Raw genomic sequence first — 137,649 nt, forward strand, 5'->3', positions numbered from 1 at the left:
CGGGAGCGACGCGCGCCCACCCCTGCCTGCGGATGGTACGCTCCTCCAGCTGGCGGCCTGCGCCCCCCAGTGCGCAGGCGCGGGCGGCCGCGGCCGGAAGCCCTATGATTGCGGGGTCCGCTCCGCCCGAAGTCGCACGTTCTTCTCACCGTGGCTGGGAAACCCTAGCACTAGTTTAATAGCGCTGCTTCAGCTGCGTGGCCTCGGAGAAAGCAGTCACACGCGCGAAGAGACAGCGGTGGCCTAGTCTTCCTCCCTAGCTGATGTCCAAGGCCCTTTCCGACCCGGGCTCCCTGCGCCCGGGGAAGATGCCCGAGTGCGACCCGCGCGCAGACAGACGCAACCGCAGCCATTGTAATGGACATGTTGTCGGGGTCTCTTCCAGCCTTGAAGGCTCGCGCGGCATTTCGGGAAGCCCTCCCGGGGTGTCTCCCGGGACGGTTTCCCACCGCTTGGCGGTGCCGCGAAGGCTTCGCCCATGTCTCCTGGGACGCGCTACCACCTCCGCAAACAGCCGTTCAGGGGCCACGGAGGCTGCGCCCCTTGGGTTGAGCAGAGAATGCCGTGTTCTTCCACGAAAGTGCCCAATTCTTGTCTCACTGGCTGCCTTGAGCTTCTTGGCAGCCCTAGGGTCAGACTGATGAAAGGGCCTAGGCTGGGGTCACTACCTAGCCTTGGGCAGTCGTTCCTAATCATCTTGCCAGGGGTGGTCTCGGTTTTTACCCTCATAGCGTCCCTCCCCTGGCCCCCAGCAAATCGACTCCAGGCTGGTCCAGTCCTCCTGTTTGGGCTAAAACTAGGACCTCTGCAACAAGAGTACACATCTTTACAATTTACCGAGTCACCTTTTAAAGTGTTATTTTTAAATTTAAGGGGGAGAGAGAGAGAGAGAGAGCATAAGTGCGCACAAGCCAGGGAGGGGCAGAGAGAAGACCAGAGAGGATTCCCAAGCCGGCTCCGCACTGTCACAGAGGAGCCTGATGCGAGGCTGGAACTCACCAATGGTGAGCTCATGACCTGGGTCAAAATCTATAGTCAGATGCTTAACCCACTGAGCCACCTAGGTGCCCCATCAAGTCATTTTTAATGTTACTTGATTCAGTCCATGTGCCAGCACCATTGTTTTCATTTCTGTAGCTTTGCACATCGTGACTCTGTCATACTTTCAAATACCTGGGAGTATCCTCAATACTCTGCTTTTCCAGTAATTTCCTGGTTATTTCTCCGTTTATTTTTTCCTGAGAACTTTAGAATAAGCATATCTAGGGGCGCCTGGGTGGCTCAGTCGGTTAAGCGTCCGACTTCAGCTCAGGTCAAGATCTCGCGATCTCGCGGTCTGTGAGTTCGAGCCCCGCGTGGGGCTCTGGGCTGATGGCTCAGAGCCTGGAGCCTGCTTCCGATTCTGTGTCTCCCTCTCTCTCTGCTCCTCCCCCGTTCATGCTCTGTCTCTCTGTCTCAAAAATAAATAAACGTTAAAAAAAATTAAAAAAAAAAAAAAAGAATAAGCATATCTACTCTAGTATTCCCGCCCCCGCCCCCCCCCCCCCCCCCATCTTTAGTGTTTTCATTGAGAGGACACTGCATTTGTAAGTTATGTCATGGACATTTGACAGGAAGCAGAAATGCAGATGCATAGAGGCGCCTGAGTGGCTCAGTCGGTTAAGCGTTTGGCTTCAGTTTGGGTCATGATCTCAGGGTTTGTGAGTTGGAGCCCACATCATGCTTTCTGCTGTCAGCTTGGAGCCCGCTTCTGATCTTGTCTCCTTCTCTCTCTATTCCTATTCCACTTGCACACACATGCACGCACACACGCTCTCTCACTCTCTCTCAAATAAACTTTTAAACAATAAAATAAGGGGGCACCTGGGTGGCTCAGTCGGGTAAGTGTCAGACTTTGGCTCAGTTCATGATCTCACGGTTCGTGGGTTCGAGCCCCGCATCAGGGTCTGTGCTGACAATTCAGAGCCTGGAGTCTGCTTTGGATTGTTATCTCCCTCTCTCTGCCCCTTAACCCCCTTACCCGCTTGCACACGCACGCACTCTCTCTCTCTCTCTCTCTCTCTCTCTCTCTCTCTCTCAAAAATAAACTTAAAAAAATAAAAAAGAAATACAGATACATAAACAGGCCCCAGGTATCTTTCTTGGTCCTCAATTCCCAGGTCATACTTCATATATCAAAATGCTTACAGTGGATCAGCATAGTGTCTGTGATGGGAACAAAAAGAAAAAAAAAAAAGGAAAAGGAAGCTGAGGTCCTGGCAGAATAGAGTGGCAAGGAACTAACATATATAAAAATAGTGTGATTAATAGCTTCCACTTACTGGTGAGCCAGGCATTTTAATCCATTCTCTTGGCTCATATTCCCAATCTCTCTGAGGCAGGCACTATTATTATTATACCAACTGAGCAGTAAAACGAAGATCATAAAGATTAAGTAACTTTCACTCAACTAACATCAATTAGTTGATGATGTTAGTGCTGGCTTGGTCCTAGCATTCTGTGGGGTTTTTTTGTTTGTTTGTTTGTTCTGAGCGATTCTTCTGCAGGTTCATTAACACAGAAAGTGGTCTGAGTTAGCCTAGACTTTGGTCATTTGCCCTCACTTTCCTGGTTTTAAAAGCAAAGCTGTGGTGTCTCTCAACTGACTTTGTTCCTGGAAGCCCCAAGGTTTATACACAAAGGTCACTTCCAGCACACAGACCTGGAGGTTATAACCACCCCTACTCGATTTCACCTCTGCTCACATTCCCATTGCTATCAACTAACCGATTTCTGTTCAAAGCAACTACAATTCATCAAAAGGCTTACTCTAGGGTCTAGAATAAGAGGTAACCCCTGTGGCCTGCATGACAGTACAGGTCTGTCTGTATCTTCTCTTCCTTGTTCAGAATCTGGGCTGATGGGTGTCTCTTGTACACACCGGAATATGCCAGATCTCTCGGGGAGGTGGAGGCGGTAAGAAGACACACAAGATTTTTGGAAGGCTTGTATCAGAGCAGTTTCAAGCTGGCAAGTTTCCTTAGCTCTTTGCCCTTTGGTTTTGATAGTGCCTGGCTCCTAGCAACTGCTCAGTGAACATTAGCCGTGGTTGTGGTTACATATCCTTGAAGGACATTCCACTCAGGCTATGTTATCCTCTGGAGGGTTGTCCCTGCTCCCCACTAACAGCGGTGCTCTAAGGCCACAACCTCTAACATGTGCAAGGCACCCCAGGGGTGGCATAAACCCGGCTCAGGAGGTTTAGCGCCTTTGTGAGAGCACTGCCCTCTGCTGGCCACCCTGTGTGTGTGCAGCTTAGCTTACCTTGGCTGCCTTTGGTGTTTCTTCTCTTGGGGTTCGGCCAGTCCCAGGGTGGTCGCCAAGGCTGTTTCCCTCCCTACTCTGCCACTAGGTATGGTGCAGGGGTTTCCTACTCTCTGCCACTTCCCATCTTTAGGAATCTTTTGCTTCATGCAAGTTCTCCGAGTGTCTGTCCGAGGAGACGTTCACTGATGAGCCCCCACGTGGCAGATGGCAGATGTTTGAAACGAACTACAAAACAACTCTCGGCACGTTTCAGTTCAAACCCTGCACAAAGAGACTCAACCAACCGCGTGTGGCTTCAGACAGCCTAAGGCTGGATACCCAGGGCAACGTAGCCCTGTTGGGTTCTTCTCTGAAAAAGCTCTGTCAGAAGAATTTACGGTCATTTCCAGCCAAAACCTGACCACAGACCTCTGACCCTCTGCCCTCTGTCCTTTCTTACAGCATTTACTAAAAACGCTTGCAGTCGTGAATCCTTCTTCTGTCCCTCTGAGAGATATATACGTATCTCCTGCAATCCAGTGACGTCTCCCTCCAGGACATGAACCTCAGTCTTCCGAAATGAAATCAGGAAGGATCGGGTCCCAGTCTCTGTGGGAGACACAGGTGGCCTAGTGGCACTTACACTAACCAACCCTTTGTGATTTCTCACTTTCCTGACTTACTTGAGCCCTCACTCTCCCTTTAAACTGCCTGTCACCTCGGCACAGATAAGAGGGAGCTCAGATTTCCCTTACTATCAGTAGTTACAGAATAAAACCTGCTTCTCACTGCTTTAACTCATGTCCAGCCATGCTGGTCTTTGACAAGACCTGTTCATCTTGCAGTTTCTGCCGTGGGTGCAGGGGTGAAAGCTTTGATAGGAATGCAACCCTCACCCAGTGGGTGGGCATCGGATCCTGGGAGTCATGCACCCATGCTCTCAGCTGCTCTCCCTTCTCCCTGGATGGCTGTGCAGGCAGAAAGGAAGGGAGCGGAGGGAAGGACCATGCTGGGGAAGGGTCTGCCAGCCCCAAGCTGCTCTGTTCGGAGGTGGCCTGGAGAGCGCGGGATGCTCCCCAGGACCGCACCTGAACAGAGGAACAGACACACATCCTGAGAGAGTCCGGAGGAGCGGCCGCAGTCTGATGCCAGGGAAACTGAGAAGCCAGGGAAGGGAAACTGCGTGGGAAAGCAACCGGATGTTACCCCCCACCTCCCCAACCCTGGGCCTGGGCCAGTGATCTTCAGCATCCCAGACCTGAGACCCTAAGGGGGGAGTGGCTAGGGGGAGCAGGGAGCCCAGAGGGTGGGGCTGGCTTAAGTTTCAGCTGCAGAGATGGAGATGCCACACAGCCTTATGGGGTACGTCCCCAGGGACCCAGGAGAAGTGACCCAGGAAGGTCCCCTTGTTGTATCACTCCCTTTCTCTCTCTTGGGCTTTCTGAAGTCGCTGCTGTCCCCGGTCTCCCCTCCCCCTTGACCTCTGGGGGGGTGGCGCCCTCTGAGGCCCTGGACCTTCCTTCCTCTTGAACCACTTCCAGGAATCCTCTGGTGGTTCTACTCACCCAGCTCTCCTCCCGTCCCCTTGAGAACCTCTTGTACGCCTGACAGGAGCCCTTCTTTATCTGCCCACCCCGTGATCGCTGGCATTCCCGGGGTCTCACACTGCACCCCACTCCACGGGCTCAGGGACCACCGTTATTTTCTGCTGAAGACTCTCAGCTCTTCAGGCCACATCTTCCTCCTGACTTTCAAACCCACTCACCTGACCACTCATTGGACATCTCCACACGGATGCCCTGGACACGTCCGACTCACCAGGAAACAAAGGAGACCACAGGCCACCATTTCCCCTCTGAAACTGTTCCTCTGTGGCCCCTCACGGAGCCCATCAGCCAGCAGCCCCGGGACCTCCGTAGCTACTGCTCACTGCAGGGCCCCGCCCAGAGCTCAGAACCTTCTGCATCCATCCCCGCCTGCCCCTCTCCCACAGCCAACAGGCTGGTCACCTGCAGCCCTGACCAGACCTTCCAGCTGCCCCCTCGCCTCCGTCCTCACCACCACGCTCCACTGGGACCCTATAGACAGGCTCCTGTCCGTGACACACCCTATAAAAATCATCCTAGAAATCAAATTGGGTCACGTCACTCCCCTGCCTTAAAACCCTTTCATGGCTTTGCTTTGCCCTTTGGGTCAATCCAAGCTCCTCAGCCGGTGACAAGCCCTCAGTGGTCTGGTCCCTCATTCCTCCCAGTGCCTCCCCACCCCCAAACCTCTTCCGTCTCTGCGCAAGAACCACCCTCCCTGGCCCTGGAGGACCAGTGTCCTCTGCTCAGTCTGCTCCGGCCCCTGCAGGAGGGGCAGGGGCGGGCAGACTGGGTGCACTCAGGTATTCAGGAACGAGGCAGGACACGCTCTGGAGACTTGGGGGGCCTGCTTTATTGCTCACCCTCAGGCGCCGTGCTCTCTGTATCTGGGGCACAGAAGAGGCCGGTCAGACTTCCACTGGAACAATCATCTTCCTTCTCCTGCCGGAACTGCTTCTGGGCAGAACCTGGGACGGCTGTATTCTCCTTCCGGTCTCAGGAGAATGTAGTTTTCAGTGTCCACGATCCAGAACTGCGGCTCCAAGCAGCTGCCGGTCTCTCCCGTGCCCCAAAGCCACCCAGTGAGCACATTCGAACTGGGTGGACAGGGGGGCAGCAGCCAGCAAGCGTGGCCTCAGCCAGGACTTAGCCGCCGCTCATTAGTCATGGATCAGGTTTTCAGTACAATCCACACTCCACAGCCCCCTCTCCAGGAGGGCCACAGAGGGTCAGGACAGGAAGGGAGTTTGAAAGGGGGTGCGGTGAGCTGGCATGTCAAAGGGAAGCCCCAGTTGGGAGCTCTGAGCAACAGGCCAAGCCCAGAACCAAGAAATCTAGGTGAGACATAGCACATTCTACCACTGTTCCAAAGACAATGCCCGCTAAATAGAATATTAAATAAATACGCTCAACAAATATTGGAGATTGGTGTCTTCCCCCAGGGAGGCAGCGTGGCAGATCGGGGGACCCCAGTTAGTTCTGGGACATGGGCAAATGCCTGAGGTCTCAGCCTCAATTCTCTTGGGAGGAGGGAGAGTATGGGCAGGGGTCCTGGGTTCCCTCTCATCTGATTCCTGCACATTCTGCTTTCCACGCCTTGTCAGGCCAGGTGCTCCCAGAGCAGGAATGGACAGGGGCCAGGATGGACCCAGTGGCCCAGTGCCGCCCAAACCTCACCTGCATCTATCTCTCCCTAACTCCGGGTTCATCCTCTCTAACTCCGGGTGACCTAGCTGCTACTATGAGGGGGGCTCTGAAACTCACCCCACTGTAGTCAAAGGATGGAATCCAGTCCTGGGCCTGTGCCCAGACTGAGCCCTCCAGGCTGCAGGGAGCTTATCCACAGAGGAGGGGCCAAGATAGGGAAGGAAGATGGAACAGGATATTATTCTAAGGAGATACAGCTTTCTGAGCAAGCCCATTTAAGCGACTTTATAACTACAAAGAATGCTAAGTAAACATACAGCTTTCAATCCTGACCCAAATTACTATGTTGTTTTTTGTGTGTGAATGTTTTTCCATTACTTCAACTTTCTTAGGGAATTCCACATCTGTAAGTGTCTGAAAATTACAGAATCCCAGGGAAGACCTCTGGGACGTCCTGCGTCCATCTCACAGGGTGAGGAGGTGAGGAGGCCCACAGAGGCAGAGATGCTTCCTGGGGTCACAGGGCAGGACTGTGGCAGAGCTGATGAGGACCAGCTGACTCCCCACCCAGGGCTTCCTCTCTGGTCCCGCCCCCCAGGCTTGTAGCATCCCAGGCTGGACCCCCCTTCTCCATAGAACACATGCCCTTTCTGGGGCTGCCACATTTGTAAGAGAAAGGTCCCCCCACCCCCCAGTCAGCTCCTAGCCGGGATCTACTTGGGAGGGGCAGGGGGAGTTTGAGGGCCGGATAGCTTCTGCTCCAGCCTGACTCTGAACTTGGGGCTTCCCAAGGCCCAGATTGGATGGAGAAGGCAGGAGGTCCCCAAACCAGACAGATCCTGGGGTGGGAAGCATGGAGGGACTCAGATACAGCTGTGAGGGTGGGGACAAAGGGGTCATCAGGGACAGTACAGCCAAACTCATCCAGAGAACTGGGGCACCTGAAAAGCACATCACACGAAGGGGTCACTTCCTTGCCGCGGAGACGCCTTCTCCACCACCGCCTCCCCCCTCCCTCCCTGGAGAATTTCCTTGTCCTTGTCTGTGCCCCAGCCACGCGTCTGACTTCAACTGCCCCTGTGTCCAGTCTGTGCGTCATGGCCCCTGTGCCCCGAGCCTCCCTCCCTCACAACAGATTCTGGCCATGCCCTCTGTGGCCTGCAAACCCACAACCGTGGCCGGGCCTGCCATGCTTCCCCTGAGGACCCGAATCTTGCATGCAGCCCTGGTGCCTCACACCCTCCTGCGGCACCACCAGGAAGAATACACGTGCTTTGCATCTTCTCTTTTTGTTTCCTTTTTGCCAAATAAATGAATGCCTGAGTGTAAACGTGAACTTTTATGACTGCCCTGTGTGTTCTCCTCCTATGCGCCAGGCCCCTGTCCCACCCGCGGGGTCTGGGCCCCCAGTACCTGGGGCCAAAGTGGCGACGGTCACTCCCACAGGAAGCGCACGTACCAGATGGTCTCATTCTTCAGCTGCGGCCCAAAGAGGGGGTTCAGCTGAGCCAGGATGGTGATGAGCCAGCTGCCGGGGACAGCACAGGGAGGGTGAGCCAGGACGCCGGAAGGAAATCCACGCTCCACACCTCGCGCCATGCGTCCGGTCACGTGGCCAAGCCGGCAGACACACAGGGGTCTGCGTTTCCAGGTGAAGGGTCCCGTGAGCCCTCCCCCAGTCTGGCCAGCACAGGAGGTTGGCCCGGGGTTCGTGGGTTCCGGCTTAGGTCTGGTTTGATCTGATGTTTCATAGATTTCTAAGACCCAGGCTGGGGCTGGACTCTGGGACAGGGAAGGGGTAAGACGGCCTCCAGAGGCGTGCTGAAGGGGCCTCCCAGCTGAGCCCAGGACACCTCTGGTCTGGGCCTCCCCCAGCCGGTACCTGGGAGCAGGACAGGGCTGGTCTGCCAGCAGGCACGTCAGAATCACCTACTTCTAGGAGCAAGATGAAGAATTACCTCCTAGGAAGGGCTGATGACCAGAGAGCCCCACGCTGAGGCCTGCTGGCGACAGGACGGGAGCTGTCCTTCAGGCCAGGGAGATCTCCAGGGAACATGGGCAGGCTGCACATCTTGGTGGGGTGGGGCGGGAGGGCCAGACCCTGTTGTCAGGACTTGTGTGCCCACAGTAGTGGGTCCCCAGAGACTCTAAAGGTGCATGACCTCACATGCCAGAAATAGGTCCCCTGGTGCTCCATCTGGTTTTGCAGGAAGGCTCCAGCTGTTTGACCTCAGACCACACCGCAACCCCCAGCAGCCAGTCACGTGGCTGACGCCTGTAAGCTGTCAGAAATTGTAGTCTGCTTATCATCGGCATTAACCCAGAGTTGATGTTTTGCGGAACATAATTTCCAGGCGTGGCATTTTGTAAGCTGCCCCATCTCTCCACCTGTGTGCACCCGGTCTGCGGCCAGTCTCCCTTTCCCCTACGTCCATCTGGTGTCTGTAGTTACCACATCCCACGCACACGCCGTCTCTGCTGTTCCCAGCCACCACCCTCTATGCCCTGGTCTCTGTGCCATCGAGCCCCAGCCCCTCTGAGGCCCTCCCTGAGACAGATGAGGACATTCTGCCGAGCCCCGAAAGGCCAAGAAACAGCACAGAGGGCCTTAGAGACGTTCTGTCTCGGGAGAATCCTGAAAAACCGTACATCCTCATGTATTTAAGCTAACATTTAAGCTAACGTAGTACGGGTCATTATTTTTTAGCAAGTTTTATTTTTTTGTTGTTAATAGGGGGTAGAAAGTATTTAACATCGTATGAAGTGAAATGAGAGAACTGACTCAGAGGAATAAATAGTTCGTGATCTAATTAGATAGAACAGGCTTTAACTACAAAACACACCCCAAATATGAAATACATCATGTAAAAAATTTTACATGTGGGCCTTAATCTATGCATTTTGAAAAATTTGGCAGTCTTGCAAAATACTCGTTACTTTTATTTTTTATTCCAGTTGTCTTTAAAACAATGTTACCTCTCATTATTGTTTCTTATTTTTTTGAAGTTTTTATTTATTTATTTTTGAGAACGAGAGAGTGCCAGCTGGGGAGGGGCAGAGACAGAGAGAGAGGGAGAAGGAATTCCAAGCAGGATCCATACTCAGCACGGAGCCCGACATGGGGCTCAATCTCATGACCATGAGGTTATGACCTGAGCCGATATCAAGAGGCAGATGTTTGGGGCGCCTGGGTGGCGCAGTCGGTTAAGCGTCCGACTTCAGCCAGGTCACGATCTCGCGGTCCGTGAGTTTGAGCCCCGCGTCAGGCTCTGGGCTGATGGCTCGGAGCCTGGAGCCTGTTTCCGATTCTGTGTCTCCCTCTCTCTGCCCCTCCCCCGTTCATGCTCTGTCTCTCTCTGTCCCAAAAATAAATAAAAAACGTTGAAAAAAAAAATTTAAAAAAAAAAAAAAAAAAAAGAGGCAGATGTTTAACCGACTGAACCAGGCCCCTCTGTTACCTTGTAAAGAATCAGTATCTCATCACTGTTACCCGTCCTATTTTGATTGTTCTGAATTCAGAATACCCCAACTATGCCAAGCATAACCCACAGAGATAGCGTATGAGACCCAGGAGGAGGGGAGGCCACACGGGCTTCCCATGGCTTGACTGATCAAGGGAGAGGCTTCCCTCAAAACCAGAACTTGGACTTATCCCCTGGTTTGGCAGGCAGGATGATTTAAACTTGGAGCAGGGTGACATACAAGGGGTGTGGGTGGAAGGAGGAGTGTCTTCTTTTGTAAAGGGGGCGGGGCTATCGTGAGTGGCAGTTTTAGGAAGAGAACATCTGGGCATTCAGGACCCAGACTTTGACTCCCTCACCCTGTCCAGGTTCTTGAATCCCTTGGAATTATTCTCCTACATCCCCAGGGGCCCCTTCCCAAGTTTGAAGACTCCTGCTCATCTGATGGTTTGAAACCGGCCACATCACAACCACCCAGGAGCATGTATTAGAAATATGAACTCCTAAGTGCAGATGTTGAAAACTGAGTCAGTGGGTCAAGGGTGGAGCCCTGAATGCTGTGTCTTTCCATCTCTCCCAGTGATTCTGGTGCCCGGTCGGGCATAAAGAGCACTCAGTTCACAGATGAGAAAACATGGACGCTACAAAGCTTGTTTGGCTGCCGCATTTGGAACCAGACCCCAGAGTCCAGGACTTCGAGCCCCCTGCTCTCTGTGCCATCCCAAACTGCCTGCTCCCCTACGTTTTACAGACTCAGCCTTTCAAAAGTGGAATCTGTCACTACCAGGACAGAGGAGAGGGCAGGGCTTAGGGAGAGGAGGGAAGACGTCGAACTGGGGGAGTGGTACTTACAAGAGGTAACAGCAGACAGCCGTGGCCACCAGCATGGTGATAATGACTCTGCAATGGAAGCGGTGGTCAGGTCAGGATGGGTGGAACCAGCACCCTCCCAAGGCCAGGCCAGGGCCAGAGAAAGAGCTCCTGGTGTCAGCCCCTTTCCTGTTGGCCTTCCTGATGCCACCTGAACACAGGAGGCTGACTTCTATTCAGGGTGACAATTGTAAGAGGGAGATAAAAACTCAAGCGTCACCCCAGGGGAAAGCCCACCATGACTGCATCCAAGTTGCATTATGGACCTTCTCTTTACCTCCCTTCTCCACCACCTACCATCTTATTGCAGCCATGCTGGGAAAAGATACCCCCCCCCCCCGGAGTTGCATTTGCAGCAACACACCATGGAATGTTCTCTGCAATGCAAACTTCATTGGGCAAGGGGATGGAAAACAGAAGCTGGCAAGAAGCAAGGAGACCGTGAGCCATTTCTAAGGCAGAGTGAGTGGATACCAAGGGAACAGGTAGCTCTGTGTCCATACAAAGAGGACTCTGGACTCAGAAGCTTAAAATGCAGCAGGAGAGACTTCAGTTAGAACTCACCAAAGTTTGCAGGAGAGGTGAGATACTAAAATGGTTCACAAAGTGATGCTGTGGGACTTCAGGATCAGGGACAGTGCCCATTTGTCCAAGTAGCCTCCACCCAAATCCAAATCAGGCCCCAGGACCCCTGGTCTAAAGCACCTGAAGTCAGTGCCAGAGGAATTACACTGGATCCATTCCTTCAACGTTACTACGCATTGTGGGCCAGCCCTGTGCTGGGCACTGGGGTCCACGGTGGTGAAGGAGACAATCTTCCAGGTAGAGGAACTTAAAATCAAGTTCAAGTTCAGGGGAGAGCCCTTCGTAGCTGAGGAACTGATAAACTGACCCACAGTAACTGATGCAGTAACTGATAAACTGACCACAAGGTACAGAAATCTGCTAGGCGCCGCTCAGAAAACAAAACCTGCTAAAAATTATTCAACACATAATCTGTGCCATGCGCTGTTTTACATGCGTTATTTCGGGTATTCCTCACAGTATAGCCTTAAAAGGCACATACCACCATCATCCACATTTTACGTATGAAGAAAGTGAGGCCTGAAGGGCTAACGTTCGCTCAAGGTCACTGCTGGTGAGCGGTGGACAAACCGCATCAGCGGCCGGCCATGGCCTCTAGCTTCACTGGCTGGAGGGGGGGGAACCCTTAACTGCCTCCCGCGTCAGTCGGCCCTCCACCTTTCTAAAGCACCACCGGCTCTGCTCTTTGGCCCCGACCGCCTGCCAGTTCCGAGCCGAAGGCGGCCAGTGAGGACAACGGAGGAAGGCGGCGCCGAACGAGCCCTGACCCAAAGCTCGCTGCACCGCCTGACGCTGCCCGGGGAGGGGTCCGCAGGAAGGCCGGGCCCGCAAGCCATCCTTACCCGCGGTTGGGTCCTTTCGGCACGAACCAGGGCCCGGCGATGCCGATGAGGCCCCAGAACGTGGTGAAGATGATGACCGGGAGGGCGAAGGAGTGTGCCGTCATGGCCGGACGCGGGACGCTCAGGCTGGGGTGCCAGGCCGAGCTGCGGACGCTCAGGTGTGCTGGGTCCCCGCCGGCCGCTGGCGCCGAGCATGCGCAGCAGGAACGGGCCGCCAGGGGGAGCTCGCGCAGTCGCCCCCGCGCAGGCGCGAGCGCGTCGCTCGGGCAGGGGCGGGCTTTCCGAGGGGCCAGATCCAGCTTCGATCAGCTCTTGATGAGCTTTGACCGGCGAGACTCACAGGACGCAAGCTTGGGTCGAAATAAACGGCTTTATTCAGGGAGCAAAAAGTTGCGAATCCAACGTGGGTTTTTTAAACCTCATTTGCACGTCTCTGAAGCCAGAAGAGGCTGCCGATCGCCCTGAGTATCCTTGGCTGACGGGCACCTGAATGAGGGAATCGGCCAATCTTCACGCTGCCTTGCTAAATACTTAGCGCCCCAGGAACCCAACGTAGGCTTGAGGAAGAACCAAAAGGTCTGGGGTAGGTTACACTGTCTTAGGTGTCTGGCGAGGGCAGGGGGCTGAATTCCCTCCCACCTGGTCTCTATGGCTACTGAAATCAAACCATCAGTTATAATGCCGGTTACTCAGAACGTCAGACCCTCTGGGCATCAGGGGTGGGAGGATGCCAGGATCTGCGCATGTTGCTGGTGCAGGAGGGTGGAGGCGTGGCTAGGACTCTGGCCAAAGGCTTGCTCCTTCTCTTCAGCTTGTTTTCTTGTGAGGCAAAAATAGGAAGCCTCTCCAACAAGGGTGTCTCCAGGCCCTGGATTTGAAATGCAGCAAGTGCCTTGAAACAAAACCAAAGAGGTCAGGCTGGGTAATAGTCTCCAGCAAAGGTGTTCACCACGTGTCAGCCCTGGGGTCCTGCACAAAAACGTCGGTAGGCCTCTGTGCCATTAACGAGGCTGCCTGTGCCTCTTAAGAAATGTGGACAGTGCAAATCTCTGCAAAAAAAAAAAACAAAACAAAAAACAAAAAACACAACATTTTCCATCACCCGCTCCAAGAGGCCCAACTTTCTCAAAAGCTGGTATTGGAGGCTTCCTCAGTAATGGATGTGGAGGCTGGATGCTTCCCTACCTGGCCTCCACCTCAGCGCCTAGAGCTGCACAGGGAACTGTGTGTGGAGCTCACACACAACACTGCTCGCACGACTAGCCTCATGCTCTGAGGATTCTTACAGGATGGAAGAGCCCCAGGGAGGATGCTTGCCAGAAAGTCACCTCGTTTGGGATCTATGGATAGGGTGGGGGCAACAACCCCTATTTTAAGGGGTCTTTCTCTCTTCCACCCCACCAATTTATAGCCCCAGCACCTCGCCTAGGGCAGAGTCCTGAACTCCCCACAGAACCTTATGTGAATGGGGGAGGGAGGCCTGGGCTCCCTCTCGGTGTGGACAGTAACACTGCCAGAGCTGCAGCTCTAAAGGCCCGTGGTATACCCCAGACCCCTGACCCTGGGGCTGGAAGAGAGGCATTTCCACAGACCAATAGAAGGCAGAAAGTGGGGACGAATTCCTGGTTCGCAGCTGAAGAAAACAGGAAGACGATGGCACTAAGGCTAAGTGCTAAAGGTGGGTGACGGGAAGGGAGAGTCAGAAACACTGGGAACCGGGGTGGGGCGGGGGGGGGGGGGTGGTGGTTAGAAGGCGACAGTCCATACCAGCATCTCAGAGGCTCTCAGCACCTCCCAGGACAGAAGAGAGAACAGAGCGCTGGCTGAGGGCCAGGCGACTTAGCATGCAGCACAGGGCGGGGGGGCCCCCGGCGCAAGGCCAGGATGCAGCACCATTTCCTGCCTGTCTAAAACAAGCAAAAGGCAGGGGTCAAACCTGCCCTCTAACCTCCCCTGGTTTCCTACCCAGGAAGGTTAGGAAGGCGGGACCCAGGCCCCACATCATCCCCAGCAGATAAGCAGCCTAGGAACCTGCCAAAACGAAGTGCCCTGGAGGGAAAAGTGCTTTGCTTCAGGGAGTGAGGGGAGAGGGGTGAGGGGGAGTGGGAACATAGTTGTGCAAGACACCCTTCTGGGCCTCCAGGGTAGTGCTCTCAAGCTTGAGTGAGCCCATGAAGTTCCTGGAGGACCTTGCTCCAAACTGCCCGTCGCTGAGCCCCAGTCCCAGATATCCGCTCAAGCAGGTAAGGAGTTGAGCATATTTAACAAGCACCCCTAGTGACTCCCAGGCTGGGTCCCAGAGAACTGGGAAGAGCGGACTAGGCCACCATGCTGATGGCACATTTAGGGAGCTCTGTTCCCGCAATAAGGACGTCGGTAGCAAGGGACAAGGACAAAGGCTGAAGGCAGCTACGTCCACTCTGTGCAGCCCGAGGTCTGACTTTTGGGGAGCTGGAGGCGCCGTCACTCATCAGCCCAGTGGCAGACCAGGAGCCAGCAGGCACTTGAATTCTCTGCTGCCACGTCATGGAGAGGGAAACTGAGGCACAGGAAAGAGGAAGAGATTCATTACGGTTGAACCTCTGCCTGCGGCAGAGCTGGGGCTGGAGCCCAAGCCTCCCAAGTGAAAGCGTGGACATGTCTGCTCCTCAGGAAACCAGGCTCAGGTCAAACATAAGTGCTGCCACCGCGGGGAAGCAGCAGGCTCCCTCCAGGAAAGACTTTTCCTCCATTGTCCCGGGATGACCTCTCTGGAGTGCTCTGTGGAGAGGGTTTAGCTTGCCCCTCCTAAGGGAGCCCCTGGAGGAGGTAGAGAAATTCTCTGGTACAAGTGTCCCATCTGAAGTTGAAGCTTCCCTGCTTCTGCTGTAGAGCCAGGGTGAGACCCAGAGCCGGGCCGGTGGTCCCTAGAGCCTGGTGATCCTCTGCCCTCACAGTGCCTCCTCCATGCCACTGAGGCTGTGGGCAGCCTCCCCAGAACGCTCCCCAACCATCCAGGGGGGATGCTGGGGTGGGGGGTGCTTCTGGAAGTCCCAACAGCCTCTCTCCCATTTCAGAGAAGTCCTCTTGCTACCAGATCATGGGGTGGAATATTTCATGATGGGATTATTTCCTGAAGCACCTTAAAAATGAATTTGAGCTAGGAACCTTTCTGCTTATTTAAGTGCCAGGAGGTCACCGTTGCTCAGAAAGGGGCCTTGGGAAGCAGGTTTGTGCTCCTGATTACCCTGCCTCTGGGAGGTGGGCTTAACTATCTTGTCGCTGCCCACTTCCTGGTGCTTGGAGAGCACCCCCCCCCCCCCCGCCCCCAGGCAAAGACTCTAGGGCAGCCTTGATTCTGCAGAGAGCCTGTCACCATGATTCCCAGGGGCAAGGCAGCAGCGGGGGGGCGGGAGGGGGGCCTCCAAGGCAATCCCTAGGATTCCTGCTCCGACGTGAGCTCTCCGTCAAGACAGCTTGGGGGCCTCTTGGCTGGTAGGGGGGTACAGGAGCCTGTCAGGAGGGTCCATGATGCAGTCCTTCAGGATCTCCACCGGCTCCTTGTAGGGTGGAACGGGCGGTTTCTGGGTCACAGCCTCCTCCACATAGAGTGCCCCCATCTTCTCCTTCCTGAGCCCTGGTCCTTGTGCGAGGGGAAAGAGAACCCACGGTTACACGGAGGGGAAAACAGATTAGATGACGACCCCTTCCCACATCCACTGTGCCCCAAGGAATGCTGGGTGAGAATGCAGAACAGCCTGGAGATAGGACTGCGCTGCTCTTGGCAGACCTGTTCTAGACTCGCTCTGTTCTCTCACCCTAGGGTGGTGGGCCTCACCTGGGGCGATTCTGCCCTCCAGGGGACACGTGGCAATGCCTGGACACACTTCTGATCGCTACAACTGGGTGAGTGCCAAGGGGGCCCAGTGGGTATGTAAGGGGTGCAGGTCAGGGGTGCTGCTGGAGACCCGATCACACACAGGCCGGGCCTTACAACGAGGAACCTTCCAGCCCTCAGTGTCCACAGTGCTAAGGTTGAGAACCCTGCCTGGGAAGGAGGGCCTTATCCTATCAAATCTGGTAGTGCCCTGTATTTGCTTCAGATGTACTAGTCCCACCGCCCCCTGCAAAAGGGCACACTTGAGAGCACCCTTCACCCCCACACGGCTGGACGCGGGGAGCAGCTCACTCAGCAAACGCGTGGGCGAAGGATTCACTCTCTAGCTCCCTACCTTTCTCCCCGTCTCCTCTCTCCACTTCCACCCCAGGCCTCTCCCCTTGCCCAGCAATGGGGCCAGGGCCGCCCTGCTTCCTGGGGAGCCCCTGGCAAGCCTGAGACCCTGTCCGCAGCTGATGACCACAGACCGGGCGGTAACCACACAGGAGCACAAGCAATGGAAGGGGACCAGAAACAACAAGATGTCAAGGAAGAAACTTCATTGCTGTCACTGAGAAGTGACACACGAATAGCCCGGAGGACCTCTTTGGTTTTCAGGGACTACTTGAAAAGAGGAGACTCGCTCACTTCAGACTCAGTAACTCACCTCCCATAAAACATAAGCGTCCCTCCAGTCCGTCCCCACCCCGGGCCCCCAGGCTAGTAGGGCTGTGCCCCTCACAGACGCCTCCCTGCCCAGGATGCCCCAGCCCTCTCCTCCACCTAGAATCTTCTTCTCGGCCCCTCCGACCTGACTTCTTCCCTCCCGAAAGAGCCGACACGGCACCACGGAGAACGTGAGCTCACCGCCCCAGCTTGTCCAGTCCTCTGGTTACTTCCAGTCCTGGTCTTAACCTTCAGAGGGTGCCGCTGGCATTAGGGGCCAGACGTTGTGCACTCGACACGTATTACTTCACTTTACAGAAAAAAAACCAAAGCACAATGCGATTAACCTGCCCGACATCACACACTAGTTAGCGGAACCAGCGGGCAGACTGGCTCCGAAAATTCGTGCTCTCAGCACTACTCCCTGCTGCCCGCAGCAAGTATGCCCTGCCTCCCTAGCCGGATCATAAGCTCTGTGAGGGTAGATGTCGTGTCTCGCGCACCCACTGAGACCACGCCTATCGTGACAGCTGACACAGTGTCAAACACCCCCGTGTCCAAGATCAGCATGGGATTGGGAAGATAAGATCCTCTCCCTTCGTTTTCCCACGTCCAGGAACTCTGTCACACGGACTTACCCACATGGGAGCGAGGTGGCGCTTGGGCACAAGCGTAGACGTGGCTGAAACGCCGGCCTGAGGAGGTCAGGTACCAGTGCTGGATGGCGGGCTGGGGGTCGTACTCCGTGACTGCCACACCGTTCACTGCCGTCATCATGAGCATGTCGATCACCTCGTTGGAGAGCTTGGTCCTCTCGTCGGTCCTGATCCGGTTCATGGCACTGAAGCCCCGCTCACAGCAGGAGGTGGAGACGGGCACGCAGGCCACCACCGCCACCAGCCTGCTCAGCAAGGGGAACCGGTAGTGCTGGGCCAGGGCGTTCTTACACAGCATGGAGAACGGGAGGTTCTTGGCGACGGCTTTCAGGCCCAGCCACTCCTCCAGGAGTGCCTCCTCGCTGTACCCTGCGGGGAGGGAGAGCTCAAAGTATCTGGCAAGGGCAAGAATGTCGTCGTTCCCAAAAGTGGCAAGTTCAATCCCACTTGGCCAGGCCATGGTGTCAAACACCTCCATGTTCTTGAGCTGCGGGGGCCGGTCTGTGTCAAACCTTTGCTGGAGGTACTCGATCCCGGTCAGGATCATTCTGTCCCTGTCCGCCTGGAACCGCTGCTCTGCCATCTGCACTCTGTCCAAGAAGACGCCATGGAGCCGCCCATCCCGGAAGCCGGTGTTGAACTCTTCCTCTTTGGGCCCTGCCTGGCGACGGAGGGTCTCCAGGGCCGCGTAGGCCCGTCCCAGTGTGGAGTTCACCTCCGTAATCAGCACGATCTCCTTCCGGCACACCTCGGACAGAGGCCTGTAGATGCTCAGGAAGTCCAGTAGGAAGTGGCAGAACTTGACGAAATGGAAGCTTTTCATCAGCTTCAGCATGCCTCTGGCCCTGTGCCCGATCTGGCCCCCGGCTTCCGCCACGCCCTGGAGGTGCCTCGCCAGGGCCGGCCAGCTCACGATGAGCGCGTTCAACGTGCGCCTCTTGCTGGCCACCCACCTGACGGCGTTCAGGTCCTTCAGGCGGATGATTTCCTGCTCTAGGGGAGCCGCGCCTTCCTGCAGCTCGTTCAGCCTTTTATTCGAGGACTGATAAAACTTGAAGACGGTCCGAATGTGCCGGTCACACTTCTTCACCAGATCGATGCCCCCACAAGCGTCGACCACGGCCAGGTGCAGCCGGTGGGCGACGCAGTGGACAGGCAGCAGCTGGGGGATGACCTCCTGGAACTTTTCCACGAGGCCTCCTCTGCAGCTCAGCATGGTCGAGCCATCGGTTCCCAGGCCGACCACCCAACCGGGCTTCCGGAAGGGGATGTCCAGTTCATCCAGGGCAGAGATGATGGTCTCAAAGTATCCGTCCACCGTCTCACTATAGAGAGGGGCCAAAGTAATGTACGACTCTTTCACCTCCATGCCCTTAAAGTATCGGATATAAATCCCCACGCAGGACTGGTCGGAGGCGTCCGTGGAGCTGTCCAACAACACGCTCACACAAGGGGAGCTCCGGACATCCTCGAGGATCTCCTTCTTGAGAGTCTCAGAGATGTATTTGATGAACTGCGTGCACGCGGTGCGATTGCGGTACTTGCCCAAGATCATGGTCCCGGTGCTTTGGAGGAGTTGCAGGATCTTCTCAAAGTCATTCAGGGGCCTCGAGTGATACGCGATGGAGTAGGCGGCGTTGAAAAAGTGCTCCATGTTCGCCATCAGGTCACTGGAGATCTCTGGGACCGGGGCAGCCTGAGGGGTGTCTTCCTTGACTTCCACGGTGTTGACACAGAGCTTGTGTGCTTTGCTGACCTCGTGGTATTTCAAAGTCTCCACTTTAAAAGGCCCCGTGTAACCGCGGACTAACCGGGATGATTTGTCGTGGAGACTAGGTCTTTCTTTGCAAGCTGAACAGAAGAGCTTGGTCTCTTTGGGGTCGATTACTAACCACGGGAACTGCCCAAACCATGACCTCTGGATTGAACGGGGTCTGTAAGTCCTCTTGACTTTCCTGGGTCCATCTACTTCGACTTCACAAAGGCTGGGATTACCGTGGGAACTACGGGTCTCCACTGAAGGGGCCGGAAGCACTGTGGATTCTACAGCCAAGGCCGGTGCCTCTGCCTCTCTTCCGGCCACCATTTTCTTCTTCCCTTTGGAGCAAATACAAATGTGCTTAGTGTTGCTGCGCAGAACTCTGTAGCCTCCTATCAACTAGGATATCCAATTTAATGAGTATCCCTTATGCAAAGCAGAGCTGAATGTGATCTACCTTTCTAGAAATCATCAGTGACTTCTCTTTAAACTGTTCCCTATTGTTATCTGTGTAAGTCACCTTGTGGTCTAAGAGAGGTCCACTGACCCTTGTGGGACCTTTAGCCAGCCTCCCTCTCTCCATCCACACAGCTACCCTGGGACCATGTGACATCAGCTGCTAGCAAGCTTAATGAGCCACCTTGGCCATAGATGCTATTGGATAAACAAGTGACTTCAATCCTCTTTTGGGCACCACAAAGAAATGAGGTTAAGTATCCATAAGTCGTCTTACGAGCCTTAGAAAGAAGGAAGGTACAGGGGCGCCTGGGCGGCTCAGTCGGTTAAGCGTCCAACTCCAGCTCAGGTCGTGATCTCACAGTTTGTGAGTTCAAGCTCTGCATCGGGCTGTCTACTGTCAGTGCAGAGCCCGCTTCGGATCCTACGTCCCCCTCTCTCTCTGCCCTTCCCCCCGCCTCTCAAAAATAAGCATTTAAGGGGCGCCTGGGTGGCTTAGTCCGTTGAGCTTCTGACTTCAGCTCGGGTCATGATCTCATGGTTCGTGAGTTCGAGCCCCGCATCAGGCTCTGTGCCGACAGCTCGGAGCCTGGAGCCTGCTTCGGATTCTGTGTCTCCCTCTCTCTCTGCTCTTCCCCCACTCATGCTCTGTCTGTCTGTCTGTCTGTCTCTCTCTCCTTCAAAAAAATAAATAAAAACATTTTAAAAAATTAAAAAAATTAAAAAAAATAAACATTTAAAAAATCTTATAAAAAAAAAAAAAAAAAGAAAGAAGGGAGGTACCGAAGTATTCACAGTAGCTACTAGCCAATAAGCCCCTGACTGAGATACACAAAACAGTGAACTCTCACAGGCCAGGGTGCTGTCACTAAAAACTGGAGGGGGAGGGAAGAAGGGTGGCTTGCAGGCCTGCAGTCACAGAGTTCCTTATAACCAGTGTCTCCCACACATCGCCCCCACCAGCTCTACCACAGGCCCCATTAGCATTCTGCTCATGAAAGGGCCTCGTTTTTCCCATACGGACCCCGTTTCCCAGGCTGTCTGACACTTGGACAGCACAGTTAAGTTTCTTACTCATCTTTGTCTACCAGGGCCTAAAACAAGGCCTGTTGCACAACAGAAGCAGGACAGGGATGGCTGAGTGAACACTGTGTGACCCGTCGTGGCCACGTGGGCCCCAGGATGTGCCCTTCAGAGCTCAGTAGGTCAAGACTCACCTGGAGGACGACCTTTCCCCCACTTGGGCCCGTTTGGGTCCTTGATCCAGGGCGCAGCCCGACGTTCCAGCTTCGAGATCAAGTCTGGTTTGGCAGCCGCAGGCCCTAATGCAGGGACGAAGAGTCACACTGAGGTCCCTGCTGTGGACCACCAAGTCAAGTAGCCCGCCCGAAGCTAGTCACGGAAATACTCAGGGGTGGCTCTGGGTCTATCTCTTAAGAAAGTCTATTCAGCCAGGGCCACGATGAAAACATACGTACGTGGCAGGCCAATTTATGCATAAAGCCCGAGAGGCAGTCAGGTCCAGATGCTAACATGCATCCCTTAGCCAGGATACATAACGTCCTTAGCTCCACGGACCAGCCACTGGAGACAAGAGTCAGCTGATTGCATCTAGAGGAAAGGTGGGTGTCGGAGGAAACAGGATACAACAGGAGGAGAGAAGGCAGGGATGGTAAAGCCACGCGAGAAGAGTTAGACTGTCACGGGCACTATGCTGGCTCAAGTGCCCCCAGAGCCACCATGGCTGGCCTACGGGCAGGTGTCTTACTACATGAGTTATTTTCAAGGGGCACTTGAAAGGCCCCTTAAAAATGTCTGCCTTGGGGCGCCTGGGTGGCTCGGTCGGTTAAGCGTCCGACTTCGGCTCAGGTCATGATCTCACGGTCCGTGAGTTCGAGCCCCGCGTCGGGCTCTGTGCTGACAGCTCGGAGCCTGGAGCCTGTTTCAGATTCTGTGTCTCCCTCTCTCTCTGCCCCTCCCCTGTTCATGCTCTTTCTCTCTCATCTCAAAAATAAATAAACGTAAAAAAAAAAAAAAATTGTCTGCCACCTGCAGAGGAACCTTAAATATGACTAGAAGCAGGTCAGGCCTTTGGGTTAAGCACTGCCCTTTATTTAAAAAATGAATATTCTCAGGGGTAGGCAAAGAAATTGATTTCTTGATTTCAAATAGGGGCGCCTGGGTGGCTCAGTCAGTTGAGTGTCTGACTTCGGCTCAGGTCATGATCTCGCGGTCTGTGAGTTCGAGCCCCGCGTCGGGCTCTGGGCTGACAGCTCAGAGCCTGGAGCCTGCTTCATATTCTGGGTCTCCCTCTCTCTCTCTCTGCCCTCTCCCACTCATGCTGTCTCTGTCTCTCAAAAATAAACACTAAAAAAATTTTTTTAAAATAAATAAATAAAATCCATTAATATCTACCTACATGCTTTGGTATGTGTGTGAATGTGTGTGTAAATTCCCTTTGGAAAGACAAATACAACTGCTAAGCGTGGGTGCTTCTGGGAAAATAGTGATTATTGTCACTGTTCATCTCTAGGGTCACTTGAATACATTTATATATTTGTATCTGTTATGAGTGTGTATCCATATATTTACTACTAATAAAAATATAATTTAATACATTGTTAAAGTGCAGTAGACTGGATAAATCCTTAAAACATGTCTAACATGAGGGCAATGGAATAATAATAATAATACAAGGAAAAGTTACTGAACACCAGATGCTGGCAAAGTAGGTGGCAAGGAGAAAGAAGCGGATCTAATGGCAGAATCCCCCAGAGACTCGGGATGAGGGGCCATGAGCGGCAGAAGGTGGTGAGTAAGAAACGGGGAGAAAGGGTTGGCCCACAGTCTGCAGAGACCATTCCAACCCGGGTCGTCCACCTGCCCCAGGAAACCAGAGAACACTGCCACCCCCACCTACCCTCACTTGAGGAGGAGAATGGAGATTTAGTCCACAGAAAAACAGAAGTGGGAAGGTTCCAGGCCCGGGGAGGGTGGGGATAGTGGACAAAGAAGAAGGGTCATGATAATGAAGAAAGAGTCTGTGTTCGGAAATGTGCACTATTCAGCTCCAAGAACACGGGCTTGGCTTCTGGCCCCAACCAGGGGACTTGGAAGAGTTTTCTTTTCTTCTTTTAAAAGTGTTTATTTATTATTTATCTTGAGAGAGAGAGAGAGAGAGAGAGAGAGAGAGAGAGAGTGCAGGGGAGGGGCAGAGAGAAAGGGAGAGAGAGGATCCCAAACAGGCTCTGAGCACAGAGCTGAATACGGGGCTGGAACTCACGATCAATTGGTGAGATCATGACCTGAGCCAAAATCAAGAGTTGGATGCTTAACGGACTGAGCCACCCAGGTGCCCCTGGAAGAGTTTTCTTTGGAGAAAGAGAATTGCCCCTCCCTGTCCCCTTCTGCCCCAAAGGCCTCCGGGACATTGACTTTTGCAAGATTCTCAGTGAGACCTGCAGGCTCACAGCGGACACCCTGCAGTGAAACCCACCCCTTGATGAGTCCCAGCTGCGCACAGAGCTTCCGGCCAAGGTTTGTCAAGGCTTTACTCTTAAACCTGGATGAACCACACGATATTTATTTAAGACAAGCCTCTGACATGAAACGGGTAGGAAAGAGATCGGAGGAACTAGAGAAACTGCAAGGAACGAAACAGATCTCCAAAAAACAAGCCTGAATTCCTGTTCCCAGAGAGAAAAGTCACGATAGTCACCCATGAAGAGAGTCATAGGGGTTCTTAGATTAAAAGTATGATAGAAGAGGGGCACCTGGGCAGCTCAGTTGATTAAGCTTTGGACTTTGGCTCAGGTCATGATCTCACAGTTCATGGGTTCAAGCCCCATGTCGGGCTCTGCTGACAGCTCAGAGCCTGGACCCTGCTTTGGATTCTGTGTCTCCCTCTCTCTCTGCCCCTCCCCCACTCATGCTCTGTCTCTTTCTCCCTCAAAAATAGCATTAAAAAACAACAAAATAGGGGTGCCTGGGTGGCGCAGTCGGTTAAGCGTCCGACTTCAGCCAGGTCACGATCTCGCGGTCCGTGAGTTCGAGCCCCGCGTCAGGCTCTGGGCTGATGGCTCGGAGCCTGGAGCCTGTTTCCGATTCTGTGTCTCCCTCTCTCTCTGCCCCTCCCCCGTTCATGCTCTGTCTCTCTCTGTCCCAAAAATAAATAAAAAATGTTGAAAAAAAAAAATTAAAAAAAAATAAAAAATAAATAAAAAAAAAAAATACGATAGAACAAATGACAAAATTAAGTAGATTGTTAGCAAATAAAATTGAGAAAATCTCCAAGAAAGTAGAACAAAAAAGACAGAAGCAGAAAAGGAGAAGCAGAAGGAGGGAGAGGTGGGGAAGGAGAAGAAAATAAAACCAGAGGCTCAATTTAGGAAGTCCACTATTTAACTGATAGGGCTTTTTGGAGGAAAGAAAAGAGAAAATCAATAGGAAGAAATCATACAAGAATGTCCCCCCAAACCGGAAAATGCAAGTTTTCAAGTGGAAGGGAAGCACTAGGTACCCAGAACAAGAAAAATCACTGATGCTATAAACACTTCAGAACACTAGACTAGATCTTGAAAACTTTCAGAGTAGAATAAAACAGGCTGTGTTCAAAGATTTAGTTAGAAAAAGGTATTTAGGGGCGCCTGGGTGGCTCAGTGGGTTAAGCGTCTGACTTAGGCTCAGGTCATCATCTCGTGGTCCATGAGTTCGACCCCCATGTCAGACTCTGTGCTGGGAGCTCGGAGCCTGGAGCCTGCTTCGGATTCTGTGTCTCCCTCTCTTTCTTCTCCTCTCCTGCTCACATTCTGTCTGTCTCTCTCTCAAAGATAAACATTAAAAAAGAATTTTTTAAAAAAGGTATTTTAACTTCTCTTCAGCACCAGTAAAACCTAAATGCAATGCTTTCAAAATACTGAGGAAACTATTTCCAAGCTACCTTTTTTTTTTTTAGTGTTTATTTTTGAGAGAGAGAGCAGGGGAGGGGCAGACAGCAAGGGGGACAGGGGATCTGAATCGGGCTTCGCACTGACAGCACAGAGCCCAATGCAGGGCTCGAACTCACGAATTGTGAGACCATGACTTGAGCCAAAGTTGGACACTCAACCAACTGAGCCATCTAGGCGCCACCCGCCCCCCCCAAGCTACCAATTGGAAAGCAGCATAAGGCATGTCCTCCCATGTAGCCTTTCTTGGGAAGTTACTGGAAGATGTGCTCCAAAAAATGAAGATATAAACCTGGAAGAGATACAGCCAGGGGACAGGAGGGGGACAAAGGGAACTCTGAGGCCACAGCTGTGCAGGCCTAAAGAATAACCAGCTTGTCGGACAGGGCAGGAGAATGGAGACCTGATAACAGAAGCCCCCGGGGAAAGAATGAAATTGATCGGTCACAGGATGTCTGAGCATGTGGAAAAGCTCTTCAGAGGAGGTTTAGAATTCCGCTGGACAGTTGGAGAAGAATTGGCAATAGTACAGAAAACTAGCAAAAAAAAAAAAAGAAAAAATTTCAATTTCAGGGGGGGAAAATCCTACAAGGAAAATCATCATACTATGCCACTTTGATCAGAAATAAATAATACATCATCATAATTATGCAAATAATTTACATTGAATTGACCAAAACAGCATGATATACTTGTTCTGAGAGGATTGAGGGACAGAGTGGGGGCCCAGGGTGGCGTAAGAGGGCCGGATCTTCATCATCCACAGTAGGAATCAAGAGCGAGTATCACTCTAAAATCAACAAACCAGGAACAGCAACAGACATACTGAAGTGTGAGTCTGCCCGTCTGTTTTGGTTCAAGGTCCAAAAGATAGGAGGGACGCCCAGGTGGCTCAGTCAGTTAAGTTGTCTGACTTGGGCTCAGGTCATGATCTCTCCGTTTGTGAGGTCAAGCCCCTCACTGGGCTCTGTGCTGACAGCTCAGGGCCTGGAGCCTATTTTGGATTCTGTGTCTCCCTCTCTCTCTGCCCCTCCCCCACTCACGCTCTGTCTCTGTCTCTCTCTCTCTCAAAAATAAATACGCATAAAAAAAATTAAAAAAACAAAACAAAAAAACCAAAAAGATAGGAGCCAACTGTCCCCCATCCCAAAGCTAGACCACTGAGGCCTGACTTGGAAAGTGGGTGGTTGAAACACTGGGCTGGGACCCGAGCCCTCGACACAGGGAGTCGGTGCACTGGGAGTGAAGAGGACAGGAAGCTGGATACTAGAGATGTTTCTGGAAATAGATGTCAAGTACACTGTGAGGACCCCTCCCCTACCATGGAGAGAGGTGGCACGAGCTACTTTCCCCTGACCTTAAGCCTAATGGGGATGACATCCTGACCTTTATCTCCTGGGCTATGGGGCTCCTCATGAATCCAGGCCTGGAAAAGACTAAAAGGCAGAATCTGATGGGCTCCTTCATGGCGGCCATGTTGGGAACAGTCTACATTCCCAGACTTTGTCAGAGCAAAGGATACCTAAGTGTTTTCCATGCTCCAGATGTGGGCCCCTGAGGGAAAGAGAAGGGTCTGGAGCCACTTTCAGGGACTCTGCCCATGACTGCCTGTTGACAGCCCAGGAATGAGCCACTATGGGGCTGACGGCCAAAACAGACATTCACCGTGTAGAACAGGTGGCAGTAAGGATGGCGGGGGAGCGTAAAGCCCACAAACTCACCCAGAGAATCAGCTTTCAACTGTCTGAGCCACGAGTGGAAGCCAGGTAAAAGCTCTGCGGCACCTCTCCTCCCCACTCACCCACCACTGCGCCCCCCACCCCCGCCCCGGACACACCAGAAGTCCCGGGCCAGGCGGAGGTTAGGAGGAGAACTCCCTTCTTCCTACACAAGACACCAGATTCCAGACCAGAGGCAGGTGGAGTGGGAAGGGGCAAGAAACTTCAGCTTTAGACGAAGTCCAGATAGTTTACTACCCGACAAAGCCTACACTTTTACTTCCTAACTTTGCAGAGGGGGTAAATTTTTGTGCCATTTAAAACTTATAGTGTCAATAATAATACAAGAAACTCCAATCATTTACGTTTTGTCCTGTTTGTTTTCTCACTCATATGTTCGTGTGCCCTCCCCTCCCCTCTTTCTCTCCTCTCTCTGCATACATGTATGAATAATACGTAAATATTACATAGGTGATATTTTTCTGAACCATTGAGACTACACTCTTTTCATACCCCCTTTTATCCCTAAATACTTCTGCACGTATCACTCAAGAAAAACGACATTCTCTCATGGGGTAGGTGGAATTCTAACATGAGCTCCAGGGACCTTGGCCCTTCCTGATCCCTACCCTTTGCAGTGTGGGTGGAACCTGTGACCTGACTTCATACCCGTGGTTATGTGGCATGATGTGGCAAAAGAGAGGTTATGTGGCTGACTCACCTAACCACATCAACCCTTTAGAAGCAGAGAAGTCAGAGCTTCAAAGCATCAACAGGGGCACCTGGGGGGCTCAGTCAGTTAAACACCCAACTCTTGACTTTGGCTCTGGTCATGATATGGTTCATGGGATCGAGCCCCGTGTCGGGCTCTGTGCTGACAGTGTGGAGCCTGCTTGGGATTCTGTCTCTCTCCCTCTCTCTCTCTGTCCCTCCCCGGCTCACACGTCTGCACTAGCTCTCACACACTCTCTCTCTCAAAACAAATAAATAAACTTTCAAAAACAAAGCAGGGGCGCCTAGGTGGCTCAGTCGGTTAAGCATCCGACTTCGGCTCGGGTCATGATCTCATAGTTCGTGAGTTTGAGCCCCGTGTCAGGGTCTGTGCTGATAGCTCTGCTTCGGATTCTGTGTCTCCCTCTCTCTCTGCTCCTCCTCTGCTCACACTCTGTCTCTCTCTCTCAAAAATAAATAGAGATTTAAAGAAATTTTTTTAAAACAAAGCAAAACAAAGGACCAACAGGATTCGACACACTGTTGCTGGCCCAAGGATGGAGAAGGCTGCATGGAAGGGACAGAGGGCAGCCTGCAGGAGCTGAGAATGACCCCTGGTCGAAAGCCAGCAAGAAAACAGGGACCTCAGTCCTACCACTGAGAAGGAACTGGATTCTGCCAACAGCCTGGATGCTCTTGGCAGTGATTGTTCCCAGAACCTCCTGATAGGAGCCAGTCTGATGGACACCTTGACTGTGGCCACGTGAGACCCTAAGCAGTGAACGTAGCTGAGCCCATCTGGACTTCTGACCTCCAGAACTTCAAGATAATAAATGGGTTAAAAATTTAGCCACTAAATTTGTGATATTTATTTATTGTGTGGCAACGGATCTCACCCAGCTAAAGGGAAACCAAAATGGAGGCCACAATTTGAACAGACCCCCTAAACCATTCATAATCACGTAACCAAATCTTTAACTGCCCCAATTTCACCTAAACGGGGGCGTTGACCCTAAACAAAACTGAAGCTTTCTTCATAGCACTGTGACCTTACGGCTTCCAAGCCAGCTGGCTGCGCACAAGAAAACTTACACAGTGCTACTACTCTAAAAAGAACAGAAGTTTCTAGTAACGAATCACAATTTAAAAAACCAAACAACATACTCCCTGAATTCTAACTGCTGAGAGTCAAGCTCTTAACCACTTTGGGTGTGAGGCCTCCCTGTTCACGAACAGTTGGTTTCTTGTTCAATATAATACTCGTATCACGTAAAGCTCTCTGAATTTTCTTTTGACCACCCAAAGAGTGAGGAGAAAAGAACCACATGCACAGAGCTGATCCAAACAAGTAGCAGTGGCAAAGAACAAAGCTGTATTACGAGTGTAAACTATGAGGTTCGCTCTTTGAAAAAATAATGTCTGTGTGTATTTCTTAGAAATAATGAGGCACATTACTAGAAGAAACAGCTAGAAGACTTTGGGGAGGAGGACCCAGCAACAGAGAAAGCCGGGATAGGGTACTGTCATTTTGTGGTATAAGTCCTGTTAGAACTACTTAGGTTTCAAAAACATGATTATGGAGAAATATTTGTAAATAAAAACTGGAAACACACAGGAGACTGAATAGCCCTGAATCTGTTCGCCTCAGTTCTATTCTCCTTGGGGACCGGCCACCTTTGCCTGCCCCGCCACTGCCACACCAGGCCCAGGGGTACTGCGCCCCAACTGGACCTCTTGGAAGCTGTGGCTAAAATGCTGCCAAAACCCTCTCCTTTTGGTTCCCTTCAGAACGAGGGAGACAGAAGGGAATTTCAAACAAATTTTTCTAAGTCTTAGTAATGGAAAAATGGCAAAGGGGCCCTAACTACAAGTGCATGCGCATGCGCACACACACACACACACACACACACACACACACACACCCCCTCCATAAAAGTTCATAGAAATGGTTTGGCTTGCAAAGGCGGACTTCTGATCCTTCCAGGCTACCTCCGTCCGAAGGCTGGCAGGCCCTACCCATGAGTCGGCTGGGAGAAGCTGCCTTGGGTCGCTCCCTGTCTCCTGCACAGCCCCCACTGTACAGCAGCTGCCTCCCTACACATCACGTTGAGCCATTCGAGCTCCCACTCGTCTCTCACCGAGGCCCTCCTACTAGGTTTTGGTTTCCACCTAGTGGCATGACTTCTTGCCCCCAGCTCTGTGAGTTCTGGCTGTAGCTGATGACCGCGCCCGTAGAAAGGGCAGTGCCCACCTGAAGTGTGTGACCTGCCCCTTGGCGTGGGGTGACACTCTTACTAATAAAAACAAGGGCTACCGCATAGGCCCTATATTGGCAGGTCTACTTCTGTCACTGACAAATACTAGTTTCTTAACAGCAGGATCTGAGTTTCCTTTTAGGGGGGGAAACAAGAGACATCATCAAATATGACCAAACTCTGAAACCAGAATTTAAAGCATGGAAGTAAAAGCACAGTCGGAAGCTCTGTAGAGTGATAAGTAGCTCGAAATAAGCAAGTCTACGTACGAAAAGGGCGAGATAGCAAAGCATTAAAAACAAAACACAAACCTCTTCTTTTCTCCATAAACAAAGTGACTGTCCTCTACAGGTTCAGTCCTATTGATGAGACAGCTGATGAGACTGAGGAGGGTGTGACAGGTGGGGGGGGGCCTCCCCTGGAAACATTCTCTCTGTTGAAAAGCTTCAGTCTGTACAATTTAACTGTCAACAACTGACAGAAATTAATATTAAGTTCGACTATATCAAACTGAGACTTTTTTTTTTGAGAGAGAGAGAGAGAGCGCATGAGCAGGGGAGAGGGGCAGAGGGGGAGAGAGAATCTCAAGCAGGCTCCAGGCTCAGCACGGAGCCCAATCCAGGGCTGGATCCCATGACCCTGGGATCGTGACCTGAGCCGGAATCAAAATTCAGACACTCAACCAACTGAACCACCCAGGTGCCCCGAGACCTTTTAAAAACAGGTACAATAGTTATAAAATCTGAAAGAACAAATCTACTAACTGTAAACCCTAACAAGAGCAATGGAAGAATTAGCTGGGCTTCCTGAAAGGATCAGAGCAAAAGGAAATCAACAGCAAGAATGTGCTGCGATGCAGCTTGATGACCATCAGACCCCAAAGACCCACCACAGCAACTACAGCATGAACTACAATGAACTACAGCAACAATGAACTACAGCAACATGACCTGATCACATGGGACAGCCAGGCCCCTTTCTCCAGCCAGTTCCCCTGGATGGAGGGAACTAACCGTGACCTCCAGAGAAAGTCTGAAAGAGCCAGGCAAACTAGTAACTTCCAGCAAGGGGGATTGGGGACGGGAGTGGAGACTTCTAGAAAATTCTTGTACTGTTCGAATTCTTAAAATAATCTCACCTCATATTTGGTGTTATTATTATTATTATATTAACAATATGATTAGCACAAATCTTGAAAAGAGAGGGAATCCAAGTGCCCGTAAACACCTACAAAGCAGGGAATGGAAGGAGTATAAGGCACATGGAATGCACAGAATAGAATAGAAAGAATTTCAGTTTCTCCGTTTTCCAGGTAGATGGTCGGGATTCCCAGGCCTGCTTTCTCATCTGAAAATGCTACTACTACCTGCCGTAGAGGTTTGCTTTAAGGATGAGAGAGAACATATATAAAAGACTCAACACAGGACCAACGCTCAGTAGATGCTCAGTGGACAGCAGAAACCACTGTTATTATTTCCACACAGGAGAATAAAAGAAAAACACAGAAGCTTCCTGTAATACCCAGTATAAGCAGATCATCAGAATATTTGAAGATAAAATATAAGAAGCATTAAAAATGGATGGGAGAGGTGTCTGGGTGGCTCAATCAGTTAAGCGGCTGACTCTTGATTTCAGCTCAGTCATCATCTCACAGTTTGTGAGTTCGAGCCCCACATCAGGCTCTGCGCTTGGGATTTTTGTCTCCTCCTCTTCCTCTGCCCTTCCCCACCCATGCTCTATCTCTCTCTCCCTCAAAAATAAATAAATAAACATATATTTTAAAAAGACTTTAAAAAATGGATGGGAGATTTTTTTAAAGGCTAATAGAACTTCTCTTGGCTGCAAAAATTATAATGGGGTTTTCTTTTTCACAAATTGTGTTCACTCCAAGGAGAAGTTCTTTTTGTAGAAAAATAATTGAAAGCTAGTACCAAATAATATGTGATTTTCAACTCTTAAAGTACTTGTCACAGGAGAATAAAGTATGGGAGGGAAAAAAACTCACCAAAGCAAAACGAATAGCACCTCCACTGTTTCAACACTGTTTTATATCCCAAATACCAGCCCAATGCCCTTTAACACAGGTCATTTTTAACCATACAAATCATTTATGTTTGGCCCCACTTATATTCTCAAGGCTCCTTAAAATACTTTTATTTATTTTTAATTTTATTCTTTTTTAATTAAAATTTTTTAATGTTTATTTTTCAAAGAGAGAGAGAGCATGCATGAGCAGGGAAGGGGCGGAGAGAGAGAGAGAGACACAGAATCCGAAGCAGGCTCCAAGGCTCTGAGCTGTCAGCACAAACAGTTGATGCGGGGCCCAAACCCATGAACTACAAGATCATGACCTGAGCCAAAGTTGGACGCTTAACTGACTGAGCCACCGAGGCGCACCTATTTTTATTTTTTTTAATATTTATTTATTTTGAGAGAGACAGATAGAGTGTGAGTGGGGGAGGAGCAGCAAGAGGGAGAGGCAGAGAAGAGAGAGAGAGAGAGAGAGAGAGAGAGAGAGAGAGAGAGAGAGAGAGAGAGAGAATCCCAAGCAGGCTCCACACTGTCAGCACAGAGCCTGATGTGGGGCTCATTCCCACAAACCATGAGACCTGAGTCAAAATCAAGAGTTGGGTGCTTAACTGATCGGATCACCCAGGTGCCCCTATTTCTAGACTTCTGTGCCCATTTTAATTTCTCAGACGACTAAAGAGGATGTCCCCATTCTCTATAAAGCCTTCCTGACTCTTGCCTGCTACCCTCAAGCAAAATTAATTGCCCTTCCTCTGATGATACTTATTGTTCATCCAACTAAGCATAACCAAGACGGGACTGTCCCTTATTTCCCCCAGTTAGCTAAGATCTCCCCATTCCTAGGGCATCTGGGTGGCTCAGTCGGTTAGGCATCTGACTGTTGGTTTCGGCTCAGGTCATGATCTCACAGTATGGGAGTTCGAGCCCTGCATTAGGCTCTGTGCTGACAGTGCAGAGCCTGCGTGGGATTCTCTCTCTCCCTCCCTCTCTGCCCCTCCCTGGCTCGCTGTCTCTCTTTCTCTCAAAACAAACAAACTTTAAAAAAAAAGAATTACAAAATATTATATATAAAAAAAGATTTCCCCATTCCTAACCGACATAAATTCAAAAGAAAATGAGCACGTGCTTATGTCGTATGCTGTCAGCCCCGATGGTGGGAGACACCCTGTTGTCAATATCAGTTAGCACTGCTTTCACGACAACGTTCCGCAGGGGCTCTGAGGGCAAGGCACGTCACTACTGTGCATTCCTTTCAAGGAAAACCCAACTTCTCATACGTGGTGTGTATTTCTTAAAAATGAATTTCCCCTTCATTCTCACTGCTTTTAAACAGTTCTAGGGGCACCTGGGTGGCTCGGTCAGTTGAGCGTACGACTTCAGCTCGGGTCATGATTTTCCGGTTCATGAGTTCGAGCCCCACATCAAACTCACTGCTGTCAGCCTGTCAGCCCAGAGCCGGCCTCGGGTCCTCTGTCCCCCACTTACATTCGCCCCAAAATAAATAAATATTTAAAAAGTAAAAATAAACAGTTCTAGAGGTAGTGATGCTCTTTGAAGGCATACTTTGTACAAGTGCCCGGGGCCTAAGGCAGGATTACAACACCTCTATTATCACACAAGAAACCAGTTTTTACATCACTTCTGAATGTTCGGGGAGCCACTTAAAAATTCTGAACAATGAGAACAACAAGCACACGGGTCAGGAATGTTCAGAAAATAATCCGTATCTTGGCTGCGCATGAAAGGGCAGGATAAACCAAGGGCTAGGACGTCAGTTGAGTCACAGATATTCTTAGTTCTTACTCCACGGAAGTCACGATACAGATTGCTGCTGGGATTCCTGAGTTCTGTCCAGCTGCCCGTTCTGTAAGGTTGCTGTTATCACAGATGCTAGTCAGTAAGTAAGAGCTTTAGAAGAAGAAAAGTCGCCTTCCCATTTCGATGCCGCATGAGAACCCTGGGTGGAGGAATGGGAAGCAAAGAGAACAAGAAGCAGAGGCAAGAGACAGCACTGTCCCAAGAAGGTAACAAACACTACCGCGTTCCTCATGCGCCGGTGCCCAACCTAGCGACACCGCAGCCAAAGGCCACCAGCCCTTGCCGGCCCCTGGGCGCAATGCCGCGGGCCTGGCATAGACAGAGGGGAGGGCGCCTCCATGCCTTCGCTCACACCGTCCCTCCCTCTGTCATTTCTGGACGCCCTTCCTTCTCCCCGTCTGCCTGGTTTTCCAACCTCAGACTCTGTAAAGGCTTTCCTGGTCCCTCCCTCCGACGCCCAGCAAAATGAAATCACTCTTCTTTAGCGGCCTCAGGGCACTTTTCCCGAACCTCTTTCACGGAGCCTGTGTTACCTTCTAGCTTCTTATTCAAGTGTCTGTCTCTCCCCCAAACCTGCCAGCCCCTCAAAAGCAGAGACCTTCACTGGTGTTCAGCTGGCACGTGGGAGGGATTCAGCATGTCTGGTGGAGGGTGAAAGATGGACGGGCGGGAGCGTGGGGAGGGGGTGAGTAGCGTCCCAAAGCCAGGAGAGAGCTCTGAGGTACAAAAAATATAATCTCTCTCCGCCAATGTACAGGGAGAGGGTAGAAATGGGAAGATGGCCACAAGCCACAGCTGCCCTTGTGGGGTTCCCATGTCAGATGGTGGTGGCAGACAAGGGTCTACGTGAGTCTTTACCCAGGGAAGCCAACAGCTCATAATTCATCCGCATCACGTCTCTGTACAGCTCCTTCTGCCGCTTGACTAGCATGCCCCACTCCTCCCGGGTGAAATACACCGCCACATCCTCAAACACCACCGGGAGCTCCTCAAACACCACAGGAACCTCCTCAAACAGCCCCTCTTCAGAAGGATCCTGCAACAAAGAGCAGCAGTCACTCAACACGCCTCTTATGCCAGACACCCAGTGGGATGCTTTCAAGGTCCTTCGTAAGGACCTTCTCAAGGCCCGTCTCTCTTGGGAGGCTTGCCAAGAGGCCCAGATGTACTCTGAGGCAGCAATGTACCCAGCCAAAGTCAAAGAAGCAAATTTGCGAGGCCCAGAGTTAGTAGGTGAAAAAACCAACCAACCAAACAAACAAAAAACCAAATGAGCCTCAGTCTGATCCTGGGGTCTCCTAGGAGGAAATAAAAGTGCTGAAGAACAGGGGTCCTGGAAGAGCTTACGACTGCACCCCTCCCTGTAAGGTTCTAAGGGAATGCCTTCTATTCATCCGTGACTACAATGATGACCGTCTGCCTCCAGGAGCACCTGCTAAGATTTCCCACTGGGATGGGAAGGAAGAAGAAGTCGTACAGAAGAACGAAAGATGCTTATATTCAGTGACGAGGTTTACACGTGCCTTCCTGCTAAAGGAATTCAGATTATAAATGGTTAGACATATTTATTAGCTCCTAATACCAAACACTAGATGGAATATGAACATGAAGAGAAATGAGCTCTGTTGCTTTTCCAGATTCTGGAAAAACCCACGCTTACTAACTTTAGCTGGGCCCTTCTCATGTTAGGGACGAGGAACATCTGAGCTATTCTCGTTGGAAGTAGAGGGGTACTCCAAATGACTTCTAGTAAAATCCTGCTCGCGTGAAATAGCTGAGAAATGGCAGAGGACCCCGTAACTCAAAAACTCCAGTGAACGCAGTTTCCTTGCGGCCAACTTTGCAAAGAGCTAGAGACCGACTGAGTGCCCGCAAGGTGAGAGCCAGAGAGGTTCGGGACCTGCCGGTGCGCAGGGGGTGGGAGGGAGTGCCAGCTGGCAGCCACGCTCTGGCACAGGTGGACTGTGGCCACGTCAGTCCCCCTGACGCTGTTTCCTCCCAAAAAGACGAGTTTAATCTGACCCACTCCACCGGCCTTAGGGCAGCATCAAAACCCTTACATAAGAGAACGGGCGTGGAGAGATTTTACAGTTTCAAAGGGCTACCTGATTCCAAAGTCAAAGCTGAAAAACTTTTAGAAGTTAAGTATTTAAGAGTTCTGTGGTTGTTTTGTGGTCGTGTATTATCTTCTTGAGTTCTGCGACCGTTTAGGATTCTGGATAAAGATCAGTGTTCTGAATTTAGATGTTCCCTTTATATCAGGAGTTAGAATGTTCTGTCCCACTAATTATGTTTTGTTGTCTGCAAAAGGAAATGAGAACAACAGGGGTGCTGTCTTAAATACATGAGATAATACACGTAGAGCACATAAAATAATGCCTACTACGTTATCAGCACGTTAGGTTATGATAACAGTATAACGTTAGCAGCAGGCGTAGCTACTATAATCTCCCCATCATCGTCATGCAAAATATGTTGTTCTTAGTACAGAATCCTTCCCCTGGAGACACAGCAATCATTACAAACACATTACCTGGCCGGAGGGTTCGGCAGCGTCATTACACAAAATGTTAACATTTGAGGCGCTGTAGATACCATCAGCAATTTCTTTTTGCCTCAATTCAGAAATGCAGTCGAGATACAATGCAGGAATTGTTCCATCCTCTCTCGGGTCCTCCAGTTCAGCTCTGGAGCCGGGCAGGAGCTGGGCCATGTTCTCATAGGCTCCCAGAGGCCCTGGGGGGTACAATATGGGATAATCTGCCGTGAAGAGGTGCTCCGGGCTGGCCAGAACATCTCCGGATTCATCTCGGATGCTCTGGAGACGGGCTGCCCAGATGGGGTCCCGTGCTGCCAAGGCATTGACGCAGAACAGGTGAGCTTTGCTCTTGGCGTGGTATTTGAGCGTCTCTACCTTGAATGGTCCTGTGTAACCTTCGATTAATCTTGACCGTTTGTCCCTGACAGACGGGTATTCTCGGCAGGCAGAGCAGAAGAGAGCCGTCTGCTCCTCGTTCATGACCAACCACGGGAACTGCACAAACCAAGACTTCTGGATAGACCGGGGTTTCAAGGGTTTTTTGCTTTTTCCTGTACAGTCTCCCTCAGTGTTGCCAGGCTCCGTGCTGAAGTGGGAAAGACAGGCTTTCTTCTGAGGCGGCAGGTACGGTCCGGCTTCTGCGGCCGGACTCCGCCCGTCCCCTTCTTCCACGCAGCCCATCTGGTTTCTCCCTTTAGAGAAAAGAGACCAGTGGAATTTGGTCTGAGGTCCTGTAGTTAGAGCCACTGCCACCCATGAAGCCTCTCGGTGTATCAAACACGAAAGCTGGAAGTCACACCCAAGAGTGACACAGGCTCTACTTGGAATTTTCTTCCAGACCCTCAGCGCCCCAGGGCCCACCTCAGCTGACCCAGAAGAAAATCAGAGGGGCTTTAAGCAACTCCCCCTTTTTTTTGTTAAGCATCCGACTTGGGCTCAGATCATGACCTCACAGGTCGTGGGTTCGAGCCCCGCATCAGGCTGTGTGCTGACAGCTCAGAGCCTGGAGCCTGCTTCAGATTCTGTGTCTCCCTCTTCTCTCTCTGTGCACCCCCCTCCCGCTCGTGCTCTGTGTCTCCCTCTCTCAAAAATAAACATTAAAAACATAAAAAACATTATAAACAATAAAAAAACATTAAAAACAATAAAACATTAAAAAACATAAAAAATAAACATTAAAACATTTAAAAACAATAAACATAAAAAAAAAAAAAAAAAAAACCCGCCTGGGTGGCTCGGTCACTTAGGCGGTTAGGCATCTGACTTTGGCTCAGGTCATGATCTTGCAGTCCGTGAGTTGGAGCCTGTGCAGATGGCTCAGAGCCTGGAGCCTGCTTCGGATTCTGCATCTCCCTCTCTCTCTACCCCTCCCCATTCATGCTCGGTCTCTCTCTGTCTCTCAAAAATGAATAAATGTTTAAAAAAAAAATTTTTTTAAACATTAAGAAATGGTTTTAAAAAAATAAAGAGAATGTTGGAGAATGATGTGTATATGTCAGATACACTGGGGAAGGACAGCATTCTCATGTGAGCTGGAGGACAGCAGGGAGAGGCCAGGGATAAGACAGGAGTCCTGGTGCCCAGCTTTCTGCCCCCTCTCTCCAGCTAAGTACCCCTCCTCCCATGCGGGTCCACACTCACCTGGATGGTGGCTCAGGACATTCTTCTGGCCCTGGGCACTGCCCACCCATGGCTCTGGCCCTCGCTCAAACTTGTAGAACAGTTCTGGGTTGGCAATAGTTGGTCCTGAGTCAGGAACAGAGAGAAGCACTTATGAAGTCTTAGATCCCGGTCACAACGTTAAGGAAGGGTCTGTCTGGGACCTCCCCCTCCACACTGTAAGATAATTGGTCAAGGGCACAGGTAGGAATCTTGATACTTCAGCATGGTGGTTTGGAAACTTAGATATCCATGAGGCTCCTAAAAGAATGGGGGACTAAGTGAATGCAGTGAGGGGCACAGTGTCCCTCTTTGAGGCTAAAAGGGTTTGAAAACTACTCCTGGTTCAGAACAGAGACTCACAAACCCAAATGCTGAGAGGGGCCAGGCCAACAACATAACGAGGAAAGCAGGCCGGGTGGGGAGGCTGTGGCCACCCGTGTGGGGGTACAGCTGCCGCTCCCCTCGGGGAACGCAGGGTCAGCGATGCCAGGCTGTACTGCTTTTCAAGAGAAACCAGAAATCATAATTCCATGTAAAAACTCCCCATGGTGAAATATTAACAAATTAAATATTGTAAAGGAACCACCTGGCAGGCTCAGTGGGAAGAGCACGCGGCTCTTGATCTCAGGGTCATGAGTTTGAGCCCCACGTTGGGTCTAGAGATTACTTACGTAACCTTAAAAAAATTAGGGGCGCCTGGGGGGCTCAGTCGGTTAAGCATCCGACTTCGGCCCAGGTCATGATCTCGCGGTCCGGGAGTTCGAGCCCCGCGTTGGGCTCTGTGCTGACAGTTCAGAGCCTGGAGCCTGTTTCGGATTCTGTGTCTCCCTCTTTCTCTGACCCTTCCCCGTTCATGCTCTGTCTCTCTCTGTCTCAAAAATAAATAAATGTTAAAAAAAAAAAAAAAAAAACTTAAAAAAATAAAAAATATTGTAGAGAAACCAAGCAAAAGTGATGAAAGCAGAATAAAGGCCCATGAGCCGTGACTCTGCAACTTTTGGTTTAAAAGAACCGGCAGTTTTCAAACTGGGTTTGGCAGGCCTGGGAGAACCTGCTGTAGCCCCTGTGCCCACAGAGAGCTGCCTGTGGCTCCCGCAGCCTTAGACGGGAGGCGGGGGGGGGGGGGGGGGGGGGGGGCCGAGATGACAAGAAGAGAAAGGTGTGTCACATGGTCGTCCAAGTGAATTGAGAAAATAGCACATACGTTGTACACACGTGTTGAATTACAATCACGTCTGTCCGTGGCACGGAAAGTCTACCCACAGAAGCAGAGAAAGGACATTCAGAAAATAGAAAAGGTGAAATACACCTACATGGGCACGAAGTTTTAAGTGGCTTTAGCTCCTTAAGCCTCTACGACGCCCCTACAAAGGAAACCAAGACTTAAAATGTGAAAGTTGGGTCGAAGGCATGCCAGAGTCACGTGGTGGGGGCTGGGCCTGGGCCCAGATCTCCACAGGCCAGATGATGCTCCTGCTTCCAACACTTACTACCTCCAGTGTCCTGTGGGCACCTGAAACAAAATCCACCCTGCAGCTCCACCCACCACAGGCCAGGCTTCCTGCTGGCACCGTGTGACACGGTAAGGCATCAAGGTCCAGCCCTGACATGCTCCAGTTCCCCACTTCTCTTGGCCAACGTACGAGAAGGAGAGAAGGGGTGGTGCGTGAATCTTGTGCAGTTAAGTTACATAAGGGGCTGCGCAGGTGAATGGTGTAAACAGGCCTGAAAAAAATGGTAGGATTCCAGAAAATTCTCCAGTATGGCAGAGTCGGATATGATTTGGAATGCTGACCTAGACCGAGGCGGTGGGGAAGCGAACAGGGGCCCATACCTAGTGGTGCCACCAGCTTGTCGGAACCACAGATCTCCTTCTGTTGCTGACTCAGCAGCATCCATTCTCCCTGAAGCAAGTATACAGTGATGTCATCAAAGGTCACAGGAGCCTGGAGGGAAAAATGACACCTGCTAAGCACCAATTTCCTCCTCTGATGAATCTTCCGCACCTGTGTTCACACCCCGAGGGCACCTGTGCTCTGGGAACCTATCAAACTAGAGGAGGGGCATCGTCAATCTACATAGAAGACCTAAAGACCCCACCTCTCTCACCTCCTGGGTCCACATTAAGGGCCACACACCGAAACAACTGTCATGGAGAAGGCTGACTCAGGAACTCCGTCATCCTTTCCTGGCACCCTCCTCGCCTGCCACAGTACCCAGTATTCTCAGCCAGTGCCTCAGCAACAACCTAGGGCACACTCTTGTGCAAAATCTTGAACATGGTAAGGAAGACGTATCTAATTTCTGGAAACAGTCGAAAGTCCTTCAGAACTATGTCTGCCGATGAAGTCAGTGATCAAGACAGGCAAAGGTTTACAGTGAAGAACTATACATCCCATGGAGCTTGTAAAATAGCTCTGTTGTATGGGGTGCCTGGGTGGCTCAGTCGGTTGGGTGTCCGACTTCGGCTCAGGTCATGATCTCATGGTCCGTGAGTTCGAGCCCCGCATCAGGTTCTGTGCTGACAGCTCAGAGCCTGGAGCCTGTTTCAGATTCTGTGTCTCCCTCTCTCTCTGACCCTCCCCCGTTCATGCTCTGTCTCTGTCTCAAAAATAAACGTTAAAAAAAAAAATTTTTTTTTTTAAATAGCTCTGTCCTGCCAAAAAGGGGTCCGGGGATCAGAAAATATTTTGGGGGAGCTCTGGTGTAAGATGGTGGATTGAACAAGTACACTGAATTCTGCATCCTCCCTGTGAATTGAAGACACCCTCCTTGGGGCGCCTGCATGGCTCAGTCACTTGGGCTTCCGACTGCGGCTCAGGTCATGATCTCGCGGTTCATGAGCTCGAGCCCCACAGAGGGCTCTGTGCTGATGGCTCGGGGGGCCTGGAGCCTGCTTCGGATTCTGTGTCTCCTTTTCTCTCTGCCCCTCCCCCGCTGTGCTCTGTCTCTGTGTCTCTCAAAAATAAATAAATAAATGTAAAAAAAAAATTTTTTTTTTAAAGACACCCTCCCTGCCAAAACGCTCCGAAAGAAAACACCCACAAGGATAGGAAACAGAACAAGGAGGGAGGTGGAGGAGACAGAAGCAATAGAATTTTGGAAATTGAAAAGTAGATGAAAAAGTAGTAACTGAGCAGACCCAAAGAAATCAAATCCTCGCCCAGCAGTGGGCAAACTGAGAAACGACCCAATTTATACCACAAAATCCAAAAAAAGGCTCATAAACTACTGCAGTGCCGAGAACCTCCGGCCTGGGAGTGAAGGCAGCAAGGGTAAGACAACAAGAATGGGGGGAAAGCTGTTCGCCAAGAAATGCCTGCCCAGATTCCCCTGCAAGGCTCAGTGCTGACAAGCCCCCCCCCCTCCCCCCGCCCCACCCAGCCGCCTTCCATGGACTCTGGGCTTCCAGTTAGAATTTTGGTTTCTGACTATTAAGCGTCCGACCATTAAGCTGGACTATCAGACATCTGGAGAAAGCTTCTTGCAGATGGTGGCAGGGAGAGGAGGCAGGTTGGAACTGAGGAAATGAATGTGAGGCATGGAAAAGAAAACTTTTCCAAAACAAAACTATCATCATAGCCCCAGAGAGGGAAGAATCCGCAGCCATGCAACAAACCATTATAAAAGAAATCATCAGAAAAGGAAATAGGCAGAAAACATTGCTCCGTTTATCCTTTTAATTTCATACCCCGAACATTTATCACTTAGTCTGATAAAGAAAATTATTAACAAAATATAAATTCCCCACCACCAAAGCAAAACAACATTTTGGGAAATAGAATCTTTGGGGTAAGTAGAAGGCCTTCCAGAGTGACAACTGTGAAGGGGACACATTTATTTCCGTTTATGACAAGTCCTAGTACATTTGTCTAAAATTGCCTTGTAACTTTATGGTCAGATTTCAAGCAGGTGAAATATCTATTTTAACTCAATAGTCGAAGCTTCTTGAGAAAAATAATACAGATAGTTCTTATCACTCACTGTTGAGCTGTATACTTAAAAAAATAATTTGACTGCTTTTCTTATGAGTTAATACGTGTTCACCGCAGAAAATTTAGACAATGAGCAGAAAAAATGTTTTAATATCACCCACAATCCCCTTACTAAAAAAGAATTACTATTGACACCTGGTATGTAAACTTACAGTCTTTCACCTATGAATATGTATGAATGAACAATTTTAAAAACAAAAATGGTTTGGAAACACAATGGTCCAAAATCTTTGGGACACAGCAAAAGCAGTTCTAAGAGGGAAGTTTATAGCAATACAGGTCTACCTCAAGAAGCAAGAAAAATCTCAATCTAATCTTATCCTTAAAGGAACTAGAAAAAGAAGAATAAACAGAGCCCAAAGGAAGGAAATAATAAAGACCAGAGTGGAAATAAATGAAATACAAAGAAAAGAAAAGATCAATGAATCTAAGAGCTGGTTCTTTAGAAAGGATAAACAACATTGATAAACCTTTGACCAGACTCATCAAGAAAAAAAGCAAGAGGACTTAGATGAATAAAATCAGGAATGAAAGAGGAGAAATAACAATGGATACCCCAGAAACACAAAGGATTACAAGAGAATACTATGAAAAGTTATATGTCAACAATTGAACAACCTAGAAGAAATAGATAAATTCCTAGAAACATATAATCATCCAAAACTGAATCTGGAAGAAACAGAAAATTTGAACAGACTGATTGCTAGTAATTAAATTTATTCAGTAATCAAAAAAATCCCAACAAACAAAAGTCCAGGACCAAATGGCTTCACAGGTGAATTCTACCAAACATGTAAAGAATTAAAACCTATTCTTCTCAAAATTCTAAAAGACAGTAAAGGAAAAAAAAACTTCCCAATTCTTACTGAGGCCAGCATTAACCAAAACCAGACAAGAACACTACAAAAAAAGAAACTACAGACCAATATACCTGACAAAGAAGCAAAAATTCTCAAGAAATAGTAGCAAACAATTCAACAACACATTAAAAGCATCCATTCAGCACAATCAAGTGGGATTTATTCCAGTGATGCAAGGATGACTGAGTATTTGCAAATCAATCAATGTGATGCATCACATTAACAAACAGAAGGATAAAAGCCATATCATCTCAATAGATGCATTTGACATTTGACAAAATAAACATCCTTTCATGATAAAAACTAACAAAGTAGGCTTAGAGGGATCATATACTAACATAATAAAGGCCATATATGAAAAATCCACAGTTAACATCATATTTAATGATGGAAAAACTGGAAGCTTTTCCTCTAAGATCAGAAATAAGACGTAGATGTTCACTTCCACCACTTTTATTCAACATAGTACTAGAAGTCCTAGCCACAGCAATCAGACAAGCAAAAAAAAACAAAAAACAAAAAAACAAACAAAAAAAAACCATAAGGCATCCAAATTAGTAAGGAAGAAGTATAGCTATCACTATTTGCAGATGACATGATATTACACATAGAAAACCCTAAAGACTCCACCAAAAAGCTATTAGAACTAATAAATGAATTCTGTAAAGATGCAGAATATAAAATTAATATACAGAAATCTGTTGCATTTCTCTATACTAATAACAAAGTAGCAGAAAGAGAAATTATGAAAACAATTCCACTTACAATTGAACCAAAAAGAATAAAATGCCTAGGAATAAATTTAACCAAAGAGGTAAAAGACCTATACTCTGTAAACTATAAGACAGTGATCAAAGAAATGAAGACAACACACACACACACACAGACACACACACACACACACACACACACACACACACACACACACACACGGAAAGATATACCATGCTCATGGACTGAAAGAATCAATACTGTCAAAATGTCCATATTACCCAAAGCAATCTACAGATTCAATGCAATCCATATCAAAACACTAACACCACTTTTCACAAAACTAGAACAAAGAATCCTAAAATTTGTATGGAACCACAAAAGACCCAAATAGCCAAAGCAATCTTCAGAAAAAAGACCAAAGCTGGAAGTATCACAATCTCAGATTTCAAGATATACTACAAAACTGTATTAATCTAAACAGTATGGTACTGGCACAAAAACAGACACATAGATCAACAGAACAGGACAGAAAACCCAGAAATAACCCCCCTTGTATATGGTCAATTAATTTGTGACTAAGGAGGCCGGTATATACAATGGGGGAAAAGACAGACTTTTCAATAAATAGTGCTGGGAAAACTGTATAACTAGATGCAAAAGAATGAAACTGGGCTACTCTCTTACACCATACACACAAAAAAAATCTCAAAGTGGCTTAAAGACCTAAATGTGAGAACTAAAACCATAAAACTCCTAACAGAAAACATAGGCAGTAATCTCTTAGACATCAAGCTTAGCAACATATTTACAAGATGTCTCCTCAGGTAAGGGAAATAAAAGTAAAAATAAACTGTTGGGACTGCACCAAAATAAAAGGTTTTTGCACAGTGAAGGAAACCATCAATAAAACAAAAAGGCAACCAGTGAATGGGAGAAGATATTTGTAAATGATGTATAAGAGGTTAATATCCAAAATACATAACGAACTTACAGAACTCAACATCCTAAAAAAAAAAAAAAAAAAAAAAAAACCTAACTAAAAAATGAGCAGACACAGGGGTGCCTGGGTGGCTCAGTCGGTTGTGTCTGACTTTGGCTCAGGTCATAATCTCATGGCTCACAAGTTCGAGCCCTGCATCCAGCTCTGTGCTGACAGCTCAGAGCCTGGAGCCTGCTTCAGATTCTGTCTCCATCTCTCTTTCCCCCTCCCCTGCTCGCACACTGTCTGTCTCTCTCTCAGATATAAATAAACACTAAAAAAAATTTTTTTTAAATGAGCAGAGGATTTGGATAGACATTTTTCCAAAGAAGACATACAGATGGTCAACAGACACATGAAATGATGTAATCATCAGGGAAATGCAAATCAAAGAACAATGAGATATCACCTTGCACCCCAGTCAGAATGGCTAGTATCAAAAAGACAAGAAATCACAGGAGTACATGGCTGGCTCAGTCAGTAGAGCACACAACTCTTGATCTCGGGGTTGTGAGTTCAAGCCCCACACTGGGTGTAAAGATTACTTAAAATAAAAACAAAAAAACAAGGTAAGGAATAACAAGTACTGATGAGGATATGCAGAAAAGAGAGCACTCCTGCCCTGTTTGCGATGTAAATTGTTGCAGCCATTGTGGAAAACAATACGGAGATTCCTCAAAGAGTTAAAAACAGAAATACTGGGGCGCCTGGGTGGCGCAGTCGGTTAAGTGTCCGACTTCAGCCAGGTCACGATCTCGCGGTCCGTGAGTTCGAGCCCCGCGTCAGGCTCTGGGCTGATGGCTCGGAGCCTGGAGGCTCTGGGCTGATGGCTCGGAGCCTGGAGGCTCTGGGCTGATGGCTCGGAGCCTGGAGCCTGTTTCCGATTCTGTGTCTCCCTCTTTCTCTGCCCCTCCCCCGTTCATGCTCTGTCTCTCTCTGTCCCAAAAATAAATAAAAAACGTTGAAAAAAAAAAAACACAGAAATACTATATATCAGCCATATAATCAGCCACATCAATATCAGCCATAAAAAAGAATGAGATCTTGGGGCGCTTGGGTGGCTCAGTCGGTTAAGCGGCCGACTTCGGCTCAGGTCATGATCTCGCGGTCCGTGGGTTCGAGCCTCGTGTCGGGCTCTGTGCGGACAGCTCAGAGCCTGAAGCCTGTTTCAGATTCTGTGTCTCCCTTTCTCTGACCCTCCCCCATTCATGCTCTGTCTCTCTCGGTCTCAAAAATAAATAAACGTTAAAAAAAATTAAAAAAAAAAATGAGATCTTGCCATTTGTGACAACATGGGTGGATCTAGAAGGTATTATGCTAAGTGAAATAAGTCAGACAAAAAAGACAAATAGAATATGACTTACCTAAAGTGGAATTTTAGTGGAATCTAAAAAAGAAAACAAAGTAACAAAAAACTGAAACAGACTCATAAACACAGAGAACAAACTGGTGGTTGCCAGAGGGATGGGGGGATGGCTGTGGGAGAAATAGGTGAAGGGGATTAAGAGACACAAACTTCCAGTCATAAAACAAATAAGACATGGGGCTGAACAGTACGCAACGGAGAATGCTGTCAATATTTTTTTTTCAACTTTTTTTTTTTTTTTTTTTTTTTTTTGGGACAGAGAGAGACAGAGCATGAACGGGGGAGGGGCAGAGAGAGAGAGGGAGACACAGAATCGGAAACAGGCTCCAGGCTCCAAGCCATCAGCCCAGAGCCCGACACGGGGCTCGAACCCACGGACCGCGAGATCGTGACCTGGCTGAAGTCGGACGCTTAACCGACTGCGCCACCCAGGCGCCCCTATAATATTTAATAATGCTGTGCAGTGGCAGACGGTAACAACACTTGCAGTGAGCACTGAGTCACGTGTAGAATTGTCCAATCACTATGTTGCATTCCTGAAACTAATAAAACATAGTATGGCAGTGGTACTTCAGTAAAAAATATTTTTTAATAGAATTGCCCTGCCAAATGTGCACGTTTGAAATAACTATTTGCACTCAGAGTGTCTTCCAATGCAAAACGTGATTATATTTCCAAAATCCTGCTGGAGGATGCGCTCCACTAAAACAAGGCAGTCAGACAGCAAAGGGGTACACATAAGATATGGTCTAAGGGGAGCCAACAGGGGGAAGGGGGAAGAGGATGCTTGAGGTTAGACCGAAGGCAGAACCCGGGGTGATTACTGTGCCCCAGGACTAGCAAGCAAGCTGTTCCAAACAGGACAGGTTGAACTTGTAACCAAGGACAAGCAAGGCTCCCTATTCACACCCACCCCTTCCCCTTTCTTCCTGAGGGAACAGGTGGGCTTCTAATGAAAGCCAATGGGCCCATCATTCAGCATCCACAAGGATGAAGGGAATGACCAGGACTGAATGCTTAGATAATAAAGAAGTATCTTCCCAACAAGAGTGATTGCCCTAACTCTGGTATCTCTCTTTTAGCCAATATTATGGCAAGAACCTTCTGATTCCAATTGATGTCCATGTAAAGAAAACACAAATCTTCAATAAAAGCAATTCTTTACCTATATATAAAGCAAAGAGTATCTCTGGATGTTCTATTTTAGTGGTTCCCTCTGTCTATACGGCAGAGCTCTGACTTAGCCCCGCACCAAGTTCCCTTGATCTGAAACTAATCCACCTTCCTAACTTGAGCTCTGTGTATTGTCCGACCTGGAATCTCTACTGCAGACAGATTAGTGCCATTGCAATCACTTAACATGTCTTGCGTCTTTCCTCCTTCTACACACCGACCTTTAGATTCCCTGACTCCGCCTATTTCCTTGTACCTACTCATCAGGTTCCTATTCACATTCCGCCTCTTTCGAGAGGGATTCCCTAACCACGTGGTCCACGCATTTCTCTTTCTCCTGAGCAAGGAAGCCTCTGGTATCTCTTATGGAGCTGGAGGTACTCAGGAAACCTATGCTGATTGGCTTATGTTATGACCTCCTTCACCATTACCTACCCCTTCCCCCCACCACATTACATACAAAGTATTTCACAGGCTCTTAATTATTTCATTCCAAATACATTTATTAGTTGTTTCTCATGGGCTTGGTGCATGGTGATCCTAAAATATGGAAAACACTATCACTGTTGTCCAGATTAAAATCTCTTGGGAGCTGAGAGATACCAGTAAGTGTAATAATAGAACTGGGTCTAGAGAAAAGGGAGATAGGAGTGAGCACTTCCATGGACAAGGCAGAAGGGGCAAGAACCAGAAATGCTGAGGCAATAACTCTACACACAATAAATACCCCTATGTGGCAGCACTAAAAATACAGTCTCCCAGAGGGCACATGGGGTGTCAGACTGCAGCGAGCTCCAGAGCATTCACAACCTCTAGCAAAAGGGATCCTGTAGCAACGCTACTTTATGAGTCATTCATTCCAAAAATACTGAGAACTTATTAAATGCCACACGCTGCTCCATTGTCCTAACTGGGGATACAACAGAGAGCAAAGTCAGCACATGTGAGAATAAATAATTGTGAGAATTTATATAGTGATAAAGGTTGGGAAGAAAATAAAACAGGATAATGGGATAGAGTGATGGCGAAAAGTCTTTGACTTCTTTCCTTTATTCTGCCAGTGACATGTAAGATACCCCCCACCCAATCCAATAGGCCAAGACTGCTGTTAGTTAACAAATATCACAAAATAGCACCAAAAAAAGATACTCAGAATGGAACTTTAGCAGACATTGCACCCAGCCTAGTTACTGCCACTCATGTGCAAGACATCCAGTGTTTGCAGTCGCTTTATTTCGTCTTTGGATAACCTTCTAATTTCCCAGGTTAGAAAACTGATGCATTTGGAAGGGTGAGCATCTTTTGGAGACACCCTACAATCAAGATTAGAATCAAGAGTGAAAGTTCCAGTCCCCAAGGGGGGGGGGGGGTTTCATTTAGTGGTTGGGCCTGGACGGGACATCACATTTCTCCCCTACCTCCCAAATTGTTTGCATTTTTCTCTTCTCCCATTAAATGCTAAGAAAGCCTACAACTAAACAGAATAGTTTGAGATCAACCTCAAACTGCTAATTTCAATTTCCAACAATCCTTCTTCCACATTACACTTTGCTCCCCAAACTCAGGTTTAGTTGAAACTAATCAGGGGATATTCCCTGAGGGTACGGGCCATTTCCTTGACTACTTTGATATCCCCTACAGTGTTTATCGTGAGGCTGGCACATGGTTCACCTTCAATCTTTCTTTAGTTGGGTTCTGTTGAGCTTTGTCTCACACTGTTTACTTGGGTTGTTTCATCTGTTACATAAATGCATCACTGTAGCTTGTGGAGGAGAGGGAGTGTGGAAGAGAGACTTAAGCATGGGGTAACTTCTTTTGTAACTCATTCCTTCCCAGCCTTTCCAGAAGAAGCTACAGCGTGGAAATAACCTCATTATCTTTTCTCTTTTGTCTCTGAGACAGCGCTTTCAGGCTTGTCCTAGTTATTGAAGTCAGCAACTCTCTCCCACGGAGAGCTCTTTGCGGAAAGTGGTCTCTTCATGTTTATCCTGTATTCCACCATCTAGCTCACAGTAGACCACAGACTGCATGTTTCTTAAGTGAATTTCTTTTTTAAAAGGACTCAATACACACTTGAAAACATATGTGGAGTGAATTCCCTCTGCGCCAAAGAAGAAATAAAAATTGGCAGCAGGCTGCCAAGAACATCCAGAAAGATCTTAGTCCCAAGAGGCTGCCACGGTCTCCAAGTCAGATGCCTACAACCGAGTTGGTCTTCTGACACTGCCTCTAGCAATCCCGTCAAAGCCACTGAACTCTACCGTCAAGCACTTTTTCCCATCTTTTGTTCCAACTCACAGCCTCCTACCCCAAGCCTGAAGCAAGTTTATGGAATATGCTTCTGGGCAGTGCTCGGATACTCCACGAAGTAGATAAGCCAGTAACTTTTAAGTGGGCAAGAAATATGCCGGATGCCTTCTCTTTTTCTTCTCAGCCCTTTCTTGGGAAGGGGGATCTAGTCAGGGCCAAACCTTCACCCTGCTTCTCGGTAATCCCTACCCCCGGCCTTCCACTACGGTTTTAGCCAGCCTTAAAACATGCTGGGCCTCTTCAAAACTCCCAACAGAGGTGTGGGGAAACAGGAAGCACTTCTGCATCACTACCCTGAGTCGGTCACCCACCCCAGCATCAACCGGGTGGCCACGGGGCAGAGGGCGGCTTGGCCACCGGGAGAGGGAAGGGGGGCCGAGAGGCTGCGCGGGACTCCCGCTCCTCCCCGCCACACCCGCCCGGAGAAGGCCGCCCAAGTGTGGAGAACGAGGCGGCGGGCGAGCGGGCGAGTCGTTCCCTGCAAGGATGGCTCATCTGCGGGGACTCCGCCCATACCGCCCGCCTCGCCGGAGCCCAGGTCAGGGATCTACACGGGAGGGGAGTGGGCGGCCCCAGGGCCCTTCCAGGCCTACCTTCCCCGACTCCCTGGGCTCCATGGCCCTGCTTGAGGTGGCCCGTGCTGACCCCGCCACTGCCTCCAGGCCGCCCCCTCCCCCCGCGGCCTGGCCTGAGGATGCCGCCGCCGCGACCACCTTGGGGACCGGGGCCCCCGGAGGGCAGGACGCCCCGGCGGGGAGGGCGCGCGGCCGAGAACCGGCTCCCCCACGTCGGGAGGGCGGTAGCTCTCCCGATGCCGGGAGAGGCGAGCAGCGCGGACTAGCGCCGTGTCGGGCGAGCCGCTTTACGGCAGCCGCCAGGCCCGAGACGGCGGGGCATCACGGGAAGTGTAGTCCGGCCTAGTTAAGTGGCTCTCAAGCCGCTATTGGCTCCCGAAATGCTGGACCCTGATTGGACGCAGAACAGCTCGCTCCCTGCTCTTCCCGCCGCGCTTGAGGGTCGAAAGGTGGCATCCCCACCACGCTCTCCCAGATCTTGCGTTAAAGGCAAACAGATCTCCCTGGGCTGTGAGAATGCCTGTTCTTGGGTCTGTTCCCTCGCATTTTTACGACCACTGTCAACCTTGAAGGTTTCAGACTTTATTTAATCAAGGAGGGCAATACTTTTTTTTTTTTTTTTTTTTTTTTTTTTTAACATTTATTCAAAAAGCATCATTGGCTGCCTACCATGTTGCCAGGCACCGTGCAAGGTTTGGGAATACACAGCTGAATGAAACAAAACCGTGCCTTCAAGGAGCTTACAGTCTATTGGGGAAACAGACCAGAAACAGATAACTACAAAATAAAGACACAAGTGCAAGGAGAGAGGTAAGCACAGGACCCTATGAAAGCACACTTTGTCACCGTTTAGAGTACAGTGGTGGGAGAATATGGGGTGCTTAGGTCAAGGATTTCCTGAGGAAGTGGCACCTGGACTAAATTAAAGACTAGGAGTCAGCCATGAGGTGCTATGGAAGGAATTGTATAACCCCCGAATTTGTATGTAACCCCTGTGTGACAATATTTTGATGTGGAGCCTTTGGGAGGTAATTAGGTTTAGACGAGATCATGAGGATGGGGCTCTCATGATGGTATTAGTGTCCTTACAAGAAGAGACACCAGAGAGCTTGCTGTCTCTCTGCCAGATGAGGAAACAGTGAGAAGACAGCTATCTCTAAGCCAGGAAGAGAGTTCCCACCATCATCTTGGCCATGATGGCATCTTGGTCTTGAACTCCCATTCTCCGGGACAGTGAGAAAATAAATGTCTGCCGTTTAAGCCACCGGGCCTATGGCATTTTGTTATGGTAGCCTGAGCTAAAATAGGAGGGGAACAAAGGTGTTGTTAAGAGGGCAGTGGCCATAAGAAATAGCATAAATTAAGCCAGGCAGGTGAGCAAATGGTAGGTGCAGCATAAGACAGGAGGTTGTGGGAAAAGACATTGGAGAGATACTTGGGGGCTGGACATGGAGGGCATTGTATGCTACCTTAAGGAGTCTGAAATGAGCTTTAAGAGGGTGAATGGTGTGGGCCAATTTGCACTTCAGTTGGATCAGGCATACTGCAGAGTAGAGGATGAATTTAAGGAGGAAAGAAAGAAGTCCAAGCTCTATAAAGATATACTTGCTTTCCTTTCTTCTCTCTCTCTCTCTCTGTTTTGTTTTTTGTTTTGTTTTGTTTTGTGAGAGAGAGAGAGTTCGAGGGCAAGTGTGAGCTGCCGCAGAGGGAGAAAGAGAATCTTGAACAGGCTCCACCCCCAGCTTGGAGCCCAAGGTGGGGCTGAGTCTCATGACCATGAGATCATGACCTGAGCCAAAATCAAGAGTTGGACGCTTAACAGACTAAGCCACTCAGGCGCCCCTATTCTCTCATCTTCTTTAATAGACATCCAGGGCGTCTGGGTGGCTCAGGTTAAGCATCTGACTTTGGCTCAGGCCAAGATCTCACAGTCCGTGAGTTCGAGCCCCACGTCCGGCTCTGTGCTGACCCCTCAGAGCCTGGAACCTGCTTCGGATTCTGTGTCTCCCTCACTCTCTGCCCCTCCCCCGCTCACGCTCTCTTTCTCTCAAAAATAAATAAACATTAAAAAAAAAAAAAAAAAGACATGAAACAGAACATCAACCGCCTCCATCTTGAGCTCATCTATACTTTCTGATTGGTTATGTTCTTCCCAGCTTTTGTCTTAACTCAGGCAAAGCATCCTGTGATGGGGACCAGAACTAGCCCCTCAAGCAGTAACAAGTGCCCCTAGCCAGCAAGACCCCACATGACTGACTTCAAGACAGCGATCGACCTTACCTTTACTGCCCACCTGCATGTACCCCCCCCTCCAACTTTTGCCCACATTTTCCCTGTAAAACCCAGAGGTTTTGGAGATAGTCTTTGAAACACTAGTCCGCTGTCTTCCCAGCATTGGCCACACTGAAATGCACTCCTTTCTTGTTTCACCACCGCTCATCTCTCTGTCTTTGGACTTTGTCAGCAGCGAGTGACCGAACCTGGTCTGTTTGGGACCCCTGGGGCCAGATACTTTTGCACCCCAGTGCCCTGGTCACAGACATAAAATTATTTGAAGTCATTGTAACCATATATTGTTTTGTTTGTAATATATATGGGTGTAATGTATGTAATAATAATAGGACAAATAATAAAGTGCAGAAATCTTAAGTGTATAACTTGATGTGTTTTTACCTGTGTGCCAGGTAGCCACCACTCAGATCAGAGACAGAAAATCTCCAGCACTCCAGAAAGCCCCCATGTGGCCCTCCCATTATGTATACATAGAAGTAAAATGACAGAAAGTAAGGCAGTGATTATTATAAAAGTGTTGGTAAAATCAACTATAAAAATGTTTTCTGTACTTTTACATATGGGTGTTTTAAGTCATAATTTGAAGTTTGGGGTTTTTAAAATTTTTTTTTAACGTTTATTCATTTTTTGAGAGACACATAGTGTGAGCGGGGGAGGAGCAGAGAGAGGGGGAGACACAGAATCCGAAGCAGGCTCCAGGCTCAGCTGTCAGCACAGAACCCGAGGTGGGGCTTAAACTCGTGAACCAAGAGATCATGACCTGAACCAAAGTTGGACGCTTAACCGACCAAGCCACCCAGGCGCCTCTAAGTCATATTTCAAAGTTTTAAATAAAAAATAAAGCAGATATAGTTTATATTTAAACTTTTTTTAATGTTTTATTTTAGAGAGAGAGAGAGACAGAGACAGAGTGAGAGTGGGGGAGGGGCAGAGAGAGAGGGAGACGCAGAATCCAAAGCAGGCCCCAGGCTTTGAGCTGTCAGCACAGAGCCCAATGCGGGACTTGAACTCATAAACCATGAGATCACAACCTGAGCCGAAGTCACATGCCTAACCGACTGAACCACCCAGGTGCCCCAGTTTATATTTAAAAATTTTATTAGTATATATTGCCATACTGACTGTTAAATATTTTGATTATCACCCCTGAGTAGGTCCTAAGTAACCATTTTCCATTATACGACTCTGCACTCCTGGCCATGGTTCAACGCAGGGGCCAATAAGAATACCTTTTCTAGAAATACGACGGATTTCAATCTATGTGAACGGACCTATAATATTTGACCTCAGCTCAGGCTGCCATAACAACATAGAGAAATTTGCTTCCCCACAGTTCTGGAGACTGGAAGTCCCAGATCATGGTTGGCTTCTGGTGAGACTTCTGTCTCTGGCTTATAGGTCGCACCACCTTGCTATGTGCTTATATGACCTCTTCTCTGTACTCAGGAGAGAATGAACTTTCTGGTATCTTATCTTATAGGGGACACTAATCCTATCAGCCTTAACCTTAGTTACCTCTGTATAGGTCCTATTTCCAAATATAGTCACATTGGGGTTTAGGGACTCAACCTAGGAGTTTGGGGGACCACAATTCAGTTCACAGCTTTGTGTGCTTTGAGCTGGCTCCCTCTGGCAGGTGCAGTCCCTGGTAGGAGGAGTCTGTGTTACTGAGAGAAAAAAGAAATAAGACAGAAGACTCCGGGTGGCCTTCCAATCTCCAGCTCCCAGCTCAGTTATAGCTGTACCTCTCTGTATATACCTTGGAGAGCTGTATTTCTGCCCTTGAGTTATCTCTGTCTCCTTATAACAAATTCTTGTTTAGGGGTTTAAAAGTTAGAGGTGAGGGGCGCCTGGGTGGCTCAGTCGGTTAAGCTTCTGACTCTTGGTTTGGGCTCAGGTCATGATCTCATGGTTCGTGAATTTGAGCCCCATGCCGGGTTCCAAGCTGCTGGTGCAGAGCCTGCTTGGAATTCTGGCTTCCTCTCTGCCCCTCCCCTGCCTCGTGCTCTCTCTAAATAAATAAATTTTTTTAAAAAATGTTTAAAGTTGGAGGGGAGGTGGTTGAGAAAGCAAGGGTTGGTGATTGAAAACGTTTTCCCATAAAAAAGTACAGAAAGACGGGGCAGTATCTGGAAGGAAGTGTGGGATCCAAATGTAAGACACAAGATCATGTTTCTATTGTTGGTGGAAAGGGAAATGATGGTTAAGCACAGGTGAGGAAAGGCAAGGAGGCAGGACCACAGGACCAAGGGCTCTTTCCAGGGGTAGGGACACTTCTAGATGACACCCCGCGGGAAGAAGGAGAAGACAGAGTCCGTGTAGACTTGTTTGGTAGATTTGCTGAGAGAATCCCCATCTGACATTATCTCAATGAGACAAGGTCATCTCATGAAAATGAAGGGGGTGGGGAAGAAGAGAAGGCATGCATAGTCAGTGCAGAAAAGAGGAAATAGAGTTTATGGGGGAACAATGTGCAGAATGGGCAAATCGAATTAAAGCCCTGTTTGAGGTTTGTGATTACAAATTGAAGGCAAAAACAGACTATCTGCAAAATTCTGTCTGGAAGCAGAAACTTGGGCAGATGTTTGAGCTGGAGGATTGCCAGGTATGGAGTATGAATGGCAATAGAAAAGCAAGGTGGGGGGCCTCAGTTGGTTAAACATCCGGCTCTTAATCTCAGCTCCAGTCACTATCTCATGGTTTGTGGGATCGAGCCCCCCATTGGGCTCTGCACTGACAGCTCCAAGCCTGCTTGGGATCTCTCTCCCCTTCTCTCTCTGCCCCTCCCCTGCTCTCTCTCTCTCTCTCTCTCAAAATAAATCAATTTAAAAAGATAGTTTAAAAAAGAAAATCAAGGGATTTAATGGTACTTGCATTGGAGTGATTTATAATGACATGTGGTTCTCAATTCCAGCTAGGTGCACATAGAATTACCCATGAGGCTTCCAAAGAATCTGATTTAAAGGGTTCAGGATGGGGCCCGAGCACTGGTAGGATCTCAAAAGCTCCCCGGGTGCTTCTACTGTGCAGTTGGTGCTGAGGATGACCATGCAGACCATGAATCCTGAGGGGGAGACAGGAGAGAGCTAATGAAAAGTGAGAACCCGGTGGGCTCAATGAATCTGAAATAAATGATAGCGGTGGGGTACCAGAGCAAGTAAACTGGAATGATAGGAAGTCATGATCCGTAAGTAAATATTTGGAAGTGTTTGAAAATATCTGAGTGGTGAAGGGAAAGGTCATTGGAGGTGAGGGGGTGAGAACTGAATGGATTATCCACACGGACACCGAGTGTCCGTGACAAGGAGTATGACCCATGAGCCGAACTCTTCTCTGGATGACAGGGAATGGCATCTGGAAGCAGGAGAAGGTGGTGTAGGTGGGCAGCGCCGACTACAACCAGCAACGTATAGGAAGAGGGCTCTTTGCGGGCGGAAGAGGCAGAACCGGGCAGCAGAAACCGGGAACCAGAGAACTCCAGACTTTATATTCAACCTGCTGAAGTGCAAACCGAGGCCTGCCCGGTTCACCAGCATGGCAGATTAACAGAAATCTCCTGGAGGCAGTCCTTGTGCAGGTCAAGGCCGGGGCTCAGACCCACCCTGCCTCCCTCTCTTCTCTGGTCCCCAGACGCAGACTCTGCACACAAGCTTGCTGCTGATGTCACTTTATTTGGGATATGCTGGTACCAGGGCATGGAGCGGATGGGTGGGCACGGGAGGAGGGGGTCGGGGCCTCTGGGCCCGGTGATCGCACGAGGGGTGGTGGCTGGGCAGCCTCATCCAGCGGGACCGTCAGTGCTTTGAGAAATCACCTCCTGGAGGACAGATAAGGGGGAGATGCACTGGCACAGAGGCAGTGGTCAGGCCGGGAAGGGGTGCAGCTAGAGGGGGAGCAGTGGAGCAGACTGGCAGGAGAGAAGCCCCGCCAGGGAGAAACCCAGAGAAAGGCGTGCTTTTGCGCTGCGCTCCACCCAGGCGCTGTGAGCGCCCCTGCACCTGTTTCTCTCTCACCTGCCACAAAGTGGCCTCAGGGACCTATCAAGAACCAGGCACCTGGCAGGCGCTTCACACATGCGCTGCCACCAAGCCCCCCCCCCCCCCCCACCGCCAAAACCCTGTGCACAGTCAGCCAGGTCTCGAAGCTGAGGTCACGGACGCTCAGCAAGGAAGGAAACGGATGAGCTGGGAGGAAGCAGCTGTGACTGACTCCAAACACCCAAGCTTGCGCTGGATTGGAGACGAAGCCAACAAGCAAGCCAAGACGGGGGACGAAGAGGGTCAGAGGGGGTCAAGAGGGATGAATCCCACGAGGGCCTGAGCTTCGGGAAACGGGGCGCCTTTCGGAAGGCCCGGCCCCGCCCCTGCGAGTGTCCAGCCTAGGTCCCCGGCCCTCCCACCCCAGCCCCGCCCCGCCCCGCCCAGACCAACCCTGGCAGGCGCTGCACTGGCAGCTGCGGATGGCCGGCAGCACCACGGGCTCCGCGTGGCCGTCGGGACAGCGCAGGTGCAGGACCCGCACGGGGTTCTCGGGGTCCAGGCTGTAGCTGCAGCAGTCGCACTGGCTCTGCAGGTAAGGCTCCTGCGGGAGGGCGTGGCTGAGCTGGGGAGGGGCCACGCGAGTTTGCCCGAGCCACCTCCCTTCCCTCTCTTGGCCTTCCCATCCGGGGTACGGCCAGGGCCCAACACTCCTGGCCAAGCAGGGCAGCGGGGCAGGGAAGGGATGTGTCGCCATCAAGCTCTCGTTTCCCCAAGAAGCCCACCTCCTTCACTGTAAGCCCCAGCCATCTGAGCTCGCACCTGCACGGTAAGAATGCTTTTAACTGCTCATCACTGCCTGCTGGCAGCAGGGGAGAGATACGGCCCTCCCCCAAGGGGCTTGTTTACCATCCCCTTGGGCGGATCTAATACTTTCTGACGCTGCAAGGTGGGAAGCTCTAAACTGCACAATTGTGACCCTAAGTGAAAAGTGAGTTCTCACTCCAGACCCCTCCTGCTATTCGATTATATAGTAACTACGTGAGTGTCACCCAATATTTGATTTAACTTCTGTATAATTCCATTGTAATTTTACTTTTGAAACAGGCACTATATTCAACAGCACCAAGTTACAAAAGATTCAGTTAAAAAAAAAAAACCCTCTGGGGATGAAGAGTACAGCATAGGGAGTATAGTTAATAACACAATACCACTGAATGGCGACTACACTTATTGTGGGGAGCGCAGTGTAATTTACAGAATTGTGGAATCGCTATGTGTGCGCCTGAAACTAACATTGCATGTCAATTATACTTCAGTAAAAACAAATCTCCATCTGATTTCTATCCCGCTATCACTCACTTTTCCTCCCCAGGGGAGGAAAAAAATGTCTTAACCACTCTCCTTTCCTATGTTTTAACAAATCCAAACACTGTTTGGGAATGGTCTGGGAATACCAGGAGGTACTGGGAGCACCCAGGGGAGCAGAGAGTGGCCAAGCGTTGAGGACTAGGTAGGAAAGCACCTCTGTCTTCCAGGAATAGATGACCCAGGTGGGTCGAGACAGGAGGGAATGGCCACACCATCGGTGAGCTGAGGCAGGGCCAGGACCCTCCCAGGCTAGAACTGGAGCCACAGCTCTCCAGGCTCAGGATGGGGGAAGTCAGGGTGGGCACAGAGCCCCTGACAAGGTCTGCACGTGGAGCAGGGCTGGGCCTTCTGGGTCCAAGGAGAGCACGCACAGGGCAGAGGTCTTCTGGGACGTGCTCATAATATGCCTTGCCAGGAATGTCTGGGACAATGCTGTGTGTAAATGGTCTGTTCTAAAGAACTTGTCCTCGCTATATGATGGGCTGTGATTCCAGAGCCTAACTTAGGTCCTTTGTGCCTTTCTTGCTGATGTCCTGGAAAGCCCGCAGCACAGGGTGGAGGCCTGGAGTAGGCTTGGGGCCCAAGCCCCGCTGAGGGTGACAGGGCCAAGCAGCAGGTGCAGGCCACCACCTTGGTGAAAACTCGCCCCTGGCTCTGAGCCTTGCCCCTTTGAGATCAACCGAGTCCCTCGTGTCCCCTGGGCATTGCCCAGGCCTAGGCTGGCCGCAGCAGTCCCTCAGGGGTGCAGGCTGACCTGACTCTCCTGGACCTGCACGGCAGCCCCCTCGCTCACCTCAGGCATGACGCTGATGCTGGACGGGCAGTGCCCACTGCAGTAGCTCACTTCCACCTGGTCCAGGTAGCAGGCGCCCTTGGTGATGTTGCGCAGCTCCGTGAGATGCCGGCAGGAGGCTGCCTGCCCCTCTGTGGGAAGAAGGTGAGCACAGGAGGCGGGAGCAGGGCAGAGAGAAAGGGCCTCGATGAGGGGACTCTGTGTAAAGGGGACACTGTGGACCTGAGGGGCACCTGAGGCTGTTGGGTCAGCGGTGGCCAGGTGCCATGATGCAGCACTGGGCGTCACCACTCTGCTGATCCCCATGGTAGGCAGCACTGGGGACGGCAGGCCCCCTAGGGTGGGCACGGGAGCAGTTTGGGAGAAGGGCCCAGAGCAGGGAGAGGCATGGCGGGAAGTGCCCCAGGTCCCCGGCATACCCGGAGCCTCTCGGCGGCAAGTGGGACAGCAGCTCCCTGGTTCCTGCACGGTCACCTCGCCCTGCAGAGGGAGTGGTCCCCAGCGCTCTCAGGAGGATGACCCCAGGGCCCCAGCACTGTCTGCTCAAGGCCCTAAGACCAGCCTCTGGGGAGGGACCTAGGAAGGAGGGCAGCAGCGCTGCAGGCGGGTACCTGGGCACAGGTGAGGAGGGGGCAGTGCTGGGTGCAGACACTCCTCCCACGGAGGCAGCGGCAGCTCTCACAGGCCTCCTGCCATTCGGATCCAGGCTGGGGAGAGGGGGGAACCCTCCCGTCCATCTCTACCCATCTCTGCCAGTTAGACTTTTCTATACTACACCCACCCCCCATCCCTGAAACCAGTCAGGACAGGGGCCAGAGACCAAAGTCAGGGACAGGAGTCTCGGGAGGGAGGTGGGCTGATGGGGCCTGGAGACTGTCCCCGTGTGATGGGTGATGGCTGATGGCCGAGCTGTCTGCTGCTGCAGATCCTGGCACAGGGGGAGGAGCCAGTGGAGGGGGGCGGGGGTGGGGGAGGGCTGGGTGCCCCGGAGGGGCTGCGGTGTCTCACCGGGTGGGGACGCCCATGGTGCCAGCACTCGCAGTGGTCTGCGGGCACGCAGGGGCCCGCCTGGCTACGGAAGTGTCCGTGCTGGCACACACAGCCTGGGGCCTGCCCTGCACCGCAGCTGCCCTGGGTCTCCGTGGCATTGGGCTCCCGGCACGTCCGCTCGCAGGGCCCTGGCTCCCCAGGGGCCACCTGCTGCCACATTTCCCCGGAGGGGCACTCTGCCAGGGAAGACCCCACCACCACCACCACCACTCAGGTCAGCCCTGGGTCCGGCCTCGATTCTCCCCCCTCCCACGTCAGACACCCCTAGAGTCCCTCCTGCCTTCCCAGCGCTGTCCACTCATCTGGCTCTGGGCCTCTGGACCTCCAAACACGCCCGTCTGCTCTTATCCACCTTCCAAATACTAACGGGGCCTAACTCGAGTCTGGCCTTCTCCAGGAAGCCTCCCCTGACCAGTCCTGTCCACCCTGACCTCTCCATCCGTGGCACCGATTTTCAGTCCTGTGGGTGCAGTCTGCTGGTCAGTGAGCCAGAAACTGTCTCCTGTCCCTACCTGTTCCGGTGGGTGAGCTGGCCCTCAGCAGCCAGACTGGGGCTGCTCAGGACTCACCAGGCCTGTGTGCCTCTGAATCCACACAGAGCCCAGTGTGCCCGAACTGGGCACCTGTGAGCCCTTAGCAAACGCCTGTTGACTTTGATCAGATGGGGGTAAAATAGCACAGGGCAGATGGCACCTGCCTGGGCACTGCCAGACAAGGGTCCTACTTTAGCTCACCCTCAGCCTTTGCTTCCTCATCTGCAGGGAAAGACCCTCCACTTCCTGCATCACTCACAGCCGTGTGCTCACAGGAATGCCCCCAACACCAGTGGGGACAGAGCAAGGAAGGGGCTTCTTGGGAGAGACAGCTTTGCCTAGGGCAGGCAGCGCCCTCTGCCCTCATCGGGGTCAACCCCACCCTGGCTTTGGAAGGACCAGCAGGGGCCTACACAGCCACATCTCACCACGACAGTCAGCTGGGGAGCAGTTGAAGGCTCCATCTTGGCAGATACTGGGAAGACAGAAGCACGTGTTCGGACGCCTCCAGTGCCCTCCTCCCCACCCCCATTCTCAGCAACGCTGCCCTCCACCCCCTCCCTGCCCTAGCTCCCTCCTCCCCCTGTCCCCCCTGCCCGGGGCCCTCACCAGTGCGTGCAGTTCCAGGTGAGCACAGTTCCTGGGGGAAGCTCCCGGGCCTGTTCTTCAAGAGTCAAGGTAAGGCCCCAGGGCAGAGAGATCTGGGTGCAGGGGCACGCCGCAGGGGGCACGCACGTGCCATTGTGGAGCAGCTGCGGCAGGAAGGCGCGGGCTCACTTCTACTCACACCACACTTCTCTGCCCCCCACCTGCCTGCCCCCCCATATGGTAGTCAGGGCACTGTCCGTACCTGCTCTCCAGGGCAGCCACAGCCGAGCCGGCAGGGTTCCTGCACACAGAGGACACCAGGCTGCAGATGCGAGCAGAGGCGTGGGCACGAAGCGGCACAGGCACTGGGCACCTGGCCAGGCGGGCACTCTGGGGGGAGCGCACAGACGGTGAGGTGGAGTATCAGGGAGGGGACCGCCTTGGACCCGCCACCCATGCTGCTGAACTCCCGCCGAGCTCAGCAGCACCAGAGGGCAGGGAGGCTCCCCCCTCACTCCCCCACCCCAGGTGCTCACCAGGGCAGGGCTGCGGGTTACATTCCTGCTGCTGCTCTGTGTGCTGGGCCTGGCATGGTGCCCCCATAGGACCCTCCTCACAGCTCCTACGTCGCCCCATGCTGCCCCCACCACAGGGAGCAGAGCAGCTGCTCCAGGCTGACCAAGGCCCAAGGACTGGGCACTCATGGCGTGGGCACACCAGGGACCCGTTGGTACAGGTGCTGCGGACAGGGGTCAAGGGCACAAGTCAAGGGGAACAGGGCCTTTGTTTCCCGCTAACGCCCTCCACCCTGACCTGTCCCAAGCCTCCCACCTAAAACTCCCCATCCCCTGCTTGGCCACCAGTGGGCAGCCATACCAGTTTTTGCAGTCCAGCTGTACCACCTCGGCTGGGGCCACCACCCATGAGGCATTGGGGCTGGGGAGGCCACAGCGGCATGAGGAGATGGGCACACAGCGCCCATCCTGTACCAGTTGGCCAGGGGGGCAGCGGCAGCCTGAGGGGGGTGGGGAGGACAAGCAAGGTTCGGGCACACATCACGCGTCCCTCTGGCAGCTAGATGGGGTCCGGAGCCTCAGGCTGACCCTGGAGCACCCTCCCCTACCCCAGCCCCCCGAGTCCCCACTTGACCCGGTCTCCACACTGTTCCCACTGCTGGAGCACAGGAATGGGTCACTCCAGCCTACCCTGTGTGGGCCCCACCCCAGGGACCCTTGAGGCTGCCAGAACGTCCTCACAGACAAAGCCCATGTTAGGTAAGGCTCGCTCTATGCAGGACCCCTACCCAGGTGCTGAAAGTGACCCAAGGATCCACTTTGCTGCCCTATAACCCCTGATCCTGTAACATGTCCCCGCCTGTAGGTCACATGCTCTCTGGAAGTAGGGATCAGCGAAGCAAGCTGCTCTGGTCTGAGGCCCTAGGGCTCCCAGGCTGGGCTGTGGGCGTGGCCCGGCCACCTGGACGGCATGGTCCTTGCAGACACTGCACGCGGTCCCAGAGGTCCACACAGCTTCTAGGGCACTGGTTGGCACAGTCAAGGGTGGGCACGGTGTCCTGGGCTTCACAGCTCTCCCCTGAGGACCAGAAGGTAGGAGTCTGTGTTGGGGACCGACTTTTGGGCCCCCAGGACAGCACCCTGCCCTCCAGGGCACACCTCCAGGAGCAGAGGCCACATCCTCATCAGGTGGTATCTCCCGTGTTACAGTCCTTGGCCCCGCCCCCAGATGCCAGGATGGGGGTTACCTGGGCAGGGCTCCACGTTGCAGCTCTCAGTCTGAGCCCAGGGCCCCCAGCAGCCTCCTCCAGGGGGGCCCCCTGCCTCCCTCCAGCGTAGCCGGAAGCCCCCACTGCACGACACCTGGCAGGGGCTCCAGGGCCCCCAAGGACTCCACTGGCATAAGTCTGGGGAGGTAAAATGGAAGTCAGCGCCCAGGGCCCTGCCCTGGCTTCTTGCTCCCACCCCAAGGCCTCAAGCTCCAGCCCTACAGACACTCTGCTAGGCCCGGAGCGCCCAAAGCCCCCTTCCTCCCCTTTCAACGGCTGCAGGGATCCTTCCTGCTGCGGCCCGCCCCCCCCCACCCCCCCCACCCAGCGCCAGATCGCCAAATCTCCCCAAATCCCGCAGGCCCTGGGGGCAAGCAGGAGGCTTAGCAGGCCTGTTAAGCACCTGGCTACTGAAATAAACAACATGGCCCAGGCCTACCTGGCCAGGTACCCCTCCCTCCACTCTCATCTCAGGCTCCCTCCTGCCCTGTTGGTCTCTGGCCCTCGGTATTACCATGGCAGGCCCTAGGGTCCGGGCAGAGGCGTTGCTGGCTGAGTGGTGCAATGCACAGGTCTGGGTCCCCAGCCCATGGCCTCCCAGTCTCCGGGTCCAAACAGAGGCGATGGCGGTGCTGCTCCGAAGCCAGCAAGGGGGCCAAGGTCGGGGAGAGGCCAGCTGGGTGCTGAGACCGGTGCTCCTCTAGGGCAGTCCTGGAGGCGGGGGCCAGCACACCAGGGGGCAGGCAAGGCCCACAGGGTGACCACTCGGACCACCCGCTCAGAGGCAGAAGACCTAGAAAGGGCAGCAAGTGGGCACCCTTCCCAGTGACCCTCCCTGAGACCACAAGCCCCAGTAGAGGGGGAGGGAGGAGACCCAGTTATGACCAGGAAGGGCTGGAAACAGGAAAGGCTGCAGGAGGTTGCCGGGAGGGTCAGGGGAGGGTGACCAAACATCCCGGTTTGTCTGGGACTGTCCTGGTCCCAGATCCAGGAAACCTTCCAATCCTGGGCAAATGGGGACAGTGGGTCTCTCCAGGGCAGCGTTACCTTGACAGCCCTGGCTGGTGCACTTCAGCTCCCCATGCCGGCATTCACTGTGGGAGGGGGTGGGAGGGGTAAGACTGGGGAGACCAGACTCAGCCCAGAGAGGTGGTTGGTGGAGCTCACGGAGGGGTGGCCTGAGCTCTGGGCTCATTTGGAGCAGGATGAGGTTGGGGTTGGGTCCAGGCCAGGGCAATTTCCCTGTGGGGCCACCTGCCTCCCCATTCCCTGGCCCCAGCCCTCTGACGCTGCCTCCCCGCCCCCTTAACTCACCACTCTTTGCAGCCCAGCTGCAGGCGTTCCCCGGGAGCCAGAGTCACCCTGGCTCCTTCTCCTGTGATGTGTAGGCAGCTACACTGCTCTGGGGGAATGCAGCCCCCAGCCTGCTCCAGCAGCCCCTGCGCAGAAGGGGACACAGGGACAGAGCTGTGTGGCAGCCATCTCTGTCCCCGAGTGTCAGTAGTGTGAGTGCTCACAGCAGGGGCACGTGCATGTTGCCGAGCAAATGGATGGGCACACGGGCACGAGGCAGAAGGTGAGGGACCCTTAAGAGGCGTTGTGGGGAGGGGTGTCACCACAGGCATCGCAGAGAGAAGGAAGGTAGGAGTGTGGGCCAAGACCCGCTTCTCCTGGGGCATCTCCTCTGGCTCCACCCCTCACCTCAGGGCAGTAGCAGCCAGGCTGGCAGGGTGGCAGGTCCTGGCAGAGCCGACGGCTCAGGTGTGTGGCACAGAGCCCGGCACAGGGGGAGCCACAGGCCTGGAACTCAAAGGGAGGTGTGCAACTGTCCTCTGGGGGGGAACAGAGGCCAGCAGCATGGTGGGGGGGCAGCCCAGAGACACCCTCCACCTGCCCCCGCCCCAAGCCTGGAGCACACAGTGCATGGTCCCATCAAGGGCCCTCGGGGCCTCCTCGTAAGAGTGTAAGCCTGGCCCCAGGCTGCCGGTAAGGACTGACCAGTGCTGCCCCGTCTAGCGCCCACTCGGCCCCTGTGGCTGTCTCTAGGGAAGGGTCATGATGGTCGGGGCTTGGAGAGCCAGGTAGCTGCACGGAGGATAGGGCCTGCGGGGAGGGAGGGGCCTGGCAGGTGCTCCAGAGGTTGGCAGATGGGAGCCAGGGGGGGCAGAGATGGAGAGGGTGGCCACAACGAGAGGTGGGCCAGACCTTCTGGGCCTGGGAGCGGCCGCAAGTGGACAAAGCCTGCAGCTACAAAGTGGGGAGATCGCAGTGGAGCGGGGAGGGGTGGGACGTGAGGCATGGGGGTCACGGGGCTGCTGAGAGCGGGAGTCAGTGCGGGCAAGGGCAGGGCTCAGCTCTCCGGCCTCCGGCTCCGGGGTTCTCACCAGAGCAGTTGCCGAGGGGGCAAGGCCGGAAGTGGCCGTCCAGTCGTGTGCAGGGGGGGCCCGCCTCCGTCCCCGCCCCTCCGGGCGCTGGTCCCTGGTGCCGATAGCGCTGCTGCACCAGCACCCGACAGGAGCATCGCGTCCAGCTGCTCCAGCTGCTCCACACACACTCCTCTGGGGACCAAGGTGGGCGGAATGCCAGCCAGGCCTCTCCAGCTTCTCTCCTCCCTCCCCGCCCCTCCCCTGCCCTCTACTCTCATCCCAGCCCTGGCCAACACCCTGCGCAGGAAAAGGGCAAGAGGGAGCCAAGAATTCACACAAGTCCTAATTCGTTGTGTTCCCTGTCACCCAGCAGCAAGGGTCACATCCCAAAGGGCTCAGAGGAAAAGATGGTGGGAAAGGGAAAGAAACGAGATCAAATATCAGGGGGATAGATGGATATCTCAGGTGGGGGGAGGGGAATCTGGGGTTTGGGAAAACATGCTACTCCCTGTATTTTTCCTGTGCACACTCACCCAGGCAGGGCCCCGGGTAGCAGGCCCGGGTGTCCAGGTGCAGGAAGGTGCTGTTGCAGGTGGGGTCGGCTCTGGCCAGCGGGCAGGGGCAGGACCCAGAGCGGGAGGCCAGGCCGGGGCCACAGCTGCGGGAACAGGGCCCCCAGGGGCCCCAGGAGCAGGCGTCCAGCAGCCCCAGGCAAGGCTGCCGTCCACAGCTCTGGGTCTGGGTACCAGGGCCCAGGCAGGGGGTGCCGCTGCGGTGAGGGGCCGAGGCCACGCAGTCCCGGGTGCGAACCTGGTTTCCACCTCCACAGGAGACGGGGCATTCAGACCAAGGGGACCACAGCGTCCAAGCCCTGGGTACTGTGGGAGGGCACAAGTAAGGTCAGAGAAGGTCCCGATGGCTGGTCGGGACCTCCGTGGCACAGGGGGTGGCGGCTGGAAGTAGGGGTGGGAGGGAAATATGAGACACACGGCGGGAGCGGGACATAAACTCCAGACCTGCACACTCAATGTCTTCACATATGATGCCCTCCGGGGTGCAGGAGCTGAAGGGAGGAGACCAGATTCAGGGACGCTGCCATCTGCCCCCGTCCCCGCTCCACCCCTGCCTCTGCCCAGACTTACCACTGCTGGCACTCCCCCTGCAGCCAGCTGTCCCCCAAGGTGTGGAGGCGGGCACCGTGCAGGCACAGGGGTGGGCATGGGGGCTGAGGGCAGGGCCGGCTCTGGGACTGCTCCTCCCGGCACTCTGGAGCCCATGAGCCAGACGTGGAGGACCTTTGTGGGGCCCGGGGCACAGAAGGTGAGTGATGGCCCAGGGCCCTTCATCGCTCCTCCACCTCCTGGTGGGACACCAGATGGGAAAGCCTGGGGTGGGCGTGGAGGTGGCTAAAGAAAGGCAAGGATGACCAGGGACAAAGGTGGGGCCAGGGCACAAAGTGGGCATGCCCCTAGGGGACAGGATCCAGGAGCTCTGCATCAGAGAGGGAAACTGCATCCAGGCGTGGCAGACCGGGGTTGGGGGGAGGTGACACTAGCCTGGCCCAGCCCCATACACACCGGAAGCGGCTCTGCTGCCCTCCAGGCCCACACGAGTGGCTGCAGGGACTCCAGGCTGACCAGCGGCTCCAGGCGCAGTGGGCAGGCGGTGGGCAGGGCTGAGCCGTGCAGGAAAGCCGCCCGGCCCGGCAGGTGCAGGTGCGGCAGGCTTCCCGGTGCTGGCTCCCTGGGGCCCAGCTGTGGCCCTGGGCATCCGTACACTCGCAGTGCCCGATCGGCACACAGCCTCCGTCCTGCTCCAGGAAGCCTGCGGGGAGGCAGCCCTCCAGAGCTGTGCAGGCACCCGGGGTCCCACCTGCCTTCCCACCGAGTCACTGTGACGTGCCCAGGGGCCAGGGCAGCACCCACCCTCGGAGCAGCGGCAGCCCGGCTGGCAGACCTGGCCGTCCTGACACACGACCCCCTCCTGGAGGTCTGAGCAGCGGCGGGGGCAGCGGTTGGCACAGCTGACCATCTCCATGCCCGCTGGGCAGCCCTGCTCTGAGCACATGGGGAGGACCAGAGTCAAGAGGGCCCTGAGCACCAGCAACCCTCTTCCTGCCTGCCTGGGAACCACTCCTACCTCCACGAAGCTGTACTCCCATCCTTCTCCCCATGTTGGTGCCCATAGAAACATGGGGCCTTGGGGAGGCCCTGGAATGGGGACATTCTGAGTGACAGGGAGTTCCTCTCACCTACCTGGGGGTTCCCGGCACCTAGCCTGGCACCCAATAAATGTCGTCGAGCTGGACTAAATTTGTGCATCTAAGAAGCCAACATGCTCACCTATGTGGCTGCTTTGTGTTCACCTGGAGGGGATCGGTGGGGGGGGGGTGTCCTAATAGCATTGGAAGGCCCTAGAGGGACCAAGGTCCATAGGGTCGGTGAGCTCAGAAGGAGCTGAAGCTGGGAGGAGCCTGTCTGGCTCAGCCCAATCCCAGGTGCAGGTGCACTCACGACCGTAACCCTCAAATCCTCCGAAAACCTTGAGGGGGCTGGGTGATTCTCCAGGAACAGGAGGGTGGACAAGATGGCGAGAATGAGTTCTAGTGCAGCTGGGGACGGGCAGCTCACCCTGGGCAGGTCCTCACCCAGTGCCCAGATCCCACCGTCCACCCCCCGCGGGCCTCAGGGTTTTCTCAGCTGGCCAGTGAGCGTCTCCGTCACAACGTGTCACGAGAACGCAATTAGAGGTGGGGGTGGGAAGAGCTGTGCGGGATGTCCCCACCGCCATACCACAGGGCCCGGGATTGCAGAGCCGCACATGGTGCCTCTCCCCCACGCAGGAGGCACCCCCGTTCTTGGGCGGGGGGCTCGAGCAGCTGCGGCTCCTCAGGGACCGGCCCCCCCCACAGCTCCGGTCACACCAGGACCAGGGGCTCCAGCGTGACCAGCCTCCAGGCACTGCGTGGAAAAGAGAAGGGCCAGGTGAGGGATCTGGCTCAGACAGCGGGGGCCCCCCACGTACCAGGCGCCTGGGGCAGGGTCGTGCGCGGAGATGGAAGCACCACAGGGGCACATGATGCCAGGGAAGGGGGCGTCCTGGTCCTCGGCGGCCGGCCTCACCTGGGCAAGCCCGCAGGTTGCAGAAGCGGTGCTCCTGGTAAGCAGTGAGGATGTCAGGGCACCAGTGCCCGCCGGGCCCTGGGGGGTGGTACGCCCGCAGCCGGCGCTGCTGGCCCACCCCGCAGCTTCGGGAGCAAGGTTCCCACGGGGCCCAGGCCGTCCAGGAACAGTTCCCGGCCACGCAGCCAGGGCTGGGGCACAGGGGCAGCTCTGCGGGCCAGGACAGGACCAGACAAAGCTGAGCTGGAGCCTGCCCCGCTCCGCTCGAGGGCAGACCTCCTCGTCTGCCAGGGCCAGCCGTGACCTCATCCAGACCTTTGGGCTCCTGTTTCGGATCTAACACTGGCTGTTGTGGAGCTTTGGCAACTACGCCCCAGACTCACAGACTCACAGGGTACTGAGGGATTTGGATGGGAATTTCGGGGGGACTGTTCAGTACACACACAAGTAAGGGTTTTCTTGGGTGCTGGCGGTGGCTCCCCAACAGTTGCCGGGCTGACACAAAGCACCCAGGGTCCAGAGTCACACACAGGTTCGATTAGGTGTCAGGGTGAGAGCTCGGGATTTGCTTCAGGGGTATTAGATGTTTCGGGCTGGATGTGGGACAAGGGCTGGGAGCCAGAATGAGCTGTTTGAGGGAGGATGCTGGGATTAGACGGGATGGCCGTGGTTTGGACATAGGTCAGGGTCAGAGGTCAAGACTGGAAGGCGCACCTGTGCAGGAGGGCAGGTTGCAAGGGCGCTCCTGTGAAGTGTCCCCCCCAGTGCAGTTTGCCAGGCAGAGGCGAACGCGGCCACGCCAAGCAGGGTGAGCGGGGTCTGTGCAGGTGCGAGAACACGGGGACCACGGAGACCATGGGCCCCAGCCGCCTGAGGGGAGAAGGGGGAGGGGCATCTCCTGACGAGTCAACCCTGGGCTCCAGGCCTCCCAGGAAGCAGGGCTGGGAAGGGAGGAGGCCCTGGGCTTGTTCTTCCCAAAGGGAGGCCATGTGCAAGGGTGCAGGCAGTCTGGGGCCGGGACCCAAGGAGTCTGGCTACCTGGAAGACTGGTCACTGGCTCCACCGTGGACCCTTCAGCTCCTGTGCCAAAGAAGAATCCTGCTCAGTGTTTCTGAGCCTGCACCGCACCAGGACCAAACCTGAGGCTGGTGGCCACGTTCCATACCCATCGCTATCTGGTTCAGCCCCTCGTCAGCTTGGTCTCCCACTGACCCTCTGGGCCCCAAGCACAGTACTTCCTCATAGCAGCAAGGCCTTGGCTCAAGCCGCTCCTGCTACCTGGCATTCCTTCCCCTCCAATGATTGTCAAGGTCCTCTCCCTCCTCAAACCCCACATGCTGCCTCCCCAGGAAGCCCTCCTACACTGACCCTCCAGGAGAATTCTCAACCTCCCCAATCTTCCATAGCATGTGCGCCCTCCTACAGGGCTCACCACATGCTGAAACGGGTTATCTGAGCCCCTGGATTCCAAGGTCAGAGTCCTCGCTATCCCCCTAACACACACAGCGCGGTGCATTTGGCAAGAGCTCCAGAAACGTTGTTACACCGGAATCGAAAAAACACACAGAGCTAGCAGGCAAGGAAGAGAGATCTAGAGACAGCAACTCGGATGGGCAGAGACAGGAAAGGACAACGGAAGGGCTGAGGTGTATTTGGCCAGACTCTCCCTTCCCACTTCCCTCACCTGGGCAGTCTGGGCTGGGGCAGTACTTGAGCTCCTGGCGGGTCCCTCGGCAGCCCTGGCTGCCCGGGGCGAGTGAGGCCTGCACACACTGGCGGCTGCGGGTGCGGGTGCCCAGCCCACCACAGGAGCGGGAACATGGGCCCCATGGCCCCCAGGGACTGAAGCCATCAGCGGCCTTAGAGCAGTTGCCCACTGAACAAGACAGCCTCCCATGCACACAAGAGCTGGGGAAACAGCATGGGGGTGAGGGGCTGGGCAGGATAAACCCTGAGAGAAAGGGGTGTTGACAAGCGTCTCCATCCCAAAGAACAGGAGACACAGCCAAGGTTACCCAGGCCAGGCAGGGCCAGGGCAGCCAACGCCTCCCCCTCCCTTGACTCCAAATCTCTCCCCCACTCTCACCGTCCCCCTCACCAGTTGCTACAGCCTGTGCGGAGGGTCTGGCCTGAGCCCAGCTCATCTCCAGGCCCAAGGGGCTGACCGCCCTCTCCCAAAATGGGTGAGTGAGCCCCCGGGTCAGTGCCGGCAGCCCCCAGCTCCTGCAGCAGCAAGGCGGTCAGCACACAGGGGCACTCCTGGCGGGTGGGAGGGAGGAGAAAAGGCAATTGCACAGGTCAGGTGCCAGCCCTCTGCACCTCCTTGGGCGAGGGGGTGGGGGGAGGACATGTGAGGTTTCAGGGGGGCTCTGGGCACCAGAAGAGCATTCCCTGGAGCAAGGGGAGCCGTTTCCCTGAGTCAGGGGTGGGAACCTGAGAGCCTAGTGGCCTCTGAGCAAGACCTGTAACGGCCAGGAGCTTTCCTGCATACAGATCTCAGCTGGGACACAGGCAGGACCAGAGGAGGCCCCAGGGGGCAGGACTTGGAGGGAGCACTCAGGCGGAAAGGGCCTCAGCCAGGAATCAGACGCCTGGTCCCTAGCTTTGCCAATAACTGCATGACTCAGTGTGTCCCTTTCCCTCCCTGGGGCCCCCTCAGTGTCATCAGCTCTAAGTCAGCAAATGGGACCAGGTGGCTGCTCAGGCCTTTCTGAGTATGGCTGGAACTCTGGCCAGGGGAAGCCCCTGGACGCCGGCTTCACGATTAGGTAGGATTAAAGACTGGGAAGGAAATCCCCACGTGCCCATAGAGCTTGGCAGAGCAGAGCTGACACTGGCCTGCTGTCCAGACCCCACAGCGGGAGACGAGGAGTCTGGGGCCAGGCAGAGTGGAGGTTGGGTACGCTTCCCCACAGGGGTCTGGCAGGGAAAGGGGGACCGCGAGGACCCACGATTGCCTGTCCCAGCCTGCATGGCATGGGGAGCCACTGCCCTTGGCTGCCAGCTGCTGGGCGGCAAGAAGCCAGAGGGGGCACCTGGCCACACCTCAGTCCTGGGTGTCTCCGTGCTGGAGTTGAGAGCCAGGAACAGCGGCTGCTGAAGAGCAGGAGCCCAGACAAGCTCCCCACTCCAGGGACCCAGCGACATCCAGAGCCTGCACGGCCTCAGCTGTCTGCTCTGGGAGCTCGGCCCCTGCCTGACTCACACAGTCTCACAGGACCGTGCTTGCCTGGGGTCACGTGAGGAAGCGGGGAGCTGTCCAGAGGCCACAGAGTCTGCAGAGGTGAGCAGCTGCAGGGGAGGGGGAGGAAAGGCAGGGGAGGGGAAGGGAGGGGAGGGTCTTGGGCTCCTGGCTGAGTGGGTTCTGACCTGGACACAGGACAGGTGGTGCTGGAAGGTGCCTTCGGGGCAGTGGCAGCCTTCTTCACAGCCGGTGGAGAAGCAGCCCACCTGGCGAGTGACGTGGGCACAGGAGAAGGGACACCCCTCGCCGGGCCGGCATTCCCGGTACAAACGTCCAGCCGGGCAGCCGGCCTCTGGGACAACACTTGTGTCAGTGCCCAGCTCTGGCCTGCACTGCCCTCAATGGCTACTTCCGTGCTCACCCCGCGGCCTGCTTACTCACCCCAGTACCCACCTTCCCACAGCTCCCCAGTTGTGCAGACAATACCTTCCCTGGGTTGTGCCCCTCAGGGCCAATGTCACACCCTCCCACAGGCTCCCCTCCCTGAATCTGGCTACTTCCTCCTCCACATGCCCATCACTGGCCCCGGGAAAGGGCAGTGTAGGGGGATGGGACAGAAGAGGTCAAAGGCACCTATGAGTCAGCATCAGAGGCCAACATGGGAATCCGTCAAGGGCAGACCCTGGCCGGGGCTCACCTCTGCAGACCTGGGTGCGGCAGGTGCGGCTCTGGCGGGCAGGCCCAGGGCAGGGGGGCCGGGCGCACCTCCGGGAGCGGAGCTGCTCCCCTCCCCCGCAAGAAACACTGCAGTCCTCCCAGGGGCCCCAGGAGCCCCACACCCCAGGCCCAGGGCAGCCGGGCACCTCCTGGCACTGCAGGACGCCCTCCATACAGGTGCTGGGGACAAGGGAGGAGGCTTCAGAAGACAGCACCCTGGCCAACTCCCACAAGAGCCCCCACTGCCCGGCTCTGCGGCCCACCCCCTCCCGGCTCCTCTTGACTCACCAGTTGTCACAGGGCCCGGTCACCATCTCTCCAGGTTCCAGGCTCTCCCAGGAGCTGAGCCCAGAGCCTGCTGACCGGCTCTGGTTCTCGGGGATCCCTGAGGGCACGGGTCGGGGTGGGACCCCAGACAGCTCAGCGGGCCCCGCACCCTCAACCCTTCCTCCTATCCCACTGCCTTCTACCTCCCTCCCTATCAGCCTACACCCCACGGGTGCCCCAGATCCTGGGCCTGGGAGGTGGAAGCCCCAGCCTGGAGCAGGGATGTGGGGGGATGCATGAGACACTAACACCTGGAGCAACATCCTGCAGCCCAGGCTGGGCTCCGGAGCCAGACAGGCAGAGGCCAGGCCGGCGGGCACCGCGGTGCTTGGGAGAAATGGGGAGAACACGGAGGGAAGCACTGACCCATGGCTCCAGGCTGGTACTGGCAGCGGCAGAGGGCAGGAGGCACACAGAGGCCGTCCTGGAACAGCCGGCCAGGGGGGCACCCGCAGCTGGGCTGGCAGCCCGTCGAGCCCGGCTGGCACGCACTCCCGGGAGACAGGTCCTGACAGGAGCGGGGACAGGGCCGCCCACAGGGCAGAAGACCCTGGCCACCCCCACACTCTGTGGCAGGAAGGAAGCAGAGAGGGCAGACGCTGAGCAGGGGCCCATCCTGCAGGATCCCAGGACTCAGGGGACAAGCCCTCCTGCCTCACCACCCCCAGCCGCCTGACTTTCCACCTTGTCCCAGGACCACAAGGTGAGGGATCTAAATGTTGCCTCTCAAAGAAAGTGACATGCACGTGTATACTGGGGACAAAGGCCAGAGCCCGTGTCTCCCAAGCCTTCCAAGGGACCCTCCCCCACCTCTACAGAAGCCCTTACCTGTGCATTTTGTGGAATTGTCCTGGCAGGGGCGACTCTGCCTGTGGCCCCCAGGGCAGGGCCTGCCTCCCTCAGGGGTGGGGGGCCAGATACACACCCGGCTCCGATGGGACTGCCCCAGGCACGCGTCACAGGAAGACCACAGTCCCCATGGGCTCCAGGCTCCGTCCACTGTGCCGGGAAGACAGCATCAACTGCCCTAGGAGGCCTAGGAGGTGCCCAGCCTATTGAGATTTGAGCAGACAAGTGGGGGCATCTCACCTGGGCACTCAGGCGAGCTGGGGCAGGTCTCCTTCTGATGCTGGGCCCCTGCCTCCCCTGCTTCCCCGGGACACGGGGTGCCCCCGTGCTGAGGGGTGGGGCAAGCACAGGCCCTGGAGCGGGTCCTCGTCTGGCCCCTGCAGGGCTGGGAGCACGCCGTCCACTCCGACCATGGGCACCAGCCACCATGCACTGCGGCAGGGGACAATGGAAGGGCACTGGGGCACAGACATCCCTTCCCCAGTCCCAGCCCTCGCTGTGACCCTGGCCGCTTTTCCTCACCTCCCCCTGAGCTGGGACATACGTACCTGGGCAAGGCAGGTCTGTGCAGCTCAGCCTCCCCTCTGAACAGGTGCTGGGCAGGGCATGCAGGCACAGGAAGGGGGACAGCAGCTCAGCCCTGCCTGTGCTCTCCAGATGCACCCCTCCGAGGCTGCCTCTTCCCTTCCCCTCACCGCTACGCCCTCCTTTCCCTTCAGGCTCTTGGATGCCCCTTTGCCATTCTCCAGAGCATCTAGACCCTTCTCCCTGTCCCATTCAGGGACCTCTCGGGTGTCCTGCGGGCTCCCTGCAGGTCGCTGACCAGTGTGTCCTACTGGGGTGTGACCACAGGCAGTGTGCGGCTAACGGGGGCCAGCCAGCGAGGAGGAACATCATACCTATCACCCCGCCCTCCCCTCAGAGCACACACCCAGCCTTCCACGTCTTCCAGAGAGCAGATGCACAGAGCTGGCTGCCTCGGTCTCCCCACCCGTCAGACCAGAGTTTCAGAGTGCCTGCCCGCATCTCCTCGGGGACTGTGGGAGTCTAACCTAGAGCAGCTGAGACCCGGGAGAGCTCAGGCGCACCCCACCCTCAGCCTTGCACCTGCTTTCTGCCCATATGGCCGCCTCACCAGTAGTTGCAGCCATCAGGCCTCAGCAGCCGAGCTCCTGGGCGGTGCCGCTCCCCGCTCAGCAGGTCCAGGCAGCCACAGTGGCTGGGCTGCACGCAGAAGTCCCCGTCGGCACTCAGCACCTGGCCTGGAGGGCAGTAACAGCCGGGCTGGCAGTGCCACACGCAGTGCTGGGGGGCAACAAGTGGGGGGGGGGGGCTCTGGTCAGCAGAAAACAGTGCCGAAGGGGCAGGGAGGGGAAAGATGAGGCAAAGGAGGAGGCTGAGGGGTGTGCAGAGACAGAAGGCGTGGTTCTCCAGTTCGCAGTCGTCATCATGTTCTAAACACGGTTTCTGGGGCGCCTGGGGGGCTCAGTCAGTTAAGCGTCCGACTTCGGCTCAGGTCACGATCTCACAGTTCGTGGGTTCGAGCCCCGCATCGGGCTCTCTGCTGCCAGCACAGAACCTGGATCCTGCTTCGGATCCTCTGTCCCCCGCGCCCCCCATCCCCCACCCCTTCCCTGCTTGCCCTCTCTCTCTTCCTCTCTCAAAAATAAACATTAAAAAAATTTTTATATATAAAATAAAACACTTTCGATCGTGTCCCCTCCCCAGGGGAGGAGAGCCCACGAAGGGCTTCCCTGGGTGGGAGTGTCCTCCAAATGTGAATCCTGTGGAGGGTTCCATGGGGGACCTGGTTAGTGCCTGGGAACCGAGGCATCTCTCAGAACGCAGGGAGCAGGGCAATGGAAAGGTGGCGTGGGGCCGGGGGGGAGGGGGGGGGGAGGAGGGGTCATTTGGGAAGGAGGTGGGGTCCCCTGGGGAAGCTGGGAGCCAGGCACTTGTCCTCCTTCCTCCCTGCTCACCCTGTGCAGCTCCTGCCTGACCCTCTCAGACAGGGCCCTGCACAGGGCCCCAAGGCTGTCCCTTCGGCATCCTTGATTCAGGCCAGCTTCCGCGCCACACTGCTGCAGGCTCCGTGGGTCAGAGACCCTGTCTGCGCCTGCCTCTGTCCCTCTCCATGGTCCTGGACAGGCATTCCATGAAGGCTCACACACAAGCACACGTACACTCAGAGTCAGGGCATACGTGCCAAAAGGCTCACGGTGTTTGACATGATGTAATGGAATGATCTCCCCTCCCTCTGTGTTTATGGAATCTTTGTAATAAAATGTTTAAATTGAGAAAGGCTTGATGGGCTGCTGGGTGAGGTTCACTCCTGAGACGGTCTCTGGAACAAAGGGGAGCCAGTCTGATGGGCACTGACCCCATCCCTCCTCACCAGTGCCAGGCCCAAAGAGGTCATGACCCAAAGCCGCACCCTGCCCTCCTGCAAAGTGACGCTTGGGGCCAGAGGTCAGGCAGGCATTCCGAGGGAGCCAGACTCACCACGAGATCGTCACAGGAGCGAGGACAGGGAGGGCCACAGGGGCTGTACTCAGCCCCTTGAATGGTGGTGCAGTTGGTCACTGGGGAAGGGGACAGGGTGGGTTGAGAGCCATGTGGGTGCCCCCCACCCCACCCCATCTCTCCATAGTGTTCCCTGACCCCTTGCCCCGTTCCTGGCAGGTACCTGGGCATGGCAGGGCCTGGCAGGCTTCTCCCTGGGCCCGAGGCCCCTCGCAGTAATCCCCCAGGCCCTGGGGTGGGGGCTGGTCACAGGCTCGCATCCGGCTCCGCAGGCCCCCCCCACAGCTCCGGCTACAGCTGGACCAGGGCCCCCAAGGACCCCAGCCCCCAGCTCCTGGGATGACAGCAAAAGGGCAGCTGGGGGAGGGGCCGGCCAGGGCTGGGGGCCAGCTGGCGCAAGGCAGCAGGTATCCACAGGGCATGGAGGGCACCATCCTGGCACCGCAGGACTCACGGTCACATGCTGCCAGGAGGCAGGGCTCTTCCTCAGCATCGGAGCCTGGGCAAAGAGGTGTAGGCAAGGTCAGTGGGGACGGCAGCCCCAGGATGGATGGTTCCGCGGTGGGGGGCCTGGTGCAGAAACGGTGCCGGTGGCGTCGGGCAGGGCCACAGGAGGCCGAGCACTCGCTCCACGGGGTCCAGGGGGACCACGCGGGCTGACCTGGGGTACAGACGAGGGAAAGGCCGAGAGAGAGAAGATGAAGTGAGCGCAGGCTGGAGGCACTGGCCTGGGCAGAGCACCCCTTCTCCCTTCCCCCGACTCTGCCCCTGGTGGGGAGCAAGCAGGGGGCACAGTCAGGTGCGAGGCCCCTTCCTCACCCTCCTCACAGGGCCAGGAGGTGCAGTTGGTGATGAGCCCAGAAACACAGGAGCTGGAAGAAAACAGCAGAAGTTCGGAGGCGCTGTCACAGGCTGAAATGTATTCCCCCAAATTCACACGTTGAAGCCCTAACCCCCAGTATTCAGAATGTGACCCGATTTAGAAACGACGTCTTTTTTTTTTTTTAATTTTTTTTTTCAACGTTTTTTATTTATTTTTGGGACAGAGAGAGACAGAGCATGAACGGGGGAGGGGCAGAGAGAGAGGGAGACACAGAAGCGGAAACAGGCTCCAGGCTCTGAGCCATCAGCCCAGAGCCTGACGCGGGGCTCGAACTCACGGACCGCGAGATCGTGACCTGGCTGAAGTCGGACGCTTAACTGACTGCGCCACCCAGGCGCCCCTGAAACGACGTCTTTATAGAGATGAGCAAGTCACAGTGAGGGCACTATGGTCCAATATGACTGGTGTCTTTATTTATTTACTTGTTTATTTATTTATGTTCATTTATTTTTGAGAGACAGAGCACGAGCAGGGGAGGGGCAGAGAGAGAGGGAGACACAGAATCCAAAGCAGGCTCCAGGCTCCCAGCTGTCAGCCCAGAGCCCAGCACGGGGCTTGAACCCATGAACCATGAGATCACGACCTGAGCGGGTTGCAGGAAGGCAGCTATAAGCCAAGGGACGCCAAGGCTCGCCAGCCACCACAGAAGAGAAGGTTCTGGAATGGATTCTCCCTCCCGGCCCTCAGGAGGAACCACCCTGCTGACTCCTTGCTCTTAGATTTCTAGTTTCCTGAACTGTCAGAAGACAAGCCCCGGGTCTGCTGTGTGGTTGTTGTAGCCTCAGCAGACAGAGACAGGTGGGAAGAGAAAGGTTGATGGGGATGGTGTGGGCACAGGCCCCAGATTGCTGACCGGCTGTGCCTGTGGGCCCAGGGGGATGGCCCACTGGAGGCCATCATCCCCAGCACTGAGGAGGGACAGCAGGGTGCCCCCGGGTCACGGGACCATCGGGTGGGGTGGGGGTCTTACCAGTTCTCACACGGACGAAGCACCACGCTGCCCGGGGGATAAAGGCGTCCCCCATGGGCACAGGGGCAGTCCTGGGAGGGCACACACACGTTGTTCTGGAATCAAAAACCATCATCTTCTGGATTCCAGGTGGGTCTGGCCCGGCCCGCTCCCCGCAGTCAGAACCCAGCACCCCTCAGGCTCCCACCCTCCAACGCCACCCAGCCTCCTTCCACAAACACCTCTGTCACCACCCTGTGGAAAACCCGCGCCAGCAGTTACAGGAGCCGTGGGGGAGGGGCATGGACCCCCCCCCCCCCCCCAATCTCTGGGAGGAAAAAGACCATCTCCAATTGCAGGACATGAGACCCAACTGTCAAATGCCCATGAAATCAGCTAACAAAATACGAAACACGTGATCCGTATAGCAATGATGTTTTTAAAAAAAAAAAAACAACAACTCTACGTTTTCATCAAAAAAATTAAAACCGATGAAATCATGCATACAGGAAGTTTGGAAATTATGCATACAGGAAGTTTGGACAAAAGTTGCTAATGCTTCAAATTAAAAACAAAAACAAACAAAAAAAACCCAAAACTGCCACCCATCAGTACACGATTCAAAGTCAAATGTAGTGAGGTGTGGGCCAGGCCCTGGGAGGCCCTTTCACCATTTCAGAGACCCTGATGAACAGACACATTATTACCCCAACTTGACAAATGAAGAAACGGAGGCACGGGAGCACGCATCCTAAGGTCACAGGGCTGCTAGAAGAAGAGTCTGATTTGAACTCAGACCCCGCTGGACTCTGGCCCCTTAACCACACCCCACATTCCGGCAATTTATCCCTGTAAACCCTCCCCACCACCCCACAAGCTTCTGTCCAAACTCCACTGCGCCCGCCTCACTTCCCTGCCTTCCAACAGCAGTGCCGCCTCCAGCTCTCCACCCCCTGCAATCTCTGACAGTCAAATCAGGATCACCTCCTCCGGGAAGCCCGCTGTCACTGACCCAGTCTCCGCCAGTCTGCATTTTGAGCTCCACAGTATGCAAAGCTCACTTCCTGTGTAAGGATGGTTCTACCTCCATTCTAGGCACTCTGGATCTGGTTTCCCCAGACCAGAGGCTTCGTGAGGGCAGACTTTACTTTCTCCCCATGGTGGAGCCCCCATCGCAAGACTAAGCATGCAACAGGTGCTCAATAAATGACTAATGATAACATAAGACAACAGAGCACTCAAGGAGGCATGAATCACAAAGATCTTGTAGACCTATCACCATTTCACAAATGGGAAAAGAGAGGTCCAGGGAAGCATGACCGTGTCTCACCCAGGGTCACCTGCTGGCTGCTGGCAGAGCTGAGCCATGACCCCTGAGTTCAGTGCTTTTTCCTCAACTCTCAAGCCCCATACCTTGGTTCTCCCCTGCCCAGGTTGCTGGGAGGTCAGGTCAGGGAAGACACTCACCAGCAGGAACGTCCCAGGTGGACAGTAACAGCCAGGGTGGCAGGTCTGGTCAGCCCCTTGCAGGACACTGAGCTCTGCACACGAGGCAGGGCCCTGGGCACAGTCCAGCCACCGCTGGCCCCCGGGACACACGCCAGGCACCGGCCCTGGGGTCACAGAAATTGATAACCAGCCCAGGCACAGTAAACTCTTTCCCGGGCTCCTAACCCAGGAGAGGCATCGGCTCTAGATGTGGCCAGGGAGGTCACAGGCTGCATGGCAGCTCAGGGAGAGGGGTTCTTGGGGTGACAGGGAGGGGCTGACAGGGCCCTGGGTTGGGGGGGATGACTACTGGGGGTACGGGAGCAGTGGAGGAGGTGGGGACAGCCCTCACCTGCACAGGGCTGCAGACCACAGGTGGAGAAGTCCACAAGGCTGTGCGGGCCACTGCCTCGGGTGCGGTTCCGGTAGCCACTGCCGCAGGGCACGGAGCACGGAGACCAGGGTCCCCACTCCCCACGAGGACCTGGAGTGGCAGCCCAGGTCACTGCGGGCCCTACCTCCCACACCCACCACAGCCCTCTCCTCCACCCAGACCCCTTCCTTCTCGAACCTACAGGATCACAACCCATCTCAGGAGACCTCACTCCTCCCTGGCCTGGAGCAGGGCTGGCCTCCACGGAGGACCCCTCTTAGGGAATGACTCTCAGGGCTCTCTGGGGACATCCTCCTGGCATCTTTTACACTAGGCCCTTGTACCGCTCTTGGGGTCTGGAGGGGGGAGTGAGTGGAGTGTTTCCTGGCTCTTCTCTGGGGGATTCTGAGGACCTCAGTCCCAGCTCTCACCCCGACACGGCCGCAGGCTGCAGAATTCGGCCTCCATATTGGGGCCCTGGCACGCAGCACCCCCGAAGGCAGCTGGGGGTGCGGTGCCCGCCCGGAAGCGCCGCCGAATGCCCACGTTGCAGCTGTGGCTGCAGAGACTCCAGGGGGTCCAGGGGCTCCAACCACAGGCCACTGCCAGGGTGGGTACAGGGAGGGGCACAGTGAGTGTGAAGCCAGGTCAGGTCGTCCCTGGTCCCCAACCTCCCTGGGGCACCATCGGCATCCCCAGGAGTTGATCTAAAGAGGCCAGCATCCCCTGTGGTCCCTGAGGACCCACCACTGCTGATTCCTGGGCATCGGGGTACCTGGGCAGGGCTCTGAGGTGCACACCATCTCACCGGAGATACAGGTGCTGCAGAGAGAGGACCCATCATGGCCACCATCAGGCCCCGCCCCTTGGAGCTCTGTGTACCTGCCCCCAGGGGGACACGGCCGGCACACCACCGAGGCCGGGCACAGAAGTTCAAGGCACAGAAGTGAAACTCGCAGAAGGGTCTAGAAAGTATAGCCCCGTGGCCCCCTCGAACTTCACGAGGTGACAGGATTCTCATCCAGGCCCTTCCGCCTAGCTCCACCCTCCGTGGGCTCCCTGATGCCCCAGGCACTGTGCTGTCCTCTGTCCCACACTTTTATCCAGGAGTCACCTTTATGTGCTTTCCTTTCCGTTTGTATTTATCACACAGTTTGGAAAGGACTTTGAGCAGCTCTACGGGGCCAGGTAGGAGCCATTTCGAAAGAGTACACCCCAGTGTGAGCCTCTTGGAAAGAACAGTGTACTTTTCTCTCCTTTTGCTTTTCTCCAACAAACGTGTTCAAGTTGCCCCCCATCCAATATGTGGAAGTCCCAGAAAAAGAATCGAAGAGGGAAAAAGCAAAAGAGAAAGAGGTGGGGGAGAGGAAGCACAAAGGGGACTGTAGCAGGGGGGTCGGGGGATGGACAGGGGATAGGGAAGAAAAGGGAAGAGGAACAAGAAGAACAGAGAAAATGAAATGAAATGTAAGAAAAGGAAAGAAAAATAAGAGAAGCACAAGGCAGGGTGGGGCGGGGGCGGGGCGGGGTCACGTGTCCCCTGCCAGCAGGGCCTGGTGTCAGCTTGGAGTGTTGGGGGCTTCAAGGTGTTTGAGCAGAAACCCAGTGGATCTCAACATCCAGGAAAGAGAAACAGGGGTGACTGAAAGGGAGGGTAGAAGACCCTCTCCAGCCCCTGCTTCCTTCACAAATCACCTCCCCCACCTCGCCTCCCTTCCCCCCCTCCCCCCACCCCCCCTACCCAGGCTGGCAGCTTACCAGTTATTGCAGGAGTCCAGCCAAGCCACTGCTCCCGGTGCATAGAGCTGCCCGTGCAGCTGGCAGGGGCAGCGACTGCGGGGCAAGCAGCTGGCATTGTGCAGGAAAAGGCCAGGGGGGCAGGCGCAGCCGGGGGCACAGAAGCTGGTACACTCCACCCCAGGGTCCTGAGCCAGGCACAGCTGAGGACAGGGGCCCCCGTCCTGGCGGCACTGCTCCGCCGAACGGAACACCATGTCCCCTGGGCACTGGGCTGGATGGGCAGACAGAGAGGGTCTCAGCATGGGCAGGAGGAAAGGGCCAGGGGATGGAGGGGTCGAGGGGAAGCTACATGCCGGTGGTCGGGAGCAGGACTGTGGAGCCACGGGAAACCCCTCCCACTCCCCCTCCCTTGCAGGCTCGCTCCAGTGTCTGAAAGGTTGCCAGTAAAGATTCATAGCTTTGCCTGACTTTAAAGACAGAAGCCACCTGGGCCAGGAGTGGGGGCTCAAAGGAGAAAGGACAGGGAGAATGGGGCTAAGGGCTTCTAAAGAAGGGCTGGCCCTGCTTCTCGAAATTCCTGCAGTGAGTGGTTCTGCCCAGAGGCCAGTCTGACCTCCTCGGCCACATGCCTGGGAAGGAGACCTTGGGCAGGGAGGAGCAAAGACTGGGGACCAGTGCCTGGTCCCCAGGGTATGGAGACACAGGAAATCCGGGAGTCTCTTAGCTCAGGGTATGGCCTGACCTGGAGCCAGAGGTCAGTGATGTGAGAAGGTGGGGTGGAGAGAGGTCAAAATCCCCGGAGGGCTGGCTGGACGTGGCTGGGTAGAGAACGGCAAGGGTTAGGGGGAGGTTGGCACCTGTGCAGGGCTGCGTGTTGCAGTCCCTGGTCTGGCTGTGAGGTCCCTGGCACTCGGGGTCCCCAGGGGTGGAGCCGGAGCAGTTGCGCCCACGAATCTGGATGCCCCCATCACAGGGGGCTGAGCAGGTGGACCAGGGAGCCCACAGACCCCAGATGCTTTGCGCTGTCAGGAAGAGCCAAGTTCGTCATCACGGACACCGGCAAAGGTGCGGGTAGGGGGTGGGGTGCAGGAGGGCCACACCTCCAGGACTGTCCCAAACGTCCCTTCAGGCCCAGCCCACCCTGTGAATCACAGGCTGGGGGTGGAGGAGATTCTTCGGGACAATAGGTTTGCTCTAGCCTCTCTGCCCCAGGTGCCCAAGGGATCATTCTTCTCCCTTGTTCCTCATCCCACGCTAGTGCCCAGGCCACTCCAGGGACAGAGGGGGCACACCTGGGCACACAGGGGGGCTGCAGGGCTCCTCCTGGGTGGCCTCTCCTGGGCAGGAGGTGTCCCCAGGGCTGGGGCAGAGCCGGGAACGACTGCGCCACCCAGGGTCTCCTCCAAGGGTAAGGCAGCTCCTGGAGCAGGAGGACCAGGGCTCCCAGAGCGTCCAGCCCAGCGTCTCTGGAGGAGAAAAGGACAGGCCTTCTGCACAGGGTTCCTGGCAGAGCTGGGAGGGAGACCGGGTCAGGTCTGAGAAGGCTCTGCCCCTCGAAAGTGGAAGGTAGGACCCCGCCCCTCCCAACCTCCAGGCCCAGGCCTCTCTCTCGAAGCACAGCTCCTGTTCAGCCAAGCTCCAGCTCAGGCCACACTCTACCTGTGGGCTCGGCTGGCACCTCATGTCCACCACCCACCCTCACATTTTCCCCCAGATCAACTCATCCAGAGTCTTCTAAACGCCTATCCTTCATTTCTCTTCCATGTTAGAAACCCCAGTCGCCAAAGACACCTGTCGGTGCACCAGCAGCCATTCCTTCCCCTTCCTTCCCTCCTCTGCTATGAGAGCCTGGCCCAGACCCCACGGACCCATGCTCGCACCCCCAACTCCTATTCTCGCCTCTGTCCCATCTGCCTGCAGAGACCTCTGCCGTCACCTGCTCTGCCTGAGGACACCCTGGGCCACGAAAGAGGGAAACAGCCTGGGCTCCCTCATCTGGCATCTGTGTGCTCCTGATTGCCTGCCCCACCCTCACTCACTCGGCCAGCAGGACCAGTGAAGCTCTCTCCTGCTCTCAGGACACCCCGGCCCCCCAAGACCAGCCTGTGCTGGGCATGTGGGAGGGGGATGCCACCTGAGCCCCACCCTCTGTCTTGTCCCCGACAAAGCCCCATGCATCATGGCCCCTTCTGGGGCTGCCTCCTGGACCAGAAGGCCGCACTGACTCCATGTGGGTGGCCAGCGGCCCAATCGGTCATGCCCTGTCCCCAGGGTGGGAATTGGGAGGAGGAAGGCAGGCATGAGGGTTGGGGGGTGAGTAGCAGGCCCCCATCCGGGCTCCTGACCTACCTGTCCCGCATTCCACGTGGCAGGCCTGCAGCTCCTGCCTGTTGCCTTCACACGGGGCACCCTCAGAAGCAGCCGGAGGGTTGGAAGGGGACCTGGGGGGCATAGGCAGCCTGGGCACCCGCTCTCCTCTGCCTGCCCTCATTCCTGTCTTCCCGGTCACCTGTTCTCCAACCGTCACCTTCTCCACCCTCCAGCACCCCTTCCCTTCCTTCTCCCATATTCCTCTCCCTGCCCCCTACCCCCGCCACAATGGCTCCGTCCTGCACACCTGAACCGAGTTCGCACTCCAGAGCCACAGGAGCGGTCACAGGGACCCCAGGAGGACCAAGCTGACCAGCCACAGGACACAGGGCAGCCCCCGGGCTCGCACACCAGGGCCCCTTTCTCGCACACGCTGCAGGGGAGGGAGAGGCCAAGGAGGTCAGGACTGGGAAGGGGGGGGTGGAGAGGGGCTGGTCCCCTGACCCAGGCACTCCCTGCCACAGAAGACATCCTCACCAGCGGCTGCAGTTGTCCAGGAGGAAGGGCACCCCCGGCTGCTTCAACTCTTCGCCCACCAGGCAAGGGCACTCAGAGAGGGGCAGGCAGCGGCCATCATGGAGGAGAAGCCCAGGGGGGCAGCGGCATCCTGGGGTGGAGGCAGGAGGGCACTCAGCCCCACGCAGGGGGGCAGTGGGGCGGGGAGGCTGGAGACCGAAGGCTGGTGAGAGGGGCAGGGAGGCTGGAGACCGAAGGCTGGTGAGTATCCTCCTCCCGAGGGTTCTGTCTGCCGCACCCTGACTGCTGGGTGTGCCTCACCTTCCAGACAGCGTCCACTGCAGGTTCTGTTGGCCTCAGGATCCAAGCAGGACGGTGGACATGGTGGCACCAGCCCCTTCTGGCACAGCTCAGCACTGATGTGAACACGGCCCAGCCCACAGTCTGGTGGGAGAGGGACACTAGGTGGGGCGGGTAGCAGGAGGCGCCCGGTGACCTTCCCTAACAGCCCCACCCCCACAGGGCTCCATCCCTGGATGCCCCTGCCCAGCCCTGCTCCCTTACCTGTGTCACCCGTGCAGGGCTGCAAGCCGCAGGGTGCCCGCTCTTGGGAGGCCCCAGGGCAGGGAGCACCACCATTCTTGGGCGGAGGATCCACGCAGCTCCTCCTCCGACTTCGGTGGCCACCCCCACAGGAGACGCTGCAGGGCCCCCAGGCCTCCCACACAGCCCACACCCCAGCCACTGTGGGGGGAAGAAAGGATGGAGGCGGACCAGGTGAGCCCAAGGAGACTCAGACCGCACTGGAGAAAGCAAGGTGGCAGGGTAGAGAAGGGGCCTGCGTGGTGGCCAGCTAGGTGGCATAGGGCAGCACCACGGGGACTCAACAGGCTCTTCTCCTGTCCCAGGAAACCTCCCCTTGGTGGAGGGACTTGAGCAAAGATCTCTAGGTGCCTCCCAGGATGAAGGCTCTGGTCCCTGGAAAAGGGCTGGGGCAATGGGGAGACTGGAGCAGGGATCCTCCTGGTGGCAGCAGAAAAAACCAGGTTAGGAGACCAGGTGTGGGAAACCCCTCTCTGGAGCAGAGGCAAGGTCGGGACTACTCCCTCGCACCTACAGAACACAAGGGCTATGAGGCCTTAGGCACAGCCTGGGAACACCCTCACTCTGAAGTGGAAACAACTTTACCGATCCAGTCCCCACACTAGAGGAGGGTAGGAACCCATCCAGGGCCACTCAGGCAGGAAAAAGGGCAAGGCCAGGGGCAGCCTTCCTCCTAAGCCCTTTGGAGGTACGAGGCTGTGACTTCAGAAGGGGCTGTCCCCCTAGAGTCGTGGAGAGGAGCCCAGACACCGGGGTCCCCAAGAGCGCAAGGGCACTCCCCCAGGTGGATCTCGGATAGGAATCCACCCCAGGTGTCCCTTCCGGGGGCAGGGGGGGCGGGGTCCTGAGGAGGCCTGGGTGCCAGTCACCTGGGCAGGCCTGCACGAAGCAGGGCTGGCTGCGGAGCCTATCGGACGGGCAGCTGCCCCCAGGCAGGGGAGGCCGCAGCAGGTCCCGGCGCTGGAAGGCGAGGCCCAGCCCACAGCTGCGGCTGCAGCTGCTCCAGCCAGACCAGGGCGCCAGCCCACAGTCCACTGCAAGGGGATGGGTGCGCAGGACTCAGAGGGGGCTCGTGCAGGAGCGGGGCCCTCAGAGGTGTCCCCTGGCCAGGTCCGTACCACAGCCGTCCTCGTCAGAGCCGTCCTGGCAGTCAGGCCGCAGGTCACAGCGTCGCTCGGCCGGCAGGCACTCACCGCTATCGCAGCTCAGCTGGCTCGGGGAGCAGAGGGCTTTCGAGGCCGGCAGCCCAGGCAGGGCCGTGGTGGGCACCGGGAAGGGCGCGGCGCTCGCTGCCAGCAAGGTGAGGGGAAGGGAGCCACATAAGTGATTCCTGACTGGGTGATACACTGAGCCCCTTCAACCTCGGGCCAAAAGCAGAACACACTTGTCAACCAGAGATCCTGCCCCTTCTTCCTCCTGAAGCTTCCCACGCTCAGTACAGCCTTCTGTCTACATGTGAGGGGGAGATCATGGGCTCTGGTCTGCACAGGCTCTCACCCAGCCTCTTTGCTTGTTAATGGCTCATGGGGGGTCTAGAAAGACATCAAGCTGTCTAGAACAACAGTTCCTTCCCTGGGGTAACCTCTTCCTGAATGCATGCTCCCTGGGGTGGCCCTTCCCTGATTGAGAGAGTAGGCTTTGAGCATAGTGATCTACTTTGGATGGATGGATGGATGGATGGATGGATGGATGGATGGATGGGTGGTGGAGGGATGAATGGATGGATTGATGGATGGATGGATATATGGATGGATGGGTGGGTGGATGGATGGATAGATGGATATATGGGTGGGTGGATAGATGGGTGGGTGGGTAGGTAGATGGATGGGTGGGTGGATGGATAGATGGATGGATAAGTGGATGGATGAATGGATGGATGGGTGGATAGGTAGATGGATGGGTGGGTGGATGAATGGATGGATGGGTGGGTGGGTAGGTAGATAGATGGGTGGGTGGATGTATGCATATATGGATGGATGGATGGATAGATGGTTAGATGAGTCTCCTCAAAAATCAGACAGGGTTTATGAAACAAGCCATGACCTAAGACCTACTGCATTTGCCCTCGTCACCATCCCCAAAGACACACACATTCCTAGCTGTTTTTACCCACTCAGGCTCTTTTCACTCTCTGCTACCCCTAGCCCCTCACAGTTCCTTCCCATATGAGCCAGGAATAGGGGGCAGAGACTTCTCCAAACCTAAAGCCCTCTGGTCACTGCTACCCACATGACTTCAAACCCTCCGGGGAGCCCTGCAGGGTCCCCTACTCACCACAGCGCCTCTCATCGGAGCCGTCCAGACAGTCCTCCCTCCCATCACACAGCTGCTCCCACTCCACGCAGCCCAGCACCTCACAGGGCACCTGGCCTGGGCTACACTGCACAGGTGGGAAGGGCGGCGGGGCGACACTCTGGCCTGTGGGCACCATCGCGGCCAGCTGACTGGACACCTGCCCACCACATCCCCCCTCCCTCAGCCCCCAGTCTCCCTCCTCCTGACATCTGGTGTGTGTGCCCCCACTTCCCGCCTCTCTTGGGATAATGGAAGAACAGTGAACTGCATCAGGAGACTTGGTCCTAGGCCTGATCCTACCAAAACTCTGACCTTACACTGTGGGATCTTGGGCAAAGCGGCTAACCTCCAGGGGCTTGTTTCTCCGACGGGGAGTTGTTCAGATGCATAGATTTAGCAGGCAGAAGACTGTAGAATCTTACCAGCAGGGGCCACTGGACTCGTGGGGTGCAGGGGGAGCTCTGTCATGGCTGTCGTTCCTGGTCTCAGGGCCTTGGCCTCAGGCTGGGAGGTCGCGGGGGTGGTCATGGTCTGCACAGATTCCCGAGGACTCAAGCGAGGAGCCTCGGAGTCTGGGACCTGCGTCACTGGCCCCTTCCCTGTGGGTGCAGAAGGAGAGAGGTGAGGCCCTCCAGCTCCCCTTCCGTGAGATGAAGCAGAAATGGGTTCTCCAAAGGGGTATCCAGGCTGTGGGTGGTGCAGGGTTGAGCACAGACCACACCACACCTTCTGAGGGACTTCAGACCACAAATGAGGTGGAACTTGGTAGTCCAAGGAGCACAAGAGGGTTTTAAATGAAAGCACAAAAGCGCTTAGTGTCAAGCTGAGATTTGTACCCTACTCTCAAGAAGCCACACACGGCAGCTTCCAAGAGGAACTGACAGCACAATGAGACATTCAAGTCTGCACCCGATGACCTCCTGGCAGCTACAGAGAAAAGGGGGTTCGAGATTCTCATTGCCCAACAAAGGATTAAGGTTATGACACAGCCAGTTTTCGAGAACCAGACTCAGCGTGACGTTAGAATTCATCACATAGCCTGCATCTTGCGGACTCAAGCGATGGTACAAGTTGCTTCGTCTGCTTTTCACAAAAAAGCACAGAAGGACGGGCCAGCCGGGCTCCTGGATGACTTTCGCTGGAACTCACGGGAAGGGGTCGAACTTAGACCTCTTATTCTTACAGATGGAAAAACAGAGCCCAGGGAGGTGGTGAGGCAAGCCAACATCTCCCAAAAGAGGAGGTCAGAGCCAAGCCACAGCCAGCTGACAGCCCCGCCCATTTCCGGCCTTGCTCTGAAGACAGCTCTCCTCAGGCTAACGTGCAGGTGAAAAGTCAGGCAGCCACAGGGAGGCTAGTACATGACCCTCAGGGAGCCCCTTCCTTGTCCTTGTCCTTGTCCATATACCAGGGAGACTGGTACATGACCCTCAGGGAGCCCCTTCCTTGTCCTTGTCCTTGTCCATATACCAGGGAGGCTGGTATATGACCCTCAGGGAGCCCCTTCCTTGTCCAGTTTAGGAACATGCTAACTTGGTGACCCCATGTTCCCTGTGCCCACTTAGAGACATGCGCGGCCAGCAAACCCTTCAGAAAGGGGTACGTGGCTGCATCCATAGGTGAACAGAGGGGGCACAGGCGGGGCCAGGCAGCACCCCGTAGCCCCAGGGAGCCCCTGTCCTGGCCAGGGGTCTGGAGAAGGCAACCATACTTCAGGGCACACGCTCAGCCCTGGGAACCAGTCTGGGGGATCCAACCCTACAGTCCGGGAGGGCGGGCAGGGGCAGGATTTAGCTAAGGTGTCCTCCACGGTGACCAAGTATTCCTTCTAGAAGCAATCCTGCTCCACTTAGGGATGTCAGGTGTCAGGAGACTGAATGCTGAGATGTAATAGCCCTCACCCTGAAGGGGTGGGCAGGGTGGGGGGCTGGGGATGGGGCTTAGAGTTTGGGTACATACCTGTGGGGGGTACAGATGACCCTCGCCAGGGACGCCAGCGTTCTGCATCTGCCAGACCCTGCAGAGGGAGAGGGGTCAGCTGCCCATACAGCGCAGGGCCCCGAGGGCAGTTCCACCTGAGAATAGGGACCTAGCTCTCATTGCCTTTGGGATGCACCTATGTCCCATGGCCCCTCCCCTGTCCCTGCAGCACAGGGCACAGCTGGGGGGTGGAGACTTACTTCCCTACAACACCTCTGGGCTGACACCCAGGGGCTATTCTCGCTGACCCACCTAGGATTCTGCTTCTGCTCTTGCCCCCCCAAACCCCATCTTCCCCCCAGTATCCACACAGATGGGCTTCAGCGCTATGGTCGCTCTCCCCTTGGGTCCCTGACCAGGCTGTTCTCCAGAGGGAGAGTGTCCACCCTTCATCTCCACATTGCAGACCCCACTGCCTCAGATGCCCCATCCTTCAAGCCTCTTCCAGGAAGCCTCTGGGGACCCTGGGGACAAGTAAGGCTTTTCCCACCTCTGAGTGTCTGATGCCCTGTTTCCAGCCCTGTGGGCATAACTTTGCCACCTGGGGGTGAAGGCCTCTCCTGTCTCCCAAACTCCTCCAGGCCAGGCACCTGCCCTGTGCTTCTCTGCCCCTCTGACCTCCAGCCCCCAGTCCAGCACCGGGCTGGCCCCCGGAAGGCTCACGGGCTGAAGCGGACTGCGAGAGCAGACCAGGGACACGTGGGGTGCGAAGAGAGGGAGAGTGCAGGGCGAGGGAACGTGGCTGCTGAGGCCCTGGGACCAGGGTTCCCCATGCCCCGCACCCCACCTGCTGGGCCTACAGCTCTCCACTCACCTTGCTGGGCTGGGGGAACAGCTGTCCGGGCAGGGTGGAGAGAGTTGGGGTCCCGGCTGTGGACCGGACTCTGGGAAGAAAAATAACCAAGGGGCTCCAGGGGTTCTCCCAGCTTCAGAGCCACCACCCAGGCAGGGGTGTCAGCGCTCCCAGGGTGGGCCCAGGGCAGGGCAGGGCAGGGCTGGGGCACTCCAAAAGGGCACGCCCACTAAGACTAGACAAAGGAGACATTATCCCAGTGGTTTTCAACGTATTAACCCCCCTGCAGGGCTTGTAAAACAGATTTCTGGGCCCCACCCTCGAGTGTCCGGCTCAGCCCGGCGGAGCTCGGGCCTGAGAATCTGCATTGCTAACAACTGTCAGGTGATGCTGCTGCTGCTGCTGGTCCAGGGGCCACATTTTGAGAACCAGTGACCTCCAGACTCTAGGAAAATGGCAGAGGATCCTAGAATCCCGTGGTGGGAAGGGGCCTCCAAAGGCACCCAGCTGCACCAACGCAGCACGCAAGGCCAGGGAAATAGTGCAGGACATCTCTCCCGTGGCTGACCCCCCCAAGGCTGAGCTGGGCACCCGTACCTGCCAGTGCCCGCGGGCAGGGGCACACAGCCCTCTTCATCAGAGCCATCTTCACAGTCCTTCATGCCATCACACGGGCCTCCCCTTGGGGCACACTCACCGCTGGCACAGCGGTGCCCAGCCCCTGGGCACAGGGGCGCCACCAGCGGGGACGCTGGTGGGAGGGGAGGGCTGAGGGCTCCTGTCCGCCCCTCTTCCCACTCCCCCCCCCCCATCCCACTGCCAGCCCCGCCCATACCTGGCTCACAGCCCAGCAGCTCCACCCACGGGGAGGTGCTGTGGTTGGTGTCACTGTGGGGGACACGGGGCCACACCCGGACATGCTGAGTCTGCACCATCTGGCCAAACATCCACACTGTGGGGGCCACTTCATCCAGGTTCTTAAGGAAAAGCTGCAGGAACAGGGGTGACTGTTCACCAGACCCGAACCTGCCTTTTCTCCGGACTGCCACCCGACCCTGCTGAGTGCCCCCGCCCAATCCGAGTCCCCCAGCCGTCAAGGCATGAAAAGCATGCTCTCCTGGCATTAATCACCAGGGTCCCTCAAGGCTGTGGGTTCTGGTCCTGGTTGTGGACCAGCAGGACCAGGTTGTGCCTGCTGGTGAGTCCCCAGGGCCTGGCTAGTGCCCCGTAAGAATCAAGAGGGAAGGAGCACCTGGATGGCTCAGCTGGTTGAGTGGCAGACTCTTGATTTTGACTCAGGGTCACGATCCCAGGGTCATGGGATCAAGCCCTTCATCAGGCTCCTCGCTAAGTGTGGAACCTGCTTAAGATTCTCTCTCTCTCTCTCTCTCTCTCTCTCTCTCTCTCTCTCTCCCTCTGCCCCTCCCTCCCTACCCCTCTACACACACGCATGTGCTCTCTCTCTCTCAAATAAGAAACAAAATTAAAAATTGGGGAGGGAAAAACCTTAAAAAAAAGAAGTAAGAGTGAACACATGGTGTAGACTGATCCCTCCTGCTTCATGAGGCTTGTCTCCCTGGGGAGGATGTAAACCCCCAGGGCAGGGCTGGGTCCCAGCTGCTCTTGACATGGCCTCTGAAATCCTCAGTGAACTTGATGTCCCCTGACTCCCCTCCCTCCACAGAGCTTTGCACACCTGCCCCACGCCAGAGCCACTTGGATAGCTCCTGACGCCCTACTAATGACAGGTGTTCAATGAGCCTCCAATATAAGAATGTTCTTCGGGGACACCGGAAGGCCCTTGGGGACAAAGACGGTGGGATTCGCAAAGAGGCATGTGGGTCACTGGCCCAGGAGGCTCGAGTGGCAGTACCTTGGCTGGGGGCAGGATGCCAGGCAGGATGTCACTATAGTTGTGCCAGTGTAGACCATCAATGCTGAACTGCAGCAAGGCCAAGGACCCAGTCTCCTGCACTATGATGCCTAGAGCGTGGGCCGGGGGGAGGGAGGGGGCGAGGGGGAGGCGGGGGGGTCAGAGCTGAGAGAGTGAACCCCAGCCCCCGCCTCCCATTACTACCCCATCCCAAGCCCCGCCCCATCACCGCCCAGTCCCCCCCAGCCCTGCCCCCCATCACCGCCCCACCCCCAGCCCCGCCCCCATCACCGCCAGTCCCTCCTGCCCCGCCCCCACCGCACTGACCAGTGAGGTTCCTGGGCAGCATCAGGTCCAGCTGCAGGTAGGGGGGCAGAGTGTGCCGCTGAGTGCGAGTGTTCTGGATCATGCTCCCGCCCCGATAGCCAGGCCCCCTGGTGGGAGCCCCCAAGAGGGCAGCCTGGGTGGGGAGCTCCAGCTGCAGGTTTTCCTTGGGAAGTCCGGCCAGGCCCAGCGGAGAATAGCAGGGGTCTGGGTGCAGAAGAGAGAGGGGCTGGAGTGCAAGGGAAGAGGGTGGCGGGTGCCTGCCAGGGACATAGTCAGGAAGTCACAAGGGGGGCTGAGGGATGCAAAGGGCCCCATGGTTGACCTCGACTTGGGCTGGAAGGGTGGTCCAGAGAGAGCAGAGTCAAACAGGCAACCTAAGCCAGGATGACTTCCAGATCCTTAGGATAACCATCCTCCCCATGGAAGGCAGGGATAAATTGCAGCGTTCCTGCCTCCTCTTTTAGGCTGGGCAAACCCTGGGTGGTAATTCCTCTCTGACCTACAACCGCATGTGGCCCTCACCTCCAGGTGGAGGCAGAACGTAGGTGACCAGACGGGGTCCGATCTGGGGACTGAAGGCTGGAGAAGGGGCAGGAGTGGCCATGGCGAGGATCGTCTGGTTCTCACCTGTGTGGGGAGACTCAAGGTTCAAGAGGGAGAGACCTGCAGATAGGCTCACACTAGCCCCAAGCCCCACACCCAGGCCTCTCCCCACCCCTTGCAGCACTTTCTCCCTCAGGACTTTCCAGGAGCCCCCAGAACAACCTCCCAGCTGGGAAAGGCCTGTTCTCCTTCCCTTGGCATGAACTGGGGGTTTTCACTTCCACTGAGTATTTAGAAATAGAAAACCTTTCTGAGCACTAGAAAAGGGTATCTCTGGATGGAAGCACCCCTGTGGGCTGGAGTCTAGCTCCCGCTTGCCAACTTGCACAGTGAACAATCTGTACAACTGTGAGTGCTGGCCCTCCTCTAACCTCAGCAGCCTGTAGGTGCACTTTTAGGAGCAGGAATCTAGACCCATAAACGCATTCACTTTCAAGCCTTTGTGTTTTTCTGTTTCGTTTATAACTCAGTTTCCAAGCAAAAATGCTCTTGAAAAAGTTGAACTTTGTCTTGGTTCCTCTTAGGAGAAAGGCCAGGAACCAGATCTGACCCAGCTGAACCAGAGAAAAGAAAGCACCCTCGACGGGGAGGCAGAATTCTAGCCCAAAAAAGACAGAAGAGACCTGATCTCAGGAGGACAGAGACAAGCCCTTCCACCCAGAGGGCCCCTTCCTTCCCCAGTATCCAGGACTCAGGCTCCCTCCAGCCGGGGCTGGGGTAGCCACGGATCCCCCCTCCTCCCCCCCACCCCGCTCAATGCTGCCACCTGGGGCTCCCTCTGAGTCCTCACCATCCTCCTCCCTGCCATTCCCCAGACCCACTCACCACCAGGGAGGGCACAGTGGCAACACGAGTCTCCCATTCCCTCCACCAGGACCCAGTCCTGCGGACACAAGAGTCAGGCTGGACAAGCTGAGCCGGCCACCTGCCAACCTCCGACCCAGCCTATCGGGCCCACTGGAAACGCTGGCCGCTACACAATGCCCCTCCCACTGCCCCGCCCCCAGGCCCCTATGCCCCCTCACCTGGGGGCAGCCGCCCCGTGGGCAGTAGGGGGAGCAGCGCACGGTGCTGTTGTGCAGACACTGGCAGACTCCGCAGGGGCCCTCTCGCCAGCGCTCCCCTACGCTGCGGACCCGGCCCCGCTGCTCACAGCCCTCACACGGCTCCGTCCGGCACCTGGAAGAAGGGCCGCCACTTGCCGGGTGAGTGGGCTCGCCTAGGCAACCAGCCCGTCCTGGTGTGCCCGGAGTGAGCGGTCTCCCAGGACTTGGGACTTTCAGTGATAAAACCGGGAAAAGTCCTGGACCAGCTGCGATGCTTGGTCTCCCTACCTCCTGACTCCCAGCCCTGCACCCCAGAAACTGCAACTGGCCCAAGAAAGGGGTGTGGAAGCAATCTGTGCCAAGACCCTAGCCAGTGGAGCCCATTTCAGAGGGGGCGTGGTGGGCAGATCTGGCTCACCCCCTCAGTACCTCCCTTCAGCGACCTTCAGAGGCACAGGGTGCAAACCAGAGGACCCATACTTGCCCCTAGACTTGTGGGCTCCCTATACCCCTCTTTTGGACCTTGAGAGCCTAAAACTGATGCAGAAGAAGGCCAGATATTCTCCCAAAGAGGCGCTGGGAGTCCTGGTGTTTAGACTAATAGGGCTCAGAGTAGGAGAGGTTCCTCATTTGGAGTCCATGGTAGCTGTGGAAGTATCTCAAGAAAGGGCACACCAGCAGCTTCCTACCTGGGCGCTGGAGGTGAGAGGTAAAGGTCTCTGTGGGTCCCTGGGGTGGGTGCAAGTACCTGCGGGCCTTGCGGTGGATGCCCCGGCACTGGCGACCTTGGCCCAAGAGGGGGGGGTTGTTGGGGCTCCGGAAGGACCACTGGATGCTCTGGCTCCCGCAGGGGCCCAGGCACTCAACCCAGGGGGACCAGGATGACCAGCCACAGTTCACTGCGGGAGAACCAAGAGTCAGGGGTCAGAGGAGGGCTGGGTGCCCAGCTGGGTAGTCTGGGAGGGGACAAGGACCCCTCGGGAAGGGTCAAGGGTGGGGCCTCACCAGCACAATCTGGATCGGGCCGACAGCGTTGGGGCCGCCCATCCTGGCAGATGCACAGCTGGCAGCTGGCTTTGATGCGCTGCCCAGGCCAGTAGCGGGTGCCATCCACCAGACAGGGGCACTGCCGGGGCCATACACACTGCCCCTCACTGCCCAGCACCTGTCCGGCAGGGCACCAGCAGCCTAGAGAAGGCCCAGGGTGAGGCTTCCCTGCAGAGCATTCAGCCTCCACAGACACACCGGCCACAACCTGGGCCCAGAGCCGCCCCCCGCCCCCCGCCCTTACCTGGGCTGCTGCAGGGCTGGTCAGCCGAGCACACAGCCCGACCAGAGACTTCATCGCAAGTCAGAGGACAGGGAGCACAGGGCCAGAACACCAGCTGCCCGGAGCAGGTGGCATTGAGGCAGCCGTCCCGAGGGCAGGGCCCTGAGAGAAAATCAGAACCACGGTTCGGAACGGTGGGTCGGTCCCCTGCCGAAACAAGCCACCTCCCAGCCGTGCCCTCCTTCCTCGCACTCACTGGTCTGGTGGGTGGAGTGAGAGCCCCCGGGCAGCATGGCGCAGGTCCGGCCCCCATTCTGGGGTGGGTGACACTGCCGCTGCCGGGTCATGGTGCCCGTGCATGGCTCAGAGCACGGGGACCAGGGAGACCAAGAGGTCCATTCAGCATCCACTGTGAGGAGAAGGGGCAGGACAAGTGGGAGGAGGGGGGCATGAGGCCAGTCTGAGAGCCCCGTGATCTTCCTCTCCCTTGCTCTCTCTGGGCCGCCGCCCGCCCCCTGGCCCTCCCGGGTACCCCAGGCCCCTCACCGGGGCAGGCGGCCGTGAAGCAGGCCTGAGTCTGGTGCTCGGGGCCTGGGCAGTGCTGCAGCACCGGGAGACTAGGTGGGGAGCAGTGGCGGCTCCGGGCCTGCACCCCAGGCCCACACGTCCTGCTGCATGGCCCCCACGGGTCCCAGGGGCTCCAGGCCCCACAGCCCTGCTCTTCTGGGGAAGGCCCTGCCATCCCTGCCAATTCACAGTCAGGCTGCCCGTCACACACCTGGGGAGGGAACAGGATCAAAGTTCCTTTCAAGTCAGGTGGCATAATGGCTCTGCCTGTGCCACCCCCTTCCCCCCTCCCTCCTTCCCTCTCTCACCAGCTGGAAACTGATGCACAGGCCATCAGGGCAGGAGTATTCCGGGCAGGGAACCTTTGTCCTGTTGGGGCCTCCTGGGGCTGTCATCCCCTCTGAGGGGAAGAGAAGAGAAAACAGTAAGACGAGAACTCCCCCCCCCCCCCCCCCGCCAGCCCCCACCAGCCTTGGCCTTCATCAGGGGAACCGTGTCCATACCGCAGCCCAGCTCATCCTCGCCCTGGGAACAGTCAGAGATCCCATCACAGAGCTGCTCGGGGCTCAGGCACAGCTGGGGAGCCAAACCACAGGAGAAGAGGCCACCGCAGGGGGGCAGCTGGGTGGAGCCTGTGGGCACCCGGAGAGTGTCCTGTTGGGCTCCTGCCCCTCCCACCCTCTCTCTGCAGAGGGGTTGGCAGGGGGAGCCAAGAGTACTGGAAGGGGAGGGCAAGGAGAAGGCTGAGCCTACACGGAACCTGAACCTGGCTCAAAGACACCTTGGGAGGGGTCCAGAAGGGGCAGACGGACCTGGGGAGGCACTGGAGCCGGTGGACAGCTGCCCCCTCCTCCCAGGGTGAGGTGGCCAGGACAGGAAGGGCTGACATGCAGGGGCACAAAGGGAACTCCCAGGTCTGGTGGGGTGGAGCTGGAGGGGTAGCCCTCCAAACAGGCCCACTCCCCACGCTGCTGAGCCACTGCCCATCCTCGTGTCCCTTCTGGCCCAAATGCGGGCAAAGACAAAAGCCTCTTTCTTCTTTCCCCTGGGGAGGGGGGGGGGGTGGGAGGGGAGGGCAAAGTCTTCAAAGAGAATTTGGGGAAAAAGATCAAAGGACACTCTGAGGTCGCAGCCCCAAGTCGCTCCCTAGCCTGCAGCCCACCGCGGGGGGGTGGGGGGGGTGGTGGGGAGGGGAGAAGACACGGCCCCGAGGCGGCCCAGGCTCTCACCGCAGGCCTCTGGGCTCTCGTCCGAGCCGTCGGGGCAGTGCGGCACACCGTCGCACAGCTGTGCGGGGGACACGCAGTGCGGGCCGCGGGCGCAGGGCGCGTGGTGCGGCGCGCAGGACCAGCCGCAGCCGCGCTCGTCGCTGCCGTCGGCGCAGTCCTCCTCGCGGTCGCAGCGCCAGCCCCGCGGGGCGCACTCGCCGCTGCTGCACGGAAACTCGAGGGGGCCGCAGGGGGGCGCTGCGGCGGGCACCCGCGCTAGACCCGGCCCGCCCGGCCCCTCCACCGCCCGGCCCCTCCACCGCCGCCGCCCGCCTCCCGGTGCCCGCCCTTCCCGCCCCCTTCCCGAGCCCGGACTGCCCCCACCTCCCCACGTCCCGTCGCTCCCGCCCGTTTGCTCCCTGACTGGTTTCCCAAAACCTCTCCTCTCGTCCAGGCATTCCACTGACCACCCCAACCACCTCACCTCAGCGGTTGGGGGCGCGGGGGCACGTCCGCAAGTAAGATCTGGACTCTTCCAGTCCCTCTTAAACCCCCTTCCCTTTGTGCATTCTGGTGTCTTCAGGAGGCTGCGTCTGTGCCAGCCCCAATGCCCCAATGCCTCCCTCTGAGGCGCCCTCCCCACTCTTCTTTCCCAGGCCTCGGGACTGCAGTTTTCTTACCCCTTTTCCTCCAGGACACTCACCAGGGCTGGCACTGGCCAGGGGAGTTGGTGCAGTCTCCCCAGAGCCAGCGGAGGGGCCCGGCAAAGTGCCAGCCGGGGGAGTGGGCAGCGAAAGGAAGGGGCAGTGCCCGGGTCCCTCATCGGCTCCATCTGGGCAGTCCCAGGTTCCGTCACACAGCAGGATGGCCCCCACGCAGGTGCCATCGACACAGGACACCTCCCCAGGAGTGCAATTCAGCTGCCCTGCAGCCAGAGAAAGGAGGAGCTGGTCCCAAACGCTGCCCTGTAATCCCACTGTTTGGGGTGCCCCTGTGCACACATTACAGGTGCCGGCTTCCCAGCAGGAGCCTGAATTGGTGGAGGAGGGGAGGCAGGAAGGTTGGGGCTCACAAGACAAGGGGGTGAGGGGGGTGGGAGGGGGGTGCCTTGTGGACTGGAGTCCAGAGCGGAGACCACCCACCCAGACAGGCCTCCTCATCGGCAGCGTCGGGACAGTCGGGATGTCCGTCACAGAGCAGGGCGGGGGGCAGGCAGCGCCCATCAGCACAGGCCAGCGAGTCGTGGGGGCACGGGCAGCCCTGCTCATCCGTCCCATCTCCACAGTCGTCCCGCCCGTCACAGAGCAGGGCCAGGGGCAGGCAGCGGCCGGAGCTGCAAGACATCTGCCCCTCCCCACAGCCTGGGGTGGCACAGCCTGGCATGGGGCAAGCAGGCAGGGGCAAGATGACAAAGGGTCCTAGAGAAGCCCCTGACCCTGAAAAGACCAGAACAGCCCTGCCCGCCAGCCATCGCTGCCGGCGATGTGAGCAGCAGCTCAGGAAACCGTTCAGTTACGCATAGGAGACACCCGCACAGTAGGAGAGACCCATCACTCAGTCACTGCCCCCCACAGACGAGGACACTCACCCTCCTCGTCCGAGCCATCGCCACAGTCATCCTGGTTGTCACAAAGCCACCCGTGGTGCACACAGTGCCCACTCTCCTGGCACAGGGCCTCTCCCTCCACACAGCCGGGCACCGGCTCCTCACAGCGGGTCCTGCCACTCCCGCAAAGCCACTGACTTTCCTGGCATGTGCTGAGCACACAGCGTCCCGGGATCAGCCACAGAGCTGGGCTTTGGCAACTCAGGGGCATGGGGCTCCCCTGAGCCACCCCCCCTCCACACTCACCAGTTCCCACAGTCCTTCTGCAGCACAGTCCCCGGGGGGAAAAAGCTGCCCCCTGACTCACAGGGGCAGGAAGCTGGTTCTAGGCAGACTCCTCCTGGGATCACAGAGGGTAGGACTGGAGCAAAAGGGGCACAGCAGCCCCTAGTGCCAGCCTTGTCACCCAGGCCTTGTGGCTCTCTTCCCCCTCCCAGGGTCCCCTCCCCTCTGCCTCTTCTGACCCTACACACCATGGAACAGAGTCCCCTCGGGGCAGAAGCAGCCCTCCACGCAGGCGACAGCCTGGCAGTGCCACCCAGGTTCAGGACCATGGTCATGGCAGGTGGGGGGGCATATGGGGCCACAGGCCTCATACACCTGGCCCCCTTCACACTGCAGAGCTGGGTGGAGAAGAGAGAGGCTTGGGTCACTGAGGTGCAACGGCACCAGGATGCAACAAGCAGGCGAGCCAGCCCAAGCGGATACTCATGGAGGGCACGGGGGTGCACGGCGTAGACTCTTGCTGAGCCCCTCCCAAGGCCGTTGGCAACATGACAGTTCTATAGGAAAGCAACCTTGCCCGTCTGGTTCATCTACGACAGCGTGAACACCACACATATTTGCCTTTGAATGAACGCATGGTTTGCTGGCAGGCCAGGGGGAGCACCCATGAAGGAGCGGAATGGGCGGTGGGATTGGGCATCGGGGACCCAGGGCAGGGCACACTCACGGCAGAGCTCCTGGCTGCGCCAGCGCACAAAGAGCCCATGCCGGGCACACTCATCTGCATACGTGGCAATGGCCGAGCAGAGACACTCACAGTCACCCCCCGAATCACAGCTGTGGAAGGGATTGTTCAGCCCCTGGGCCCCCTCCCCACCCCAAACCTACCCATTCCCACCCCGTCCCCAGGCTCGCCCCTCTCACCCGCAGGCATCATGCACACACCGCTCGTAGTGCTGCTGTGGGGGCACCTCTGCATGGCACCGGGCAAAGAGCGACTGCAGCATCACCCTGCAGCGGGCGTGGGCCCAGCTGGCCCGGTGGGCGTTCACCTGCAGGCAGAGCAGGTCCATATCGTGGACCAGCTAGACCCCATCTGCAAGCACCCAGCCTCTGGATCCTCCCCCCTGCAGGTTTCTGTAGCTGCCCCCACTTCCTCCCCCATTCCCACCCATGCTCACGGTGCAGGGGTGTGGCAGCTCTCCCGGCTCAGGGCAGAGAGGATTCAGGTGCCAGGAGTGGGCAGCCAGCTCAGCTGTGGGTTCCAGGACCCCCTGGCGGCTCCGCAGGTCATTACTGGCATCTCCATCAAAGTCCCCGCACAGACCAGACACACGGCCCCGGAAGTGCGGGGACAGCTGCACTAGGACCCGGGTGCCTGGGCAGAGGGGGCAGCAGGGGCCAGCATTGTGGAGAAAGAAGACAAGGGCGGCTATTCCGTGGGCCTGTCTGACCATCTGCCCAGGGACCACAACCCAATAAGGGGTGCTCGTGCCCTCTTTTGGGAGGATGATTGGTGATGGTAAGAGACCTAGATTTGGAGGGCGAGGGCAGAAGCGGGACCAGGGAAATTCTCCAGCGGGCCAGATTCTGGGAGGGATCCAGGCTCCAAGACAGACTGTGACACCACCAGACCCGGAGGCCTTAGTGACCAGAGACTCAGAGGGCAACCTCGCTGTGCCAACCAGGCAACTCCTTCCCCTGTCAGGGGTTACTCTGGTTTTCTTCGATTTCTCAGTAACAGTTATTTCTAAAATGCCTACCGCTTGGGTTTGGGTGGTGGGATGTTAGGAGATTTATTTTCATTTCTTCTTTCCCAAACTAGGTATTTTCTAAATATTTCTTAGGTGAGGCACTGTTGCTCTTACGTTGAAGAGACACATAATTTTAAGAGCGCGATTTGGGAACTCCCGCCACTCGTATGGAAGAGGAAGGGTTTAGGGGGAGCCAGCCTCATGACACTAAGGCGGGCATGGGTCAGATGGTTAAGGTTAAGGTTGGGGCCTGACCTCCATCCCAGAACAGGCTGAAGCCCAGGCGGGTTGTGAGTAGCAGGAAGAGACCAGCACGACGCAGGCTCAGCCCAGGGCCCGTGTAGACCTTGGGGAGTGTTATGCTCGCCCCATTCACCATCACTGCTCGGCCTGCGGAGGAAGAGAGACTTTCAGGCCCTGCCTCGGAGTAGAAGGGCTCCCAGATCCCCAGGAGGCCCTCACCAGCCTGCTGTCCAACCTTTCCTTTTGCTTCTCTAGCTATGAGACCTTGGGCAAGCCTCTGGACCTTAACTTCTTGGAACCTTCCAGAATTATGATTCCCACACAAGAGGAGAGAGGAAAAGCACCAGCCCCACTTCCCTGATGGTAAGCAGTGGGGCACCCCGGGCCCCGTGCAGAACTGTGATGCCACCCAGCACGCCCCTCCCTGGCCATGCCACCCTTCAATGTTACAGCCACCTCTGAGCATGTGCACAACAGTGCTCTGTAGTTGCACGGTCAGCGCCTTGGTGCAGGTGAGGCCACTGGCCCCACAGGGCAGGTTCTGGGCTGAGACTGTGAACTGGCCGCTGGCCTCTCGCACCAGCAAATATTCACAGGCTCCAGGGAAGGTGAAAGCCAGCCCGTCGAATGTCACATAGTGGGGGGCACCCGATGCCTGGCACCATCCACGGCACTGGCGGCTCGTGCAGTGCCACTGCCGACCCTGGCACACACTGTGGGGGGCGGTGGGGAAACAGAGTCATGAGGACATGAAGCCAGAGCTGTATCTAGGGGATGCACCTGGTCCAGGTTCCACGCAACTCCCAACAGACCCTCAGCTTGGGGGAATCCTGGAGAGCTCCCATTGCCCAGGCCAGTCTGGATATCCCACCCCACCCATCGTCCCTGTCCAAGGGGCATACCAGATGTTGCAATCCTCCTGGATGGTGGCGTTGGGCGGGTACCACTGCCCGCCGTGACGGCAGGGACAGAGCTCAGGAGGCACACAGCGTTCGTTCTGGGCAGAGGCCGGGGGTAAAGAGGCACCTTGGAGGGCTGCCTGACCCACTGCCCACTGTTTCAGACAGCCAGGGGACTAGGGCAGTGCCATGGTTACAGCAGGCCCCACGGTGCCCCATGCAGCCCCCTCCCACACTCACCAGCAGCACGGTGCCTGGGGGACAGACACAGCTCCCTGTGCTGTCTGGGGGGCAGGAATGGTTGGCACGCAGGTTGTCACAGGTAAGGAGGCAGGCACCAGGGACATAGACAAGCTCATGGGGGCAGAAGGTCCGCTGGGGGCCACAGCGGTGAGCAGTGCAATTCCAGAGGCCCCTCTCCTGGCAGACACTGCCGAGGTCACGAGGGAGGTAAGAGGCAGGCCCAAGACAGCACTCACCTCCAGGCGCCTGGTCTGACCTGGGAGAATCTCAGGAACCCAGAAGGTCCAAGCCCCTAATGTTGACTCTGGAGACCTGAGCGTCTCACCCCCAAACCCTAGTGACGAGCACAGGAAGTGGGGCTGCCCCCAGCACCAGCCATACCTGGGATGGGCATGGTTACCCTTTCCTGCCCCAGCTCCAATGGGACCATTCTCTGGGCTCTGAGGCTCTTGAAGAACCCCATTCCCAGCCCGGGTAGGAGAGGGATTCTCTAAAGTCTCATCTTCACCCACCAAGTCCTGACCACTGGCCTGGACTCCACAGGTCCAGAACTGGCCTTTACTTCTCCCTAATCCTTGGAAGAGCCTCTGAACCAGACTCATCCAGAATTCAGAGATCTGGGTTCTAGTCCGTCATCATTAATAAGCTGTGTGACTCTGCAAGCGGTTTGGCCTTAGTCGAGCCTCAGTTTCCTCATCTGCCAAATGGGAACAATTCTTCTACTTTCTACTATATTAGGTTATCGTAAGAATCCAGTAAAATTAAATAAGATAACGTACAAGAGTGCTTTATAGGCCAGAAGGGCTAGCAATGCTCTGTCGTCCCACGTGTGCATACCGTGCCCTAACCCACGGGGCTACAAGCCCAGCCCCTTGTCTCTAAGCTCTATTTCTTCACCCCCAAGCTCTTTGCTTCCCCCCCCAAGACCACTGCCCTCACCAGTGGTTGCAGTCCCTCATGGTGGCACTGCCGGGAGCATAGCGTTGAGTTCCAAGCTGGCAGGAGCACAAGTTGGGGGGCACGCACTCGCCTTCGGGGTCCCATAGCAGCCCTGGGGGGCAGTTACACCCAGCCACACAGCTGCCCAGCTCCCCACAGTCTTCTGGCTCCCCACAGTTTTGACCACACGCCGGGGCACACTCCTGGTACTCCTGGCCCCCGGGACACAGGACAGCTGGGCACAGAGACACATGCAGGTCAGGGACATAACTGCTGCTGCTCTGCCCACCCTTCTGGAATTTGCACCCCCTATGCCTCTGGAAGAAGGCAAACTCAGCAATCTGCCATGGTCAGAGGCCCTCCTGGGGACCTTCCCTTGTTGCGAAGCTTTTGGATCCTTCTGGGCTACTCCTAGAAGAGGGCTGGGAGGAGCACCCTGGGGCTAGCTGGCTGAGCAGACTCACGGCAGAGTGTCTGGGTCCTCCAGAGAGACGGGACACCCTCCCGGGCACAGCGACGAGCAAAGGCAGCAAGCACAGGACACAGGCAGTCCTTGCCAGGAGCACAGCCACACACGGCTGCCAAGCAGCGCAGGTGGAACAGTTCCCTGTCCACCAGCCCCTGGCACTCCTTGCGGGGAGAGGAGGGAAAAATTGAGCCAGCTCCTCCTCCACAGATTCCCCCATCCCCTCTGGTCCCCACTGCCACCTCCCTGTGCTCGGTAGCTCTGCCCACGGCAGGGAGCCGGGCCCTCCCAGTAGCCCAAGAGGAGAGCAGAGCAGGTACTGACCCCACCTTACAGGTGCAAACAGGAGCACCCCCAATCCGGCTACCTGGAAAGTTGGGCCATGCAGGACGGCACAAGCTGCCTCGGCAAAAACATGGCGCTGAGAGTGGGTGCTGCAGGGGGAAAGTGGGGCGCTGTCTTCTGAGGGGCACCTTCCCTCGCCTGCCACCCGGAACTTGCTAGCAAAGGCTGCGACGCTGGTCTCCACATCGCCAGCGGGTGTCAGGAAGTCATCCTGCTGGTTCCAGGTGAAGGTGCCGCACAGACCCTGCACCTGGGCCACAGGAGTGGGCATGGGACGGTCAAATCGGGCCCAGTGTAGCCTTGCCCAGCCACTCACCTGCCCCCTAGCACACCTGGTGGGCATGGCGCGGGTCCAGAGTGATGTAAGCTGCAGGGTCAGACACTCCCCAGAGGACCTGGGCCCCGGGCCAGCGCAGCAGTAGGAAGGTGGAGGACGCTCGGGAGACACTGAGGCCCTTAGGCCCACTCCATGGCAAGCCCACATCCTGCCCATCCACCAGGACGGCCCCTGGAATAGGGAGCCTGTGAGAGGCTGCCCCTGCAGGGCTGGGCTGATGAGGATTGGGGGTGAGCACATTGCAGGAGGGGGCTACCTGAGTCTCTGAGCTGGATGTGGGTGTCCCTCAGGGAGACAGAGATGGCGTGGAGGCAGCTTCCAGCGTCACAGTCCCCATGCTCCAGCACAATCAGCAGCTGCCCCTTGGAGAAGTCCTGGGGCAGATGTTGAGGAATACGGTGGGGTGGGGGTGGGGGTGGGGGCGGGGAGGATCCGGGGACAGGGTCTGGTCTGCCCCTTTTCCTGTTCCACAGGACACCTACAGCACACACCTGGGGGCAGCTCCCACCCATCACGTGTGGTGACCACCTTCTTGCCAGCCTGTCTGCAAGGTATAGGGCTTAACTCTGGCAAGCGCAGACACTTGTGAGCATCTGTGTGTGTGTGCGTGCGCGCTTGTGCGCGCGGACAGGCATGTGTGTGTATGTAAGTAGGTAGAAATGTGTGTGTGTGTGTGTGTGTGTGTATGCACGCATGTGTGTGTGTCTCCATGTTGGAGCAAGATGCCTCCCCTCTCCCTTCCTGTGGGTATGTGTGCTCTATATGTGTGTCTGTGTGTATACACATGTTAAATCTATGCGCACTTGCATGAGCCCGCGGCATTACGTGCACACCTGTTTGTGTCTATGGACCTGAACTTGGTAAGTCACCTAACTATTGGGGGAGGCATGGAGAGGAAGGAGAACCCGTATTTCGTCAGGAGTTGTTTTGCAGGAAACCGCCTGTGATAAGCCCAGCCTGCCCCATTTGTGAGAAAGTACGGTGAGGATAGGTTTTGCTTCGTGCCCCTGGGCTAGGGTGGCAATGACAGAGGAACAGTCTCAGGAACCCGAGGAGGGGTGAAGACCGGAAGGGGAGGTTTGGAGGGGAGGGGGAGGTGTCTGCGGCGAGCCATCCTCCCTCCAGAGTGGGTTCTCTCTCAGCTTTTCCCGGGATGACTCTGTGTTTGTCGTTGATTTATGTGGAGGTTTCCTGACAGTCACCTGCCTCCCACAGCAACCCCACGAGGACTTCTCCCGCAGTTCATCCCCTACCCACCTGCACCACGCTGGAGCGGCAACCTGGGCTGCCGCGGAAGGAGAAGCTCCGCCCATCGAAGGTGACGTAATGCCCGTCCCCGCCCACCGCGCACTCGGCGGGGCACTGCGCCTGCGCGCAGAGCCAGCGGCCGTCCTGGCACACGCTGTAGGCACACGGGGCGGGGAGCGCGCTCCGATTCAGCTTCACGACCTCCCGCCCCCAACACCGTGGCCCCTCCCCTCCCCCCGCAGCCCCTCTAACTCTCTTAGGTTTGGAGGTCAGCTGGTGGAGGTCGCTGGCTAGGTCTTTAAGCGGGGCCATCAATTATGCCGTGAGAGGTCACCGGTCCCTTGTGAGGGGCCCCCAAGGGGAGGCAGGTTGAAGGACATAGCATGAGGGAGGGCTCCGCGGGGACCACGGCGCTCCCAACCCCAGCCAAAGGGCCAGCGAGGCCCTCGGACCCACCACGGGTTGCAGAGCTGGCGCACTGTGTCCCCAGGGGCGTAGCGCTGGCGCCGGTAGTAGCAGGGGCAGCGGGCCGCAGGGACACAGAGGGCGCCGTCCCAGAAGAGGCCAGGCGGGCACTCGCAGCCGCTCACGCACGCTTCCTGGCAGGACCCCTCCCCTCCCTCGTCCACTGCCGAGCAGCTGGGCGGGCAGGCCGAGGCGCAGTCAGAATACAGCTGGCCCCCAGGGCACAGGCGCTCTGCGGGCACAGGAGTGGGCTGTGAGGTCCGAGGGCCCCCTCCTCCCACCAGACCCCGCTGGCCACAACCCGAAGACGGGGTGCTCAGGAGGTGGCCCGGCGCTCGTGAAACCAGGGCCACAGGGCTGCTGTCAGTCAGTTCCCAATTCCGCAGGGTGGGGAGGCCAGGGCCTATGCAAAGAGGGTCAGCCGCCAGACCTACCGCAGAAGCCTGGCTTCCTCCAGCCCACGTGGATATGGTACTTGGCACACTCTTGGGCATAGTTGGCCAAAGTGGTGCACACGGCCTCCCGCCGGCTCTCGCGCCCACTGCCTGCTGGGGCCCCAGAACAGTAGGCAAAGAGGCAGGTCTGGTGGTACTCAGCAGGGGGGACCTTCAGAGAAAGGACAGGCCCTCAGTCAACCAGACTCAGCAGCACTCCCTCCTCTTACTTGGATCTCTTACTTGGTCCTCTTACTTGGACCCTGACTTACAACCAAACAGAATGAGCACTAGAAGAGAGCTCTGAGATCATACATACATACAAAGCAATGCCAGGACTAGACTCCCTGTTGGGCACCTCTGTAGCACCCCCTGCTCCCCGCCTCTCTGGTGGTGGTTACCACCCCCACCCGCACCCATACCTGAGCATGGCACTCCCCGAATGGACTCTCCAGCAGCTGGTGGCACACATCCTGGGCTTCAGCCTCCAGCTGGCCAGCCTCCATGCCTGCCTCTGTGCCTCTCACAGGGTCCTCACAGCCCTGGGCCACTTCCACTGCATCCAGACACCCAGGCTAGAGACCATTGGAGTCAGGTTAATGGGCTGGGATGAGGGACATTGACCAGGACACCAGGAAAGTGGCTACTACCCTCATGGCTGCTTCAAGTCCCCATTGTCATAGCCACCAGCCCAGACATCCTGAAGCTTTTGGGGGCAACAAAGTTGTAAGCCTGGGTAGGGTGTGGGCGAGTTGGGGTCCCATCAACCCACAGGCAAGAGATTTGATAACCCAAACTGGTCAGTGACCAGGTCACTGAGTGTGTCCCCTGGGTGGTCAGTTCACCCCAATGCCATGGGCAGCACCTTAAATTCCACGGGACTCAGAGCCTTCCCCGGACCAAGGATCTGGGAGAGGGCCAGGCCTAGTCCCAGAGAAAAAGCCAGTGATGAAGACAGACAGCAGAGGCTTGAAGATGTCAGAGAAGCCAGGAGTGGGGGGCCAACTGGGGAGCAGGGCAGGGAGCCCAGGCTCCCTGAGGGCTGCAGTCTCACCTCTGAATCAGGGAGCCTCCAGGAATTCCCAAAGGTGGCAGCTAACACAGCCAGTCTCCCTCCTGGCTCCAGGAAGTCATCTGGGGAAGGGTGAGGCAGAGTTCTGTGTCTGGGGTCTCCAGTCTCTCCTTCCCTCCTAAACCAGCAACCAAGTCACGCCCACTTACCCTCAGGCCGGCCACTGTAGACCCCACAGAGACCTTGAGTTTGTCCCTGGAGCTCGTAGTCCACAGAAACGGAGACTGAACCGGACCTGTCCAGCTGCACAACGACCCCCAGGCCCCCCGACAACACCAGCCAGTCCCCTTGCCATTGCAGGCTCAGCCCTGGGCAGGAGAAGGAAGGAGTCACACTCCCCACTCTTCCCACCATGACACCAAGGCTCAGACTGCTGGGGAAGGAGAGGAGATGGAATTCTTAGAATTCGAGAGAGCTCTGCACTTGACACCCTTTAAAGGAGAAGCGATTGGTTTCCCGTCGAAACTGTCCTTGAGAATTTCATGGACACTACCGATGCTCTCACAGGTAAACTACAAAGCTCACATGTGCGCGCACACAACTCCACCCACTTCACTTCATGGACTGAAAACCAGGGCAAAAGTTCTGGTGGGACAGAGACCCGTCTAGTAGCTCCAAAGCCCTTCCTCACAGCACTGGTAGAGGGGGGTGGAGGGAACTGAGACTCAAAGAGGTTTTTGTTTTTTCTTTTCTGAAGATGTTACTTTGTTTAAGTTTATTTATTCATTGAGAGAGAGAGAGAGAGAGAGAGAGAGCGCGAGCGCATGAGCAGGGGGAAGGGGCGGAGGGCTATCAGTGCAGAGCCCTATGCAGGGCTCCATCTGTAGGAACCATGAGATCAAGACCTGAGCCAAGATCAAGAGCTGGACACTTAACCAACTGAGCCACCCAGGCGCCCCAAGATTTTATTTTTAAGTAATCTCTACATCCAACATGGGGCTCGAACTCACAACCCTGAGATCAAGAGTCCCATGGCAGCCAGGTACCCCCAAGACCCAAAGAGGTTAAGCAGAGGTACTTGCCCCAAGCCACACTGTGAGGGGATGAGTGGGGGTGGCTTGCAGGAGAGGCTTGTGGGAGACGAGGTCTTGGCCCCTCAGCAGCCTCCCTCATTTCCAAATACTGCCCAACAGTAATGGGGGTGGAGCAGCAGGCTCCCACCCAACTGCCCCTTTTGCTGTCCCCTGCTCTGGGGGATAGGCAGACTGTCCCAGGGGAACAAATGGGGCCCTGGGCAGTCTCCTGCTCCCCACAGCTCCTTACCCTGGAGCAGCCGAGACTCCCCATCAGGTATCAGCTGCCCATTCACAGAGACATTTTTACCCTGGATCAGCACCTCCTCGGGTCCCATCATTACCCGGGCCTTTGGGGAGACACAGAGCGAAAGAGGTATTCAGTGGCTCACCTTCCCCCGTGTCCAGCTCCCTCCCTGTGGTCTTCCCTCCCTCCCTCCCTCTCTCCCTCTCTCCCTCCCTCCCTCACCAGCTGACAGTGCCCAGGTTGGGGGCAATGCCCCCTGGGCGTGAGGTGGACAGCCCAGGTGGAATCAGCAGCGCCCGCCAGCAGGTAAGTGCAGCGGCCCAGGAAGTGGTAGTGACGCCCGTCAAAGGTTCGGTAGTGGAAGCCTGACCAGGTGGTGCAGGTGGCCGCCGGCTGCTGGCGCTGGCTCCAGAACTGGGCCACGGCCCCCACCAGGGGCTGCAGGGAGGCTGGAGAGGGAGCGCTGCCTGGAGGAGATACACCGACTGTGAGTCTCTGAGTGTGAAGGTAGGAGGGTGAAGGAGGAGGAGGACGCGGGGCTTCTCCCAGAGTGGGAGGCAGGTGGAGAGTTCATGGTCCCTCTGGTGGGCCAGCATGGGAGGTGACTCATCTGAGAGCACAGGGGAGTGGGCAGGGGCCCTGCAGGAAGGCCCAGAGCTCCAGAAATCTATGTGGTAGCCCTTGCAGGGGGAGAAAGTGGTGGCCAGGACCACAGACCCACCTGGGAGGTGTCGGCCAGGGCAGCTGAGGCAGGCCTGGGAGCTGCCATCCCGCCAGCTGTGTCCCCAAGGCCAAGCACAGCACTCCTCCAGGCTTCCCGCAGATGCATTAGCTGAGCCTGCCTGCAGCTGGCACTGCTGCGTGGCAAAGCAGTGGCCCCCAGGGCTGGCTTCTGCAAGGGCTGCGGTGGATAGAGGAAGAGAAAGGGGCGGCCCAGACAGTCAGCCTGGGCCCAGCTTCCCTCCCCAGCCAGCCTCCATGAAACCACAGATCTGGGCAAAGAGCAGGTGCTTACCCAGAGTGCAGTGTGTGCCCCCCCAGCCTGGGCAGCAAGCCGTCACTGTCCGGTTCCTTGCAGCAGGCCGGGTTTCTGGGGGCCTGGGTCCACCAAGCAGGCAGCAGAGAGAAGATGTTAATTATTCAGCCCAGCCCCTTCCCTGTCCCTGAGAATGGCCTGGGACATTTCATCTGGTCACCTATTCTCTGAGTGGCTTTCTCATATAATTTCCCTTCCTGGTCTTGATTTCCCCTTGTGCAATGCGAGAGTGCTATTGGGAAGGCAGACTGGAGGGTAGGCACAAGGAGCAGACATCGTGCCTCCCTGCTCTGCCTGCTCCCCTCGTCACCTGTCCCCAGCCCCACACCCTCCACTCTTCCTGAGCCCAGCCAGACCCACTTCCCAAATGCCTGCTTCTCCAGGGCACCACCCAGTTCACCTTCTCCCCCACCCCCAGGATGTTGGCTCCCTGCTGCTCAGCGGCCAGCCCAGACTCCAACCCTGACTCACTTGTAGATGGGACAGAGCCCTGCAGGTCCGCTCCGGGACAGGTCGAGTCGCCAGCCCAGGCGCTGGTAATGGTAGAGGCTGGTGCAAGGCACCAGGCCCTCCTGGCGGGGGGTCACTTCCTCCTCCACCAGGAAGGTTTCTGTCCGCTCACACCACCGCCTGCCCACAGATGGGGAATGACAGCCACTGCCCCCAGCCCTTCTGTTGCCAAGAAGCCCTGCCCGCAGAAGAGTTAGTGAACTGAAGAGGAGGCTGGGTGGGAGTAAGAAGCAGAGGGGAGGGGAGTCGGGCTGCCCCAGAGGGTCCTGTTCATGAGACAGAAGAAAAGGATCTTAGAGGGGCCCCAGGCTGGACTGCTCACCCGTTAGCCAATGCCCATGCCATCCCAAAGAGGAGGGCAGGGAGCAGCATAATGCTCCCCCCACGTCACCTCTGGGGGACTAAGAGGCTTGGGCTTGGGGAAGGTGATGGCTGTGGCCAGTGAGCAGAAAGGCCAGTGCTGGCCTTCCCCGCCCCACACCACGGTCTACTTCAGCCGGGCGTCAGTGTGTCCAAGGCAGCCCAGACAGTGACAGCGAGGCCCATGGGACTGGGGAAGCTTTATCTCAGCCCCATGCCCTGGGGCACCAGCTGCTCGGAACCAGATTGGACCTGCCTGCACATTGCACAATCCCCTCAGAGGCCAGTTCTCCCTGGAAACAGTCCCCTTCCGGCCCTTGTGTATGTGTGTGTGTGTGTGTGTGTGTGTGTGTCTGTGTGTGAGCTCAGTGGGGGAGTGCATGTGCCCCAGGCCACACAGCCAGACACTCGGAGCCTCTGATATTTTTCCACCCTCAGGCTGTACCACAAATTAACGTGGACTCTGGACAAGCCACCCTCTCTTTCTGAGCCATAATTTCCTTGCTAATTCAGGGGCTTCCCAGGGATGCTTGGGTGGGACTCAGGGGCTCTACTTTGATATTGTGTACGTGCACATTTCTGAGGATAGTTCCTTAACTGTAAATTAAATTCTCAAGAGGAACTATGACCCCACAAAATGGTTAAGAGTTATTGTGCCAAATGACTGATATAGTCTTCCAGCCCTAAAATTCTGATTTTATGAGTCTCTCCCTGCCCCCTTTCCTGCGTCTTCCTGCCCTCTCTCCCACTAAGCACCCGTGAAGCCTGGACCAGTGAACAGAAGGGGCTGAGTTTCCAGGCTGGTTGGACTGTGCGGAGATAGGGGGAGAATATGTGCCCTTTTCTCAGTGATCTGACTTCTTACTGGGGGTGATTATGTGTGGCTGGCTGGGTTCACCTTTCACCCTGGTCTCCTAAGAGAGTCTCCTAGGGTCCAGAATCAGGAAGCCTGGGCAGGGGAGCACAGCAAGCCTCAGGGAGGAGTGGAGGAGCGGCTTGGGTAGGAAGTAGGGAGGAGGGGTAGGAGACAGAAGGGGCTGGAAGCCAGCCCCCCAGCCCTGGGGGCAAGGCAGCCGGATGGGGATAATCTGAGCATCCGGTTGGGGCAGCAGGTGGCCTGGGTGAATCCTGGTTACTTCTTCGTTACCAGCTCCCAGGACACCAAGGCTGGAATGTGGCCTGGACCTTAGATTCCATCCCCTGGGCCTTAGATTCCCCCCCCCCCCCCCCCCCCCCGCTGTCCCACTGAGCATCTCACACAGTTACCCCACCTGGGGCGAGGAGGCTGCTGGGAACCAGAGCCATGCTAGGCATTTCTCCTGGGCCCACCATTGGTCCTGTAGCCCAAAGAGGGTTCAGAGTTCCTCAGGGATCTCTCAGTGGGGTGCTCAGAAAAGACCAGGGCCCGGCCATGGACATGTTTCTGTTCCCAGTCTGTCACGCATGTATCCTATACACTCTCCCCCGCTGCTTCCCATGCTTATACCCCTGATGCAGGTCTCACAAGGGCAGACAGGTGCTCATGCCCCACCCTAGCACACAGTGACACATTCTACTCCCAGGGCCATGAGCGGGCTAGGCACTGACTCCTGAAGCAGCCCATCCAGGAGGTCAGAGAGTGTTTCCCAGCTGATTCCAAGATGCCCCCTGCTCTTCCAGGTGCCACCTGCTCCCACGACTCTCCTAAACATCAACCATATTGACGGTGTCCCTGCTGTGTGCCGTGCTTCTCTTCCAAGGACTACATTCCCAGCTTTGGATTCCAACCACAGCTGATGAGGCTGCGCTTGGATTGGAAAAAGAAACCCAAGTCACAATCCCCCTTTTCCCTAAAGGGGGCAGGAGGGAGAAAGTTGGAAGCCAGGGGAGATTGGAGAAAGAGATTAGGGAGAGGGCGCCTGGAATAACCAGCCCACGTTTCAGCTCCTGGAGCACAGGATGTGAGGAGCTTTCAGGAAGAGTCAGGTGCCCGGGTGGCAAGGCCAAAGAAAAACATCATAACCCGGGGCAGGGACCCCCAAGTCCCTCCAGGAGCGGGATCTGAGGGCTGAGGGCATCCCTCCACACCTAACTGGTACAGGTTTCCAGGCCAGGAGGAGGGCCAGCCCCCACCCCGCCCAAAGAACTCTTCCCCACTCGGCAGCCCCCTCTCCCCGGACCCCGCCCTCGAAGTCCCCGCCCAGCCCCACTCCCGCCTCACCCCCTGGTGCCTGCGATCCAGCCCCGCCTTCTCCCTGGGGACCTGGCTCAAAGCCCCCACCCCAATTTCTACTTCAAAAGGCCCGTTCTCCGCAGGCACTGGGGCCCAGCTCAGTCTCCTTCGGCCACCCCTCGCTGCCCCAAGGGACCCGGATCGCGACGCGGGTGTCGGACCGGGTCCCCCGAAATCAGGGTCCGTGGTTGTGGCTCTGTGTGGACCCAGGTGGAATCTGGGTCAAGAGCCCGGGCGGGTCAGAGTTTCCCAGACCAACCCCACAGACCGACAGTCCGTGGACTCAATCCCACAGCGAGGCGCCGCGCTGACACGCTCCCGGGGGGCACTCGCGATTCAAAGACAGCAACGCACTCCCTGGCTCCCCTCCCCCGAGCACGCCCCCTCCTCTCCCCCTCCCCAACTCCTCACCGCACCCCCTCCCCCCGCGCTCCACCTTTCCCCTGGCTCCTCCCTCGGCGCCTGTGAGCACCCTCCCTCGCAGCCCGCTTGCCCTTCCTCCCTGCCTCCTCTCCCTCCTCCACCCCCTCCCCCCACACTCCTCCCTTCCCTTCCCCCTCTTCCCTCCCCCCCCCCTTCCTAGGCTTCCACTTTCCATCACCTCCTCGGGGCCGTCGTCCTTCCGCACCGTCACCTGCCCGCCTAACCCGGCTGTGCGCCCTCCCGCGACCCCACTCCAGCACACCCCGGCCCCTACCTCCCCCACGGGGCGCCCCGCAGCTCCCCTCCCGCTTCCGCGCTCCCCTCCCCCCTGCCGGGCGCCGCTTCCCCGCTCCCGCTCCCTCCGCGTCTTTTCCTCTCCCCTCCCCGCGAAGTTTCAGGGCTGTCAGTCTGTCAGTCTTTCGGGCGGTCGGCACCCGAGCTACAGGCAGCGGGCGCCATTGCGAGCAGAGCCGGCTGGAGCAGGAGGCCGGGGCGCCTGGGTCCCGCCAGCAGCGGGGACACCCGACCAGCCAGCCCGCCAGGTACGGGCCGTGGAGGCGCCCAGCGGCAGACGGCTCCGCCTGCTTCCCCTTCTACACCGACACTCAGTCACTGCCCGCTCCGCGCAGGTGACAGCCCCAGGGGTGGGGGCGCTGCGAGCGCCGGAGGGGGTGGGGTGGAGTTGGGGGGAAAGAAGGGGCAGGGGAGGGGCAGGGGCTGGAGAGGGGAGGGGATGAGACTGGGGAGCGAGGGCCTGGCTTGGGGGGTGGTGATGGTAGTGGAGAAAAGAAGGAAGACCGGGGATCTGGAGGGAGGGGCGGAGGCTGGGGTGAGGGCGCCCGGTGGGAGTCCGGTGGGAAAGGGGGGGGGAGGGGGGAGGCTCGCGAGGGGAAGTCTCCGGAAAGAGGAGAGGGAGTGTGGGAGGGGGCCGGGGGGGAGGGGAAGGGGGGCGACGAGGCACAGGGGTCGGGCCGTTGGGGAGGGGCGGGAGAGAAGGGAGCTGACAGGTGAGCCCGGGGAGGGGCCGGGAGGTGGACTGAAGAGGCTCTAGGGAACAAACGGAGGCGGGGAGGTGGGGCGGAAGGGGTCTAGTCGAGAGGAAAACTTGAGGGGGGGGGTTGAAGTCAGAGGGGAGCAGAAATGGGGAAGGGACCCACTGAGAGAGAGGGGAGGGAAGCGGAGGTGTGTGGGGAGGCAGGGGTGGGGAGGAGGAGGGTCAGTGCGAGGGTCCTGAGCCAGCGGTAAGCCGCAGACGCCCCGGGCTCGGGGGAGCCTGGGGACAAGGGTGGGAGCTCGGGGAGCGGACTGGAAGGGGGAGGGGAAGAGCGGTTCTAGGGACTGGGGACCGGGAGGGTAGGGAAGCGAGAGCCTGCTGGGGAGGCAAAGGGGGAAGGGAGACGGGGGCCTCGGAGGGGAAGGCGAGCTGCAGGAGGGAGGGATGGAGGGAGGGAGGAGGATGGTGTGGGGAGAGGGGAGGAGGGCTGGGGAGGGGGGGAAGAGGAGGGAGGGAACTGAGGTGAAGAGAGGAAAGGAGAAGGAAGGGAAACCAGAGTGGGGGAGGAGAGGGAGAGGGGAGGGGAGTGCGGGGTGAGGGAGAAAAGCGGGGAGGAGGAGGGCGGCGTTGGGGAGGAAGGAAAAGAGGAGGGGGAAAGGAAGGGAGAGGGTGTGCAGCCGGGGAGGGGGATGGAGCCTCGGGGAGAACCAGGAGGGAAGGGAAAGGCAGCTCTGAGCCGGGGGAGGAGGAGGGGAGCCCTGTCGCGGAGAATGCCCGGAGCTGAGGGTCAGGGGGCGGTGGCTGGGGAGGGCCTACCGGAGGGGGCCGGGAGGGGCTGGCCCGGCTGTGAGCAGGGGGAGGAGCCGGAGGGGCGGGGCAGGGGGCGGATCCGGGGAGCCAGCCAGCTTCGGTGGGGAGAGAGGGCGGAAGGCAGAGGGAGCCGGAGAAGGGAGGGGCAGAGGGAAGGCTGCCAGAAATAGGGGGGGGGGGGGGGGGAGGGTAGTCTGCTGGGGGAGGGGCAGGGAACCCGCCGGGGGAGGAGCATTGAAGGGGCTCGGGGGCGGGGTGTCCCTGCCAGGGAAGCCCTGAGGGGGAGGGCGGTGGTTTTGAGGTAGGGTTTTGGGGAGAGGAAGCCGGAGCCATTTCCTGTCTTCAGCAAAGACCCTCCTCAGAGGGCCTCCCCCACCAGTTGCCCAATGGTGACACTCACCTCCGCCCCCCACTCCCCACCCCGCGGCTGGCTCCTATTTCACCAGCTCCCGCAGTGACAGCTGGAGGGCCCAGGAGATGAAGTTCCCGACTCCCCACCCTGGTCTTCCACTCCCCACCCTCTGCGCTGAGAATCGATTGATTCCTGAAGTCCCCAGGCAAGGGCACTGTGGCGTGGGGAGCACTGGAGGGCTGGGCCTGGGTCAGAGACCCGCCAGGTGAGGGTGGGGGTGCCGCTGATTTCTAGAGCCCACCAGAGCTTGCAGAAATGGCTTCAAGGCCTTCTCCTCGGCCTTCAAAGATCTCTTTGCTTTCTGAAACCCATCTTCCCTCTTTCCCCTTTACCAGTACTTGGGGACATCACCTTTGGAGCTCCTGGGATAGCTGATGGGGAGAGGTTGGGCAGAGCCAGGGCCCAGGTGGAGGCTATCCAGAGAAGAATGTGAACAAGGATGTGTTCTCTCCTTAGGGTCCGTGGCCTGCTCCCCCAGGAGGAGCTACCCTGGGTTGCCATGAGAGAGACCTTTGAGGCCCTCAGCTCCCTGGGTGAGCTAGCAGCACTCGAGGAACTTGGGTGGTGGGAGGCAGGATTCAGGGGCATGCTAGGCCCGCTGCGTCCCTACAGTTCAGACTGCAATCCTGAGACCCCAGGGACCAGTGGGGGCCTTTAGGGCAGCAGCCTTTTCCGTCTTACCAGGGTATATTTGAATGCCTGGCCCTGTGGAGGTTGTGTGGGACTGCGTGCATACATGTGCACTCAACAGAGCACAGATATTTAGACCTATTATCTCTTCCTTCACCTGCCCTTGACTCAATGCAAAGGGGCTGAGGTGGATACCTGGCCAGGCTGCTGGGGAGCCTGTCTATCCCCTGTCATGCCGGCTAGAGACCCTACCCTCCTGGGCAAGTTGGAAAAAGCCCCTTGGCTTTTGGGGGAAGGGGGAGAGCCCCTTTCTTTGTCTCCTGTTCTGTACTGAATGTTTTACCTAGTCCTATCCTTCCACCTGTAACAGGGTTCTCTGTGGGACAGCCTGAGATGGCCCCCCAAAGTGAGCCTGGGGAAGGGTCCCATAATACCCAGGAGCAGATGTCCCCTCCCAGGGAAGACAGCGTGCTGGGCACATGCTCAGGTAAGTAGGTGGGGGACCATGAACAGTGGCTCAGGTAGAATTTACCTTTCCTTCTTCAAGTGCCAGGATGCTATTCTCATTATTTGGGAAACCTCAGTGACCAAATAGACAAAGATCCCTACCTTCAGGGAGCTTATCCTAATGAGGCCAGAGAGTCAGCAAACAAATATAAAAATAAGTGTACTTATAAAGTACAGCACACATATAGCACATATCAGAAGGGGATATGTGCTGGGGGCGGGGGGGGGGGGGGGGGGGGCAGGGAGGGAGCCTGAGGTGGGGGTGGGGCAGGCTGCAGGATTAAATAGTGAGAGTGAGAGGAGGCCCCACTGGGAAGTGAGATTTGAGCAAGATTTGGAAGAGGTGAGGGAGGTGGCTGCCTAAAGCAGGCCTGTGTCTGGCTTTTTGACATTCTGATCTTCTGCAATGATCTGCCTGGAACTCGGGTCCATCTGGTGGGTCTGCGGCCCTCCTCCTAAGATCCTCCTGTAAGCCTCAGGGTAGCAACCTTTCCTTGCTTCCACTATCTCACACACATATTCCAGAAGCTCCTCACAGCTGTGGCTCTTGCAACCCTCACAGCCTTTGCAGCTGCCCTGCCTGGAGGAACCAGAGGCTGCCCCCCCCCCCCCTTGCCTGGGGCAGCTGGGAATTCAGTCCCTGCAGGTAGGATGTGGGACACAATCCTGCCAGTCAGGCTGGGACTGGGGTTTCAAAAGCCCCCGCTTGATAGCACCGGTGGGGACCTCTGTCCATCTGTGATGTCTCTGGAGTCCTTGAGGTGGCCTGTTCTCTGCCAGGGCACGAGGCCCCCAGACCAGAGGAAGGTGCCCAAACTGAAGAAGCTGAAGCTCCCTGCAGAGGAGGCCAGGCATGTGCACCACAGAAGGCTGAGCCCCCGAGCTCCTGCCCAGGTGAGTCCTCCCACTTCTCGAGCCCGCCAGGGGCCCAGGCAGAGGGGACAGGGGACTTGTAAACTCCCGGGCTGGTCTCTGATGAGGCGGCCACTCCAGCCCCTTCCAACCTAAGATGAATTAGTTCCTGGCACCTTTCTGCTGCAGAGCCTCAGCCCCCAGAGAGCGGTCCACATCACAGACAACAGAAATCAGCGAGGCTGGTCACCCAGAGAAACTGACCCTTGCCTCAACATCCTCCGGAAGTCTTAACTTGCCCTCCTACCTCCCCCTAAGTGCCTACTTGTGGATGACTTAAATTACCGTTTACTTGAAGACATTGTCCCGGACAGGCTCCTTCCCCCAAATCTCCACTGATCTCAGTGGACCCAAATGCTCCAAATATGTTGTCCCAGAGTCATCCCCCCCATACCCAGGGCGATCAAACAGCTGATTCTCTCTCCACAATACTGCCAGCACGCCCTTCCGCCACCACCAAACTTACCGCCTTCCGCCTGAGTGATGTCCTTTATTCCATATTCCAGGGGTTTCCCTAGTGCCTACTAGGTCTAGGCTGTGTTAGGCAGAAGGCAAGGAGACTGCCTCTAGGCTGACACAGACCTGGTGTGAATCCTTGCTCCACATTTACTACCCGGTGATCTTAGATAGGCTACTTCACCTCCAGCCTGTTTGTTCACCTGTAAGCAGGGAAAAGAGTAACTTCGTGGCTGGTGAACAGCATATAGACAGTGTGTCATCTATAGTTGGCATTCGATAAATGGTGGCGATCCTCGCTTTTGTTAGCCACGTAAAGACACGGAACACAAGACGTCTGCCTTTCGGAAGCTACAATCTAGTTGAGATGACACTAATATGAACTAGAATAAAGGATTAAACAAATAACAATAAAGCCAGATCACAAGGAAGTGTAACAGCGTTAACAATAAGTGCCAAAGGTGTTTACGTAAGAGATCCTCATGCGTTGGTTTGTCAAAGATTTTGTTGATTTGTGCTACGTTTTGAGGGAGGTGTAGGCTAGACTTCAGCTTTGATGGGGGTGGGGTAGAGGATGGGAAAACATTCTAGGCTGAGAAGAGACTGTAACACAAAAAAGGTGACGCGTGGCTGGGATTCGAGCAGACCTGCCTGGCTGCAGGGGAGGGTTTACGTGTGGGGGTAGTGAGAAAGTTGGACTGGGGGCGGGGGGGAGGGAGGTGAAGCTCAGATGCAGCTAGAACTTACTTTATCCTGTAAACAACAGAGAGCTCTTGATGGTTCTTGAGTAGAAGAGTGGCATAATGAAAACGAAAGCAATATCACAATAGGATAAATAGTTGTTTGGAACTGATGGATCTGTGAAAGACACTGGGAGGAAATCTAATTGTGGCGGTTCATGTGTAATGTAACCAGTGCTCAGGCTATTACAGACCTTCAGAGCCAGACAGGAACTCAGATCATCTGGTTCAATGGTTCTTAAACAAGAATCACTTAGGGAGCTTTATTTATTAGTATTTTTTTAATGTTTATTTATTTATTTTTGAGAGAGGGTGTGAGCAGGGGAGGGGCAGAGACAGAAGGAGACAGAATCCAAAGCAGGCTCCAGGCTCTGAGCTGTCAGCACAGAGCCCCACACAGGGCTCCATCCCACGTACTGTGAGATCATGACCTGAGCCGAAGTCAGACACTTAACTGACTGAGCCACCCAGGGCCCCCCACATTGTGAGCTTTCTTTTTTTTTTTTTTTAATTTTTTTTTTTTTAACGTTTATTTATTTTTGAGACAGAGAGAGACAAAGCATGAACAGGGGAAGGTCAGAGAGAGGGAGACACAGAATCTGAAACAGGCTCCAGGCTCTGAGCTGTCAGCACAGAGCCCGACGCGGGGGTCGAACTCACGGACCGCGAGATCATGACCTGAGCCGAAGTCGGCCGCTTAACCGACTGAGCCACCCAGGCGCCCCCACATTGCGAGCTTTAAAGAAAGAGAACAGATTCATGCACCCTGCTCCCATGGATGCATTTTGTAAAAGTCCCCAGGAGATTATTAGAAACCATGAACCAGTACAACCCTTATGCTTAAGCAAACTAGTACACCGAGCTCAAAGAGGTAACAGAGGTAAGTTAACCAAGGTCACACTAATGACTAGTGGCAGAAGAGAACCCAAGTAGACACTCCCAATCTGGGCCCTGAGCTCTTTTCTCTTGGCTGGACCATTGCAGTGCCCAAGAGAGGCAAAGTTCCAGTGGGACTCACCTCAAACCTGCTACCCCAGAGGGCCCCCCCTTGCTTCTCCAGAGGTTGGCACTGTTCTCTGGTTCCCCAACTCCTGTAAACTCCATCCCCTTCGTGTCCTAAACGGGAGCTTTCCCACCTGGCCCCAGAGGCAAGAATGGAGTTAGAGGCAGGGGGAGCCTTGAGAAGCAAGAGGAAGGCAGACAGAGCTCCTCGGTGGCCACTGGAAGGGAGAGATCAAGGGAGGCTCCAAGGTGAGAGCTGAGCTTCCAAGGTTCCAACACCAGCTACTGGGAGAATAAGGCTGTAGTCCTGATGGCAAAGTCACCGGGGTAGGTCTGAGAAGGTCAGCTGTTTGGTGATAAGCCTGCTGAGCTGCAGCCAATTTGCAGGACCCCAAAGGGGGCTGGGGCTGCTCAGCTGATGGGAGACTGTGGTTCTAGAAAGGACTGGAAGGTCTGGGGTGGCCAACGCAAGCAGATGACCCCAGTGTGAAGCCTAAGGCCTGAACTTTGAGCAACATTTATATTCAGGGGGCACAAGGGTAAACAGTGCCTTCTGCAGGGGCAGGGGAAACTCCTCAACCACATGGAGACCTAGGAGAAAGCTCCCAGGACGGGGTGGGGGACTGGAGTACCAGCGTCCCTGGCTACAGAGAACCAAGGAGGAGGACTGAAGGGTGACCTTCGGATGTGGTCGTTCCCCAGAACCTTCCAGTAGAGTGGAGAGAACAGAAGCCAGGTTTCTGGCTCCAGAAGTGCTGGAGCTTCTGGGGCTTCTGGGGCTCCAGAAGTGGTGGTCTTATTGGCAAAAAAAAAAAAAAAAAAAAAAAAAAAAAAATTGCATAAATAAAAGTGGGGCTTCATTGGCTCCTCTTGTCTTGACTTTTCAGGGGACGAGTGGATGATTCGCAAGGTGAAGGTGGAGGAGGAGGATCAGGAGGCAGAAGAGGAGGTCGAATGGCCCCAACACCTCTCATTACTCCCTGGCCCTTTCCCCGCGCCGGACTTGGGGCCTCTGGCCGCCGCTTACAAGCTGGAGCCGGGGGCCCCGGGGACACTGGGTGGACTGGCGCTGGTCGGGTGGGCCCCGACCTCGGAGAAGCCCTACGGCTGCGGGGAGTGCGAGCGGCGGTTCCGGGACCAGCTGACCCTGCGGCTGCATCAGAGGCTGCACCGCGGCGAGGGCCCCTGCGCCTGCCCGGACTGCGGCCGCAGCTTCACGCAGCGCGCGCACATGCTGCTGCACCAGCGCAGCCACCGCGGCGAGCGGCCTTTCCCCTGCTCCGAGTGCGACAAGCGCTTCAGCAAGAAGGCCCACCTGACCCGCCACCTGCGCACGCACACCGGCGAGCGGCCCTACCCGTGCGCCGAGTGCGGCAAGCGCTTCAGCCAGAAGATACACCTGGGCTCGCACCAGAAGACGCACACGGGCGAGCGGCCCTACCCCTGCACCGAGTGCGAGAAGCGCTTCCGCAAAAAGACGCACCTGATCCGCCATCAGCGCATCCACACCGGCGAGAGGCCCTACCAGTGCGCGCAGTGCTCGCGCAGCTTCACGCACAAGCAGCACTTGGTGCGGCATCAGAGGGTGCACGAGGCGGCCGGCCGCGCCCCGCCCTCCCCCGACGCGCCCGCCTCGCCGGGTTCCCCCGCCCCGTCCCCCACCCCGTCCCCTCCCGGACCCAAGCCTTTCTCCTGCTCCGACTGCGGCCTGAGCTTCGGCTGGAAGAAGAACCTCGCCACGCACCAGCGTCTGCACCGCAGCGAGGGGCGCCCCTTTGGCTGCGACGAGTGCGCCCTGGGTACGACCGTGGACCCCGCCGCCGCCGAGCCCTCGGCCTGCGCGCCCGGAGGCACACCGGCGACCCAGGGCGCCCCCGCGGGCGAGCGGTCCTTCTTCTGCCAGGACTGCGGGCGCGGCTTCGCCCACGGGCAGCACCTGGCGCGGCACCAGCGGGTGCACACGGGCGAGCGGCCCTTCGCCTGCCCGCAGTGCGGCCGCCGCTTCGGCTCGAGGCCCAATATGGTCGCCCACTCCCGCGCCCACAGCGGCGCCAGGCCTTTCGCCTGCGCGCAGTGCGGCCGCCGCTTCAGCCGCAAGTCGCACCTGGGCCGCCACCAGGCGGTGCACACGGGCAGCCGGCCCCACGCCTGCGCCGTCTGCGCCCGCAGCTTCAGCTCCAAGACCAACCTGGTGCGCCACCAGGCCATCCACACGGGCTCCCGCCCCTTCTCCTGCCCGCAGTGCGGCAAGAGCTTCAGCCGCAAGACCCACCTGGTGCGGCACCAGCGCATCCACGGCGAAGCCGCCCACCCGGCCTCCGACGCCGACCTCTCGGCCCCAGCCTGGCCCACTCCCACAGAGGTGGCAGCGCCCCCGCTCTTCTTCTGAGCCTGGTTCTCGTCGGGACCCTTCCTTGTCTCGCTGGTTGGAGAGACCCAGGACGGAGATCTTCTGGGCAGTGAGCACGACGGCCTGGGCCCCTGACGGCTGCTCTTCCCTCCGTCTCTTGCTGGAGAGAAGTTGGGAGAGGGTAACCGGTTTGAACACTGCGACAAAGACGGTGCTCATAACGAACCCTTGCCGGGAACAGTTCAGGCCTGAGTCCTGCGAAGACTCCCAGCAACGGACCCCATCTGAAAGCAGACATTTCTTGGACACGCCCCTACGCACACACGCACGCTGCGCGCATGACCAAGAGCTGACTGGGTCCGGAAGCTCTACGGGGGGGGGGGGGGGGGGGGCGAAAGAATGGTTATCTGTGTACTTAAAGTGTCATTAAAATTAAAATAGAAGGATCCAGGGCTGTTAAATGAGCACAGGGTGGGAACTCACCACACCACCTTAGTTCTCCCACAGAGGACCATCCCTTCCTATCCTGGGTGAGCTAAATTTAGCCAGGTGCTGGTCATGGGCGGTACCAAATGAAAATATAATATCGCTCACTGCTAAACCACTATCCTGCTCCCTGGTTCTTACTCAAACATTTGATGGAAGAAACATTAACATAGATTTCTCATGGCAGGTGTTGACGCTAGACCTGTAGGAGATGCACAGAGGGGCCGGGTGCCCTTTGGCCATTCCCATGGAGACGGCCGGCCACCCTGGGCCCTGGAGCTCTCCCAAGGGGATCTGGAAACAGCAGCCCCACCTGCCACCCTGCCTGGCAGCGTGAGGAAGGACATCAACAGCAGACGAAGGTTGCTTTTCCATCACCATTTCCCCTAAATTCTGTCTCCATGATAGACGCTTGATCCAAACGTCTCTGTAGCTGTGCTTGTGCAACTGGGCAGGCTGGCTGGCGGGGAAGGGAAGGGTAGGATGATGGGGAACATGCTGGGTGTGGTGAAGGCTTGGGTCTGACCCCTCCTGTGCCTCTCGTAGGATTTGGGGCAGAGCATTCATTTTTCTGGGCCTCTGCTTTCTCCTTACAAGATCGTTGGTGTCAATGAGGGCTGAGGCGATTTCCATCACCAAAAACAATCCTAGCAAATACTTATCGGGTGCCTACGATGTGTTGAGCACTACACTGGGCGCTGGGAAACAATACTAAGCAAGACAGACAAACTTGCAGGAAACGTAAGAATTCTAGGGTAAGCTGAGCCCAGAGGGCTTTGGGAGCACGTGGTGAGGGCATCCAAGACACCTGGGAAGGTCCAAAATCTAGCAAAGGTCAAGGGAGGTTTGCAAGAGGAGGACACCTCTAACGCGAGGCCTGAAGAATGAGCACGAGTTGCCAGATGAAGGTGGAGGTTGGAGAGGACAGTGTATGCAGAGGTCCAAAGCACAGCACAGCCAGAGCATAGAATGAGCATTGAAGGGGAGGCCCGAGAAAGAGAGGATGAGCAGACTAGGAAAGCCTTTAGCACAGATGAGAGAGTTCAGACTTTATCCAGGGGCAGTGGGTGCCGTGGAGGGGGTTTGGGCAGGGCAGGAATAGGATGACATTTACATGGATGCATTAATTTTTTTTTTTCTTAACGTTTATTTATTATCGAGAGACGGAGCATGAGCAGGGAAGGGGCAAAGAGAGGAGAAGACACAGAATCCGAAGCAGGTTCCAGTCTCTGAGCTGTCAGCACAGAGCTCAATGCGGGGCTTGAACTCACAAACCGCGAGATCGCAGCCTGAGGTTGGGCACTTAACTGACTGAGCCACCCAGGCACCCCCACATGGATGCGTTTTAGATGGCTACCTGTAGAGGATGGGCTGGCTGGAGGGGACGAGACTCGAGACCTGCACATTAGCAATCCAGGTGACAGGTGCTGGTGACTGTGGACCATGCTATGTCAGAAGGGATGAAGAGAAGTAAAAGATTAAAGAGACATTTACCAAGCAGCTGGTGCAGGGTGTGTTGACCAGTGTGGAGAAGAGGGAGGTGGAGGGTGGTGATGTTGACCTGATTTCTGCTTGATGACTGACTACCCTACAGCAGCATTCCCCTGAGGTGGGCAACACTGGAGGAGGAACAGTTTTGTACTGGGGGAGCCGGCTTCGATCTGCTGAGTTGGTGGAACCAGAGCGTCCCCAGTGGGAAGCAGGCCATGTGGGTGCACAGCTCCACCGGGGGTCCGGGCTGGAGAGAGGCCTGAGGCCCATCTACATGTTTCTGAAGCTGTGGGCAGCAGATTATCTGCAAGAACTAGGTGTGGAGTGGGCAAAGACAGAGCCTGGGACTAAACCCTGGGGACACTAACGTCCAGGGGATGGCGTGCAGAGAAGCCTGGAAAGATTGGGAGCGTGCAGTGCCAGAGAGTGGAAAGAGAAGCCCCAAAACAGCACAGAGGAGCTGAGGAAAGGCAATGTTTCAGGAATAGAGGAAGAAGTCAGCAGCTGAAGCTTGTCAAGAGATCAGGTAATAAGAACTTCCAAGTCCTCTGGATTTTGCAGCAAGGAGATGGGTTGGCAGGTGCTTCGGGGGCAGTTGGGACAGAATTCCCCTTCCAATGGTGAATCACAAATGCACGGTCCCACAGAAGGTAGAAGAAAATGAGACCAAGATGCAGGTAAACGAGCGACGTCCGCTAGAAGGCCTCTTTGACCGAAAGGCCAAGGACGGAGGACACAGGGGTTCTGAATGCAGCGAGTCTGACTTCTGTGGCAAGAACGAGTAGGTGATTCCAGGTGACTGTGACAGCCGTGTGGCCATAAATAGGAGCCACGGAGTTTGGCCTGAGCAGTATTTTATTTTATTTATTTATTTTTTCAATGTTTATTTATTTTTGGGACAGAGAGAGACAGAGTATGAACGGGGGAGGGACAGAGAGAGAGGGAGACACAGAATCGGAAACAGGCTCCAGGCTCCGAGCCATCAGCCCAGAGCCCGACGCGGGGCTCGAACTCACGGACTGTGAGATCGTGACCTGGCCAAAGTCGGACGCTTAACCGACTGCGCCACCCAGGCGCCCCCTGAGCAGTATTTTAAATGCTTGGAAATTTCACATGAAAACTCTGGACTTCCAGGTTCTCTTGTGAAAAGTTGGAAGATCTGGAAACCGGTGGCCAGGGCTGAGCGGCAGATGGCCTCCTCAGACCCAGGGATAGGGGGCACAGCGTCCTGGGCCCTCAGCACGCCCATTGGCCTTGCTCTCTGGAGTTGCTTACCAGGCCTCTTAGGCACCAAACTCGGGATTCCCGCCAAAAAAGTCATTGCACAGACTTTTAAAATCAAACACATGAAAGAGACATTTATGTTGGTTATACCAATGTTTATATTCCTCTAAACATTCCGGAATTCTTGTGTAAGAACAGCTTTTAGATCCTGCGGCATATTTGGCGAGACCTACCATGTGCCAGACATTTACAGGACTTCTCGTTCTCTCGAATCTTCTTGACAAGGTGTATTTTTGTCCTTCGAGTTTGTTTGCAAATAGTCAAGTCACGTAGGGTCAGGCCCGGTGGTAATCAAACCAGATGGTGCTAGAAAATGCTGTGTGTCTGCAGTGAAGGACTGGGGTTCCTGATGGCTGTTCCCCAGGGAGGAGTTCAGGGTCAAACAGTGGCAGTCTCACCAAAACCAATATATACCCCCCACGCCACCCCCGGTGTAAGCCAGCCCAAGTATGACTCTCAGTAAAGCATCAACCTTTTTACCTTAGAACCACTTCCCAGTATGTGAAAAACAGCACAAATGTACCGTTTCTAGATAGAGAACAAAATGTTTTATTAAGTAATTGAAACTTATTTATTTTCCCCAATCTGGTTCCCAAGATCGACAGTAGCCAGTGGGTATAGAGTACCCTGTCTTTGCCGCCTGGTACGAACCAGCCACAGAGGACACCAGCCACGTGTCCATCAGGAACTTACGATGAGGTTGGACGTGACAGATGAATGTCAAAGAAATGGGATATAAGTGCTGAATGGCTCTGTGGCTCTAAAGACCAGAGAATACAGCGTGGAAGATGGGGGCCTGAACACAGAGCTGAGCAGAGGTGGGGTCCGGATGTGTGGACTGAGAAGGCAAGGACGGAGGGAGGGAGAGGACAGGAAGAAGATGGCTCCAACCCCACCTTCTTCCCACACGCCTCTCTCCCTCGCCCCTCGAAGCCCCGTGGGGTCCCCAGATCCTACATCTCTCACAGCCCGTCTCCCTCCCTTCCTTCCAAACCCCAATCCTTACATGAAATTTACCATTACATGAAATTTACCATTTTAACCATTTTAAAGTACACACTTCAGTAGCATTAAATACATGCGCAATGTTATGTAAACATCACGGCTATTTCCAGAACCTTTTCATCCCAGACGGAAACTCTGTCCCAATCTTTTTTATGTGATGGCCCATGTAAATAAGGTGACTCAGGGTCAGTGAGAGAGCAGTACAGGGCTGCGGTATAGCTGGGCGGGGGCGGGGGGGGGGGGGGGGGGAGGCTCTAGAGCCCCACCCACTGTCCTGGTAGCCCGGAGAATGAGCTCCACATCCCTGTAGCTGCCAACAGGTTAGAAAACTCTTCCAGCCCACAGATCCGAGTTCTTGCATGTGAGGGAGATGGGGTCCAAATTCACTTACCACCAAAGTGATGAATATCCAGCAAGTTTCCCTGAATTGTAATAGTTCACGGAGATGACAAACACCCCGGAGACCTGAACCCCACCAGGCATCCACCTAGTTTTTCCTGATGGCCTAGACTTTGAGTCCTCAGGCCTCCGTATCCCACCTATGCCCCTTCTCAAATGGTTGGGCTGGGGACAGCTACCTTTTTTTTTTAATTTTTTAAATGTTTTTTAATTTATTTTTGAGACAGAGAGAGACAGAGCGTGAGCAGGGGAGGAGCAGAGAGAGAGCGAGACACAGAATCCGAAGCAGGCTCCAGGCTCCGAGCTGTCAGCACAGAGCCCCACGCGGGGCTCGAACTCACAAACCGCGAGATTATGACCTGAGCCGAAGTCAGACGCTTAACCGACTGAGCCACCCAGGCGCGCCGGGGACAGCTATCTTATTGCTATCATTTTCTAGGATTTTGGGTGGCCATCACCACTCAGGTGATCTGCACATATAAGAGCAAGGGACTCAGTCCTGATTGACAAACACTTCCCCCTCCTCTAGGCCCTTTTCCCGGGCTCCCACCTCCCTCCAACCTCAATCTCCTAACTTCCAACTGATCTCACTGGGCGATCTAAGGTGGAACCCAGCCCCATGGCCATTCTGGTGATGACCACGGTGCTGGGGGAGGAGGAGAAAGACGAAGAACTATGCTGGCCACCTGTTTAGGAGCACAGTAGTGAACAGAAGACAGTGCATCTTGCCTGCTGGGGACCTCACGGCCATCCCCCACGGCTCCAGCGCTCCTTCCAGCATGAACACCAATGAATGGGTACCCAGCACACCCACGCACTCCACTCCTGTGTTGTTGCTGCTTTTCGCTTTGAGCAGGAGGGGAGAGGGGTCAGTAAGGGGCCAGCCTCGTGTGTTTCAGACAAACACATGGCCAGTGTACTTTGTACAGACTGTTCCCATTTTCTTTCTAGGCGACAGACACCATGCTTGGGAAACTAAATTGGTGGTAAAGAGGGTGTTTGGCAGCAATGAAAGGAACAAAATGAAGGGGGTAAATTTATGAGATACGTTAAAGACAAAGAAATGTCTGTGTGGCTCGACCTCCTGTTTCTCCCCCTCCCGATCGGTGGGGCTGGACAAGAACTGCTGGTCAGAGCGACCTGCCAGACATCCCTGTGAGTCTCAAGTCAGAAAGATTCTTTCTGTGCGCCACCCCCACCCCCCACCCCCCCGCCCAGGCCTGGTCCACTCAGCAGGCAGGGACACTCCGGCATTTTAATCTTCCACCCGTTAAGACTGGCTAAGCTTTGGGGCGCTTGGGTGGCTCAGTTAGTTGAGCATCTGACTCTTGATTTCAGCTCAGGCCGCGATCCCAGGGTCGTGGGATCGGGCCCCGCATCAGGCACTGTGCTGAGCGTGGAACCTGCTTAAGATTCTCTCTGTCTCTCTCTGCCTCTTTCCCCAGCTTGCTCTCTCTCTAAAATAAAAATTAAATTAAATTAAAAAAAAAAAAAGAGAGACTGGCGGAGCTTTAACATCTTTGCAGCCTTCTGCAAACATTATAGGGAGTCAAGTGGAAGATCTTGCCCTCGTGGCATTTAGAATCCATATAGAAGACAAGCACCAGGGGCCCTGCAGTCTCCAAAGAAATAAAAGCCAAGGTCTGGGCTCATACACCTAAGCTTTAGGGAGAGAAAGCTTGAGTTTTATGAAACACCCAGACCATCCCATGTGGTAGTATATGGCCCACTGTGGGCACAGGGGGAGTCCAGACAAGGGGAGGCTTCAAGCCAGAACATCAGAGAGGGCTTGGTAAGTAGGAGGGTCCTGAGTGAGTCTTGAAGGATGCTAGAATTGGAGCAACGAGGAGGTGGGAGAATCCAGAACAATGCAAGAGAGCGGGTAATTAAGGGCTGACCTGTGCAACCGGGCGCGGTGCCACAGGAGGTCAGGCATTTGTGACGCTGAGTTTGCAAGGAGAACGGGCTGTCTAGCTCCGTGTGTGCAAACACTCCTCTCCAGTTCCCCTGCTGGTGAGGCATGGAATAATCAGGACTCTTTCCTTCCCCTAGCACTTCACAGAGCTGGCTGCCACGCCCCACCTCCCGGTGTCAGCCACTCCAAAGAAACTACTGAGGGAAGGGGCAGGCAGTGTGAGAAGGGTTTGCCATTGCTACCGCTAGTAATAATGGCAGCTAATATTTACCTAACACAGCCAATCTTCACAATAACTACCATTATTATCCCCGCCTTACAGATGAGGAAGCTGAAGCACAGAGCAATTAAGTCATTTGAACGAGGTTGTTCATTCATTCAACAAACGTGCATTGTCTGGCACTGTTAGACGCTGGGAATAGTAATAGTCATAAACTAAAATATCTTGGACACTTACTTCGCACTAAGTACTCTACAGATTAAGGGTTTTACAAGTGCTGCTCCCCTCTTCTCACTGCCACCCTAGGAGTGAGCATCACTGTCCTTGGTTTAGTTTTTCTGTTGAGGTAAAACAGGCTCAGAGAGTCTAAGTAATCTGCATACAATTACACAGCAATGCATGATGAAAGCAACCCAGTGGTTTGGTTCCAGAACCTGTGCTTTTTAAAAAAAACAAACAAAAGATTTTTTTTTGAGGAGGGTAGAGGTAGGATAGACGTCCAAAGTCAGGGTCGATCCCCTTTGAAGTGTCTGAGGGAGAATGTGTTCCAGGCCTCTCTCCCAGATTCCATTGTTACTGGCAGTCCTTACTGGCTGTTCCTTGACCTTGTGAAAATGAATAGAAATATATTCAAAAGGGGGGGGGGGCACCTGGGTGGGTCAGTCGGCTAAGCATCCAACTTGGACGTGGTAGTGATCTCACAGTTGGTGAGTTCCAGCCCCCCCTCGGGCACTCTGCTCTCAGTGCAGAGCCTGTTTCAGATCTTCTGTCTCCTGCTCGCTGCCCCCCTGCCCCCCCCCCCCCGCAGGCTCTCTCTCTCTCTCTCTCTCTCTCTCTCTCTCTCTCTCTCTATCTCTCAAAAATAAAAATAAAACATTTTTTTTTAAATGAAGGTGGAAAGCCATGATGGGATGGCTCTCACACCGCTACCACACTTGCTTGGGAGCTTACTTACATAGAGCACCAGGAGGAAGGAAGATTTCCTCTCTGCCTGGCAACCATGGAACCTGCCCTCACTTGCAGCCAATGAGAGGTCAGCACTTCAATCAGCTCAGCCAATGAGAGGCTGCCACCGCTCGGAGCTCCCATTTTCCTCCGATGAACTTTTTGTTCAAAACACTCTCCTCCCCAATCCTTCCTCTCCTCTATAAAAGGATGGTCTCCTTTGCTCTCCCAACTTGCCTATGGTTCCCCTTCGTTTGTGCGTTCCGAGTTGCAATTCCTGTGCTATTCCCAAATGAACTCATTTGCTACTGGAAACCCTCTGTTGTTTTAACTTCTGAAGTTAACAACTTGCAGACGCATCACTCCAGTCCCCTCCCCCTCCTCCTCTTCCTCCTCTTCCCCCCTTCCTCCTTCTCACGTGCTCTTCTCTGTGTGTCTGTCTCTGTGTCTCTTCTTATAAGGATCCAGTCATATTGGATTAGCCCACCCTGATGACCTCATTTTAACTTGATGACATCTTCAAAGAGTCCATTTCCAAATAGGGTCACCGTCATAGGGACAGAGGGTTTGGCCTTCAACCTATGTCTTTAGGGGACACGTTTCAACTCAGAACAGAGCTTCACTGAGATACCGTGTCACAGCTGCAGGAGGAGAGACGGAAATGCAGGTTCCTAGCGTTGGGCGAAGACTGTGGTGGGGACGGGCCAGCTCGGTCCACCAGGGGAGGGCTGCGGGGGGGCGCAGTTCTGATCGGGCGCGGGCAGCAGTGGACCTGGGCTCCCCAGCGGCTGGCATGCCCCAGAGCTCTTGCACTTCCACTGTGATGGGCTGGAAACCTTTGGAGATGTATCAATGCACTCAAAAAAGCTAAAAGATAATACTTTGGCTTTGTGTTCCTTTATTGTAGAAGTGACTTTTAAATTTGTATGTTCTTACTTCTATAGCAGTACAATAGCTTTGACATGACCACAAACACACGAAAAAGCACAGCTGACTTTTAGGTGACTGTAGGAGCAACAGAGAACGGAGAAATCCACCATCAAAGATGACTGCTTTGTACAGCGTTTCTGTGAACCGTGCGTGTAAACCGCGCATGCGCACGCACCTGCCTGCTCTGGGGCTTATTTATGATGAGACGGAGGGGAGGAGCCACGCGGGGGAGATGCTGCCCCCAGGGGTGAGTGGGTTTGGAACGGGGCTGGTGGGGCCTGGCGGGGGCTGGCTGGGGCAGAGCCGGGAGGGCTTCTGGCCAGCATCTTGAGGGAGAGTTGACAGCCTGAAGTGGGGTGGGATGGGGGTGGGGTGTGGGGGGGGTGGGGAGAGTGAGGTCAGAGGACAGGTTGGTCTCCAATAGCGAAAGTTGTTTTTCTACCCCTGGTTACTCAAGAATCTTCCTTGGCTTGTGGAACCAAGCCTATGGTCACAACATGGCAGACGCCGTCTGGGAGGAAAGTGATTCCAAGGGCCGGCGGGGGGTGGGGGGGGTGGGGGGGGTGGAGACCCCCCTCCCCCTGCCCAGCATGGGAGAAACAACCACTCTTCAATCCCTATTGATCCTTGGAATTTCTTACACTTCACACTCGGAGGCGATCACTCTGTTGTAAATAGGTGACATCCTTGTCCTTTCTGGAGAGCTTTTATCTGGGGTAAGGTTGGCACGTGCCGTGCCATGGCCTTACAGAGTCGAGAAACAGCCACTGGGGAGGAGGGGGGCACCAGGGGTCCTCGAGAAAAAGCATGGCTGTCAGGGCCTGATGGAAAGGTTTTAGGAAACAGACTTTTCCCAGCCACCCAACAGAGGACAGAGCTTTAGGCTAGGATTAGGTCAGCCTCAGGGCAGGGGCATTCTTGGTCAATACGAGGACATGAACTTATGTCATGGGCTTATGTAACATCATTATGTAACATCATTAGGAGCATTGCAAATTGGATTCTCCTTCGGGCTCTCCAGAAGCCAGACCCTGGGCTCTCCTCCAGCCCATCAAGGCAGTTGCTGCTTAGCTCAGAGCCCCCTTTCCCTCGCTGGGATTTCTCCTCTCAAGGTGGCCCTGGAGGGCTGTATGGGGGCCCTCGGTGACCACCATTGTGCTGCGGCTTCTTCCCAGAAGGCCCTGAGTTTCAAAGGGTTGAGGCTCACTCTTTCCGAGTAGGCGGGGCCATGGGGATCCTTTCCCAAGAAACGATGGGCCTCAAATCCATTAACACACTTGTACCTGTCGATGCACATTCCCCCTGCGGTACTTGGTCCTCACCGCGCTGTCCACACAAGTCCCCTGACAGATCTTCCTCTTGTCTCCAAGCATGCCAAGGCCTTTCCGCCTCCCCTGCTTGCCTCCCGTGGTTTTCCCATCTTGAAGTGACCACCCACCCTGACTTCCTTTGTAAGCCCCGTTGGAGGCCCCTGGGTGGCCTGTCCTGAAGGCCCAGCCACAGGGCTGTCCTTTTTTAAAGGCCTGGACACCTGCTGTTTGCCATTTTATCAGATGCGATTTCCACAGGGTTGTTTCCGTATACTCTACACGGGACTCCGTGCTTATTGTGACCTCGGCTCTTGGTGAATCCCCCAAAGTCCTCTTTGATAGGGAGTTATTATCTTCATTTCACAGGTAAGGAAACTGAGATTCAGAATGGTTCAGCCACTATGGGTGTGAGGGCCTTGTCTCCCCCAGCCACCAGGGAGTGGCTCCAGGGCACTGTTTTGTCATCTGGATTCCTGGGACCTGAGGCCTTTGCGCGACTACAAGCTTGTTGAACTGGGTAGTGGGAAGAAAAGCCTTTGGAAGGCCCACCTATCTCAAAATCTCTGCCCTGCTAGGGAGCCTTGCGCCCAGAGTCCAGCTTTTCAGAGTGAAAGCTTTGGGCTAAGTTGTGGTAACTGCCAAAGCACAAATCCTGGAGAATGAATAAATATTCAGCAATCTACTCTTTCCCCTTGGCTGCCGGAATGCTTAAAACTAAATGTACTGCTTGGATGCACTGTCCAAGCCTGACGTCTGGTGTATTTCAGATACTTTACATCTCTCCCAATTTAACAGCCTTATTGTAATGTACCATCTTTATTGGGGTTCTTCAAGACTCTCTCCACATGCGTTACTAGATGAGAAGCCAGCCATAGAGGCTGAGATGAGCAGAGGACCACACTTGGGGAGGGTACATGAAGGGAAAGCAAGAACCCTGGTGTCGGAGGGGATGGGGAATTCTCTAGACCAGAGGTCCCCAACCTTCTGTGGGCCACCAAGCACATTGTTAGGATGTTTCAAGCTTTCCTCAGAAAAGTGTCAGAGACACAATAGTTTGCATGTCCTTTCAGAGGGAACACAGACACCCGCACAAGCCCGCCCGTGGCCCTCATGGTCCCTGAAGCTGGCTCGAGAACTTCTGCTCTCTGTTCAATTGTAACCCTCATCCTGCACATGTGAGAACAAGAGCTGGAGAAGGAGAGAGCCCCCCCCCCACCCGCCGGGACTGAGGGGTGGGAGGAAAGGAAAGATGGAATCCAAGGGTCTGCCAGGGTGGTCCCTGCTTTCAGATGTCCTCGTGACACCTGGGCTGCCCCTACCACAAGAGGAGCCCAGAGGCAACTTGGGAACCATTGCGGTGCCAGAGGAAACACCCCGGCTCTGCAACCCCCTTCCTGTTGGGCAGGCTTGTGAAGGGGGGTATTCAAACCCACAACTAAGGGGGCTGAGGGGCTGGGACCAGATCAGGGCTCATAATTAGCCGAAGGACCCCTCCCACCCCCACCCTGCCTCCAAACCCAGACGGAAGCGCACCCTCCTGGCGAGGTCTGGAGGCCGGGTGCACCGCAGGACGACTACCTGGGTTGGACCCAGGAAGCCTGGGGTGCCCGGCAGTCACACATTCATGAGAAGCCCCCACCCCCCGCCACCTCCTACCTCCTCCCCACACCCCTCCCCCAGTCCGTGTGGAACAGTCTGATTAGGAGCTCTTCACTCCACAGCCGCCCTCCCCAAGGCCTCTTCCTGCTCTGCCTGCTTTGTTTCAGGAGGCAAACAAAGCGATGAGGGTGTATCCCACTTGTCTTTCCAGTCAGGACACAGGCCTCGCCTGCCCTCCTGGGGCCGGGGCTGGTCTTTTGAGCTTTCAAGAGCCCAGTGGGGAGATGCCTGGACAACCATTGCTGAGCGGGACAAGGAAGCGGGCCAGAAACTCGAATGATCCATTTGCCATCGAGTAGGTACTTAGGCACCTGAGAACACCTGGGGGAAAACATTGAGGCCCTGTCCGGTATCACCGTGAGAATCTGCCTTCTGCAAACGCAAGTGGCCAATGAAATGAGGTGAGCTGGGTAGGTGGTAAGCCAGAGGCAAGAAAGACATTCTTTTTTCCTCCATCATCACATTCGAATGCATTCTGTCGGATCCGTCTTTTCGACCGTGCCAGGTTTTACACTGTTGTGCAACAGATCACTCCAAAACGCACTGGCTGGAAGAACCAGCGCCGATTTGCTCACAGCTCTGTGGGTTGCCGCTCTGGATGGCTCTTCGGCTGGTCTCACCCAGGGTTCACGCCCTTGCAGTCACCCTGTGACTTTGGGGCCCGACGGGGCCCGAATGGTCCCCACTGGCCCCATTCACGTGTCTGGGGGTTGGGCCTGCTACCAGGTAGGCCTCTCCTGGTCCAGGAAGCTGCCCCGGGCTTCCTAACGTGGCAACTTTGTATTTCGAGGGGCGGGGGCAGAACCTGTAAGGACTTGGCTCCAGAACATGTGCAGTGTCACTTCTGGCACGTTCTCTTGACCAAATCAAGTCACAAGCCCAGCCCCGGTTCAAGAGGCGGGAAGTCGCCCCAGAGGGGACAGCGGCAAAGTCACATGGCAGAGCAGGAAGGGCTGCGGCCATCCTTGTGGCCAGTCTAGCTCACCTCTCCTGGACCGTGTAGCAGGTGCGTCCCCCTATGTCTCCCGTGTTTGGATAGTCCCATTTTCAGTCATTAAACAGTCTGGCCAGATCTAACCCTCCCGGTCAAGGCTGGCCGTGTCTCCGGTAGACTGACCCGTGGCTGTCCACCTTGACCTTCCCTCCTCCTCAGTTGCTCCCCGCCAGAAGGTGGCAGTGGGGAAGGGGAGGGCGGAAAGGATGCTGTCATCTGGCACAGTGTCCTCTGAGGGGCAGGATGCTGCTGGAATGCTGACTTTTTCTCTCACGGGTGCTTGCCGAGCTCCTCCAAGTCACTCGCTCCCCGAGGGGACCATGGCAGGCTGTGCTGTTGCCCCCCGAGGGCAATGCACTCTCTGAACCTCTGCACGGCCGCTTTCTGCCAGGTGACTCACCGGACAGGGGGTCTTCTCGCTCCTGCTTCTCAGTATCTGTCCCTTCCTTCTTCTCAACGGTCCGGCATTCCTGCCTCTTCATTCTCATGGCATGGTGAAAGTGGCCTGTCCACGGCTTCCACCTGGAAGTGTGGTTACCAGTGTGGTTAGACGCCCCACTGACCTTCTCACTCCCACATTCCTGGAAGAGAACATCGGCTAAGCGAAAGTCATGTTTATCCCAGCTTTGATCAGCTATGACTGGGGGGGGGGGGGACGGGATCACATGAATCTTAACGAATAATACTGAATGGTCAGTGGCTAGCACATAGTAAGCACTTAAGAAACATGAGATATTGGGGGGCCTGGGTGGCTCAGTCAGTTAAGCATCCGACTTCAGCTCAGATCATGATCTCACGGTTTGTGGGTTCGAAACCCGCGTGGCGCTCTGTGCAGACGGCTCAGAGCCTGGAGCCTGCTTCGGATTCTGTGTCTCCTTCTTTCTCTCTGCCCCTCCCTCACTTGTGCTCTGGCTCTCAAAAATAAATAAAGGTAAGAAGACAGTTAAAAAAAAAAAAAAGAAACGTGAGATACTGTGAGCTATTTTTATTTCTTCGTTATACTTTTGCCTTTTCCATATCTTCTATAAAGACATTTTTTAAATGATCAGAATGAAGATTCATACACGAAAAGAAGAGGAAGCTGGCATACGTAGGTGTATTTGTGATCTATCGCTGCATGACAGGGAACCATGCACACAGGGGCTTCGAACAACACACGTTATCTGACAGTGTCTATGGGTCAGAAGTCCAGGCACAGACAGCCCAGCTGGGCCATCTGCTCAGCGTCCCTAGGGTGCGGTGATCAGGGTATAAACCCAACTGCTTTCTCCTCTGAGGCTCAACTGGGAAGAGTCCGAACCGGATCACTCAGGCTGGCAGATACATTTCCTGTGGCTGCAAAACCAGGGGCTGCGGCTCCCTGCTGCGTGTTGTTTGGAGGTCACCCCAGACCCAAGGTCACCTGTAGTTCTTCCTCAGGTAGCTACGTCCACACGAGCTTCTCAGCACGGTGCTTACTTCAGCGGGCCGGCCAAGGGAGTTTCTGCTGGTACGACAGACCATGCCAGTGACATCCATGACCTTTCCCATATTCCACTGGTCAGAAGCCAAGTTACAGGTCCTGCCCACACTCAGAGGAAGGGATCATGCCAAGGACTAAACACCAAGAGGTGGGACATGGGGCACCTTGGAGTTTGTCCTCCGTGGTCAGTTTAGTGGTACTGAGATCGATGCCAGAGTTCTTTTTTTTTTTTTTTAATGTTTATTTTTGAGAGAGAGAGACAGAGTGTGAACAGGGGATGGACAGAGAGAGGGAGACACAGACTCCGAAGCAGGCTCCAGGCTCCGAGCTGTCGATACAGAGCCTGACGCGGGGCTCGAACTCACGAACCATGAGATCATGACCTGAGCTGAAGTCGGATGCTTAACCAACTGGGCCAAACTCATAATTTCTTAATCTAAAATAGAGATCCTCTGGGGCTAGGGGTCTGGGCTTTACAGGGGTCTCACTTAGGGTGCAGGAGCTGGCTGCGGTAGATGGAGCTTGGGCATGCTGGGAGCAGTGAGGGCCACTTGAGTAAACAAGGTGACAGTGCTCCCAGGGGGCAGCCTGGGGAGAAGACAGAATACGACCATAGCACCTGAGAGAGAAACATAGTGTGTGAGTGTGAGTGCATGTTGGATTATGTGTGAGCGAGTGTATGGGTGTGCCTGTGTTTCTGAGTGTGTGTGTGTGTGTGTGTGTGTGTGTGTGTCGGTAAGTCTGGAAAGATAGATCCACCAGCTAGTCTGAGACTGAGAAGGTGGACGGATCAGAAGTGGCCGCTTTGCTTGGTTTTTTATTAAAAAAAATTTTTTTTAACGTTTATTTATTTTTGAGACAGAGAGAGACAAAGCATGAACGGGGGAGGGTCAGAGAGAGGGAGACACAGAATCCGAAACAGGCTCCAGGCTCTGAGCTGTCAGCACAGAGCCCGACGCGGGGCTCGAACCCACGGACCGCGAGATCATGACCTGAGCCGAAGTCGGCCGCTTAACCAACTGAGCCACCCAGGCGCCCCTTTGCTTGTTTTTTTAGACAACGGACTTTTTGTTGTTTGCCTCAACCACTAACTCATAGATGCCACCTTTAGTGTTGCTGAGCAGAGGAAAAGCCTCCTTACATGAGTATTCCAGAATATTCTCTTCCCCTTACTGGGACAGCTCTATAAACAGAGGTCACAGCCAAGGCGGAGAACCCCAAAGTGAAGAACCATGGGAATGAGACAATGAGGAAGCAGGACTGAGAAGGAGTGGGTGGAGTTTTGGAGAAAAGTTGTCCATGAGAAATATGTACCGGGGGGTGGGGGGAGCGGGGTGCAAGGGGCACGTGAAGGCAGGTCACACAGTCCAAGGTTCAAGTTCACGTACCTTCTAAGCACTTTGACGCTATGGTTCCTTTCTGATTAGGCTGCATCTCTCTCTCTCAGGTGGTAGTGACAACATAAAGTCTAATCCCCATGGCAGACCTACTGTTCAATGTGTGTGTCAAATGAAGTAGCATTGGGAGAGCTTTGGTTCAGCGACCTCAGAGACAGGCGTCCCCTTCCCTCAGGCCCCAGAAAGGTGAGGACTTAGCTCCCTCTGAGAAGGCTGGGGGGTAGGCACCGATTCCCGGGGCCTGTCCAGGACCGCTGGCACACGTAGAGTGGGTGTGCAGGGTAACTGCCCTTTGTACGGGGCTGTCCCGTTCTCCCAAGGTGCAGTCGGGTTTGAGAACCCTGGACGAGTGACCTCTGAGATGCTGTCGAACCCTGAGTCCCACCTTTCCCTGCTGAGAGATTCCTGTTAATTTGTCCAAAATGTCCCTTTTCCAGTTTCAAGGTGGGCGTGAAAGGGGGGGCCAGGGACGGTCCCTTCCAAACCCTAACACTCACCGAGCACTCGGCCTGTGTTGGACACCGCGTGTGCGCCATGGGGTCCTCCTGTGATGCGCAGCAGAGTCTTGGGGGGGGGCGGGGGACCTGCCGCTGCTCTGACAGAAGAGGAGGCCCAGGGGCGCCCGGGGCGGCTCCGTCGGTTAAGCTTCGGGCTTCGGCTCAGGTCATGATCTCGCGGTCTGTGAGTTCCAGCCCCTCATCGGGCTCTGTGCTGATGGCTCGGAGCCTGGAGCCCGCTTCGGATTCTGTGTCTCCCTCTCTCTCTCTGCCCCTCCCCGCTTGCACGCTCCCCTCTCTCTCAAAAATAAATAAACATTAAAAATTTAAAAAAATAAAATAAAATAAAAAGGAGACGAGGAAACCCGGGCCCAGAGAGATTGAACAAGTCGCCCGAGTAAGCAGGGACTGACTGGGGGAGGACGGCGCGTCGGGTCTCCCGGCTCCAAACCTGTCTACACCCTGTCTTCATCTGCAAGATGGGGAGACTGGCAATGCCAAAGCACCCAGCGCCTAGGCCGGTCGTGAGAGCTTTGAGGGGATCAACACACACTGAAGCCTCACTGGGCACGTGGTCAGCCCTCTGTAACGTCAACTCTTATCGGGTTAGCGCGAGCGTCTCCTGTTTGGGGGAGTGGCACATGGGGCCCTGTTCGTGTTTTCTATCCTCTCCAAAATTTAAATTCCACCCCCTCTGAGTCATCATAGGCTGCCAAACAAAATACCGTGGACTGGGTGCTCAAACAGCGGACATGTATTTCTCAGAGTTTTGGACACTGGGAGTCCGAGGTCAAGGTGCCGGTGGCCTGGTTCCTGGGAGGCCTCTCTCCCCGGCTTGCAGCCTTGCCATGTTCTCACATGCGGAGAGAGCAAGCTTTCTGATGCCTTTGTTTTTGTTTTTGTTTTTTATTTAATTTTTTTTTTTAATTTTTTTTTTTTCAACGTTTTTTATTTATTTTTGGGACAGAGAGAGACAGAGCATGAACGGGGGAGGGGCAGAGAGAGAGGGAGACACAGAATCGGAAACAGGCTCCAGGCTCCGAGCCATCAGCCCAGAGCCTGACGCGGGGCTCGAACTCACGGACCGCGAGATCGTGACCTGGCTGAAGTCGGACGCTTAACCGACTGCGCCACCCAGGCGCCCC

At 55.7% G+C, this 137,649-nt stretch overlaps 5 protein-coding genes and 1 long non-coding RNA gene across 21 annotated transcripts in view; 2 read left to right on the plus strand and 4 right to left on the minus strand.

Annotated features, from left to right (window-relative positions):
- LRRC61 (leucine rich repeat containing 61) overlaps positions 1-396 on the minus strand; it is a 14,361-nt gene extending 13,965 nt beyond the window's left edge. For 2 of the 5 annotated variants that reach the window (XM_058723885.1, XM_058723884.1), the window contains exon 1: positions 1-341. This exon is cut by the window's left edge and continues 243 nt beyond it. The gene's annotated coding sequence lies outside the window, so the exon portion shown is untranslated. The other 3 variants (XR_009260137.1, XR_009260138.1, XM_058723883.1) reach the window with 3 other exon arrangements.
- Positions 397-5,702: 5,306 nt separating this feature from the next.
- ATP6V0E2 (ATPase H+ transporting V0 subunit e2) lies at positions 5,703-12,481 on the minus strand. The gene is made up of 4 exons (XM_058723896.1): positions 12,277-12,481; positions 10,832-10,879; positions 7,932-8,046; positions 5,703-7,459 (listed from the first exon to the last, which is right to left on the minus strand). The coding sequence occupies exons 1-3, from the start codon at positions 12,378-12,380 to the stop codon at positions 7,953-7,955; spliced, it is 246 nt and encodes an 81-aa protein (XP_058579879.1). The 5' UTR covers positions 12,381-12,481; the 3' UTR covers positions 5,703-7,459; positions 7,932-7,952.
- Positions 12,482-12,627: 146 nt separating this feature from the next.
- Positions 12,628-49,600, minus strand: ZNF862 (zinc finger protein 862). Of its 6 annotated transcripts, none has more exons than XR_009260139.1 (9): positions 49,340-49,600; positions 39,184-39,295; positions 37,329-37,433; positions 35,682-36,379; positions 34,007-34,184; positions 20,887-20,991; positions 17,437-19,551; positions 14,044-15,898; positions 12,628-13,325 (listed from the first exon to the last, which is right to left on the minus strand). XR_009260139.1 is itself a non-coding variant. In XM_058723893.1 (9 exons), exons 3-9 carry the CDS (start codon positions 39,242-39,244, stop codon positions 15,723-15,725), a joined length of 3,438 nt encoding a protein of 1,145 aa, XP_058579876.1. In that variant the 5' UTR covers positions 39,245-39,295; positions 45,262-45,284; positions 49,340-49,600; the 3' UTR covers positions 12,628-15,722. The 6 variants fall into 6 exon arrangements, 5 of the variants coding, with proteins under 5 accessions (XP_058579876.1, XP_058579874.1, XP_058579875.1 ...); XM_058723893.1 differs by adding an exon at positions 45,262-45,284 and having other exon boundaries at positions 12,628-15,898; XM_058723891.1 differs by having other exon boundaries at positions 12,628-15,898.
- On the plus strand, positions 49,175-51,970 carry LOC131508771 (uncharacterized). 2 transcript variants are annotated; one of them, XR_009260141.1, is made up of 3 exons: positions 49,175-49,284; positions 50,002-50,131; positions 51,478-51,970. It is a non-coding gene; the product is annotated as an uncharacterized LOC131508771 (long non-coding RNA). The 2 variants fall into 2 exon arrangements; XR_009260140.1 differs by lacking the exon at positions 49,175-49,284 and having other exon boundaries at positions 49,762-50,131.
- A 3,294-nt stretch (positions 51,971-55,264) lies between these two features.
- On the minus strand, positions 55,265-112,156 carry LOC131508394 (SCO-spondin-like). The gene is made up of 105 exons (XM_058723483.1): positions 112,132-112,156; positions 110,334-110,399; positions 108,664-108,994; positions 108,172-108,254; positions 107,878-108,057; positions 107,379-107,623; positions 107,160-107,259; positions 106,046-106,204; positions 105,879-105,958; positions 105,247-105,399; positions 104,825-104,996; positions 104,382-104,622; positions 103,935-104,079; positions 102,934-103,051; positions 102,673-102,848; positions 102,363-102,590; positions 101,994-102,159; positions 101,530-101,764; positions 100,588-100,777; positions 100,351-100,445; positions 99,905-100,161; positions 99,461-99,595; positions 98,633-98,829; positions 98,376-98,503; positions 98,179-98,288; positions 97,700-97,849; positions 97,473-97,566; positions 97,209-97,378; positions 96,763-96,996; positions 96,324-96,545; positions 95,642-95,878; positions 94,916-95,044; positions 94,721-94,812; positions 94,392-94,623; positions 94,102-94,254; positions 93,867-94,007; positions 93,581-93,763; positions 93,324-93,474; positions 92,555-92,708; positions 92,355-92,412; positions 91,449-91,553; positions 90,927-91,130; positions 90,600-90,709; positions 89,562-89,715; positions 89,324-89,477; positions 88,748-88,817; positions 87,913-87,970; positions 86,376-86,552; positions 85,933-86,076; positions 84,777-84,947; positions 84,528-84,692; positions 83,620-83,799; positions 83,377-83,499; positions 83,077-83,206; positions 82,847-82,972; positions 82,579-82,670; positions 81,522-81,695; positions 81,087-81,251; positions 80,248-80,500; positions 79,265-79,311; positions 78,921-79,091; positions 78,469-78,600; positions 78,096-78,241; positions 76,650-76,744; positions 75,616-75,668; positions 75,251-75,457; positions 74,960-75,130; positions 74,776-74,855; positions 73,409-73,578; positions 72,822-72,868; positions 72,514-72,705; positions 72,253-72,423; positions 71,791-71,991; positions 71,386-71,482; positions 71,078-71,277; positions 70,566-70,732; positions 69,295-69,455; positions 68,881-69,104; positions 68,235-68,276; positions 67,911-68,066; positions 67,197-67,406; positions 66,867-67,034; positions 66,000-66,131; positions 65,652-65,898; positions 65,217-65,369; positions 65,091-65,137; positions 64,608-64,952; positions 64,093-64,266; positions 63,410-63,540; positions 63,023-63,147; positions 62,756-62,802; positions 62,223-62,501; positions 61,688-61,846; positions 61,402-61,518; positions 60,802-60,940; positions 60,462-60,664; positions 60,188-60,315; positions 59,947-60,089; positions 59,766-59,812; positions 58,763-58,980; positions 58,366-58,461; positions 58,174-58,234; positions 57,755-57,885; positions 56,044-56,194; positions 55,265-55,430 (listed from the first exon to the last, which is right to left on the minus strand). The coding sequence occupies exons 1-105, from the start codon at positions 112,154-112,156 to the stop codon at positions 55,408-55,410; spliced, it is 15,774 nt and encodes a 5,257-aa protein (XP_058579466.1). The 3' UTR covers positions 55,265-55,407.
- Positions 111,695-121,115, plus strand: ZNF467 (zinc finger protein 467). 6 transcript variants are annotated; one of them, XM_058723897.1, is made up of 6 exons: positions 111,696-112,326; positions 113,948-114,058; positions 114,370-114,446; positions 114,914-115,030; positions 115,831-115,944; positions 119,048-121,115. In XM_058723897.1, the coding sequence occupies exons 2-6, from the start codon at positions 113,979-113,981 to the stop codon at positions 120,547-120,549; spliced, it is 1,890 nt and encodes a 629-aa protein (XP_058579880.1). In that variant the 5' UTR covers positions 111,696-112,326; positions 113,948-113,978; the 3' UTR covers positions 120,550-121,115. The 6 variants fall into 6 exon arrangements, with proteins under 6 accessions (XP_058579885.1, XP_058579886.1, XP_058579880.1 ...); XM_058723899.1 differs by having other exon boundaries at positions 111,696-112,239; XM_058723901.1 differs by lacking the exon at positions 113,948-114,058 and having other exon boundaries at positions 111,696-112,239.
- Positions 121,116-137,649: the final 16,534 nt, after the last annotated feature.

The sequence above is a fragment of the Neofelis nebulosa genome, chromosome 4 (assembly GCF_028018385.1).
Source record: "Neofelis nebulosa isolate mNeoNeb1 chromosome 4, mNeoNeb1.pri, whole genome shotgun sequence".
Classification (NCBI taxonomy): domain Eukaryota; kingdom Metazoa; phylum Chordata; class Mammalia; order Carnivora; family Felidae; genus Neofelis; species Neofelis nebulosa.

Coding starts and splice junctions, on each gene's coding strand:
- LOC131508394 (XM_058723483.1), bottom strand. CDS start 112,156: ATGGCGCCCGCTGCCTGTAGCTCGG. Junction 108,058..108,171: donor GGGCACACACTGCACTCTGG/GTAAGCACCTGC, acceptor TATCCACCGCAG/CCCTTGCAGAAGCCAGCCCT. Junction 93,764..93,866: donor CCAGCCCTGCAGCAGCCCAG/GTAAGGGCGGGG, acceptor GGCCTTCTCTAG/GCTGCTGGTGCCCTGCCGGA.
- ZNF862 (XM_058723891.1), bottom strand. CDS start 49,363: ATGGAGCCCAGGGAGTCGGGGAAG. Junction 20,992..34,006: donor TGAGCTGTTGGCTTCCCTGG/GTAAAGACTCAC, acceptor TCCCTGCATTAG/GGCCTGCGGCTGCCAAACCA. Junction 15,899..17,436: donor GCCACCTCGCTCCCATGTGG/GTAAGTCCGTGT, acceptor CCCTCGCACAAG/GACCAGGGCTCAGGAAGGAG.
- ZNF467 (XM_058723897.1), top strand. CDS start 113,979: ATGAAGTTCCCGACTCCCCACCCTGGTCTTCCACTCCCCACCCTCTGC. Junction 114,059..114,369: donor TTGATTCCTGAAGTCCCCAG/GCAAGGGCACTG, acceptor TTCTCTCCTTAG/GGTCCGTGGCCTGCTCCCCC. Junction 114,447..114,913: donor TGAGGCCCTCAGCTCCCTGG/GTGAGCTAGCAG, acceptor CACCTGTAACAG/GGTTCTCTGTGGGACAGCCT.
- ATP6V0E2 (XM_058723896.1), bottom strand. CDS start 12,380: ATGACGGCACACTCCTTCGCCCTCCCGGTCATCATCTTCACCACGTTC. Junction 10,880..12,276: donor CCGAAAGGACCCAACCGCGG/GTAAGGATGGCT, acceptor CTTCCATTGCAG/AGTCATTATCACCATGCTGG. Junction 8,047..10,831: donor GCTGTCTGCTGTTACCTCTT/GTAAGTACCACT, acceptor TGTCCCCGGCAG/CTGGCTCATCACCATCCTGG.